The sequence below is a fragment of the Geotrypetes seraphini genome, chromosome 6, assembly GCF_902459505.1.
Source record: "Geotrypetes seraphini chromosome 6, aGeoSer1.1, whole genome shotgun sequence".
NCBI lineage: Eukaryota > Metazoa > Chordata > Amphibia > Gymnophiona > Dermophiidae > Geotrypetes > Geotrypetes seraphini.
The window spans coordinates 47,557,188-47,701,366 of record NC_047089.1 but is presented as its reverse complement, the minus strand read 5'-3'; the positions used below and the strand labels follow the sequence as shown (position 1 = coordinate 47,701,366).

The following is a 144,179-nucleotide window of genomic DNA, read 5'->3' as shown; positions in this document are numbered from 1 at the left end:
TCACCAGTGGGAGCTCATCACCTCAGATCTATCGGTTCTTACCATCCTGCGAGAGGGATACTCTCTTTACTTGCTTCAGGTGCCTCCAGATCACCCTCCAAGAGAGTGTCCTTCCAATCAGTCGCAACTTCCCCTTCTTCACGAAGCTCAGGCTCTTCTTCGCCTTCGAGCTGTCGAGGAGATTCCTCTGTCTCAGCGGAACTTGGGATTCTATTCCCGTTACTTTCTAGTTCCCAAGAAGACGGGGGATTTGCGACTCATTCTGGACCTCAGAGCTCTCAACAAATTCTTGGTCAAGGAGAAGTTTTGCATGCTCTGTTTACCAACCTTGTACTCCATGATGGCTCAGGGAGATTGGATGTGCTCACTAGACCTCAAGGAAGCTTATACTCATATCCCTATTCATCCAGCCTTTCGCAAGTACCTCAGATTCAAGGTGGGGGATCTTCATCTCCAATAGAGTCCTTCCTTTCGGCTTAGCCTCCTCCCCTAGAGTGTTCACAAAATGTCTGGTGGTGGTAGCTGCAGCTCTTCGCACCCAAGGTTTTCAAGTATTTCCATACGTGGACGACTGGCTCATCAAGGCCCCCTCTCTTCCAGGGGTTATTGCAGCGACCCAACAGACTATTATATTCCTTCAAAGTCTGAGGTTCCAAGTCAACTTTCCCAAATCTCAGTTGACCCCATCACAGTCTCTCCAATTCATTGGCGCAACTCTGGATACTGTCAACCTGAGAACATATCTTCCATTACCACGTCAGGATACCCTCATTCGGCTTTGTCAGCAGGTGTCTCGTCTTCCATCCATTTCTGCAAGGCAAATGATGATTCTATACACCCCCAAAAACCCTTTTGTACTGGCATATAAGTGGCTCCTGAAGCCATAAGGGCTATTGGGGTGGTAGATAAGTGGGTCTAGGGGATTCTGGAGGTGATTTGGGGGGCTCACTGTCACCTATAAGGGAGCTGTAGTGATAAAAAGCCATGGCACCCTTTTTGTGAAGTTCACAACAGTGCCCTGTAAGGTACCCCACTATTTAGGTGGCATGTCTGGGTGTGCAGTCCATCATTTTGCAGATCCCTCCCACGTCCAACAGGGCTTGTTCTAGGCATTTTGGACTTGGACAGAAAGTTGGACGGAAATGTGTTATAAAGATAAACGATTTAGTGGCTTGGACGATCAGATCAGCAGGACGTATAATTAGACGATTTTCGAAAGTCAAAAAAAGTTGGACGTATCTATCGAAAATGTGTCTTAGGCTCTTTTTAACTTTGGACGACTTGCAAGATGGACGTAAATGGACTTAGACGTCCCTTTCGATTATGCCCCTCCCCATGAATATTTTTATACCTAAATATTGAACATGGAATGCTTAGCAATCAAATTAGATTCTACAATATGCTTAAATATCTATCTAATCTGTATAACAACTTCCTATACTCTCTCCCACACAATTTTTGATTTATTTTGCTTTTTCTTTTTTTTTTTCCATGAAAATTTTATTGATTTTAGTAAAAAACCAACATAACAGAGGCACAGGGCAGTACAAAAATAAACAATGCTATAAAAGAGTACAAATCAGATACAGTCATACATCAGAGACTTGCAAATAGGTCAGTAAAGGGGACCAAGAGTTGGCAGATCGGAGCTGACCCTTAATTTAGTTTTACAACATCATAAATTTGCTTTTTCTGACCACCTTCTAAACTACATAGGAAATGGAAACTTTGCATAGCAGTCCAAGTATTCAGTTAACAGGAAAAGTCTTAAAATTAATAAAATAAAACAATTTCAAGGGAACAATGGCCTTCCAATTTTTTTATTTATTTTTGCAGTAGACAATTTTATGTTGGACATTTTCAAGTATGATGAGTTAGAATTTCAAATTTTGTTTTCTGATTATTAGGATTTTATTAGCTTTCAAATTTAACCCTGTCATAGATAAGTAAATAGATTTTTCTTGAACTCTCCCTTTTCCTCCCTCTGCCTTCCTCTGCCTTCAACTGCACCAAACAAAGGAGAAAATCAGTCACAAAAATGGAAACAGGACAGCATAGTAGTTGATCTGTTATATGTGGCTATTTTTGACATTGCGAAAACTGATTCTGGGTTTTCCTTTTATAGAAAATATAACCTCAGATTTCTCTCTGAAGGAGGGAAGTGAAGAAACTGTTAGAAAATAAGGTCATGTTAAGGCCAACTGTCTGAGGGTCCCACCACTGGTGTACCTCGCATAAGTCAAAAACAAAAGAAGAAAACTCAACTGCTCCACAGGGAATGGAAAAACACAAAAGAAAGCAATTTTTTATATTCAGTCAATAGGATAAAGGAACTGTACCTTTTAATTTATCTTTCATACAATTCTGCTGTAGAAAAGTCCCAATTTGAAACACCACCTTAAATAGGAAATTAACGGTCAGCCTGTACATTCATTGTTCTTTAACATCTTAATCTCTGTATGATCAATTAAGGGTTCCTTTTACTAAGCTGCGATAGCGGTTTTAGCGCACGCTGAATTGGGTGCGCTAGACCTTAACGCCAGCATTGAGCTAGCGTTAGTTCTAACCGCGTAGCGTGGGTTTAGCATGGCTAAAATCCTGTGTGCGCTAAAAACGCTATTGCAGCTTCGTAAAAGGAGCCCTAAGGGCTCCTTTTACGAAGCCGCATTAGCGGCTTTATCGCACGTGACTTTTTATCACGCGCTAACCCCCATGCTAGCCGAAAAACTACCGCCTGCTCAAGAGGAGGCGGTAGCGGCTAGCGCGGCCAGCAGTTTAGCGTGCGCTACTACGCACGTTAAACTGCTAACACAGCTTCGTAAAAGGAGCCCTAAGTGTTTTTAATATAGTTTCTTTTTAATTTATATAAACTTCTATAAAACCAAAGATAACCTCTTATTTATTCTTTATAATCATTTTAAATTAATCTTTCTTTTAATAAAATGCTTTCATTATTAAAAGAACCATGTTATAATGAAAAATTCTATCGATTTTCAAAATCTTTATATAAGGCACTTGTGTATTAATAAAAATTAATCTAAAGCTCAATTTAATTTCTAAATTTAGATACTCTAAAGCCAATGTTCAAATACATTAAGGGCTCCTTTTACTAAGGGCAGGATTAACCAATAGGCCAAGTAGGCACGTGCCTAGGGCCCGAAATGGTCAGGGGGGCCCGATGAAGGAAGGCATCAACATTGTTTTTCCAAACGGCGATGGGCCCCTCCTGCATCGATCAGCAATGCGCCCCCCCCCCCCCCGATCGGCAAAGTGGGCCCCACCCCAATCGGCAAAGCTGCCCCCCCCCATCGATGGAAAGTAAGACAAGCAAGCAACGCGGGTAAGAAAGGCAACGGGAACTGTAATTGTGCAAGCGGTGCTGCTTGCCCAAAGCTTCCATCTGATGCAGCTTCCTGTTTCTGCCTGGGCGCATGGTGGGATGGGGCGGGGCAGGGGGGCCCAGTGTACTTGTGTGCCTAGGGGCCCTCGATGATTTAATCCTGCCCTGCTAAAGTGCGCTAGCGGTTTTACCACACGCACAAGATTAGCGCGCGCTAGCTGAAAAATGACTGCTTGCTTAAAAGGGGGTGATAGCGGCTAGCGCGCGTGGCATTGTAGCATGTGCTACTCTGCGCATTAAGGCCCTAACGCACCTTTGTGAAAGGAGCCCTAAAAGTAATCAACACGCTAGTTTGATAACAAAAGCATTCTCAATATGGCGCATGCAAAAATGCCCTTAAGTTAGAATTCATCAATGAATGGAAATGAGCAGAAAAAAATGCCATTTTGTCTTTTTATGTGCTAATAATAGTGCACACTCTTTTTACAAGAGTGCACATTGTTTGCATAAAAAGTGTACTTTTTCAAAAGGGTGCACACTCCTCTATATTGCACCTATTTTAGCCATGCACTATTGGGAAAAGAGTGCGCACTCTCTGAAAGAGTGAGTTTCTTTGCAAACTGTGCACACTGGGGTCCTTTTACCAAGGCGCGCTAACCGATTTAGCATGTGCTAACCCATGTAGTGTGTGCTAAATGCTAAGACCCCCATAGCATATAATGGGTGGCTTAGCATTTAGCACTTTCTAATCTTTAGCATGCGCTAAATCGGTTATAACGACTTAATAAAAGGACCCCGGTGTTTTGAAGGAGCATACACTCAATGACTTTGCTCCTGTGATGACAAAATGAGCAAATGAAATGAACATTTCTAGAAATAAAATGAGAAATGACAGGAAACGAAAAATTTCTGGCCCATCCCTAGCATCTATATCATAAAGAAACAACTCTTGATTTGATTAGGATCAAATAAAGTGAACTTATTTCTGTAATAACACACTTCTCTGCTTTTACTACACCGTCTTTAAGCTTTTGGCCATATTTGGAAAACAATAGGTTCTCTGTCTACAAAAAAGCAATATCCATATTTTTTTTAAGAAACTTTTGTGCATCAACCTTTTGTCCAAACTGGAGCATAAAGGGCTCCTTTTACTAAGGTGCGCTAGCGTTTTTAGCGCTTGCAGGATATTACCGCGCGTTATGAGGCTAGAATTAATGCCAGCTCAATGCTGGCGTTAAGGTCTAGCGTGCATGGCAATTCAGCGCGCGTTAATGCCCTAACGCAGCTTAGTAAAAGGAGCCCAAAGTCATTATTAGAGTAGCTCTGGTGAGTATATCCTCCTGAAATGTTTCTAAAAATATAGGGATGTCCAAACTATCGATCAAATCCTCCTCAACCTCATATGCATGCCTCCCTGGATCATGTTCTGGTACCCTAGTGTTCCTCTCCTTCACTACCTTTAAGATCTTCTTAAAAACATCTTTCATAGTTGTGGAAATGACAGGAATCAGGTTTTGGGAGAATTAAGCATTCTTATTCCTCAGCCAATTTCCCAATACTTACGCCTTATTATAAAGAGCCAAACTGTCCTTATATATAGAAATTCCTTATAGCTTTTAAAGAGATTACTTGATTTGAGTCCTAAATAACCTCATGTGCTGCTGTAGATAAGTTTTTCATAATATGCCCCAAGCTTGGTTACAGTTCCCTTGGAAAAATGTGACCTAAGGGAAACCAAATCAGAATCTCTTACACCCTTACATGATATCTTTTGATGATTCATCAACCTGCTCCCATCTAGAGCCAAAGATTATAAAACTCCACTGACATGGGGACTGATAAAAGATGGAGTAGATTTACTGACCTAAGCATGACAAAAGTACTCTCCTGGGGCTATTCCAGAGCATTTTCAGTGGTCTTTTAAGTGCCTTGCTCTAACAGAGAAACCTCCATTCTGGAGAGTGACTTGTTCCCAGTGCTTTCCCATTGGTCTCATCCAAACCTGACTTCCCTCCTGGGGCACTGGCAATCCGCATAATTGAAAGGGTGAGGGTATCCTATCAAGAGTGAAGTGTTCATCTCCTCTGGACAGATGGGTCCAGAATTGGATATGATGCCACTTCACGGGTATACACTGGTCCCTACACCACCAGCAAATCTTTACTTAGATAAGTCTTATTCTTTGTCTTCTTTTTACCTATTAGGAAGACTTCAAGCAAGGAAAACAGAGTAGAGAGCTCTGGAATAACCTTACCTCCCCACTCCGAACCTCAAGCTCCCTCCAACTTTTCTGCAAACACCTAAAAACCTGGCTATTCTCAAAATTGTAACACTTCCCCCTTCTTTGGCCTCTCCCACCCTTCCACACCCTCTTACACCTAATCCTTAAACCCTCCACTGGAGTTCCTTTCTCATCCTAATTCCTGTAAACCATGCCGAGCTCTACGTCTATGGAGATGGCGCGGTATATAAACCTAAGGTTTAGTTTAGTTTTAGTTTAGTTTAGAGAGCTTAATGCCAAGTATGACGGCACACATGTCCACTCATAACATCATCTAGACATGTCCCTCCTTCCAAAACTTTTATTGGACCAACCTTTCATGTCCTTCCTTATGATATGCCACCAAGTTCTATTTTACTGCCAATCCTTTTCAACATCTTTACGACCATAGTTCAGAATCTGGGATAATACCCCATTTTTATATGTGAGAGATCTTTAGCTAGTGGTCAGTTCTGCCTCATTTCTCCTCAATTAATGTACAAATCAATCAGCAAGCTCACAACAAGGTAATTTGTTACCACTGTTTAGTTAAAGGGCCCTTTAAATTGTGAGCCCTCCAAGGACAAGAAAATACCTACTGTACCTAAATATAAGTCAACTTGAGTGACAGCCGTAAAAGGCAATAGTTAAATCCCAAATTCCTATTGTCCCTCAAAATTATGAACTTTTTCTAAGTGGAGAACTTGAAAACATGCAATGTTTTCCTCTACAAGGTCAAATACTGCCAGAATGCATAATCTTTGGGCAGAGATTAAAGAAGATAAATATAACAACTTTATAAACAATTTTTTTTTTTTTTTTAAAGAAATGAGATATTTAGTTTATATAAATGTGGAAAAAGGGTCATAATGACTACATCATGAAAGAACAAAAGGAAAAATGGTGTGGTTAGAAAAAAGAAAAAGAAAACAAATAACCTGGAGTTAAACTTTTCTCTGCATTAACTATTCCAATTTTTTTTTTTTAATTGAAATTTTATTAATAAAGAAAATGCACAAGAGAGCAAGGCAATACACATCACAAGCGAAAACAAAGGCAATCAATAATCAGGCTCTCAAGAACAAAATAAGAGAAACAATGTTGTACAATATAATACGCAAAAATACAGAATCAACAACGTCCCAAGCCCTCCCCCCACCCCCGGTGACAAGCCCAGACTCCCACTCCAACAGTGGACAGGAAAGGTTCAAAGAACAATAAGTAAAGAAAAAGGTACCCCGAAAGGAAAGCATAGACCAAACAGACCCACCCCCCACAGAAAATGTCCCACAGAAGTCAAGTAAGGGAGTGAAAATTCCTCCATATATGAGCAAAGCTATGGCGGAGCCCATGCTGAGCCGCTGTAAGGCGGTACAAGAGTTGCCACTGGTGCAACTTCAATTCCACCTCCTGCCATGATGGAGGTACCGGTTGCTTCCATCTAGAGGCCAAAAGCAAGCGGGCAGCAGTAAGAGCTAAAATGCAAAAGGTGGATTCTCCCCGTTCCAAGTCCAGCTCATGCCAAAACAGCAAGGCATGACGCCAGTCTGCTGGAATCCTCTGCTGCAGAATGACAGAAATATGATCAAAAATTTCGATCCAATAATCCCGCACAATCCTACAGGACCACCACATATGAAGATATGTGCCCACTTCTCCACAGCCCCTCCAACTATTCCAATTTTTAATGGTAGATTGTTAGTATTTGGTAGAATCAATTTAAGCCCTTAAAACTGCTGTTTGCTTTTTCTGCTGATGTTGCCTTGGCAAGTATCCTTCTAGGGATCTTGATATCAAGCAACCTTCTTGCTGAATATTCAGATTATTGCAGCTGGCCCTGAAAGGCATAGTAGCTATGGCCCTGAGAGCCAGGTGCAAGAATCTCAGCTCGGGCCTGCTCAATCTCTCCCACGGCGGCATGGTGAGCACGTGGGGGATAATGGTCTGGCATGCACCCCTGCAGTGCAGGCCAAGGAAGAGCTTACTGAAGCAGCTCAGGCACTACCTCTGGACCAGGCTGCAGCAGCACTCTTGCTCGCAGTGGGGTCGCACTTCCGTGCAGCTCAGCGCTCTGCCTCCGGGGAAGAGGTGACCCGCTACCCACTGCAGTTACATGGGGCCGCTTTTATCATGACATGCCTCCTAAAACAAAATTAGAAAAATTATTTAGCACGTGATTAGCACCTGCACATTTTGAAGTTACAGCAGGACATCTGAGTGTGTCATAAGAACATAAGAATAGCCTTACTGGGTCAGACCAATGGTCCATCAAGCCCAGTAGCCCGTTCTCACGGTGGCCAATCCAGATCACTAGTACCTGGCCAAAGCCCAAGGAGTAGCAATATTCCAAGCTACCGATCCGGGGCATGCAGTGTCCCGTGTTACTCAAATTTTAGGCACATATAATTTTATTTATTTAGATTTATATCCCGTCCTCCCCAGAGAGCTCAGAGCGAGTTATAAGTTAAAATTCACGGTGTTACAATATCACATTACATAGAGTTACAGTTAACACTCAGAGGGTTACATTAATGTTATATAGCAGTGTTCTTCAACCACCGGTCCATGGACCAGTGTCGGTCCACAGAAATTTCCTGCCGGTCCACAGGGCCAGCACGTGCATCAGGCCCAAAACAGTGTTTTTCAACCGCCGGTCCATGGTGTGATCGATGTGGCGTTATCTTCGAGCCAGCTCCCTCTTCCTAACTGATTTAGTGCACAAAGCCACGGGCAGTGGCTCCTACAGGCATCCTGCGCCTGAACCGGAAGCCTTCTCTCTGACGTTGCAACGTCAGAGGGAAGGCTTCCAGATGAGGCACGGAAAGTGCAAGGTGCAATTAGTACTATTATGAGGGCGTGGTCTGGGGTGGAGATTGGGTAGAGATGGGCGGGGTCTGGCCCACGACTTAGCCCAGTGTTCTTCAACCGCCAGTCCATGGACCGATGCCAGTCCACAGAATAATTCTTTTATTTCTGCCGGTCCATAGGTGTAAAAAGGTTGAAAAACACTGTTATATAGGGTTCTCATTCAGCAGTGCAGAATTGCACAGTGTAGTTTACTTAGGAGCCCTTTTACTAAAGTGTGTTAAAATTTGAGCATAGCATGTTGGACTTTCCCATGTGCTAAGGTCAGATTTAACATACCACTTTGTAGGGCTTTAAAAAATATATTTTCAATGCTGCCGGCCACAGAAGCAAGGGGGGGGCAGGGGGAGAGGGGAGAAATTCCAGGCCTCTGGAGAATGAAAGGGAGAGGAAAAGAGATGTCAGACCTTAGGGGTGAGTAGCAGCCAGGAGCCAATGTGTGTGAAGAGGGCATTTAGGCATGTCAGCTGATGAAGGGGCCCAAATATGTATCTCACATGCCTAATGTGTGTGACTTGGCGGATCTGGTGCATTTTCACTGTGAATTAGTAGATTTATCCTTGAAATTGTAAGCCCTCTGGAAATAGAGAAATTCTTACTGTACCTAAATGTAACTTGATTTCTGAGCAAAAAATTAAAATGTGTGAACTAAATATAAACACTTAAAATTAAAAATATATACAATATTATCTGGTGATCTTGTCTAAGGGCTCCATTTACAAAGGTGCGTTAGGGCCTTAATGCGTGGAATAGCGCATGCTGAAATGCTAGCCGCTACCGCCTCCTTTTAAGCAGGCGGTAATTTATCGGCTAGCGCGTGCTAATCTTGTGCGTGCGCTAGAAACACTAGCACACCTTAGCAAAAGGAGCCCTAAGTTTCTATATTTTACACATTAGTTGGTCAAAGTCACTTTTTTGAATTCTTTTTGTGCCACTTTCCATAAAGCTGTCACTGTGAATTAATCAAGGACTATTGTACATATTTTTAAGTTCCTCTTTCTTGTTTGCCTGTCTTTGATATATGCCTGTAGCCTCTTATAAATATTACAAATGTTTTTTTCATGTGGAAGAGGACTGGTTATAAAAGATAACCACATTTAACACAGATCCTTTCACTCTCATAGTTCCTTATTTTACTTCTGTTTTTCTTGTTTCTCTCTGTGCAAGTTCATGTGTTTGAATACTACAGGTTAAATGTATAAAGCATTTTTTTCCACACACACAAAGAGATTAAAATCCCGTTGAGTGTGTAAGATGATCATTTAAAATGATTGGGATTTTAGGATTCCCAAATGAATATGCAGGAGATAAATTTGCACGCACTACTTCCACTGTATTCATATTCGTTGCAGGTATCCTAAAACCTTGACTAGGTAGATGTGTGCCGAGGCCCTGCCCTAAAGCAGTGATTCCCAACCCTGTCCTGGAGGAACACCAGGCCAATCGGGTTTTCAGGCTAGCCCTAATGAATATGCATGAGAGAGATTTGCATATGATGGAAGTGATAGGCATGCAAATTTGCTTCATGCATATTCATTAGGGCTAGCCTGAAAACCCAATTGGCCTGGTGTTCCTCCAGGACAGGGTTGGGAACTACTGCCCTAAAGGAATATATACCCATAGAATAGGGATGACTAGGAAAAACAGGACTGGCATGGAAGCAATTGAAGTATAGAACAGAAATCAGGGAGCAGGTCTACACAGCTCAGGTGTGGTAGAGGAACCAGGGAGAAGGACAGCAGAGTTGGTGAGAAGTAAAAAGATGGCAAGAGAAGCAGAGGTACTGGAAGTCACATCCCAAAAGTCCTTATTGTGCTAGCGAAGGTTTATTACTGCCACCAATATATCCTGCCTACACAGGAACAGGAAGTCGCTACAGAGAGGCAGCTTCTGGAGCAGGTAGGCGGCAGCAGGCTCATCTCATTGCTGCTGGCTTCCTGAAGATTAAATTACAGTGGCTGGGCCTGGAAAGAAGGTAGGTGGGGGAGTCAGGAGCTAGAGAGGTCATGAAGGGAGAGGGCTGGAGAAACAGTATGGAGGGGAGCTAGAGATACAGCATGGTGGAAGGGATGGAGGGAGAGAGGGCTGGAGAAACAGTATGGAGGGAGAGAGGAAGAAAGAGCATGGAAGGGAGAAGGGGGACGGAGAAACAGTATGGAGCGAGGGAAGGAGGGCTGGAGAAGCATTATGGAAAGGAGAGAGTGCTTAAGAAAAGAGTGTGAAGTAGAGTAGTGCTAGATGGGAGAGGAGAGACCGAAACAGCAGGAGAGGAGGTTGGAAGAAGAGAGAGAAGCAACCATGGGGGGTTGGAAAGAGAGAGAGAGAGAAAGAAAGAAGTACCCACAGGGGAAGGGGTTTGGAAGGGGAGAGAGAGAGTAAGAAGCATCCAGGGGGGAAGAAGATTGGAGGAAGGGAGAAAGAGAGAGAAAAGCACTAAAATGGTACAGAGGATGAGAAGGGGGCCCAAGGAAATGGGTGGTATGGGCGGGGCTGTGAGTAGGGCTGTGGGAGGAGTATGGGTGGGGCTGTGGGTAGAGTGTGGGTGGGGTCATATGTCCTCTATTTTTTGTCTTCACAAATATGGTAGCCCTAAACCATATTGCTCCAGAAAAAGGAGGATGGATTGAGTCATCTGGATTTTACTTTTATTGCTTTCAGTGCAAGTATAACCCAAATGTCTCAATGTGTCCTCCTTTTTTTGGAGCCATATGGTAATCCTAGGTAACCCTATCTACTCTTGACAACCAGATGTTAAATATACTGTGACCTTTCCTTGTCCCTCTATCTCCAGTGGCTTCGGTGTAGATTTCTTGGACTCTGCGGTAGCAATGGGAGGGCTGGAGAGGGAATAAGATTGAGATGGGAAAAGCAAGTAGGCAAATGAAAAGCGAAACGGAGACTGAGGACTAAAGGGTGAGAGAAAGGGAGAATAAGGCTAAAATCGAATGAATGGATATAAATGCAGAGAAGAAAGCGAGTTGGGGGGGGAACCTAAAATGAAAAACCAATAGCAGACAGATGTAGAAAAAGAAAGGAAGAAGATAAGAGGAGAGAGAAAAACATGGGAAAGCCTTAGGAGATAATTGACACATGGAAAGTGGAAGGGACTGGGATCAGTCCAATTAGAAAATGAAGAGCTCTTTTTACTAAGGTGCACTAGCATTTTTAGCGCGCGCTGCAGATTAACGCATGCTGCCCCCCGCACTATGTGTAAAAACGAATGCCAGCTCAGTGGTGGCGTTAGCATCCAGCGCGCACGCTAAAACCACTAGTGCAGCTTAGTATAAGGAGCCCTAAAATGTTCAGACTATAAAGGTAGAAAAGAAAAATCATATTCTTTTTTTATATATATATTCTTTATTCATTTTTAAAGTCAAATACGTAGTGCAAACATATGAACATTCAAGCAATATAACATACTGCACGCTATACCAATAAATAATATACAGCTATTTAACCCCCCTTTCCCCCACCCCTCCTGGATATGTATAACAATCTTTCATGAATCAAAGGGAAATAATGCTAATAATTCACATTCATATCTTACAATATTTTGTATTCTTAATTAATACTTTGTAAGGATTGAAATGTGCCTTCCTTGTGAAATGTAAATTTTTTTCTATTTTTCTGTTTCTCTTTTACCAGTATTTGCACAGCTTATAGAGTCTTGAGGGTTTCTATTTCAGTTTTTATCTACAGTACATGCTTTTTGTGGTTCCCTATTCTGTATCACGCGAGGGTCTATTTGTCTTCTGCATGTGTGCCTGAAATGAAGGCTTCTGCTAGCATGTAGCATCTATGTAGGAATCCATAGCAATCTAGCTTATTCCAATTTTACAGTAGCAGATATATTGGTGCTTTAGCACTTTCTTTCATAAGTGGAATAGGGCTGTAATAGTATGGTATTTATTTATTTTAAAGATTTCTAACACGCTTAAACCTAAGCAGTTTACAAAATACAAACATAATTATCATATAACATATCAATGAACAAAACAAGCTCATATAAAATGTGCATAATTAGAATCCCAGCCTACTCAATTAAAAGTGTCCATAAACAAAGTTGTTTTCGGAAGGAACCTTCTTAAATTTCTGGATATCAGAGAGTAACCTCAATGGTCCTGTCAAATTATTCCATAATTGTTCACCTGCAACCGAAATTACAGATATGCATGTGTTTGCATAATGTACATGTGATAATTCATCTGTTGACAATCACAGCATACCCTCTGACCTCTGAGAGGCTGGTAGAGTTTCATCACTTGTATCAAATACCAAGAGATTAGAGCAGGGATTAGAGCTATAGCCTCAGCATCCTGAAGCTGTGGGTTCAAATCCCTCACTGCTCCTTGTGACCCTGGACAAGTCACTTAATCCCCTCATTGCCCCAGGTACACTAGATAGAGTTTGAGCCCACCGGGACAGATGGGGAAATATGATAAAGTACCTGAATGTAAACCACTTAGGATATACCCGGTATATAAATAATAAAATAAATAAATAAACAAAAGAACTTTAAAAACAATGCAAAATTTTACTGGTAACCAGTGAAATTTTTTTAAACAATGGTGTAACATGTTCCAATATGCTCCCACTGCATATCAAACACGCTGCTGCATTTTGAATCACCTGTAAAGCTCTACACTGTGATGCCGCTATTACCAGATAGAGGGTGTTACAGTAGTCTAATCTTTGAATTATCATAGCCTGGATCACCAAAAGAAAATCATAACCTGATAACGTGGGTTTTAATCTACTCAATAATCACATGTGGAAGAACGCAGACTTGACTATTGCCGACACCTGATCTTTCATACTTAACGTTGAATCCAACCAAACTCCTAATATCTTCATTTGCTTATATATTATAAGCTGAGGCCATAATGGGTCTTCATTCCTTCCGATCAACATCACATCTGTTTTAGCAAGATTCAGTACCAATTTGTGGTCTGTCATCCAGGTGTCCACAGCTTACAAACACATGGACAATTTCATTTGTAACTCTACTTTCGAATCATCCATTTGAAGGAAAGTTTTCTGCATAGGTTTTGAATGTCTTTTTGCAGGGTTTTGTGTTATTTCTTAAAATGTCTGACCCTATTTGAAAGCAGGCTGTAGGGCATGGCCCTTGTCACACAAAATAAAAATGCTCAAGGCCAGTGGTCTCCACATCCTGTAGAGTCATCATGGAAACAAAAACTACTGTACTGTAGTATGTGTGTGAAAGTTGGGAAGTGAGTGTGAGTGATGGGGGATTAGGTTCATTGACTAAATTATTCTGATATTTATTAATAAATTAAGTATTGGTAAACTGTAAAAGTACTGTAATGAAATGAACTGTGGGAGATAAGATTAAAATTGAATTGATTCAGATAATATTTGTTTGTATTAAATATTTAATAGCTGGTTTTAAGAATTTGAGTTATGCATATTCATTAAAGATATCCTAAAAACAAACTGGCTGATGAAACCCAAGGACATGTTTTAAAAACATTGTTGTAGAGAAGTGGTTCCCAAACCTGTCCTGGAGGACCCCCAGGCCAGTCGGGTTTTCAAGATAGCCCTAATGAATATGCATGACAGAGATTTGCATATAATGGAGATGCCAGGAATGCAGATCTGCTCCATGCATATTCATTAGGGCTATCTTGAAAACCCGACTGGCCTGGGGGTCCTTCAGGACAGGTTTGGGAACCACTGTTGTAGAGAATCAAGTCTGGATACACTTGCAAGTTATACATAAGGGCCCAAAAATCACAGTAAAATAACCCCGGCCTTTTGCTCCTGGTATGCCAGAGTAGGGTTCCTCTGGCTCCCAGGTTCTCCCAGCATACCCTCCCCCCCAAAAAAAATAAAAATAAAAAGAGTCTTGTCCACTTCCTTCATTTTCAAGTTCCCATTCGCACCTCACAGGTAGCCCTTACCTCTTCAAAGAGCTACCTTGATATCATTGTGGTTGGGGAAATCCAGAGGGTCTTCAGGTAGGATCAATGCCCAGTCATTCCTGCCCAATCCAGTACCAAATCCAAACTTGTGCCCCTAGCAGTAGTTTCTTATTTATTTAAAAAAAAAATGTATGTGCCGTATAAGGCTTGTATGGTTTACATAAGAACATACATAAAATTGGACACTACATATATGTTCAATAAAGGAATGAACACTTTGCTCTTCAAAAATCCTCTCATCCAAATAAAAAAATCTATTGCATTAAAGCATAAGCAGGTAGTAACATTTACATATTATCTCATCATAAGAAAGCATCATACAAACAGTTTCAACAGTTTATATAATGGAAGTGACAGGTATGCAAATCTATGTCATGCATATTCATTAGGGATAACCTGAAAACCCAACTGGCTGGTGGTCCCCCAGGACAGGGTTGGGAACCACTGATTTACAATATTATGTAGGCAATGCAATAGATCTAGATCTGGAATTTTAGGAATCTTTACACAAAGGGAATGTGCCACAAGATAAAATATTGCTAGAAAAGCTGAATGATTAATTATGCTGGAAAAAAGTAACTCACACTGGTAATGGAGGTCTTGTGTCTGCAGAGGATATCTTGAGGAGATGGTCCCTTGCTAGAAAAAAAGCTCTTCAGTTGCAGAATGGCTGAGCGTAGAACATGGAAACTTAAATGCAGAAAAGATGTCCAGCAAGGTGTGTTGCAGGTCCAGTGGCGATTCTTAGATGAATCTTCCCTTTTATAGACTATAGGATCTGGAAGTCATGTGGTATAAAGCAGGCCAATCATAATTTAGGAGTTTAATTCAAAATTGGGTTGGTGATGTCATCTTGTTTGGCTGGACAGATGTTGGGAAGAATCTCTGGTAAGTTTAATAGAGTCATGTCTGAAAGTTTCAGGTAGCTGAGGTCTCTTGTTACATTCCAACCTCTGATTGCTAGATATTGTTTATGGAAAGTGGAGGTCATTAACACTTCTGCTTCTTTGATTGTTGTGCATATCTTGGAGTCTAAAGGTCTGTTGCAATGGTACACCACCCTGCCTTCCTTTTGTAATTTACTGAATGGGTACTTTACTTATTTTGTTTCAGATTTTTCAGTATTCTGAAGGCAAATGGCCTAGATTCATTCACAGTTTAGTTTACGGAATACATATAATAATCCTTTTATCCAGAGTTCAAACCATACCTTTCTAATTCTTAGATCTAGCAAAATTAATCATATCATGCTACAAAGAGCCAGATTCAGTGTGGAGTTTTAAGAAGTAAGCCTTATATCCAGATATCCAGCAAAATTAATCATATCATGCTACAACTTCAGGAGAGGGGTAATGTGGGCATAGTGGCATTGGTGGAATATGAGGCATTCAAATTTCTTTATTTTTGATATACCATTTATCATACAGGTATCTAAACAGTTAATAATAAAATGAAATGTGAAAAGTAAAATCATATCTAAACTAAGAAGTGGGGAGCATTTACGCAATGACGTACATGATATGTAAGGAAAAAATGGGGGGAAGGAAATTAATAAATACATCGAGATGGAAAATAAAAATAAAAGGAGGAAAGTAGAAAAGGGAAGTACATTTAGGTTGGGGGAGGTCCCTTCAAAAGAAGTGTTTTGATTGTCGTAGAAATTATGCAAAAGACGATCAATTATCATAGATAACGGGATTTATAGGGTGAAGGCATCTTTGAAGAGGAATGCTTTAAGTTTGGATTTAAATTTATCTAAAGAATTTCCTAAACGAAGGTCAGTGGGGAGGGCATTCCACAGTATGGGAGCTGTGACAGAGAAGATAGATTTGCGAGTGGTGTCATAGAAGAGTTCTCATATCAAAGGGATGGTGAGCAGATTTTGATTACTAGATCGAAGAGTCCTACAAGGTGCATATGGAATTAGAAGTTTATCAATGAAAGCTTGATGGGAATTTTATCAATGAAAGCTTGATGGGAAGTTTATCAACGAAGGTTGATGGGAATTTTTTGTTTTGAAAGCAAGAAGTAGTATTTTGTAGGTGAAGCGGTTTGTGATGGGCAACCGGTGTGCTTTGCGAAGAGTGGAGTAACATGATCATATTTTTTTGCATGGTAGATAAGTTTAACAGCAGAGTCCTGAACAAAATGAAGGGGAGAGAAATGGTTTAGCAGAAGGCCAGTGAGAAGAATTTTGCAGTACTCTATGCAAGAGGTGATGAGAGTGTGGATGAGGGTCTTGGCAGTGTGCTCAGAAAGGAAGGGTCTGATTTTAATGATATTGTAGAAAAAGAAATGACAGGTTTTGGCAGTCTATTGAATATGTGAAGAAAATGAGAGAGATGAGTCAAAGAGTACCCCGAGGTTGTGAGTGGGATTGTTCACAGAAATAGAGAATGGAGGAAGAGGAGAAACAGGTTTAGATGGAAAGATAAGGAGCTCAGACATGGACTGTGAAAGGGAGAACAGAAATGAAGTGAATGCAAGCTGGGGGAAGGAGCATGGATTGTGATAGAAAGAGAAGTGGGTGAGGGATGGGCTGAAGAAAGAGAAACAGAGATGAAGACTGAGAGAGGAACTGTGTGGGATTCAAAAAGGAGGGGACTGATATGGAGACAGGCTGAGAAAAGGGCTCTGAGAAGAAAGAGGATCAGGTTGGTGTGATGAGCACTAAGAGTGAAAAAAAGAGATGCAAGTGGCAGGAGGGGTGAGACTAGGAAGAAAAAAAAAAAAGAACAAGTGACAAAAAGATAATTTTTAGATTTTTGTGCTCATGGTTCAAATCTATCAGATAACCCCCCCCACCCCCCAATAACTGAACGAGTCCAAGAATCACTAAGTGGGAGATATAATATTACTAACTAGTATTTAACCTGTTACATTAACGGGTGCTAGAGTAGATGTCTATTTTGGGGTTTTGTTTTTTTTCTTTGTCTCTTTCTCCTTGGACGCTGTCTGTCTGTATGTCATTCTTTCTGTCTGTGTCTCTCCCTGGCCCCCTGTCTATCTTTCTTTCTGTCTCTGTTTCCCTGGCCCCCTTTATTTCTCTGTTGTGCCATGCCTGCCTGTCTCTCAGTGGCCCCCTTCCTATGTCCATAATGTCCCATCCTATGTCCTTAGTACCCCAGTTCTTCCTTCACATGTCCTTAGTACCCCTTCCTACGTCCTTAGTGCCCCCAGTGCCTCCTTCCCATGTCCTTAGTGCCCCCAGTGCATCCGTCCTGTGTCCTTAATGCCCCCAGTGCCTCCTTCCCATGTCCTTAGTGCCCCCAGTGCATCTGTCCTGTGTCCTTAATGCCCCCAGTGCCTTCTTCCTGTGTCCTTAGTGCCCCAGTGCCTCTATCCTGTGTCCTTAGTGCCCTCAGTGCCCCTTCCTATGTCCTTAGTGCCCTCCCCCCAGTGCCTCCTTCCTATGTCCCCCTCACTGCCTTCCAGACTTTGGCCCAACCCCACCCCCGAAGCCAGCCTGCCTGCCTGCCTCCCTCCCATCCCTCTGTGTAGTAGACCCAATGAGCAGCATCTTTAAATTTCTACCCCCCTTCCATTCCCCCTGTACAGTAGAACCCAGCATTTTTATTTCCCTCCCTCCCATCCCCCCCCCTGTGCAGTCGGCGTTTCGTTTTGGTTTCGGCTCTGGGTACGTTTTACAACGTGGCTGTGTTAACCCCCCCTCCCCTGGTCTCTCTCTCACCACATCCTTCCACTTGGATCGGGGGCTCTGTTGGCTGCGCCTCTGCCCGGGTTGGGGAGGGGGAGAGAAGGAGGCGTTTCTTACCTCGTCTACTTCTCCTCTTGACAGCTGGGGGGTGAGGGGGACCTGAAGATCGGCGCTGTCTCCAACCCGCCGTCGAGCCTGCAGCTGCTGACAGCTGCCGCGGCCTTCAGCCACCGCTGTGACCTGCAACCGCTGACAGCCGCTATGCCTTGGGGGATTCTCACGCATGTGCACTCCTACCTCCGGTGTCCTACAGCGCATGGAAAACGGGAGCATGCAGGTGGGAGTGCTCATGCGTGCTTAGGGCTTTATTATATTAGGTTGGGCTGGGTAAGTTTTGAGTAGCTGCTGGTATCTGCTTTTTTCTTCCAACTTTGGGGTCACTGGGGGGTCAACAAGGTTACAATGAACTGAAAATTTCCCTTTTAAAACTTACCCCCTTTTCTACGAAACTGCGATACCATTTTCTAGCGCGGGGAGCTGTGCTGAATGGCCCGCGTTGCTCCCGACGCTCAAAGGAACTCAATGAGAGTCGGGAGCAGCGCGGGCCATTCAGGACAGCTCCCCACGCTAGAAACTGCAATAGCAGTTTCGTAGAAGAGGGGGGTTACTTTCTTTAGGCAGCTCTGATATTAAGAGGACTACGATGAAGGACTGAACCGAGGGAGAAAGGAGAGAGCGCTGTTCCCATTCCTTACAAAAATTCAAAATATTATTCCCCCATTACATCCCACAGGAAGTAAAAATGGTGGGGGCACTGGGCTATGTGTGCCTGAAAAAGAACACAGCAGCAGGAAGAGATGGCAGGAGACTACTGGCAGTGTTGGGGAGGAGGAGAAGGGACACTCTGTCTCACAACTCTGTGTTTCCTGGTTTGGTTCCCTGACTTTCTTCTTGCTTAATTACTGAATCCTTGCTCCCCTCTTTACTCGTGGTAAAACTCTGCAACCACCTCCCAGGTCTTAGCTCAGCTCCTTAAGCTGGATGCTTGTTCCTTGTGTAACAGGAAGAAAAAAAAAATAAATATAAAGCACTTACAGGGGAGAGGCAGGAGGGAAATGCTGTTCAAAGACTGGGCCCATGCACAGTGCCTGAGAGCTAGAGGGAGATTAAAAAGATAAGAGACAGGGCCAAATTCTCTAATATCGCTGGTAAAATCCGATGGGTAGCTGTAGCAGCCACAAATCTAACAATCCAAAAACGACAAGCCATTCTCAAAGAACCGCGCATGCAAATGAGAATCATGGAGTTTTGCAGAAGGTTGCCAAATTTGCATGATATCAGTTGCTGGCGATAGCGATCGGCACATGCGCAGAATGGTCCATGAAAAGAGGCATTGGTGGATAGAAGGGGCTGAGAACGACCAGCAAATGCTACGTCATGTCAGTGTGCCAGTGCAGTTGGATGGAGGGGAAGGGAGGGGAGGTGCTATATAATGATGGGGAAAAAAATCTCAAAAGCACGCATCTCAAGAATGTGTATTAAAGGTGTATGCTAAAGGTATGTGTGACATACCCCGACCCGATCTTATTAAGGAGATGAAAATTCGTTAAGATAAGTTAAATTTTTATAACTATTTATATTGAGCACTTTATATATAAAAAAAATTTTCAACAAATTGATATAATACATATAGAAACATATGGGCAAATGAAGAGGCCACAGCCATAGCCAAAAAGGTGTTTTGTATCGCTAAAAATATCAGCGAACAAACAATGGCATGTCTGAAGCCCTAAAGAAGTGGTAAAAGTGAAAAACAGTGTTCATTAGTCTATTGGACACATGATTTCTAAATATGGACTAATGTAAAGGAGATGACTGGTTTTTTACTTACACAAAGGCATGTCTTATACACGCTTCTTGAAAGCTGCCTTTATATACATGCTCGAGACACATGGTTTTGAGATTTTTTTTTCTCATGACTATATTACTATAATTCATGTGAATAGTGTGTGTATTTTAAAAAAAATTTTATTATGCCACAGCCAGAAACATGTGCCCAAGAAACGCTTTTCAATGTATCGGCACCCCTGGTCCAGCCAGCAATTTTTGGACATTACAAGCTGGCGCTTCATTTGGAGAATCACCTGGTGATGAAAGAGAATCACCCAACATGCTTGTTTAAATATTAATGAGCCCATTTTACTACCGTTTTATTAGTAATAACCTCGTTGTACCACATTTGCATGGCAGAGTCAGAGGCTGCTAGGAAGCTTAGAAAAGGCCAAGGTGAGTCATTCTGATAATCGGGTGGTAAAAATAAAGATGGAAGAACTATTTTTTCTTTTCTAAAGAACTGTTAAATCATAAGAATGCGGTGACAAACAATTGGGGTTTTAGCTGTTTCTTGAATTGAAACTGATCAATACATTATCGCAACTGACCCAGCAGAGCATTCCGCTTCTTAAGAATGTCATTGCTTTGATGTCTGCAGAGTAACCTTGCTACCTTGAGGTTAATAGATTTGTATTTTCAGATCATAAAGATCTGCCTGGTTTATAGTTCGCAATGACTTGTTGAAAATACAGTACCACGGTGTTCGATGATAAACAGTTTGATGGATCACAGAAATAACCTTGTGTTATACTCAAAATAAAACTGGTAACCGGTGTAATTTCTTCAAAATTGGTGTCATATGTGTCATCCTATCTACACCCAAAATTAACCTGGCCGCAGCATTTTGTGTCAATTGAAAAGCTCTTCCTCTTGTCTTGGAAATTCCACAGTAGAGTGCGTTGCAATAGTCCAACTTCAACAAAACCATCCCTTATACAACAGTTCTAAAATCACAGGTCGAGATCAATGGTTTAAGGCAATGAAGCATATGAAGTTGACCAAAACATGCCTTTACAGTCTTGACAATCTGTAATTGCATGGTTAAACCTGGGTCCAAAACAACCCCTAATACTGTCATTTCCTTCTCACCCAAAACACACATAAGGATTCAATAATTGCTGAGGAAATGGTATTAATGCTACTGAGTGAAAATTTGTATCTCAGCTCTGGAGTTTGTATGTTTGTGTGTGTGTGTGCATAATGAGTGAATATTTTTGAAATACTGTAATATTTCCTCTAAATATTTCATGAGAAATGCTGGAAATTAAACCTGCTTATGGGCTGTTGAGTTGAGGTGTGTAATGAGAAAGCTGAGTTTGTGTGAATGGTGGGTCAAGCGCTTATCTGCTACCTGCTGGTTCTCATGATTTATTGAGATTTCTAAATTAAATTTGGAGTTACATTTACAAAGATAAGAACTTTTAAAGTGTGTTTCAGAATTTAAAGTTGATTTTTTTTGTGTGTCTTCTCTTGCTAAAAAGAAGTATTAAGAACTAGGAAATAGAGAATTTTAATCCCTTCACTGTGTAAGACCACTGATTCAACTCAGATTGCCTAATATTATAGCCTAATCCAGTGGATAGCCACCCCTATGTATAAATTTCCACGGGATGACCAGCAATCTGTTGTGTTAGAGATATACATATATCTGTTCATCAAGAACTGCAATCAGCTTCAGTTTCATCTCTGGTTTAAAGTGACCAAACTCATCACTATTCTGTTTAGATACAAATAACCAATTCATCACACACCGGTAACTCCATTGTTCTCATCCTATATAATAAAACTCTTAGCGCGCACACGGAGGCAGGCTAGAACACGAAGCAACTCCCCCCTCGCCATCACTCACCGCCAGAGTGCTGCCTCACTGCTGCTGCTGATTCGGACGGGGGGGCACAGGCGCACCTGCCAGCATCTTCTCACCCTCATCACCCGCCCGCCGCTGCTCCTCTCTTGAACCGTACCAAGCGGGGATCGAGAGAGGAGCTGCGGCGTCGGCTTTGAATTGAAACAGACGGGCAGGCGGCCCGCAGACAGGAGGCTGCCGAAGCCGGAAACAAAGCTTCCTGGGGGGGGGAGACGGCAAGCGACGGCGAGGAGGGAGTGGGAGCAGGCCGCAGAGGCTGTCGGTACCTGCAGGCCGCAGAGGCTTTAGGCAGATGTTGGTGGAGGGCAGACAAAAAATAAAGGAGGTGCTGATGGACGGGGGGAAGGAAGGGAGGCCTACTGCTGGACAGGGGGAGCAAAAAAGAGGTGCTACTGGACAGGGGAAGAGGTGCTGATGGACAGGGGGGGCAGAAAAAGAAAGAGAGGCCTACTGCTGGACAGGGGGAACAGAAAAGAGGTACTGCTGGATAGGGGAAAAGGTGCTGATGGACGGGGGGGGGGGCAAAAAAAGGAAGGGAGGCCTACTGCTGGACAGGGGGAGCAAAAAAGAGGTGCTACTGGACAGGGGAAGAGGTGCTGATGGACAGAGGGGGCAGAAAAAGGAAGGGAGGCCTACTGCTGGATGGGGGGAGCAGAAAAGAGGTGCTGCTGGACAGGGGGGGGCAGAAAAAGGAAGATAAGCCTACTGCTGGACACGGGGAGCAGGAAAGAGGTGCTGCTGGACAGGGGGGAGTTAAAACAAAGGGAGAAGGGCTGCTGCTGGATAAGGGGACCAGTGAAGGGGTGGTGGTGGACACAGGGGAAGAAAAAGGAAGGGAGAATGGACAGGGGGAGCAGGCATGGGATGGTGGTGGACAGCCGAGGAAAAAGAAAGAAAGAAATACAGAAACAGGCTAAGGAGAGAGAGAGAGAGAAAGAAAGAAATACAGACACACACACACATATTCTAGCACCCGTTAATGTAACGGGCTTAAAGACTAGTAGGCTATATTTCCTGAACAGCAAAAATTAAATCAAGATGAACCATTATTTTCGTGATAAGGTTTGCAATAGCATGATCCTGTTCCAGGTTTCCCTGTTTCATTTGGTTTTCTAAGGAATTATCATTTACAGCTTTCTTCTGCTTTTACTTTTAGCTGCAAGTATCAGAGGTAGCTAGGTAAAAGTAGTTAAAATTGGTGAAATTATTACTTTGGTAAAAGTAACAAATGTTCCCTGTACTTCTTTACAAGTAAAAGTGACAAAATATTTACTTAAGTACAATAACTAGTAATCTTTCCCTCATAGAAACATAGAAACATAGAAGATGACGGCAGAAAAGGGCTATAGCCCATCAAGTCTGCCCACCCTACTGACCCATCCTCTTAAGTCTATACCTAGCGACCGATATTCCAGTTTGACCCTCGTAGTGATCCCACATAGGTATCCCATTTATTCTTAAAGTCCAGCATGCTGCTGGCCTCGATCACCTGCGCTGGAAGCTCATTCCAACGGTCAACCACTCTTTCTGTGAAGAAATACTTCCTGATGTCACTATGAAATTTCCCGCCTCTGAGTTTGAGTGGATGCCCTCTAGTGGCAGAGGGTCCCCTGAGAAAGAAGATATCATCTTCCACCTCGATACGTCCCGTGATGTATTTAAATGTCTCAATCATGTCTCCCCTCTCCCTACGTTCTTCTAGAGTGTAGAGCTGTAGTTTGTTTAGTCTCTCCTCGTACGAGAGACCCTTTAGCCCCGAGATCCTCCTGGTGGCCATCCGTTGAACCGATTCGATTCTAAGCACATATTTACGGTAATGTGGCCTCCAGAATTGTACACAGTATTCCAGATGAGGTCTCACCATGGTTCTGTACAATGGCACTATGACTTCAGGCTTCTTGCTGACAAAGCTTCTACTGATACATCCCATTATCTGCCTTGCTTTAGATGAAGCCTTCTCCACTTGATTGGCAGTTTTCATGTCTGCACTGATGATTACTTCTAGGTCTTGTTCCGCCGAAGTACAAGTTAAAGTTTCTCCATTCAAGGTGTAATTTCTGCATGGATTACCGCTACCGAGGTGCATAACCTTACATTTCCCAGCATTAAAGTCCAGCTGCCAGGTCGAGGACCATCTTTCCAATGTAAGCAGGTCCTGTGCCATACTATCCTGTAAATTACATTCCCTTACTATATTGCATAGTTTAGCGTCGTCGGCGAATAATGTTATTTTACCCTGAAGCCCCTGAGTCAGATCCCCTATGAATATGTTGAAAAGGAGTGGGCCCAGGACTGAACCCTGCGGTATTCCGCTGGTCACCTCCGATGTTTTAGAGAGGGTACCGTTAACCATTACCCTTTGAAGTCTTCCACTTAACCAATCATTGACCCAAGTAGTTAGTGTTTCTCCTAACCCCATCGATTTCATTTTGCTCAACAGCCTGCGGTGTGGGACGCTATCAAATGCTTTACTGAAATCCAGGTACACGATGTCCATAGACTCTCCCAAGTCTAGCTTCCTTGTCACCCAGTCAAAGAAGCTGATGAGATTAGATTGGCAGGACTTACCCCCGGTGAATCCATGTTGATTGGGATCCCGTAGATTTCCCTCAGACAGGATCGTGTCTAATTTGTGTTTAATTAAAGTTTCCATGAGTCTGTAATTCTCCTGCCCAAGGGGAAAACTAGGATGGCCATTGTAGTTGTAGATTCAGACCAAAGACTTACGGGGCAAGCTGACTCACTTTGTTGCCATCCCCGGCTGCCAAAGATTTAAAATTACATTGGCCATGGAGGATCCCGCTGAGGGGGGGCTGGGGTTGGGAATGGAGGGAAGAACATATGCTGCATGGGCTGAGGGGGTTGGGAAGGCAGGGAAGGACAGATGCTGCATGGGCTGCTAGGGTTCAAAAGGCAAGAAGAAAAGATGCTGCTCAAACTGGGAGGGGTTTGGGAAGGCATGGAAGGACTGCACAGGCTGGGGGGAGGGGTTGGGAAGGCAGCGAAGATCAAATGCTCATGGGCTAGGAGGCTGGGAAGGGAGGACATAACAGATGCTGCATGAACTCAGGAGGATGGGAAGTCAGAGAAGGACAGATGCTGCATGGGTGGGGTGGTGGGAAGGGAAGGAAAGTGAGATGCTGCCAGTGGGGGAGGGAAAAAAAAGAGAATTGTTGGACATAGGTGTGTAAAGTGGGAAGGAGAGATGGGATACATGGGGAAAGGAAGAAAGAGGGAGAATTGTTGGACATGATAGTGGTGGAGAGGAAGGAGGAAGAAATGTTACACTGGGATGGAGGAGAGATGAAGTTTCAAGTTTTATTAAAATTTTATATACCGCTTGTCTGGATTCCAAGTGGTGTGCATATATAAAAACATAAATCCGGGAACGTAGACAACAACTAACAGATGCATTGGAACGAGAGGGAAGATGGGGGAGAACTACATATCGAATAGGACAGAAAGCCATTGAAGGGTAATACAGTAGGAGAGGGAGCCCATCTGTAGTTGATTTAGCATGCGCTAAATATTCGTGCGCACTAAATGCTAACACGCCCATTATATTCTATGGCCGTGTTAGCATTTAGCGCACGCTAAAACAGCTAGTGTGCTTTAGTAAAAGGACCCCATAGTTTATTTTCATAATACTGAGGGCATTGAGTTCCAGAGTGTGGGAGCTGTGACTGAGAAGATTGTTGATTGGGTCATGCTGAAAAGACGGATCGATAGAATGGCTAAAAGGTGTTGGGTGTGTGATCTTAGGGCTCTTGAAGGGGCATATGGAATTAGGATTCAAATAAGGGAAAGATGTCAGATTTTGGAGAAGGATGATGGAAGGAGGGAGAGAGAGATGTCAGACCACTGGAAGGGGAAAGAGAGAGAGAGATGCCAGACCAGGGAATGAAAGGGAAGGAAGGGAAAGAGATATGTCAGACTGTGGGAAGAGGAGGAGAGAGATGCTAGACTGTGGAAAGGAGAGTAAAAAGATTCCACACTGCAGGAAGGAGAGGAGAGAGATACCAGACCGTGGGAAGGGAGGAAGAGAAGGAGAGAGATGTTAGACCACAGGAAGAGGGAGGAAAGAGAGGCAGATGCCAGACCATGGAAGAGGAGAGAGATGCCAGGCTGTGAGAAGGAGAGGAGAAAGATTTCAGATCATAGGAGGGAGGAAGGAGAATACAAGAGATGATAGACCATGGGAGAGGGAGAGAGAGGGAAGAGATGGTACATAGGGATAGAAGGGAAGGGGAGAGAGAAGGAGGAGATGGTGGCAGGGAAGAGAGAAGAAATGCTTCTTATGGATAGATAGGAATAGGGGAGAAGATAGTACACATGGATAGATGGGAAGGGACGGGAAGACCTGATGGAAAGAAGATAGCCACTAGAACATTACTATACCAGGGAACAAATTATATCGCATTGATAGGGTGGATCGAATTGGTGGTGGGATAATATATTGAATTGAAAATGTATTTATAACCCACCTTTATCCAAGGCAGGGAACACAGTAACATATACAGTTACTAATGTACATATTACAATTCACTAATAATAACCACATCAGTCCAAAACGTCAGTCTTAGACAGTGGGCACTTTATAACAAACCATAGGTTTGGTCAAGCAAATAACTCCAAAGTCAAATGGATCCACTAGTTAGGACCTGGAGGTGAAAAAGTGTCAGTCCTTGCGTTTTATAAGTCTCAAATAACAGTTCATTTACTTAGGGCTCCTTGCTGCTGTGGCAATCGCTCCAATGCCTGTGGCTTTGTAAAAGGGGGGAGGGGTTGGGGGGGGTTAGTTACCATAGAACACTGCTAGTGAATTCATGGCACTAATTCCTTTCTACCAGAAGCTACAGCGGTACTAATTCCTCTCCTGTCTGAAAGTAAGAGTCCACAGAACGAGAAGTCAAATAAATGAGAAATTGAGTCAGACTGACGAAGTTCCACTTTCAGTTGGGCTTAAGAAGTGTAACACAGTTTACTATGGAGCAAATAAAGGAAGGGTCCTAAAGCACTGCTGCTTTTAAAGTTTGATACTGTTTGGTGGGCTGAAAGACAATAAGAACCTGGTTTACTATGTTTATTATGTATCTGATGCCCTGCTGAATGTCAAGAGTCGCAGCGGCTTACAAAACAAAGTGAAACAAGTGATTACAAATAACAATACAATGAAATAATCAAATTCCATAAAATTATAAATAGTTAAAATCTAAATATCCCTTTCCTAAAATTCTGTAATCTAAAAATGTTGGTGTCACAATTGCAGTTCCTCAAATGGTGCCCAAACTAAATTGACTAATCAATTTAAAGAGTTTTGAAAATAAAATGCTTTCAATAAAGATTTAAATCTTGGATAAGAAAGTTCTCCATGAATGTACTGGGGAAAATTAGTCCAAAGCAGTGGTGAGAAAAAAAAAAAAAATAGGCAGCAGTACGTGGAGATTTGTAATGAGCAAACTTTGGTGACGGCAAAACTCTTATACCATTTTATGTCTCTGTGGTAAAAGCTTAAGAAGTGACGTCCTAACACTGGCTTTGTACCGCGGACTGGCAAGGTATTGTGTTCAGTTTTGCAAGCCATATCTGGTGAAGGATATAAGAAGATTTGAAGAAGTCCAGAGGAAGGCAACAAAAATGGTAGGGAGTTTGGCACCAATAGAAGTACGAGAAGAGACTGGAAGATCTGAATATGTAAACTCTGGAGGAGAGGAGGGACAGGGAGATATAATACAGATGCTTAAATACTTGAAAGGTATTAATATAGAACCAAATCTTTTACAGAGAAAGGAAAATGGTAAAACTACAGGACATAAATTGAGGTTGCGGAGAGGTAGACTTAGGAGTAATGTTAGGAAATTATTTTTCACGGAGAGGGTGGTGGATGCCTGGAATGCCCTCCCGAAGGAGGTTGTGAATAGGAAAACTGGCAATTCAAAAAAATGAGGGATAAATGCAGAGGATCTCTAATTAAAAAATAAATATAACATAACTTTATTCTTCTATACTGCCACAATCATACGACTTCTAGGCGATTTACACTGAAGAGAACTGGACAATCAGCGATTTACAAAATACAAATAGTAAAAGTACAACATATTTAGGAAATAAATCTGTCAAACAATGCAGTCTTAATTTCTTTCCGAAATGCACCATAGGTCAACCTTGCTCCATTGATGTAATTGCCTAACCAAGATTGCTGTATACTTGCTTGAAACATGAATGTTCTATCGAAAAAGGACCTGTATTTACAACCTGTGATCCTTGGGTAGGCAAATAAATTACAATTTCTGGTTATCCTAGTAGGGCTGTATAGCACAAAATGAGGTAAGAGATAGTTAGGATCTATTCCCCAAACTGATTTAAAACAGATGCAAGAGAACTTAAACATTATTCGTGCCTCCATTGGTAACCAGTGCAGTAGTCAATAGTAGGGACTAATATGATCGCTTTTCTTCAGTCCAAATATTAAACGGACAGCGGTATGCTGTACTATTCTTAATCTGAAGAACTGAGGCTGATACTGGACAAACTTGCACGGTCTGTATCCCATATGTGGCAATTTGGTAAAGGATGGGCCAGTGGCGTAGTAAGGGGAGGGCGGTGGGGCAGTCCACCCCAGGTGCAATCTTGGTGGGGGTGCTGGCACCCATCCACTCCTCCTCCCGCTGCATGTGCGCCTTCACTTCCTCCCCCCCCCCACCATACCTCTAGTTCTTTGGTGGCGTGAGCAGCAACTGCAACCTGCTGCTCGCACCAGCGTTGGCTCTCCCTCTGACATCATTTCCATATACTGCCCCTAGGAAGTGACATCAGAGGGAAAGCCAACGTGGGTAGCAACTTGGTGATGCTGCTCATGCCGGGAAAGTTAAAGAGATATGGGGAAAGGAAGGGGCATGCACGTAGGGCGGGGGAAGGGCGCCACCTCCCTGGGCATCTCTCACCCTTGCTAAGCCATTGGAATGCGCTAAGGAGGACATTGAGGGGAACTTCGGTAACTTGGAATATGAGGACGTTGCTGGGCAGACTTTATGTTATGTATCCGCAAACGACAAGATGGCTGGATAGGCTGGAGCGAGCATCGACGACAACTTCAATACTTGGAACCAAAGGACAATACCTCGTGGACTTTATGCTCTATGGTCCAGAAATATCAAAGAAAAAAAGACCATTTTATTTAACCATGAATTTATAATGCATGTAACTAGATTCAAACAGTTTTTATTGATGCAAACATCATCAAATACAACAAATACAACATCAAAGCACATCAATAATGCATCAACTATAATAATATAATATACATAATAAGAGACAAATTCCACTTTCAATAAATCCCCACTTTATCTATATGTGTTTGAACTTCTACCATCCCTCTCCACCCCCCCCCCACACCCCCCAATAGTACTCTCTTCATTTAACTAAATAAAAGCCCAATTAAGAGACCCAACTTAAAATCACACTACGGCCCTTAGGATGCAAATCTTGCAAATATGAATCCCAGGTTTGTATAAATAACATCTTTCGCTTTCTTATAATTCCAGCATCTCTAGCTTCCCAAATGGCCAACTGATGTAATTGGTTCCGCCAATGCCAAAACCTCGGAGGATCAGGGATTGTCCAATATTGAAGTATACATTTTCTAGCCCATTCAGGTCTTTATCGGCTGTCATTTATTATGTTACGATCCCCCTCCTTTACAAAGTGTTTTTAGCACCTGCCACAGCAGTAACAGCTTGGATGCTCGCTATGAGTGTCCGAGCTGTTACCGCCATTATCGGCGCTAAAAATGCTAGTGCGGCTTTGTAAAGGAGGGGGTATGTATGTTTCTAATATTGCAGATCAAATTATGAAGAGGAAAGATGCAATTTCAGAATTCTCTAATTGTTCTGGTCCAGGATACATGCCTCTTTTATAAGATTCTATTTCTTATACTGAAAAAATAGTTAACTTTGTGTTTAGACAGCTTGCCAGTTTTTAGACTAAATGTTTCATAGTTTGTTATCTCATTGGAAAGCCATGTTTCCTTCCTCTGTGAGGCAGACTAATATGAGGTTTAAAATTATCTTTCACATGTGGAAGCTGAATGACAAATGTGAAGGATTATCACTTACAGTCAAATTGTTCCCCTTTTCTCCTACAGCAATTACAGTTCTGAAAAACAATGCTAAGAAACTTTTTCAATTCTTGTTTTATGTGGTTTATATAGATCCATCTCCATGTGAGGCCCCTTTGCCTTAGGACAAGGAAAGCATATTTGCTTTAAACAAGGAATGGGTTGATCCTGTCCACCCCTGCAAAGGGATGAGAAGTGTTCAAGTCCAACAGGTAGGATAGAGGTAGGGTTACCAGACGTCCAGGAAAACCCGGACATGTTCTCTTTTTAGAGGACTGTCTGGGTTCCTGGATGGACTTTCCAAACCCGGCAGCCGCGTCTGGAGGGCTTCCAACAAGCAAGTGTGGATGATGTCACATACATCCGCAGCATGCTGGAAGCCCTCCAAACGCAGCCTGGAGATCAAGAGAAAAAGAGACATGCTTTTGGGGGGCAGGGCTGGAGGCAGAATTGGGAAGGCGGGGATGGGGGCAGAAGAGGGCGGGGATGGGGCAGAATGGGGTGGAGCCATGCGTCCGCATTTTCTCCATTGGCAAATCTGGTAACCCTAGGTAGAGGGATTTGGCAGAACTTCCTAAGAGCTCTAAGAGTGTGGAAGTCAGAAGGGTCAGTCTTATACCTCCTCCCACCAATTTACTTGCATGCCTTTAGTCTGCAGCTCTCTCCCCCCACCTACCTCTGAGTTTGATAACTGAACTAAAAAATCATGATCATCAGATTTTTTTTTTTAAAAACCCTCTAAAAATGCAGCGTAAGGAATGTGCTGCTGCTGTCCTAGGTGACTGCCTAGTCTTGCTTAACGGTTGGGTCAGTACTTGTTAAGAGGAAAATGTGAGGGTTCCAAAGGAACTTACTACTCATGCACCTGGAGACTTTGCCTAGAACCCATCTGACTAGTCTTGTTATGGCATTTAACTTCATGGGAGCTGTGAGCATCTTAGCCCTAGTGTACATGAAATTCCCCTGTACAGCAATCTCTTGTTATGCAGAAAATCACATAATGGAATGTTGCTCTAATGTAAATTCTATTTTGGGACTGAAATTCAGTATATGGAATGCATGGATTTGCTATAATGGAATTTTGAAACAGCACTTTTCCTGTACTACTCAGCTTCCCACAAACCATTTCCCGTTCTGTACAGAAGTAAAACCTTGCTGCAGTGTTCTAAGTTTTAAAAGAGGAAAACATGGCCTACATAGATGCAAATTTATTCCAAGAGATAAACCTCAGAGAAAAATCTCCATTGTCAGTATGATGCTTTGAGTTTGGTGAAATGTGACTTAAGGCTTGCAACATCCACAATAGCAACAATCAATGAGAATAAGGACAAAATTAAAGCAAGGCCATCAGGGGTGACAGCTTCTAGGCGGTCTTATTATAGCAGAGATGTCAAGGAACATATAGAAAAATAGATCAATATCGAGACTGAGGATCAGAACCAATCTAATATCCCTATAAGCAAAGTGATAATTCAAGAGAAGTTGCAAAGGGGCCTATTTATCAAACCATGGTAAGGCTTTGTACATGGATTGCTAATATGCATAGGGTTGCCAGATTTTCCAATCGGAAAATCCAGACCCCCTTAGACCCGCCCCAGGCCCATCCAGTTCCGCCCATCCCCACCCTGTAATGCCCTAATCCCGCCCCCCAGTCACGCCCTTTAATGCGGCAACTGAAATGCATGCAGAATTTTTGTACTTCTTGTCTGTGTCTGGTCTAATGCCACACTGGAATCATGCTCCTTCCTCTGTTGTCTTCCAGATATTGTTAATATGAGTTATGGGACATACTTTGCTTAACTGAGTAGAGATAATGAGAAAGTGGTGACCAGTCTGAAATTTATTGTAAATGGGGTTCATTCTGCTTCTCCAAGATGCATGGGAGCAGAAGATATAACATAGGATATGAGATCCATCATATGAAGTAATTGTTTCTTAAATGTAACTGATGTTGTAATTACATTAATAAAATGCATAATATTTCTAAATAAAAATCATGTAGGTTAATCAGTTGGAACCAGTAGGCCATAATTGCCTAAAACAGGGGTGTCCAACCTTTTGGCTTCCCTGGGCCGCATTGGCTGGAAAAAATGTTTCTGGGGCTGCATAAACGCGCAAACGCTGCAGCAAGACAGAGGAGGGAGCCTTTAAGATGGTAAACACCCGGGGGCAACAGAGGAAAACACTGCATCACCCTCAACTGGGGCCTAAAACCAATTGATTCAATGCCAGCAAGTTGATTTTGACATGCACTATTAAGCAATGCCAGAGGGATTTGGGTGACTGGATGTTCATGAACAGTCTAACTAGATTTTGGGTAACTGCCTCATTAAGGACTCCTTATACATTGCCACAGTAGAGGTTTCTGTCGTGAGCCATCGGTTTCTACCTATGAGCGTCAGAGCATTTACCTCCCCAGCCCGCAGTACAAATCTCTACTGTGGTTTTGTTTAAGCCAGCGTAATTTTGGTAGCTCTTTCAATTATTACACTGTGTGGTGGGAGGTTATGTGGGTTGGGGCAAAAGTTGGCTACTGGATTATGTATGGGAGTTTGTGTTTATTTAAACAGTATGGTAGCGAATCGATGAAAAAGACAAAACTGATTTGGATAAGCAGTGATATCCTACAAGTACAGTTTCTATGTCTATGCAGCGTGGATGTTTCTAAGTTGGCAGAATGAGTGGGTCTGCTGGTCTTTATCTGCCATCATCTACAATATTACGAAATTATATATTATATTATATACTGGTGAATTCTGGATGAGTAAGTGGGGAAGATGGATGGGAGATCCAAGCAAATCAAAGGAAATATAACCTACTGCATAATAAAGCAATGCATTCAGAAAAACTGGTGGAGAAAGGTATCAGATAGCAATAATGTCTCTTTTGCCGAGCAGTCTTCATAAAACACGCTAAATGCCCTTTAGGAGCTGGTCGAAAAAAAATTCCAATGGATCCTGTTATGTAGCAGACACATTTTTATTGTAAAATTACAGTATTATATAAAACAGTGTTAAAAGTTGTGATTTTGGTAGTTTGAAGGTCAGTATTTAATGAAGAGATATGACTGAAGTCTACAAAATCCTGAGTGGAGTAGAACGGGTACAAGTGGATTGATTTTTCACTCTGTCAAAAATGACAAAGACTAGGGCACACTCGATGAAGTTACAGGGAAATTCTCTTAAAACCAAAAGGAAGACTTTTTTTTCAACTCAGAGAATAGTTAATCTCTGGAACGCAGAGGATGTGGTAAGAGCGGATAGCGTCACTGGTTTTATGAAAGGTTTGGACAAGTTCCTGGAGGAAAAGTCCATAGTCCGTTATTGAGAAAGACATGGGGGAAGCCACTGCTTGCCCTGGATCGGTAGCATGGAATGTTGCTACTCTTTGGGTTTTGGCCAGGTACTAGGGACCTGGATTGGCCACCGTGATATACTTATCTGGATAACTTTAATCAGATATTCAGCTGGCCTCATCTTGGTAAATTTGCTTCTGAATATGTCTGTTTAGAGATATCTGGTTAAAGCTGTCTGGATCACTTTAAGTCAGCCCTCCTCTTTGATTAGACTTGCATAGCTACTATAAATGTAGCCGGACTGCTAAATATCAACACTATCTAGCTAAAATCAAACCACATCTCCTGGGATGCCATTCATGTCACCTCTTTTGTGATAGCTAAATTTTATGCCAGGCAAAAGCTAACAGCTGAGTAGATTTATGGGTGATTTTAAACTCCCACTGTTACCTGGACAAATCTTTTGAATTCTGACTTTATTATACTGATTTTATTTCTACTTTTACAATTTATCTCTCTTTTGTTATGATGCTATATCTGTTGTTATTTATTACAGTGATGTACCATGCTTTGCCAATGGAAAGATGTGAGTAAGTGAGAATAATAACATAAAGAAAATTCTTGTAGAAACAGAGGTCCAGATGTAAAACAACATCACAAAATACCTTAAAAGGGACAATTCTATAAAAGGGGCTAAAAGGTGGGTGCTAAAAATCTGTGTACTAAGATGGTATTCTATGATGGCATCTGGGTGCCCAGGTTCCATAATAGAATAGAGCGTGAGTTGGCATTTGCCTGCCAACATTTAGGGCTAAAGTGCGCGCTAGCCAAAAATCTACCACCTGCTCAAAAGGAGGCGGTAGTGGCTAGCGCACATGGCAATTTAGCACGCGCTATTCCGCGCATAAAGGCCCTAGCGCGCCTTTGTAAAAGGAGCCCTCGGATACTATCACTTATGCCAGGTATTTTTCATCCTATGGAAATTACACATTATTAAATCATTTTTTGACCCTAGCTCATTTAGAATTTTGGTTCAATCTCTGATTCTTAGTACGCTGGATTATTGTAATTCAGTACACCTTGCTGGGCAGCGTACAAATTTAGTTAGATTACATAAAATTCAGAGGGTGGCAGTTTGCTTAATTTTTGATTTGTGGAAGTCTGATCATGTTACACCATATTACAGAGAGCTCCACTGGCTTCCATTTGATGCCTGGGTATTATTCAAATTTGGGACCATTTGTTACAAAGCTGTATATGGGCAGGCACCTAGGTATCTATTGGATTTATTCATCTTTTATAGAGTGGATCGTCCACTGCGCTTGACATCTTTATTCATGTTTCCTCCTGTCAGAGATTGTCTTTATGAAAGGTTTATGAAGCGCTTGCCTGCTTTTTGGGCTGCAATCTGGGATAGGGAGTTACATAGTCTTTTTGTGCATTCGTGTTCATATACCCACATTAGAAAACTATTAAAATTGACTCTATTTGTTAGGTTTCTTGGAAATTAAATGTGTTTATGATTGCTCTGTAGATCACTGGGGTTGTCCAGTCTCTTGTTTCTTTTAAACTGCATTGATCTGAGAGGTTTTGCGGTCTAGAAATGTAATGTAATGCCTAATCATTAGCACTGGCATGCAATTTACAGTATTCTATACATTTTTTACATAAATTTGCAACTTGCCCATGTCCTGCCCATGTGAAATCCGCATAAGTGTAAAGGAGAGCCTCTCAACCCAGGCCTTAGGACATACCGCATCAATCTGGTTTTAGAGATATCCATAATGAGCATGATTGAGATAAATTTGCATGTGCTGCCTCCATTGTTTGCAAAATCTATCTTGAAAACCTGTCTGGCTGGGTGGTTTCTGAGGACTGGGTTGGAAACCCCTGGTACAAAGATATCTAAACATTGGCAGACCTCAAGGCATGCATAAGTGTTTGTATTCAAGAGCAGGAACCACACCCCCATTACCTGTCCAGGCATAGTACTCCTAAGATTTATTTATTTATTTCCACACCTTTTATCCCACACTATCCATAGTCCTAGGTGACTTACAAAATTGCATATATAATTGAAATCACGTAAAACAACTAAAATACTAATAAGACATAAGATAGCACAACATCATCAAATACATGATGCCAACCTCCAATGTTCTGCTCTCCCACCACAAGGCATTCAATACCCTCTGAAATTTTCCCCAACACATCTGATACCCCTCCCCCCCCACCTCTCAGACATATCCAATCTCCCAGGCTCCTCATCCCCTTAAAGAAGACTCACTTCTGAACCCCCTTTCAACAACAAATTTTCTCTCCCTCCCAAGATGCTCCCAGCAAACCCCTCCAGCTTCTGTCTTACTAGAGACCTTGATATTTAGAAGGAGCAAGAGTAGAGTTGTAGAGGTTCAGAAATGATTACCATGTGGTATAAATGCTAAGATTCAAGCACATATATTCAGGGAAGGAGTTTGAGCAGAATATTGGTGGAGTCATGAATTGTGTATGAATTTTATAAAATTCACATGTATTTTAGGTGCTAACATTTATCCCTGCTCCAAAGCAGGCATAAATGTGCATGGCTGTTATCTAGCTGCCCTTCCTGTAGGACTTTTACTAGCCTTTTATATAGTTACATATGCACCTATGTGGTTTTACCGGAGGGGGGTTGGGTGGGGTTGGGAGGGGTCTGGAGATGGAGGGTTTTCTGAGATTGGTTTGAATTCTGTATATTGAAAACTTTGAGTCCTGTATGATTTTAGTGTATTCTGTATTGGTTTAGTGTTTGACTCAATAAAAATTATTTTAACAAAAAATAGGATAAAAATACCGGTAGGCACCCCCTCTACCTCCAAATTTAAGCAACTTGTTATAAAATTTCTCAGTAATTTTTTTATGCTTCTTGAAGCATATTCACATTGTATTGTTCTGCTGTTTGTATTATCATAAAATCAATAAAGTTTTGAACTAAAAAAAAAAAAGAGTATATGCGCATATTTTGGAGCAAGTGCAAATTTGTATATGGAAATCTATGGGCTGTTGGGATTGGTTCTTGGAGTCTATTTTATCAAGGCAGATAGGTAGCTTTGTTTCCTTTCTTAAATATGCTTAAAATATGCATATTTTGGAATTCTTGCAAAGGCATCCTCTTATACAGTAAAATTCCCCACTGACTAGCTAATGTTCAAACTATAAAGTCTATGCATTGAGGAGTCCAAGATGGCTGCTATAGCATGAAGATGTGTTGTAGCTCTCGTCTGCTTGTAATTTTTTCAAATGCTTATTTCATTATGCCTAAGCCCTGGGTGAAGGTGTTGATGTCAGCTCATTGCCTGGTGACTCCAAATCTACAGCAGACAGAGATCACTGCTTTTTGTACCCCAAAGGGAATGCCAGCCGCTATGGACATGAAGCATGGCCCCAGTTTTGGGAGCAAAGTATCACTCAGTCCATCAGGCCCTATACCACCATTCTGTCCTGGAGTCAGACCGTTAGAGCAGGTATCAATGAGGGCGGAAGAACCACCAGAGAAGGCACCCTTAAGTGGGACTCTGTTGGCGGATGACGGAGGTCAAACTGTGTTACCTCGGAATATAGAGGGGACTGCAGCCTGTTTAGGGATTGTGGAGGAAGGTCAGGCTTTTGGTTTGAACCTTCAGTTTCTAGTTTATTAAACCAGCAACAGTGATGTTGGATTCCATATGGTAGATTCTGGAATCCCTTTATCAAGTAAGTTCAGTTGTCCTGCCTGCTGTTCTCCAAGACTTCGGGAAAGTTTTGAAATTAGAGAAGGACCTTATTGCTGTAAGACCAACTGAGGATGATCTTTCTGACCAGGTTCAACAGGTGAAATCTTTACAAGCTACTTTTCTAAATATAAAATTATATTATACTAGTTTTTTTAGCCCATTACATTAACGGGTGCTAGACTTAGACATTTCTTTCTCTCTGCCCCCTGTCTGTCTTCCCTTCTCCCTTACTTTTACCTCTCCCTTGTCCAGCAGCACCCCTTCCCTGCTCCTCCTGTCCAGCAGTAGCCCTTCTCCGTTCCTTTTACCCCTTCCCTGCTCCCCCTGTGCAGCAGTAGCCCTTCTCCATTCCTTTTACCTCCCCCCTATCCAGCAGCACCCCTTCCCTGCACCCCCTATCCAGCAGTAGCCCTTCTCCCTTACTTTTACCCCTCCTCATGTCCAGCAGCACCCCTTACCTGCTCCCCCTGTCCAGCAGTAGCCCTTCTCCATTCCTTTTACCCCTTCCCTGCTCCCCCTGTCAAGCAGTAGCCCTTCTTTGTTCTTTTTACCTCTCTCCTGTCCAGTAGTACCCCTTCTCCCTTACCCGTTCACCGTCCAGCATCTGCTAGACCGGGCAGCCTCGGGGCTTTTGCTAAGCCAGCCCACTTCACATTATCGAACTGGGCCAGCCTAGCAAATGCCCCATGGCTGCTGCCGTTGCTGGTCTGGGGGTGAGAAGGTAAGGCGTCGTTAGAAGTCAGCTGGCATCAAAGTTCGGGGCAGGAACATTGCTGGGGAAAACGCCACACACGTTGCAAACCGCCGAATGTTCCTACTGCGCATGCGGCAACATGGAGCCACAAATCAGGGATCATGGCCGCACAATGTTTCAACTGCGCATGCGCACTAAGGGTTTTATTATATCGGATAGAAGGATTGAGAATTTTGAAACTACTCAAGAGTTTTGAACATAAGACTATTGAGCTTTCCATGTTTTATAACATTAGCACCTAAAGATATGTTTTATAGATTTCTTAAAGAACTCTTTAATTATGAAGATTTAGGATTACCTCCTTTGAATAAGATATACTTGTATATTCCTGTTCCCAAAAAAACCCCATCATAGTTCATTGGTTAGAACTGATCAAGCTTAAATATCTACTGATAGTTTAAACTTAACTGGATTATTGGAGACTTCTACAGAAGATATAACTACTTGATCCACTTTATTTATATCTTTTGTATTTCTTCAAGACAAAGATGCTTTAATATGCTAATTCTTCAAGAAAGTGGTCTGTAATTTTCTGGGGGTAATATTTCGATCTTCCCTGATACATCTAAATGGACACAAAACAGAAGAAAGCTTTTTCTTGCTTTACGTAATCGAGTTTTGGCTCTGGTTGCAACATTTCAGTTGCATTATCCTTGTAAATGCAGTTTTTTTGAGCCATCTCAGTTGCAATTCTGCTTGGATGGTATAGGAACAGTGTCATAAGTAAATTTTCAATGTCATTGTATTTAGGGTCTTAGATACCAAGGTAGTTTCCTGCCCTTTTCTTTATTAATTGTTTTTTTTTTCTTCTAGCTCCTTCTATATTTTCTTATTCATGGTCTCCCAATTGTGGGTTAATATAAGTGCAATTAGGAAATTTTGTTGAGGAAATATTTGGAATATTTTTCTTTATTCTTTTGTATGTGAAGTGTACTTTTCATATGAGAGATTTTCTTTTGTGCATTGTTTAATATTAAATGCAATAAATAATGTGTGTGCAGTGAAAGTACTTGTATTCTGTGCATCTACATGAGTTACTCAAAATTGTCCCCAAAGTATGAACCTTAATGCAAATGAGCTAGGCCAGAAGTGCTTATTATGTGCCACAGAACAACAACTCTGTTCTTTTTTTCTCATTTTCGCTTTAAAATATTTTTAGTCTAGAATGTAATGATTAATGAGGTAATGTTTGATGATGCAGGTAAAAATTACATTTGTTCATTTGTGTTTTGCAGCTGCTTTGATATCCCTGGCTGTAATTGCTGCTGCAACACAAAATGTATCCAGGATCAGTTGTATCTTAGAGTACCAGAACTACAGCAATATAATTGGATGGAACTTGTCAGGATCTCCAAAGGTAAACTCTATAAGTAACTCTCCAAAGGTAAATTGTATAAGGAACAGAAACACTTACGAAGTAACTTCAGGCACCAGAGTGCCACCTTTCCTAACACTATTCTAACACATGCTTTGGCAAGAGCTCTGATTGACCACAGTTTGTCAACCATTCCTACTGGAAAAAGCCAAGTCTTGTTTCAAGTTTTTATTAAAATTTGATAATATCGCTTATTGAATTACTGTATTGTTTTGCTATCACCTGTGTATCAGTTCTTGAGGTTCATAAAATTAATAGCCTTGCTTGCCCGCACTATTTGGTGTTGCTGGATTCTCAGGAGGTTAAAAGATACCTTTTACTGGACAAGCATAGCAGTCATCCAAAGACATTGTTGTATATAACCCCTCACAATGTGGGAGGAGCAATGAAAAGCCATAAAGATGAAGTGTAGTAGGAAAGACAGATTAAACTGCATCCTACTACGTGCAAAAGATTGGAAAATCTGGCAACCCTACTCATAATAAACCGAGAGCTTCATCATCATTTGTAGATACTTAACAGTACTAGAATCCTCTTTATTCCAGCATTATTACAGTTGCTAGAATTATTTCTTATGTGGCCTGGAAGATACTTTTACCAGCTAAGGATATTTGTGCTGTCAAGCAGAAACGTAGTCTTGAATTTGCAGAATAGGGCCTCTGTCATATATTGCTCTTTACAACGCAGGTACAGAAACCAGTGAAGAACACAAAAGACCTACAGTGTTATTGGAGTCCTGAGAGTCCAGAAGAGATCTACAAGGCAGCTGAAACTGTTGAAGTGAATGTATTTGATTTCATTGAATTAAAAGTGACACTGAATGTAACAGGGAATGTTTCATGTGTTTGGATCTTTAATGGCAGCAGAACTGAATGCACTTTCAGCTTTGATTCAGAACATCGGTAAGTGACAGAATGCGATAATAATAATAATAACAGTTTATATACTGCAAGGCCGTAAAGTTCTGTGCTGTTTACAATAGTTAAAAATACAACAAATTGAATAAAACTATAAAGGTAAAAGCCAATAACTAAAAAACCCTAAAAAGATCTGATTATTGCATGATAAAATTCTACAAATCAGCTACCCAAGTACTTAAAAAATAGATATGTTTTTAGATGTCTCCTAAATTCCCCATAAGTATCAGTAAGCAGAAGCAATTGTTCTAGATCTTTGCCCCATATTGCTGCCTGATATGAAAAAAGATATTGATGATTTTTTTTTAACTTTACATCCTCTAACCTGCGGAAAAAACAAAATTCAGGTGTGAGTTTCTCTTATGTCTGTTGGTTGCAAAAGAGAAAAGCTCAGTTATGTATTTAGGAGCTAAACCAAATAAAACCTTAAAACGAAAACAACCAGACTTAAACTTCACACATGTCTCCATCGGCAACCAGTGCAGCACTCGATAGGAAGGTGTTATATGATCGTATTTCTTCAACCTGAAAATTTATCTGACCTCTGCCTTTTGCACCATTCGCAATCGTTGCATATTCTTCTGAGAAATTGCTAAGTAGGCAATACTGCAGTAATCAAGTTGACTTAATATAAGAGATTGTACCAAAATTCTAAATGATGAAACATCAAAATACGCTCTAATGGACCGAAGCTTCCAAAGAGTAAAGAAACCCTTTCTAACCAAAGAGTCCACCTGGCCCTTCATAGTCAAACCCTGGTCCAGTATTATACCCAGAACCTTCATAGTGATTGAATAGGATAGCTAAGTTTATTGATACACACTGATGTTTTAGTATCAAACAGGTGAGGTGAAGCTACAAAAAATTTCATTTTTTCTGAATTAAGCTCGGCTGAACTCAGCTGAACTCATGCTGACTCCGTCTCATTAAATCATGTCTGTCTACATGTTCATCAATTTTATTTTTTGTCTACGTGTCCCATAATTTTATTTTTTCTCCCACTGTTGTGGTGTTCATGTCTCTGATTGATTTGCTTTGCTCTTTCTTAGTGCCTTGGGTTGATCATACCACCTTTGTGGTGGCCTTTACTCCTGCTGGGGGCCTTGGGGTGTTCCTGTATCTCTTTGAGCTACTTTGCTTCTATGTCAGTGACATGAGCTGTTTATACCACTGCTGTGGTGCCTTAGGGTGTTCATGACTCGCCTTATCTCAAGAAAGATATAGCGGCACTAGAAAAAGTTCAAAGAAGATTGACCAAGATGATAAAGAGGATGGAATTCCTCTTGTATGAGGAAAGACTAAAGAGGTTAGGGCCCTTCAGCTTGGAAAAGAGAGGGCTGAGGGGAGATATGATCAAAGTCTAAAAAAATCCTGAGTAGAGTAGAACGGGTATAAGTGGATTAATTTTTCACTCCGTCAAAAATTACAAAGACTAGGGGACATTCAATGAAGTTACAGGGAAATACTTTTAAAACCAATAGGAGGAAATATTTTTTTCACTCAGAGAATAGTTAAACTCTGGAATGCATTGCCAGATGTTGTGATAAGAGCGGATAGTGTAGCTGGTTTTAAGTTTGGTTTGGACAATTTCCTGGAGGAAAAGTTCATAGTCTGTTATTGAGAAAGACATGGAGGAATCCACTGCTTGTTCTGAATCACTAGCATGGAATGTTGCTACTCTTTCGGTGTCTGCCAGGTACTAGTGACCTGGATTGGCCATCGTGAGAATTGGCTACTGGGCTAGATGACCATAGGTCTGACCCAGTAAGGCTATTCTTATGTCTGAGCTGCTTTGCCTCTATGCCAATGACTTGGGTTATTTATAACTTTCTTTAAGCAGTGAAGACCCTCCTCTTCAACTAAAAATCCAGCTGCAACCTACTCCCCTTCCCCCTCCCTTAAATACCACTTCTTTTCTGCCCTCTCTGCTCCTTTCTTCTTAACTTGTACTTAAGTTGCTGTATAGTCATTGTAATGTCCAAATATATTCCACCGTGAATGTTGGCTTGTAACCTGTTCTGAGCTACTGGGAGGATGGGATAAAAATCAAATTAAATAAGTAAATAAATAAATTATAGTACTCCTGTGGTGTTCATTTCTCTGAACTGCTTTGCCTCGTTTTCAGTGTCTTGGGTTGACCTTAGCCTTTACTCTTGCTGTGGGACATTGACGTGTTCCTGTATCTCTTGGAACTGCTTTGTTACTCTCGTAGTGTCCTGGCCTGTCCATATCACTGCCGTGGTGCTCTTTGCTCCTCTTTTGGTGCCTTGGGATGTTCTTTATATTGTTTATACTGTTGTACTTCTTCTCTTGTGCTTTCATGGATTCATGTCCCTTTTTGTGACAATTTGTCCCTCTCACAGTGGCTCTTGACTGCTCCTGCAACTATTGGTGTCCTTTAGCACTTTTTTTTGTGCCATGGAGTGTTCATGCCACTTTTAGGGTTTTGTTGCTTGTTTTACTGATACCTGCCAGCAAGTTTCATAAAACCTTTGGAAATCCCCGGTGTTGGGGTGCATTACTTCCACCAGTGACTTTAATAAAACCACATGAACCAAATAAACTTTTGGGATCTGAAAATGAAATATACAATTGAACAAACACATATGCCTAGAATCTGAAAAGGAAAATGAAAGGAGTAATTATTAAGCCCATTTGAGACAACACAATTAAAATTGCTCTGGGGATTTTTGTTTTCTCTTTGCTGCTCTGCTCAGCTTAACATTTCTTTTTCTGTAATGTTGACCTTTATAATGAATGCTTTCCATGCTTCTTTATTTGGAAGCTGTGGGCGTGCCTGGAAGAAAATTTCCAATCATCTTGACATCAAAAAATTGTATTGTATCATTATGATGACAGGATTCAGCAGTGATTTACTCAGCTAAAATTAACTGGAGCTATTATCTGGGTTGCATTAACTGGCTATGTAGGGGGCATTTTAACTTAGTTCCAAGGTATGCTAAGGAATTACAGTAGTGTGTGTTAAGTGTCATACAGTATGTGGTATACAGTGGGCTGCATGGCATTTAGTGCACACTAAATCCATTAACACACCTTAGGGCTCCTTTTATTAAGCTGCGATAGCGGTTTGCGCGCTAAATTGCCGTGCGCACTAGACGCTAACGCCAGCATTGAGCTGGCATTAGTTCTAGTCGCATAGCATGGATTTAGCGCACACTAAAAATGCTAACGCAGCTTAGTAAAAGGAGCCCTTAGTTCCCATTAGAGATTTAAATGGTTAAGATGGTAACACTGAAAATAGCAGGTTTAAATAAGCTTATATCTTATCTGGCTAACTTAGGATCCTTATATTAAGGTATGCTAATGAATTCAGTGCACATTAATAATTAATGTGTGCTAAATATCATGCAGCCCATTATATTCCTATGGGTTGCATGGCCGTTAATACACACTAAGGGACTGATTCTAAAAATGGTGCCCCGGTTGTAGACGGCTGCAGGCATCCTACCACCATCTAATGGATCAATCGGGATGCACGTATAAAAAAAAAAATCGATGGGGCGAAGGACGCCTACAATGTAGGCGTTTGTATGTGTATAGAGATGTCTAGGCATGCCTATGGATGCCTGCTGGTGTAGGCGTGGTTTACACCAGAAGTGGCCTTAGGCATCCATAGGCATGCCTAGGTGCTTCTCGTAGGTGTGAGTCAGATACCTTAAATGTAGGTCTGTAAAATGCTGGCTTACATGTAACAACTCCAATAGCTCAGAAGTAGTACATCCAAAGACCCATTACTCAAGTACATAAATGTCAATATAGTCTTTGTGAATACAATCTTTCATTATTCATAAGAAAAGTTCAAAAGGTTTATATGGTTTATATAGACCTCAGTGGTACCTTCTGTATGTATTAGACTTTTCTATACAGACCATTGGCACCCAAATTCGTCATCGGTCTCAAAATATTTTTTATATATAAAAAAACAAGAGTAATTAAGAGTACTATATGTATTTTGCAGGGGGATTTTCCTTGATAAAGCCCTGTATGGGCGAAACATAGTCCTATGTCGGAGTGCCTGCCCCCACCCGCGTAGACTAAAGATGAATATCTTTTTTTAATAGAAAATATAAAAAATATAAAGTATATATAAAAAATATTTTGAGACCGATGGCTTACATGTAAGGCATCTGTAGAAGAAAATAGATGCGATTCTGGACGCGGCGCATACCGGTGATTGACATGTGATAGGTGCCTATTATGCAGATGCCTACCGCGGCAGGAGCTGTTTCCAGATTCAGGCCCTAATAGTGTGTGCTAAATCTATTAGTGTGCCTTAGTATTATTATTTACAATTCTTGATGTACTGCGACATATCCACTATTTGACGTCCATGTGGTTTATCACCAAGTCATTTAGCAGTGTTTTTCCCTAGCTTTACTGGTGGGCTCAAATCTGGGGCAATGGAGGGTTAAGTGACTTGCCCAGGGTCACAGGGAGCAGCACTGGGATTGAACCTGCAACTTCAGGGTGCTGAGGCAACAGCTCCAACCACTAAGCCACTCCTCTTTTAGACTTGCTATTTGCATGGTCTGATTAATCCAAATTTGAATTGAATAATATTTAACATTGGTGCTAAACAGTTAAAAGAAAGCCATGCCTTGGCCTGCTTCCAATTCTGACTCTTTATATCGGGCTACCTTCTGGTTGGATATCATGTTGTCTGGCCAAAATTTGAACAGCCACTGGCTTCAGAACTTGAATGCTTAACATAAGAACATATTAAATGATGGCAAATAAAGGTCTCTTCTTTGATATTTCTGGGCCATAGACTAAAGTCCACCTGGTATTGTCCTAGGGTCCAACTGCTGAAGTTGCCATCTAAGCTCACTCCAGCCTATCCAACCATCCCGTTGTGTACAGGGTATCTACTGTAAAGTCTGGCCAGTACCGTCCTCATGTTCCAAGTTAGTGAAGTTTCCATTGATGACCTCCCCAGCCCATCCTACACCGTATCACCATATATGGGACACAACCATACAAGTCTGTCTAATACTGGCCTTAGTTCTTTAATGTATACCATTTGTTTTCTAATTAAGATTTATTAACTCCTAAACTTAACCAGATAAATCATTGACCCTCTATGCATTTTGATTATATTAATTTATACTTATTATGCATTTGATTTTTATTCAGTGATATAATTTATCCTAATTGTATAGGGAGATTAGAGTGCACACAAATGCTGGTATTCTAGTACAGTATTTGTGGGTAAATAATCATATTCCAACTATGAGGCATTCCTTAAGTATTCTAGGTGCTTCTACATGCTCTTCTGATATTGGATTTAGACTGTTGTAATTCTGTTTATATGGGTATTTCTGGTCACCTGCTAAAATGTCTTCAATCACTTTGTAACACTGCCGCAAAACTTTTGTGCGATGCTAAAAAACTGACCATGTGATCCCACTTTTAATCGAATTGTATTGGCTTCTGGTTAGTTATCACAACTTTGGTTTGACCCAGTGTGGCATTTCTTTGTTCCTGTGTTTAGGCTCTGTCCATAAGGGAGGTGTTCTTCCCCTTTATCTTTTTTTCATTGCTCTTCTCTGAACCTTTTCTAGTTCTAAATGCTTTTTGAGATAGGATGACCAGAACTGCTTAGTATAAAATTGTAATTGGTCTCCAACTGGATTTCTCTGGAAAAAGCACATAGTAAATGTTAAATCAAATTAGATTAAGGGCCCCTTTTACAAAACCACAGTGATGATTCCTACACAGCAAATGCAACGCAGCCCATTCAATTCCTTTAGGCTGTGTCTTATTTGCCGCACCAAGGCTCACTACTATGGCTTTGCAAAAGGGGTCCTAATGACTTAGTTCACACATAGCATCTCTCTCTTTGTATGTCTAACCACAAAGCTTTTGCAATAATGTAAATACAGTACTCCCCCGAAAGGGGGTTCCGTTCCAGGAACCTTTGCGGTTTTTCACCTGTCAAAAAGCAGGGGAGGCAGGAGAGGGCAGCTGGAGCTCCGGCAGGTGAAGAAAATCACTTGCGGTCTGCTCCGACCGCCTCTTCCTATAGTAAAGTCGGGTTACACCAATCAGGAGCTGCTTGGACATGCAGCTCCTGATTGATGTAACCCGACTTTAGCACAGGAAGAGGCGGTTGGAGCAGACAGCGAATGAGCGAGTCCGCGATTTGCAAACTGCGAATTCGCGGGGGAACACTGTAGTTCAATAGTATAACATCCAACCTCTCAAGTCTTCTGCATTGTTTAGCAGATGGCTGTGACTACGTAAGCAGTGGCGTAGTAAAGGGGGGGGCGGTCCGCTCTGGACGCTGTTTTGGTGATGGTGCAGGCACCCGTCCTCCTCTCTGCACCACCACCACCCTGCCACGCGCGCACACCACTTGCCTTCTTCTGTACCTCTGTAACGTTCTTAGCATGAGCAGCAACCCCCAACCTCTTGTCGCGCCAGCATTGGCTCTTCCTCTAATGTAACCTCTGGACCCGCACCTAGGACGTGACGTCAGAGGAAGAGCCAATGCTGGCAGCTTGGGATTTGCTGCTCATGCCAGGAACGTTGAAGAGGTACGAGGGAAGGGAAGTGGCACACGCACAGCAGGAGGGGTTGGGAAAGGAGCGTATGGAGCAGGGGCACCACCGTTCTGGGCACCTCTCACCCTCGCTATACCACTGTACGTAAGTACCTGGTTTTTCACTAGGACTTCTAGTTATTGTTGCACTTGCAGCCTGCCAGATAGATCTGACTGCTATTTAATTCTATCTTGGCCAGAGTTGGTCAAATTACTTAAGTAAAAGTACAGTGAAGAACACATTAACACCCCCCTTTTACAAAGCTGTGGTAGCAACTGCTGCATAGCAAATCCTCCAACACCCATTAAATCCCTATGGGCATTGGAGCAATTATCACATCGGCAGCCGCTATTGCGGCTTTGTAAAAGGGGCCCTAAAAAATTTAAGTGAAAGGAGCCCCTTTTAATAAGCCACTGTAGAGGTTTCTATCGCAGCCTGGAGCGCTAAATGCTCCGACGCTGCTCCTAGAATTCCTAAGAGCAGCGTCAGAGCACATAGCACTTTGGGCCGCGGTCGAAACCTCTACCGCTGCTTAGTAGGGAGTGTGTGGCGCAGTGGTTAAAACTACAGCCTCAGCACCCTGGGGTTGTGGGTTCAAACCCACGCTGCTCCTTGTGACCCTGGGCAAGTCATTTAATCCTCCACTGCTCCAGGTACATTAGATAGATTGTGAGCCCACCGGGACAGACAGGGAAAAATGCTTGAGTACCTGAATAAATTAATGTAAACCGTTCTGAGCTCCCTTGGGAGAACGGTATAGAATATTGAATAAATAAATAGTAAAAGGGGGGGGGGGAATAATACTTTTTGAGTAAAAAAGTAAAAGTACCAGAATTACAATGAATACAACTATTCTTAACATTGTTATTGCTCTACAATGCAATCAACTTTTCTTTTAGTAAAACTACCTTTTTTTAAATGACTGTCACTTATGCAACTGAGCTTGTGAGTCAATAATCCAGCACAGCTGAAAAGGTTTTCAACAAATGTACTAGCAGAAAGTTGATTATTTAGTCTGATAAAAAAAAGTTTGTTCAAATCAGGCCAAGTTGCAACATGAGTATGACTGATGTCTTCTGACTAGGTCTGCAGATTTTAATCGAAGGAATATCTCTTGACTTCTATAGAGCAAAGAATATTTTCTTATCCTTATTGTCATTATCATCTGCACTAGACATAGTGCTGTCTGATTCATCACTTGCATCTTCATCATCGTTATCTCTGCCATGCAGTCCAATTAATAAATAAAGCTTTCACAAAGTTGGAATCGTTGTCTGCTGCTGTTCTAATCATTTTATATATGATGGCAAACTCCTTGAATTCTTTGACAACTGATGCAAGAATGTCAAATGAGAGGGAACCCTGTAGCTATAAGGCCAGACAAGAAGACTTCCTTTCTAAAGACTACCAATTCAATGGACAACCATCCCAATGCCAAAGTTTCCATGGGATGACCAGCAGTCTGTTGTTAATATATTCATGGTTCAATTGTCTTTTTGTAATACTTCTGGGCAATAGACCATAGAAGTTCACCCGGTACTCTCTTTAGGTTCCCACTGCTGGAGTTGCCATTGAAGCCCACTCCAGCCTATCCTAACCATCCTGTCACTGGAGCGTCTAATCAGCTTCAGCTCCCGCCAGCTCATCCTAAACCAAATCACCATATATGGGACACAGACCGTGCAGGATTGCCCAGTATGGGCCTTAGTGTGTTTTATACCATTCATTTTCTAATTAGAGATCATCTGTGTTCATCCCACTCTTTTTAAAATTCTGTCACCATTTTAATCTCCACCACTTCCCTTGGGAAGGCATTCCAGGCATCTGCTACACTCACCGTGAAAAAGAGTCTGCCACCCCCCAATCTCAATTCACGCCCTCTAGTTTTACCATTTTCCTTTCTCTGGAAAAGATTTATTTCAATATTAATACCTTTCAAGTATTTAAACATCTGTATTATATCTCCCCTAGAGTAGACATATTAAGGTTTTCCAATCTCTCCTTGTACATACCATTTTCATCATTTTTCTCTGTACTGCTTCAAGTGCTTTTACATCCTTAGCCAGATATGGCCTCCAAAACTGAACACAGTACTCCAGGTGGGGCCTCTTCAATGACTTGTACAGGGGCATCAACACCTTTCTTCTGCCTCTTTCTATACAGCCCAGCATCCTTCTGGCTACAGCCACTGCCTTGTCACACTGTTTCATTGCCTTCAGATCCTCAGACACCATCACCCCCAGGTCCCTCTTCCCATCCATGCATATCAGTCTCTCGCCTCTCAGCACATACGGTTCCCTCGGATTTCTACCTCCCAAGTGCATCACTCTACACTTCTTCACTTCTTCACATTGAATTTTAGTTGCCAAACATTACACCACTCTTCTAACTTTTGCAGATCCTTTTTCACGTGTTCCACTCCCTTCAAGGTGTCCACTCTGCTACAAATTGGGGTATCATCCGCAAAAAGGCAAACCTTACTTTCTAATCCTTCAGCAATGTCGCGCACTCATATATTGAACAGCACTGCACATCAAAACATAGAACAGACAGTCCAGGCTCTAAAGCACAGGTGTCGAAGTCGGTCCTCGAGGGCCGCAATCCAGTCGGGTTTTCAGAATTTCCCCAATGAATATGCATTGAAAGCAGTGCATGCACATAGATCTCATGCATATTCATTGGGGAAATCTTGAAAACCCGACTGGATTGCGGCCCTCGAGGACCGACTTCGACACCCCTGCTCTAAAGAGTTTACAATCGAGACAAGATTGGAGTAGGAAGAAGCAATCTGTCTCTCTCTCTCTTGGTAATAGTTTTGTGAAACCTGGCAGAGAATTTCCCTAAGCAGTTGCTCTGGGGATCAGTGTCCCTGAATGTACTGGTAATGGGCAAATTTCTATTTGTCCTATTTATCCTCTTTATACCTGATAATGCTCTTCTGGCCTTCCTCCTGTGCACAGAACCAACCATTTTCATGGAACTGTAAACTTTTGATGAGATGATCTACTGTTTGCATGATGAGGTCTGCAATAGCCAAATCTCGTTCCATTTTGCTGTTTCATTTGGTTTACTGAGGAATCACCATTTACATCTCATTTCCGCTTTTTCTTTTTTTACTTTTAATTGCATGCATCATTCATAACTAAATAGTAAAAATTGGCGACATTATTACTTAGTAAAAGTCAAAGTACAAACGTTATCCTGTACTTCTTTAGAAGTAAAAGTAACAAAACTTTTTACTTGAGTACAGTAACTAGTTGCATTTATCCCCTCATGAGCGTCAGAGCAGTTACCGCCACTGCCGGCGCTAAAACCTGCACTCTGTGTTAGTAAAAGAGGGGGTTAGTTACTATACATCACTGTCTCTAGCTGTGTGGTAGACTGTGTTTCAGCTATGACTTCTAGCATCTACCTTGTCTGTTGTTCACTGGAGCAGTCCCATAACTTAAAAATGCTTAGTTAAGGAAGCTGTAATCACAAAATGTTTCTTGCTTTTTTGGCAGAGGTGTTTTTTCCATCGATATTCCAAAAATTACAGGAACGAAAGCTGGCAAATACAAACTTTCAGTGGAAAGCCAAAACACAAGCTGCACCATTCTGCTCACAGTTCATGTAAGAAGTAAGTACAGTGTGACCAAAGTAAGATTCTCAGGCCTAGTCCATGAGGTAATCCAACTATGCAAACTACCTTAGACCATATATTTAGAAATGTATCTGATGAATGCTATGGGGTTCATAATCAAAAAATAAATATGTCTAACCTAGACTTAGGGCTCCTTTTACGAAGCCACGTTAGCGGTTTAACGCGCATAATAGTGCACGCTAAACTGCCGGCCACGCTAGCCACTACCACCTCCTCTTGAGCAGGCAGTAGTTTTTCGGCTAGCGCGGGGGTTAGCACGTGATAAAAAGTAAAAGGAGCCCTTAGTCGTACTGCAAGTATAACCGAAAGTTTAACGAGACTGCCTGGACGGAACTCATACCTTATGACTTAAGCGATCTAAAAACAGGTGTAAGTGCCTAGATGGTATCCAAAGTGACCAGATAACCACTGCAGACATAAAGTATAGACCCCCACACACTCCCCCTGTGATCACTGACCCTCCCATACCACCATAAAAATCAGAATAAAAACATACATACCTATCTCCAGAACATCAGCATCTGGGGGGGGGGGGAGGGCTAGTGAACTTTAGAGAAGAGGACCCAGGCCCATAAGCCACTCTAAACTTGTGCACCCCCCAAACCCTATTGTACTGCCATATAGGTGGCACCTGCGGCCAGAAGGGCTATTGGGGTGGTAGACAGGTGGGTCTAGTAGGTTTTTTGGGGCTCACCATGACCTATAAGGGAGTTGTAGTGAGATGTTTATGTGGCACCCTTTTTGTGAAGTTCAGTGTAAAGTAAAGACACTGTAAAGTGTCTCACTACTCTGTTGCCATGTCTGGGTGTCCAATCCATCATTTTTCTGACCCCTCCCACATCCAAAAGGTCTTGTTCAAGGTGTTTTTGATTTGGATGATTTTTATGACAAAAATGGGGTATAAAGATAGACGACTTAGCGGTCTGGACGATCAAACAGCTGAACGTACAATTAGATGATTCTCGGAAAAAAAAAATGTTGGACGTATTTTTCGAGAATGGCTTTGGGCAACTAGTGACTTAGCCCCAAAACGGATATACCGTAGGTGTATTTTTTTTTATTATGCCCCTCTATGTATAGCTATCCTGGAACCAACATAGACTGTAGAGACCTCAAGGAATGCAGCCAAGAAGCCATGATTGAAAGACTCCCTATGAGGAAAGGCTAAAGTGGCTAGGGCTCTTCAGCTTGGAGAAGAGATGATTCTGGGTGACATGATAGAGGTCTATAAAATAATGAGTGGAGTGGAAAGGGTAGATGTGAATCACTTGTTCACTGTTTCCAAAAATACTAGGACTAGAGGACATGCGATGAAGCTACTAAGTAGAAGATTTAAAACAAGCCAGAGAAATAATTTCTTCACACAACATGTAATTAAACTCTGGAATTCGTTGCCAGAGAATGTGGTGAAATCAGTTAGCTTAGTGGGGTTTAAAAAAGGTTTGGATAATTTCCTAAAAGAGAAGACCATAGGCCATTATTAAGATGTCTTGGGGAAATCCAATGCTTATTCCGAGGATAAGCAACATAGAATCTATTTTGCTACTTTTGACCTGGGTTGGCCACTGTTGGAAACAGGATACTGGACTTGATGGTATAGAAATTTTTTTAAAAAATACATTTTATCTCTATTTCTGATTCAATTGTATTTTTAATCTTTTGTAAACTGCACAGAACTTCATGGTTATTATTATTGCTATTTCTGAATTCAGACCTGATCATATAAGTTATATGGATACTGGGCCAAAGCTGAATATTACTCCTCTCTATATAATTTCTTGACCACCCTTAATCTCACCTCACTTTGTGTGGATAGTTTTGACCATCTAATTGATTTAGCGCATGCTAAATGCTAAGACATCCATTATATTCTATGGGCACCTTAGCATTTAGCCCGCACTAAATCGGCTAGCGCACCTTAATAAAAGGACCCCTTAGTGTCACTGAATATCTCCACTGAACCACTACACTGAGTGCCAGCTATTTTGCGGGCGATCCAGGATCTGAGTTGGCACTTATGCAGTTAGGTGCTGACACTTAGCACTTAATTGCCTAAGTTTAGCAGTTAAATCGGACCGCGTTAAAGTCAGTCCTATTTTATACTGTATCAGTTTTGTGGTTAAGTACTTAATATTGTTCTTAACTGCATAAAAGATAGCCAGGCCCATAAACTGAGATAGTCAATGTTAGCGCCAGCGCATGAGCCAGCATTGAATATTTGGAAATAATGCCAACTAAAAAAAAAAAAAATGCTCACTGCCGCTGGATGAATATTGACCCATTATTATATATATTTTTTCATATGGTTTCCTGACCATAGTGATATGCAAAGATGAAAAATGTAGATAAGAGCCTCATTTGAGAAGTAGTGCTGCGTCCAAAATGTAGCAGCTTTACAAATGGAAACCTCAATGCTGTTTCTTTTTGAGTAGGTAAACCGAGGAAACCGTATCTTTCACGACATCTGAACAATGTGATCTGTGAGTCTGAGAGCTATCCTGCACCATCAGTTGCCTGGTTGTTTTGCAAAACGCCTACTGAGAGGTAGAACACCACTGAAAAATTCTGTCCTTTCTATTGTGGCTTTGGATTTTACTATCCATTATAATATTTTGTAATTTTTTTTTCTTATGGAAAAGCAGAAACCAGATTTTACCATTTTTGTATTATCATAAGTGTCTGCCCAATACTCAGGATTTGGGTTGTGCGGTATTTTTTTCCCCCCTTTCAAGTTTTGTCTTTTATGTAAAAAAAATTTTGTGCACGGAAAGTCAGGGAGGGTGAACGGAGAGTCGGGACAGCGCACGGAGAGTCGGGGCAGTGCACGGAAAGTCAGGGAGGGTGAACGGATAGTCGGGACAGCGCACGGAGAGTCGGGGAGGGCGAAAGGAGAGTCGGGGTGGCCAGAGGAGAGTCGGGGCGGGCGAAAGGACAGTCGGGCTGCATGCGCGTTATATGCGTGAGCGCAGTATACAAAAGTTTTTGTACATAAAATCGTGGTTTCTGCGCGCTATACCCGTGTGCGCGTTTTACACGGGTGCGCGTTATCTGCGTGAAAATACGGTATTCTTGTTAGGATGCTTTATATCTCATTTCCGCTATCTTTATTTTCCTATCTACTATTTGCTAATTTGTTTGTCTTTGGTACTTTAGTTAGATTGTGAGCCTTCGGGACAGTAAGGGAATTTCAAAGTACCCATTCTTTATTTATTTATCTTATTTAATTGTATCCTCTAATGTATATTTCTATGTAAACCGCTTAGAACTTAACGGATTTAGCGGTATATAAGAAATAAATAACATAACATAACATAACATAACATTTGCTAACTCAGTTGCTTGTTTATGGTTTATTTCCCAGGCAGTGACTTTATCAGAAACTTTTTCTTTGTATACTTTTATTGAAAATTATAAACAGTTAACACCCCCCCCCTTTTTTTTTTTTTTTTTTTTTTACAAAATCGTAGCGCGGTTTTTAGTGCTGGCCATGGCGGCAACAGCTCCGACGCTCATATGAATTCTCCTGGGACCAGCTTGCTGCTCTAATAGCAATGACTATAATATCTGAAGCTGTCACAGAGCTTAGTATGTACTGTTACTGTCACATCTTTGGGGGAAGGGGAAGATGGGGGGGTCAGTGACCACTGAGGGATTAAAGGGGAGGTCATGCCTTAATCCCCCAGTGGTCAGTTAGTCAGTTAGGGCACCTTTTTGTGTCTTAGTCATGAATGAAACAGGTCCAGATAAAAAAATCCCAATTTTTGCCCTAGACATTTTAATCTTGTTCCATTAACTCTGTTAAACATCCAAATTCTGGGCCTGCCCAAACACGCCCCAACACGTCTCCTTATGATTTAGACAAGTTGCAGAGAAAACTGTCTCAAATCTGAGTTTTGAAAATTGCAACTCGGATGTCTTCCTTTGAAAAACATCCATCTTGCTACTTTGTGCTGTATTTTGAGACATTTTTCTCTTTTTAAAATGAGCATCATAGGGTCCTACATCTCTGGGCATGGGCCTACAGAAATATTATGCTGTCATGCACAGTCACCTTGAGTATCCTATATGATTCTTGTGCAAACAAAGCCTAAGAGCTTTAGGCTAAAGGCTAAGTCAAAAATACAAAGGCGGAAACACAATTTAAAAAACACAAAGCGTGAACAAGTACTCAAGGTTAGCAGATATCAGAAGCTTATTTCATCTTGAATCGCAAGTTAGATCAGACTGACACCCTTTACAGAAGACTTAACTGTCTTTTGACTACACTGTTTGGCTTCCTGAAGAAATGTTGAAATGTGGCACATCGAGGCCAAAGAACTTCACATAAAAGATAAGTGCTGTTTAATAACATACTTTTAAAGTCACGCACAGAGATGTTTCATTTAAGTGGAAGTTCTGCAATGATTGGGTGGTGTCCCTTTTTTCCTGCATGTCTCTGAGCACAATCTATCCACTAATGATAATATGAACAACATAATGTTTTCAAGTTATAGTACCTTATACAAGTGTGTTTTTTGCCTATTACCTAGGCTAAAGGCTGGCATAGAAGGTCACAATTCTTTCTCTCTATAATACATGTCCAATCCTTGACAAAATGTGGATCTTTCTATAAAACAGAGCTTGCTATATTGAATATCTATTTTAAATAAGTAAAGCATAAAGATATGGTATACTTTCTTTTGCATCTATAGGTGCACCAACAAAACTGGTACTATCTATAATGAAACTGGAGACATCTATGGAACACAGAAGGTAAAGCATGAGATACCTGCAGCGGACCTATTTGAGGCAGACATATGGTGTTGTGCAGCGAATGAACTTGGTACAGAATGCATAAAGCTCTACACTATAGGTAATGTTTCTTATGGTCATATATTGATGTACATAATCAATTTTTATTTCATTTATTCTTAGTTTAGATTTTTAGCAATGTAGGTTGCAGTAGTCAGTGGGATTTATTCAAGTAGGAGCAGCTCCTATCTGGATAAGTGTATGCTCACTGAGGCCAGCCACTAATTTTCAGCAGCACCATCTAGCTCAGTGTTTCCCAAGTCCGTCCTGAGATGGATTTGCATACATTGCCTGCATTGTAGACAAATCTCTTTCATGTATATTCGTGAAGGAGCATTTTTGATAGGACATCTCAGTCCGACTTTGGATGTTTCCTGCATAATGTCTAAAATGGACTTCCAGAAGGGTCCATTTTCGAAAATGCTGGCCGTTCTAAAAATTTTGTTAAAAAAAATCGTCTAGTTGGATGTCTTGTCCACCAGTGCTGGGTTTTGAAAAACCATCTGGATGCCCCTCTTCTAAAAAGAGAACATGTCCGGGTAAATCTGGACTTCTGGTAACCCTATCCAAAACTCACCCAAAACCTACTATACCTACTTGTCCATCATCCCAATAGCCTTATGGTTGCAGGTGGTACCTATACTGCAGTATAGTAGGATTTTGGTGGGCTCACACTTTTCACCATAAATGTAGTAGTTAGAGTGGTTTATAGGCTTGGCCTCTGCTCTCTATGGTTCACTTGCCCACCTACCTGACTACTTAAGACACTTGTGTGATGCTTTACTAGGCTTTCCCATACCAAATGCTGCTGTTCTAGAGCTAGGTATGCACTGTTTCATTCAAATTTGTGGTGGGTGGAAGGGAGGTCAGTAACCACAAAGGGAGAGTGTGGGGCTCATTACTTAATCTCTCGAGTGGTCATCTGGTCAGTATGGGTACCCTTTTTGACACTTAGACGCTTCTCAAACAGGTCTAGTTGAAAGCATCTAAGTTCATTATAGGACATCCTGGGAAAGATTCAATAATAGCTTCAGAACGTCCCAAGTCTAAACCCATCCAAAACCCACCCATTTTCTGCCAATGGCACGCCTACCAACACACCCATTTCTATTCTGGACGCACAGTGGGTAAGAAGTCCTGCTAGATGTACAGAAAGTCAATTTTGAAAATGCCCACTTGGACATTTTGACTAGTAAGATATCCAAGTGCCAGTTTGTGTTGTCTTTTGGATGTCTATTTTTTGTTTGTTTGTTTGTTTTATTGAAAATGAGCCCCATTGTGGATATCCTGAAAACCTGACTGGCAAGGACCTACATGAGAAACATTGAGCTAACTCTCCTAGCATTACTGAGATAGTATTGGGGTGGTTTGGAGATGGAGCCAGATGTTAACCTGGGTACTGCTGATAGTCAGGCAAGCTAAGAAAGTAAAATAGCTGTCCCTTCTTATCCACATGGTCCTCCAGTGCAGAATATCAGCAGTACTCGGATCACCTCCAACAACTGCCTGATCCCCAGGTATTTAGTGCCAGTATCTAGGTACAGCTTGGGGGTCAAATACTAAAATTAGCATTTATCCCCAGGTTCTATAAAAGTTGAACGTGCAATTTAATTCAGTAACAAGCCAATTAGCATTAATAATTGGGCGCTAACAATCAATTATTGGCACGAACCGGAAGCAAATTGAATTTATGCAAGCATCTTGCTAGGCACTATTCTATAAAGATGTGCATGTAAAATTTTTTAGCATGCAACTGAAAGGGGATGTGGCCATGGGAGGGAATGAGTGGGTCAGGGGCAGTGGTTTAGTACGAGGGTGCAGGAGGGTGCAGATCGCTCCGTGCGTCGTGTTGGTGGGGGTGCTGGAACCTCTCTGCCCCACCAGGCTATGCTCGCGCCATTCCTCCCCCCACTCCTTACCTCTGTAGAGCTTTGCTAGTGCGAGCAACTTCTCCTGCCTGTTGCTCGCCCCAGCCTGGTTCCCCTCTGAATCACTTCTGGGTCAAGGGGCCAGGAAGTGACTTCAGAGAGCATCAGATCAAGCATCTCTCTCTCTTTCCCCCCTCCTCCAGAGACATCAAATACAAAAGTGTCAGGACAAGAATGTTCTCAGTGGTGGCCCCAACATGGTGAAACTCCCTTCTGAAAAGAATTAAAACTAGAAAGTTCAAGAAAAAGATAAAGACCATCCTTTTCATAGACTACTTTAACTAACAATGCAACAGACAGGGGGAGCTGCAGCATAGAGGAAACAACTGGCTACTCCCACTAGGAACACAATAGGATAAATCACTGTAAATATGCTCAGAGCGCTGAGGATATGATGGATAAAGTACAGATAAAGAGAATAATTAGGAGATATGTGAACCTAGGATGAACATAGTACATGATACGGGCATTATGCAAGAACATAAGTAGGATTTTAAATGAGCATAGTACTCGATACTAATATTATGAGTATATTTACGTAGGTGAAATGTATTATGGTATAAATATGTAAGATGAATGTATATATAGGATGAATATAGTATTCCCTAGTGTTTATAAAAGGAAAGATAAACATAAACGGTATACTAAACCATCAGTGGATCTCATCTATTGTATTACCCTTTATTGTAACACTATTACAGAAGCTCACGTAAACCACTCTGAATTGACTCCCCAGTCATCAGTAGTGGTATAGAGGCTTTCAATAAATAATAACTTCCTCTCTCCCCCCTATAACCCCCTCCCCAGAACAAGCATCTTTATCTTTCTCTCACCCCTATCCCTCTCCCCTGAACAGTTTTTCCTACCTCCCCCAGGTGCTGTCTTCCTGAACGATTAATGCAGGCCCACAGCAGGCAGTCCTAAAACCTTCCTTCCACAAGTCCTGCCTCTGCGGCAACAGGATGTTGCTGTCGGAGGATGTGAGAGAAGGCCCCCTGGCTTTCTGATGTTGGCCTGCAAATTTACAGGACTGGAAGTGTGTGTGTGGGGAGGGGGGAAGGGAGGAGGAGGGGGGCAGAGGTGTCCCAGGGCAGAGCAATAGACAGAGGGGCAGCATAGAAAGTACAGGGACTAATAATGAGGGGGCCTTGACTAAAGATTTAACCCAGAGGAAACACTGCTTTCAATAACGGAGGCACTTACTTTGCTGGCCACAAAAACCAAACCAAACCAGAATGACATCAGGAGCCTCCAAAGAGGTTCCCGCTGACCACCATTATTCCACGGGCCTTGCAATGAAGACCACTGCAGTACAGACTGGCTGGAATTCATATTTATTTATTTAAAAATGTATAGCCTGCATCAACTACAATTCTGGGTGGGGTACAAAGTGTATATATATAAATCATATAAAAACAAAAAAATTCAAAACATGAATACATTAACATATATACTATCTTCAATCAGGCACATAAGTCATCAATTATAATCATAAATATTATAAAAGACTACGGGTTTGCTGGAATAAATAGGTTTTCAAGCATTTTCTAAAACTATTAGACTTTTTAATACTCATAGGGGTCCTTTTACTAAGCGGTGATAAGCACTAATGTATGCGTATCGCTACCTAAAATGGTGCTAGTGGCACGAGTTCAGGAGTCAAGTGCTAACTGTAGGCTCAGCACTAGAGATTTGCGCGGGGACAGAAATCCCACCCATCCCCGCCCGTCCCTGCCAGGATCCTCTCCGTCCCCACCCGTCCCCGTCAGGATCCTCTCCGTCCCCACCCAACCCCTCAAGGAATTACCTCCATCCCCATAAAAAGCAGCAATTACTTCTGACAGGATCATCAATTCCACAGTTTCTTTTCTGTTTGCATTGCTGTTTTCCTTGTGGAATCTCTTTGGTGGAATCCTTTTTTTGTTTTCTGTTCAGGTAATTAACTTATAAACCCCCTCTATTACTAAGGCTGACGTGTCCATTATATTATATGGACGAACCCTGCTTCCAAAGCCTTCCATCCCCATGGGAGTCCCGTTGGCTAGAGGGGGATCCCCGTGGGAGTCACATGGGTTAGGGGGGATTCCCACGGGACCCCCGCGGGACCCGCGGGATTCCCACAATCCCCGTTCCCGTGCAGACCTCTACTCAGCACACACCGCCCTTGTGCTAAAAAATACATGTTATTCTTTAGTGTGGGGGGAAGGGGCATATTTGAGGACAGACCATAGTTGTGCTCTGTGGTAATCAGTGTATGATCTTTGGTGCACACTGACCGTTTAGCACAGGATTATTAAGGGAGTCCTTAATGTCTACTAAATAGGTGGCATTGAGGGTTCAGGCACTAATGGCCACACACTAATTCTGCGATTTGTGCGTGGCCGATAAGAAAAAAAAAATGGCCATCTTACAGCCAAGCTTAAAACAGTGCCGGCTACTTTGTAGCTCGGTTTAGTGAAAGGACCCCATAGTATGGGGCAAAGAGTTCCACAGTTCCTAAAGTTTCATTTAATGAAAAGAAGGGATATCCAGAAGATTCTTTGACGCAGATCTTAATGATCAAGAAGAAGGGCATCAAGCTAGCTGCCAGGATCATCAAGACATTTTTGTAAATGACTTTAAAGACTAGTAACAAAAATTTATTAAAAAAAAAAAAAAATCCTAAATTCAATAGGAAGTCAATGCAGTTAAACCAAAATTGGAGAAATAAGACCAAATTGAGAAACTCTGGCAGCAGCATTTTGTGCTATCACTAATGATTTTAAAGTTCACTTTGGTAGACCTAAGAGTAAGGCATTACAGTAATTAAAATGAGGAATGACGAGGCTCTGCCCAATTGTCCTAAAATTATAAAGAGTTAAGTCATCTTTCAGATGGAGCGCCAGTTTCCATTTATAAAAGGTGGACTGAAGGATCGTTTTCACAAAGGACTTCACAGATAAACCAGAATCCAAGATCATGCCCAGATAGTGAATTTCTCGGGCTTTAGGAACAACAGGGTCATCTCTCTGAAAAGAAGTATAAAAATCAACCAAAGAACAGTTTGATAAAAACATAAGAATAGCCATACCGGATCAGACTATTGGTCTATCCAGCCTAATATCCTGCCCCCACTGTCACAAGTACCTGGCAGAAACCCAAATTGTAGCAAATAACAAAACATGGATCTCCCTCTTACCGATCCACTTCCTCTCTCTCTCTCTCTCCCCTCTTACCTCTCTTTACATTCGCCTTGAGCCTGTATAGGTATGAGCGACGCCAAATAGAAGATTAGATTCAATTTTTTTCCATATTCATTTTTAAACAGTTAGCTTTCATACAGTAGTTAAGAATCAGGAAGCTGTTCACAGCCTGAAGATTAAGCATCCCTGCTTGCCATCAAGTCGTCTGAGCATGAAGCCTCGAATGTCAATTATAGAACTGTTCCCTGAACTTTTTTTATGTAAATGTACAAGATAGTTTCATGGCTGGCGCTTGATAAATACTTTTGTGCCTGCAAATTATGTTTCTTTTTACTATTTATTTTATCATGTAAGCTTCCTAATATGTTCACTGAGATTACATCAGGAGCCAGAGACATTATTTGTTCAATAAAATCTCAATTAAACATTAAAGACTAGCTCTAAAACTTCTGAAGTAGTAACTTGACCTGGTATTAGACATAGATTGCATTAAACTCCTTCATAACCTACCTACAATTCATGTTTTCCCTACTATTTCTTTATTTATTCAATTTTCTATACTGTTCTCCCAAGGGAGCTAAGAACAGTTTACATGAATTTATTCAGGTACTCAAGCATCTTTCCTATCTGTCCCGGTGGGCTCAATCTATCTAATGTACCTGGAGCAGTGGAGGATTAAGTGACTTGCCCAGGGGGTTTGAACCCACAACCTCAGGGTGCTGTAGCTTTAACCACTGCGCCAAACCTGCAGTTTTTGTAAATGTCACCTTTGCTGTGTCTAGGAGGCTAGCTTTGAAGTACAAGTAAGAAGGATACGGTACTACTCGAAAGGGTCCAGAGAAGAGTGACTAAAATGGTTAAGGGGCTGGAGGAGTTGCTGTACAGTGAGAGGTTGGAGAATCTGGGCTTCTTCTCCTTTAAAAAGAGGAGACTGAGAGGGGACATGATCGAAACATTCAAGATAATGAAGGGAATAGACTTAGTAGATAAAGACAGATTGTTCACCCTCTCCAAGGTAGAGAGAATGAGAGGGCACTCTCTAAAGTTAAAAGGGGATAGGTTCTGTACAAATGTAAGGAAGTTCTTCTTCACCCAGAGAGTGGTAGAAAACTGGAACGCTCTTCCGGAGACTATTATAGAGGAAAACATCCTCCAGGGATTCAAGACAAAGTTGGACAAGTTCCTGCTAAACTGGAACGTACGCAGGTGAGGCTGGACTCATTTACAGCACTGGTCTTTGGCCTGGGGGCCGCCGCATGAGCGGACTGCTGGGCACGATGGACCACTGTCTGACCCAGCAGCGGCAATTCATATGTTCTAAGACCATCCTGTTTCTTATTCTTTATCAAATGGTTTTGGTATTCTTATTGTAACTAGGAACTGAGAAAACTGATGATGGCCTGTGGGACCTCCCTTCCCTTTTATTTCAGTTGTTGTACTTCAGCCCACCAAATTGGGCTCCCATAGATGACTCCCAAAAGGTGACTGGGGTCTGAGAAAGAGGAATTGAAAGAGGAGAAGAGTCTATGGCTTAATTTTGCAGTCATTTTCTCGGTTCCTGCTTACATAAATTGTGGAGATGTTTAGAACAAAAACATTCTTTTGATTCTTCATGCTTTGCTTTCTCATGGCATAGTAGATACTTGAAATTTTTCCCTGGAAAGGGGCAGTCTACATCAAGGGCTATACACTTAGTCCAGTGATTTTCTACTTTTCTTGTTCTGTCGGAAAAATGTGGAATGAAAAAAGTGAAGCGGTGTGGGGCAGTGTAGCTGATGCTGGACAGACGTCTACGGTATCTGTCCCATATGTGGCAAGAAGGATCAAGAACAATTATATGTATTTTATACCATATTCAAATTGTCTGAGTACAGGTCCTACATATCTCGGGGTGGGGGTGGGGAGATATCAAGTAAAATGAATAATTACTGGTATGTTGCCTTGAGAATGAATGTGACTGTTGGGCAGACTGGATGGACCACACAGGTCTTTTATCTGCTGTCATTTGCTATGTTACTGTGTTACCATGTATTGCATGGTGACAAAAGAGCTTGTTTTTTGTTTCAATGACTTGTATGTCCCTCTTGCAGATCTAAATGGCAAAACTGAAACACCCGAAAGGCCGTTATTTCTTCAGGTGGGCGAACCATTCCTAATAAGGTGCAGAGCTCTGTACAGGTCATTTGAGTTCAGCATTGGCTGGAATTTTTTTGAAACACCTCTCTCAGAGGTAAGTAACAGCGTGGACTATTTTTACAATTACATTGTGGACGTTCGTAACTTCTAGCTGAAGATATTAAATGCAAGTCCTTGTTCCTATGTAAACTAGGATAGCAGTTTTGAAGAGAGCCAGTATTTCAAAGATTTGTCCATGAGGCGGATTGCATATGCTTTTCTTGCATCAGTGGAGAGACACGACAGTGGACATTATGTCTGCAGTTCATCAGCCCATTCAAACAAGTCGGCGATGGTTACAGTCTTAGGTAATGCAGTCTGGTAATATTTTGTGTGTGTGTGTGCAGTGGCGTAACAAGGGGGAGCGTGGGGGTGGAGGTCTGCCCCGGGTGCACAGCCCAAGGGGGTGCAGAGCTGGCCACTCACCGGGGAATAGGCTGCCGCTGAGGAAAGGCTTCCATTGCCGTCATCAGAAAGAAGCCGGCGCTGAGTTCTCCCTCCCTGCTTCTCTTCCCCGCGAGCCGACCAACTCTAGCTGTCCGACGTCGATTCTGACGTTGGAGAGGACGTTCTGGGCCAACCAATCGCTGCCTGGCTGGCCTGGAACGTCCTCTCTGACGTTAGAATTGACGTCGGGCAGCCAGAGTTGGTCGGCCCACGGGAAAAGAAGCAGGGCAAATTCAGCGCCGGCCTGTTTCCGATGGTCAGTGGCAGCCTTTCCCTGGCAGTGGTGGCAGCAGTATGTTTCCCAATGGCGGTAGCATTGGAGAGGGCAGGGAGAAAGAAAGAAAGGGGGGGGTGGGAGACAGGGAGACAGAAAGAAAGAAAGGCGGCAGGGTGAAAGAAAGAAAAAAAAATGGGGCATGGGGAGAGAGAAAGAAAGAAGGGGGCAGGGTGAAACAAAGAAAAAGTTGGGGGAGGGAATGAGGTCTGGAGGAGAGGAAGCATACAGGAGGCTGAAAGAAGGGAAGAAATATTGGATGCACAGTCAGAAGAATAAAGTGCAACCAGAGACTGATGAAATTACCAAACAAAGGTAGGAAAAATTATTTTATTTTCAATTTAGTAATCAAAATGTGTCCATTTTGAGAATTTATATATGTTGTCTATATTTTGCACTATGGGCCCCTTTTACTAAACTGCAATAGCAGTTTTTAGCACAGGGAGCCTATGAGCGTCGAGAGCAGCGTGGGGCATTCAGTGCAGCTCCCTGCGTTAAAAAACGCTATCGCGGTTTAATAAAAAGGGAGGGGATATATTTGTCTATTTTTGTATAGTTGTTACTGAGGTGACATTGCATAAAGTCATCTGCCTTGACCTCTTTGAAAACCCGCGGAATATAAATGATAATTAACATTTTCTCTGTGTACAGTGTGCTTTGTGTTTTAAAAATTTTATTGTTGGTAGATCATTTTGACTTGGCCACGAAGGTAAAGGGGAGGGAGGGAGGGGAGCTGCTGAAAGACATCTAGTAATCCTTGCAGGCTTGACTGCAGGGAATTATTTTTGTAAAATCATGTTTTGTTATGTGACTGGCATTATTTAGACTTTAATTTCTATGAATGAATAGAATGAAAATGATATAAAATTATTTGCTTGTTATTATGTGCATGCGCTGAAGGAAAGTGGAGAGAGAGTGGGCTGAGGACACTGAAGGGAAATGGGGAAGAGAGAGTGGGGAGAAGACGCTGATTTATAAATTGACAATTGTACAGAATATTGTTTCTTTTTATACTTTAATATAATAAGTTCACTATAAAGCAATTCAAGGCTTGTGTGGATGGAATCAGGTGGTTTGTGGGGATTAGTCCAATAAAATGGTATTTTCTTATTTCTCATTATTTGTTTTATTTTTATTTGTTAATTTGTAAAGTGGTGATTGTTATGTATCAGTTTTTTCAAATTTACATCTACTGTCTTTATATTTTGCACAGTATTAGAGGACATATATTACTGTTTTTGTGGTGTTGTGGTGTTGCATTGTATGCAGAGTCTGGTTTCTTGGCAGTTCAGTTTAACTTTTGTCTACATATTTCTATTTTTAGTTTGTGATTATTCCATATTGGGCGAGGGTGTATCTGTCTGTGTGTATGAAAGAAACTGCCCACAAACGATCCTACAGCCACTTCATTCCACACCTCTGGAACCAACTCCCCCCCCAACTTAGACAACAGAACTCATTATTAACATTCCGTAAATCGGTAAAGACCCTCCTCTTCAATTAAAGATCTCCTCTGTCTTCTCCCTCCCTTAGGCCCCACCCTCCACTCTCCTTCCTCCTTCCCGAAATTCCAGTATGACCCTCTCTTACTCTATCCACTAGCAAATTGTAACTATACGCTTATAACTTTCCTTAAACTAAACTACTGTATTTCCCCCTTCTCTCTCTCTGCTTACTCTCCCTGTATTTAATTCTCTCCAAAAACTAAATCCAATCACTAAACCTGTTGTACCACTTATATGTCTAGTTGCTCCCCACTGTGTCTGTTCATTTGTAAACCGTTCTGAGCTATTGGGAGGACGGGATAAAAATCTAAATAAATAAATAAATAAATAAATAAATAAATAAATAAATAAAGAGACATGGCTTTTTGATAGCATCAACTGTATAGGATCAATTGACTGTGCAGGTTCTGGTTTGTTTAGTTTTACAATGTATGTGTTGGTGTTCTAGTGCTCACTGCAGTGTTTAAGATGCTGACTTTTCCTAGGTACACTCTTGTTGTGCGATATGTAGATTGTTACTAAAAATCATATTTTTCATATAGATGGGGGGGAGGGTGTCAAAAAAATGATGGGCCCCGGGTGTCACATATGCTAGGTACGCCACTGTGTGTGTGTTATGTACGAGGGTCATTTCATAAATAATGCACACTATTTTTTTTTTTTATTTACATGTTTTATTTTTTATTTCAAGTATTTCTTTACAATTCTTCAATATAGTCTCCTTGCTTTGCAATGACCGAGTCCCAACGTCTGAGAAGCTTCATTATTCCATCCAAGACACTGTTTTTGTTCAGTTGCCAAATGGCTCAGGTATCGGTGGAAAAAAGCTCTTCCAGAGATGCAAAACGATGTCTACACATAGGTTGTTTCAACTTTGGAAAAAGGTCGAAGTCTGGTGGACTCATGTCTGGATTGTAGGGAGCATGAAGTAACACCTCCCAGCCGTATTTGTGTAGTTTTTCCATGACGACATTCCCTATGAGTGGACGAGCATTGTCGTGAAGAATGAGTGGCCCAGCCAAGAGCAACTGAGATTGGGTTTTGTGCATTTTTTTGCACATTTTTTGCAAAAAAAATCACGATAATACATTGCTGTGACACTTCTTCCACATGGAACTTTGTCTGTGATGATGATGCCTTCATGATCATAAGCAAAAACCTTCATTTGTTTGACTTTTGATTGAGCTCGTCAAAATTTTTTTGGCCATGGGGAAGATGGAGCTCTCCACTCGTCATTGAAAAACTACACAAATACAACTGGGAGGTGTTACCTCATGCTCCCTAGAGTCCAGACATGAGTCCACCAGACTTCAATCTTTTTCCAAAGTTGAAACAACCTATGAGTGAACATGGTTTGCATCTCTAGGCCTTGCAAGCTATACTGATTTTTTAAGTTAAGTCAATCATGGAACCCCTTCTGAATGGTCTGCTTCAACTGCAACCACTTTTATGTTTGAGACTTTGAAATTCCGAATGATTGTTGCAGTTGTGAAAAATCAAGCATTTTCCCATTTGATATCACATCATCTAATGTGCGTATACCTGCCTGCAGCCAATGATTCCAAAGAATCTTAGGCTCGCCAATTTGAATCTTGGAGTTCAACTATATGGACTGACATGTGGATTGATGAATCGGAATAGGTATTAGGTTATTAATAAATTTTGATGTTTGCCATGTGGAGAATAAAATTCTATTGTCCTTATTAAAAAAAAACATGTAAAAAAAAAAGATAGTGTGCATTACATATGAAACTACCCTTGTATTTTCAGTTAATACAAGAAATGTCTTATGCTTAAATTTGCACTTTGAAGAACAGTGAGGTTGGACAAATTAAATGCTTCCTCTTCCAAGATGCATATGTTTGCTGAATAGGTATAGCGACCATCTGGGTTGTTTAATAATCTGATCTCCCTAACCTCCGTACTATTTTTTACCCTCTGTCTTCTTTACTTTAAAATTGTAGTTCTCCCCACTTTCCTATCGTTTTTTAATGTCTGTCAAGTATTGTCTAGTCCAGTGTTTTTCAACCTTTTTTGGGCAAAGGCACACTTGTTTCATGAAAAAAATCACGAGGCACACCACCATTAGAAAATGTTAAAAAATTTAACTCTGTGCCTATATTGACTATATATAAAGTAATTCTCTTGAATAGGAATCAAATAAACACAAAGAAAGTATTTTATAATGCTGCCACCGCCAACAACACCGTTGGCGGCGGTGGCACTCAAGTGGCTAAAGAGCCGCAGTTTGCCGGCCTAGGGACAACACTGGAGGGTGGCCAGCTGTGCACCCCCTTGGGACGTAAACCCGGGGTGGGGCAGACCGCCCCCCCCACCCTGGTATGCCACTATCTATACCTCACTCCCTCCCTATGACCAAAAATTCTCCTTTCTTCTATTCCCCGTGTACACAACCATCTCTTTCCCTCCCTTCCTCTCTCCAAAGTCCATGCCTTCTGTGTCCAAACACTCATTCCCTCCCTTCCTCTCTCCCAAGTCCATTTCTTCTGTGTCCAAAAACGCATTCCCTCCCCCACCTCAGCATCTCTTTCCCTCCCTTCCTCTCTCCCAAGTCCATTTCTTCTGTGTCCAAAAACGCATTCCCTCCCCCACCTCAGCATCTCTTTCCCTCCCTTCCTCTCTCCCAAGTTCATGGCTTGTGTCCAAAACGCACTCCCTCCCCCCTTTTGTGTTCCGTGTTTGCCTCCCAGCCCATCTTTGCAACTTTCTCAGCAAAACGAAGCTCAAGCCGCAAGGCTTGTCTTCTGCTTCCTGCCTGCCCTGCCGCGCACAAATAGCCGAACGGAAGTATTCTCCGACGTCAGCGCTGACGTCGGAGGGCAGGCTTTGCTTAAGCCCTCCCTCCGACGTCAGCGCTGACATCGGGGAATGCTTGCGATCGGCTATATGTTAGCTGCAGGGCAGGCAGGAACAGAAGACGAGCCTCGCGGCTCGAGATGTATTGAACTCCGCGGGTCCCCCGTCCAGCTCTCTCCTGTCCACGTGGGGCGGACCGCCCCTCTCCCTAGACTGGTGGTACTGCCCTGATGGCGGCCCTGACCGTACGGCACACCAGGCAACATCTCGCGGCACACTAGTGTGCTGCGGAACAGCGGTTGAAAAACACTGGTCTAGTCAGTACTTATCTATTCAATGTTTCCCTTTTTTACAAATTGTAAACGCTTAGAGGGGCATAATAAAAAAAAATGTCTAAGTCCCCTTTTGGCCTAAGGCCTTAAACGTTGAAAGCAGAAGTAGGGAAAATGTCCATTATCAAAAAAAAGTCCAAAAGGAGGTTTTATTTGATAATGGCCTGCCTCTACGTTCAGCTGTTTAAACGCCCAGACCACCACTACGTCTACACTAACACCATATAATCAACCTAAAAAAAGCCTGAGTCCCAAACGTCCAAAACAAGGGCTTTTAGGCAAAGGAGGAGCTAGTCCTTCGCCTAAAAGCTGAATTCTGTAACCGGTGTCTGTCAAAAACAACACCGGTTACAGAATCCCCCCCCCCCCTACAATGATCGGGGCAAGATGGATCCCAAGCCCTCTTGCCCCGCGGCACCCCCAAACTGCCCAACACTATCTGGCCAGGAGGGAGCCCAAGCCCTCTTGCCCTGCAGCACCCCCAAACTGCCTGACACTATCGAGGCAAGAGGGAGCCCAAGCCCTCTTGCCCTGTGGCACCCCCAAATTGCCCAACACTATCGGGGCAAGAGGGAGCCCAAGCCCTCTTGCCCCGCGGCACCCCCAAACTGCCCAACACTTTCGGGGCAGGAGGGAGCCCAAGCCCTCCTGCCCTTGATGCAAGGGCCCCCTGAACCCTTGATGGCCCCCCCGCTGACCCATGACCCCCCGCCGACCCCACGACACCCCCTCCACCCCAACCCGGCCCACAGGAGGGGCCTAAGCCTCCTGGGCCTATTCCGGTTGGCCCAGGTGTCTCAGGCCCCACTTGTGGGCAGGATTTGAGCCGCCTGGGCCAATCAGGTCCTAAGGCCAGCCATTCAACAGTTGGCTGGCCTGTCGGACGGACGGGCTTGGCACCCGTCCGTCTGACCAACATTTTTGAAGGTACGGGGGTGGGGTGGGGGTGGGGGTGTCGTGGGGTCGGCGGGGGTTGCGGATCAGCGAGGGGCGATCAGGGGTTTGAGGGGGTCCTTGCATCGAGGGCAGAAGGGCTTGGGCTCCCTCCTGCCCCAATAGTGTCGGGCAGTTTGGGGGTGCCACGGGGCAAGAGAGCTTGGGCTCCCTCTTGCCCCGATAGTGTCGGGCAGTTTGGGGGTTCCGCGGGGCAAGAGGGCTTAGGCTCCCTCTTGCCCCGATAGTGTCAGGATAGGCATGTTGATCACAGCAGCCACGATCAGCTCAGCGGCCCCTTTTCGTCACTTATACCTGTTTTGACTTGGTCTAAGTCAAAACGTATAAGTGCCGACTAGTCAACCTGCCTAAAGTTTTGTTTATACCTGCTGCATGCCTAGATCTAGGTCTGCCCACCTCCCGCCCACTGCCCGCCCTTTCCCCTCCTCTAAAAACGCCTCTTTTCTCTCTGTGCATTTAGAGGCAGGGGAAAAGCCTAAGCTGGTTTTAGATACGTCTAAAACCAGCTTTGATTATGGGTACTTGGACGATCAGGCTTTTTTATCGTCCAAGTACCCATTTAGGCCACTTTTTAGACGGAGGGTTTTTAAAAAAAATTATGAGCCCCTTAGAATTTATGATTAGCGTTTTATCAAAATTTTAATAAACTTGAAACTTGATTTATTTATTTAAAAAGTTTCTGTACCGTCTAATTTCTAGGCTATTTACAAAATATCCACATACATAATAACTAAAACAGCACAAGAAAGGAACCAATCTAAAATCTAAATGCACAATGATTCCTTAAACAGGACATATCAAACGCTATATAAAAGCATTGACAAATACTGTAATTGTGTTTTTGAGGAGCCCTGCCAGCGCAACCTGGAGTTCCCCTGCCAGCACATTTTCTCAACTGCCCTACCAATGGATGCTATAATGTCACCCCTGCACAACAGAAGGTCATTGCACAAGTTTCAACATATTTTGGATTACATGCATATGCACCAGTTTCTACCTACATGTACACATAAAAGGTTTTCCTGGCTTAGAGCAGGAGTAACTTTGTGTGAGAACTTTTAGGTAGGCTTTAGTTTAGTTTAGTTTAGCACTATTATTGACTTCCCATCCATTTTCAAATACAATTCAAATTCCTCTTACTGATCTACAAATGTATTCACTCAGCTGCCCCTCACTATCTCCACCCCCCCCCCCCCAAAGCTCCTCTTAGCTGGTAAGACCCTCCTATCTGTGCCCTTCTCTTCCTCTGCCAACTCCAGACTCCATCCCTTTTACCTTTCTGCACCATATGTTTGTAACAGACTGCCCGAATCCGTATGGTTGGCTCCATCTCTGGCAGTGTTCAAGGCCCAGTTAAAAGCCCACCTCTACGGGACTGCTTTCAACTCCTAACTCCTCTCACCTTGGGTTCTGCATCCCTAACCCTATATGTCATGTCTGTCTGTCCATGTTTGTAAACTTTTCCAAGCAGGGACTATATATTACCCATACTGAGCTTGTTGGGGAGGACAGGATATAAAAATAACCAAATAAATTAAATGTCAAAATATACAGCGCTGCAGTTGCCTTTCAGCGCTATAGTAATAAATAGTAATACCCTTAAACCGCTACAGAAATCTAGGGCCCGAAGTGGAGGGAAGGATCCAACATTTGGAGGTTCAGCCAGTCTGACATATAACCAGTGGTGTACCTAGGGGGGGGGGGGGGGGCGGGCCGCCCCGGGTGCCAGCTCATTAGGGGTGCTCGAGCCTTGGAGTCATGGCCCGGGAACTTCCCTGCTATGACCCGACTCCAAGGCTTCCGTGAGTCCCCGAAGTGATCCTGCCTGAGCCCTCTCTCTTAACTTCCATTCCCCCACGGCCACACCCCCGTCGCCGTCGGAGCTTGGTCAGCAACTTCCGGTTTCCGGCTGGGTGTAAGCAAGAAAGGGAGCCCGAGCCGCGTGGGACACTGCAATTAAGGCAGGAACTGAGGGTGAGTATCGCTGGACTGCTTGGCGGTGGTTTTATTGTTATTTTTTTTTTCTGCCCAAATCAATTTTTTAAAACCCCCAAAATCGGCCTCCTGAATCATCAACTGACCCTCCCCCCCTAAAGCAGGATCGGCAACTTCCTCTTGCTAGCCGGCTCCTGCTTTAGAGGGCGAGGGGGGAGGGTCAGTTGGGAATTGCTGCAATGTCCTGCTTCCCCTCTGGCCTCCTGACCCGTACCTAATTGCATTAGACAGTACTAGATGGGGGGTGTAGGCCTTAAGGGGTGGGGTGTAGGCCTTAAGAGGGAGGTGTAGGCCTTAAGGGGGGGGTGTAGGCCTCCTTCGGGGGGGGTGCAGGCCTATGAGGGGGTGTAGGCCTTTAGGGGGGACAGACCTTTGGGTGGGAGGTAAAGACCTTCGGGGGGGTGTAGGCTTTCAGGGGGGGACAGATCTTCGGGTGGGGGGGGGTGCAGGCCTTCAGGGGGGGTGCAGGCCTTCAGGGGGGGTGCAGGCCTTCAGGGGGGTGCAGGCCTTCAGGAGGTACAGACCTTCGGGGGGGGTGCAGGCCTTCAGGGGGGGTGCAGGCCTTCAGGGGGGGTGCAGACCTTCAGGGGGGTGCAGGCCTTCAGGAGGTACAGACCTTCGGGGGGGGTGCAGGCCTTCAGGGGGGTGCAGGCCTTCAGGAGGTACAGACCTTCAGGGGGGGGTGCAGGCCTTCAGGGGGGTGCAGGCCTTCAGGAGGTACAGGCCTCCAGGGGGGTGCAGGCCTTCAGGGGGGTGCAGGCCTTCGAGGGGTGTGCAGGCCTTCAGGAGGTACAGACCTTCGGGGGGTGCAGGCCTTCAGGGGGGGGTGCAGGTCTTCAGGGGGGTGCAGGCCTTCAGGGGGGTGCAGGCCTTCAGGAGGTACAGACCTTCGGGGGGGGGTGCAGGCCTTCAGGGGGGTGCAGGCCTTCAGGAGGTACAGACCTTCAGGGGGGGTGCAGGCCTCCAGGGGGGTGCAGGCCTTCAGGGGGGTGCAGGCCTTCGGGGGGGGGGTGCAGGCCTTCAGGGTGGGTGCAGGCATTCGGGGTGGGTGCAGGCCTTCGGGATGGGTGCAGGCCTTTCGGGGGGGACAGACCTTCGAGTGGGGGTACAATCCTTCGGGGAGGGTGCAGGCCTTCATGGGTGGGGTTTAGGCCTTCAGAGGGGGACAGACCTTCGGGTGGGGGGTACAATCCTTCCGGGAGGGTGCAGGCCTTCAGGGGTGGGGTGTAGGCCTTCAGAGGGGGACAGACCTTCGGGTGGGAGGTAAAGTCCTTCAGGGGGGTGCAGGCCTTCAGGGGTGGGGTGTAGGCCTTCAGGGGGAGAACAGACCTTCGGATGGGAGGTAAAGTCCTTCGGGGGGGTGTAGGCCTTCAGGGGTGGGGGTAGCCCTTCGGAGGGGGGACAGACCTTCGGGGGAGGGGGGTCCTGGTGTAAAAGTACACAGAGGGAGAGAGGGAAGGGGGGGTTCAAAGATATGTGCATATGCCAGACTTTGGGGGTTAGAAATAATGGGTCTAAAAACAGAGGAGTGGGAGAGAGATGGTGCATAATGGGATTTAGGGAGGGAAGGAACAGAAAGGGAGAGAACTTGGAAACAGGGGATGGTGTGGAGGGGGGATAGAGATACTGGATAGGAGGATAGTTGGGAACAGAAAGGGAGAGATGGTGGATCCTGGGGTGGTGGGGAGTTGAGAAAAGGTGAATCTGTGGATGGAGACAAAAAAAAGGAAAGATGCCAGATCTCCGGGAGAGGGAAGGGAAACGGAAGGGGAGGACAGAGATGGCAGACGGATGGTTAGCACAGAGAAAGGAGACCCTGGCAAGCAAGACAATAAGAGCCTGGGACCAACAAGATTTGAATATTGACCAGAGAACAAAAGGTAGAAAAAATAATTTTATTTTCTGTTTTGTGATTACAATATGTTAGATTTGAAAAGTGTACATGAGACAGCTTGAAATGGGAACTTTTCTATTTTTGTGAATGGCAAGGCTGAGTTCAGTTAAAATATATGCTTTATAAGAAAATATAATAATGTGTTTTATAAAGTTTATAAGCATTGCTGGCATACTCGGTGAGGTGTTCCTAGTGTTGGTGGTGGTGGTAGCATGTCAGTGTGTTGAGAGGAAGAGGTAGTCTGGGAAATTCTGCTGAGCAAACTCTGGGCCCATTTCCACCCCCAGTTAGTCCACTCCACTCAACTGGTTCACACACTGAGTGGGTCTTTGGGTATTATTTCTGGGTAGTTGTTTTAGAATCTCTTCCAGTGGTTTGTCAGTATCTCCTTCTGGTCCAAGGAAGGAAACTTTGTCAACCTTAGCATTGACCTTCAGAATATGTTTGTAACAGCGCTGCTTGTGTGGCATTAGGCTATGTAGTGATCGAAAGAAAAAAACAGACCTTTGCACATTTTTGCACTATATGGTGGGTGTATGAGGAGATTCATTTCCTGCACAGTTAAGTCCGTGTGAAGTTACCTTGTGCTGTATTTGACATCTAGCAAGGTCTCTGTTTGGAAGGAAAGATCTAAGCTTAAAAATGAAGTGGCCAGAAGTTATGTTAAAAGTAGATAGCGTAGCTGGTTTTAAGAAAGGTTTGGACAAATTCCTGGAGGAAAAGTCCATTGTCTGTTATTAAGACATGGGGGAAGCGTCTGCTTGCCCTGGATTGGTAGCATGGAATGTTGCTACTCTTTGGGTTTTCACCAAGTACTAGTGACCTGGATTGGCTACTAGTGCTGCCAGATTCACGATTCGAATTGGTTCACCGATTCAAATCAGGTGAATCGACGAGTTCGGACTATTTCACGCCGCTGGACTCTTCCCATCTAATGTAACTTCCGGTTTTGCGAAACAGTAAATTACATCGGAAGAAACGAAAGGAGTGGGAGAGTCAAGCGGCGAGCGAGCGGACCTCGTGCAGCAGACCTCGGCACTCAGCAGCAACAAATACTAGTTTTGGCTGGCTCTTTCCCTGCATTTCTCCTCTCTTCCCCACGATTTAATATCCAGTTCAGGCAGTAAGTAAATACATCGGCAGGGGGGGGGTCTGGTAAGTCTTGGGGGCTGGGGATGGAAGGTGAAAATCAGTTCTGTAGGCTATCAGAAATTTGCTTAATTATCTACTCACACAGAAAAGCAGTAAAGTCAATAAGTTCTCTGAGTGTGAACAACCTGTTTGATCTTGCACTCTTGTGATTGACCAATTGCTTATCACTGTTTAATTTATCACATTGATTAATTTGAGCACACCTGAGGTGTCCTATGATGGTGTGCACTGCAGGCAGAGGGTGATTAACCTGTGCTTTATTGTGTAAAGCGCTGGCGAATTCTCTCCTCTCGCTTACCTCTCACACTGAGGACACCCTGCTTCAGTATAATCATTTATATGATTTATCTTATAAACATTATTACGTGGTCTTTTCCTCAAGTGCTGAGACATCAGGTTGTTCCCACTTGGAGAACCTATTGACTTTTACTGCTTTTCTGTGTGGCTTTAACATTTTTGCTATTCAGTATACCTAAACTATTATTCAGTAGAAAAAATTTGGTTTGTTCAATCAAATCCTGTGTGGACATTGGACTTCTATGAGTGAATGTTCTGCTTGATTGAACAAACTAAATTTTTTCTACTGAATAATAGTCTAGGTACAATGAAAGTAAATAGCAAAAATGTTTGAGTAGATAATTAAGGAAATCTTTTTCATATTGCTTGCTTATGGACTGGGAAAAAAGACTGTTCAAGCAAATGTCTCCAGAACTGCTTTAATGGAAAAATGTGATTTTTTTTTTTAAGTACTTTGTGAAATTTATTGTTGTTGTGAAATTTATTGTTGTACTTTGTTTAAACTTAAAAAGCGATGTCATTAACAGTGAATCGAATCGAAAAATCGATTCAACAGGGTGAATCGAATCGAATGAAATATTTTTCTCTGAATCGGGCAGCACTATTGGCTACCATGAGAATGGGCTACTGGGCATGATGGACCATTGGTGTGACCCAGTTAGGCTATTCTTATGTTATGTTCTCATCTGTAGGGGCCTTTGTTTTCACTTCTTATTTTAATGTATTTTTTTCCTGGGAACTTATCAGTGTTTTTTTATAATGGGAACAAAAATGGAAGAGAATTAATGTGTGTGGAATGGGGGGGGTAACTAATTTATTCAGCTAAATAATTCAATCCACTTCAAACAGACATAGGAGAACTCACGCACCATTCACACACCCTCCAACCAAAAACGTCAAAAGAAAAAATCTGTTCGACAACCTCCTAGCCATTCGAGCTGCAACACTTGACCCCCAACTCTACAACCTATTGACCTCGACCACAAACTACAAAACCTTCAAAAAAGAAATAAAAACCCTTCTATTCAAAAAACACATAAAACCGAACTAACATAATCAGAACTGTCCCAAGCATCACCTGCAACTACTCCATATGTACTTCTGATGTCATGACAATTCAGACATAATTTATGTTATGTTATGTTTGGAATAATGGTTACATATATGAGGTTCAATAAAAGAAAATTTTCACTGCCTGTTTCTATTCTGACCATTTATTCCATTTCATGGTTATTGCAAAAAAAAAAAAAAAAAATTTTTACATGGGGGGGGGGGGGTTGTCAAAAAAATGATGGGCCCCGGGTGCCACATACCCTAGGTACGCCACTGCATATAACCAATGGAGAGAGGCAACAACTGATGCTCCAGAAATGTCTTATTTAAAATAAAAATGATATAAATATTTAAGAATAATCTCTTTTCAGAAAAAGGATTCATAAACATGCTCAACTCAACTATCATGCATGAGATTGCACAGAATGAAGACTTTTGCTTTCAAGTTGAGCTTGAGGCCTATCCATCCATTAGATGCATATGGTTTTCTTCCCATAAAAGTGTCTCCTGTAAGCAAATCAAGAGTGCTGATGGTTACAGGTAACAAATCTTTCAAGCAATTTACTTTCTTTATTCTTCACTTTGGTTGTGTTTTTCTTTCAGCAAAATGGTATTAGCTATATTCTGAGGCTATGAGAAAAGTCCAAAAATGCACCTATTATATAAATGTGCCAAAAACTGTTCAATCAATCAGTCTTAACAATGATGTGTCCATTTTCCAGACTAGCATAGGCTTTACTGATCACTTTTGTCTAGAAAGCCAGTAGATCAATTAAAACCACTGATGCTGCTAAGTTCTGATAAGGGACTTTCCTCATGACTTAGACATTGGGTTATGTGTTATGGTAAATGAGGCCTTTGATGCCCATTAGAAAAAAGAAATATGGCACGCAGTGGCGTACCAAGGGGGGGGGAGCGCTCCGCTCCGGGTGCAGCCTTAGGGAGGTGCACAGCCGGCCAGGTCCGGAAAAAGGTCGATCGACAAGGCAAAGTGAGTCGATCGCGGAGCCCATCCCAGGCACCATGATAGACTCACTTTGCCTTGGCGATCGACCATTTTCCGGACCTGGACGGCTGTGCACCCCCCCTAAGGCTGCCATTGGAGAGGAAGTTCGGGCCAGCCAATCGCTGCCTGGCTGGGCAGAACTTCCTCTCCGACAGCAGAATTGATGTTGGGGAGACGAATGCTAGCTGGCCCAACGCAGGGAAGCAGAGAGAGCTTGGGGCAGCCGCGGTGGAAGCTTTGGGGCCTGTTCCCCGATGGTGGCAGCAGTGGCTTGGTGGAGGGCAGGGAGAAAGAAAGAAAGGTGGCAGGCAGGGAGACAGAAGGGAAACAGAAAAAAAGAAAGGGGGCATGAAGAGAGAAAAAAGAAAGGGAGGCAGGGAGAAAGAAAGGGCAGGGAGAGAGGAAGAAAAAGTTTAGGGAGGGAATGAGGTCTGGAAGAGAGCAAGCATACAGGCTGAAAGAAGGGAAGAAAGATTGGATGCACAGTCAGAAGAAGAAAGTGCAACCAGAGACTCATGAAATCACCAGACAAGGTAGGAAAAATGATTTTATTTTCAATTTAGTGATCAAAATGTGTCTGAATTTATATCTGCTGTCTATATTATGCACTATGGCCCCCTTTTACTAAACCGCAATAGCGCTTTTTAGCGCAGGGAGCCTATGAGTGTCGAGAGCAGCCCTGGGCATTCAGCGCAGCTCCCTGCGCTAAAAACTGTTATTGTGGTTTAGTAAAAAGGGAGGGGGTGTATTTGTCTATTTTTGTATGGTTGTTACTGAGGTGACAGTGCATGGAGTCATCTGCCTTGACCTCTTTGAAAAAAACCCAGAATAGGAATGATAATTAACATTTTCTCAGCGTACAGTGTGCTTTGTGTTTTTTTTTTAAATTTTATTGTTGGTAGATCATTTTGACTTGGTCATTTTAAAAGTAGCTCACAAGCCCAAAAAGTGTGGGCACCCCTGAGCTAGAGCGTGTGCCTGCGTGTGGCTGCCGTAAAGGTCATCTCTGACACAACCAGAAGTTGCATCAGAGACGACCTTTATGGCAGCCATATGCAACTACAACGCTCCGGCTGCTGTAAGAAGGCAGTTTAGACATCGCTGGCCACAGAGCAGGGAGGTTTGTTGGACCTCCCTGTTGTCTGGGGGGGAGGGGCGGCGTTGCAGATCTTGTTGCCAAAATCGGAAAGGTGAGGAAGGGAGAAAGATGGGCCTGTGGTGGATGGAGAGATTGAGAGAAGGGGGCAGATGATGGAAGTGGGGAGAAAGGGGAGAGAAAAGAGGTCAGATGATGGAAGTGGGGAGAAGGGAGAGCAAATGCTGAATGGAAGTGGAGAAACAGAACACATACTGGATGGAAGGAGGGATAAAGAAAAAGAACATATATTGGATGGGGGAAAAATAATAGAGATAGTGAGATAGTGGAGGGGTGAAGGAAAGGGGTGGCATGCTGTGGGTAGACATAGTGAAAAGAGGGAAACTGAGGACTGCATAGTAAGAAAGAATTTAATTTAAACGGAGGCAGAAAATAAAGAAGGAAGACCAGAGAAGGACAGGGAAGAGAGAGAGGAGAGAGAGATGCCAGAGAACGGGGAACGAGACAGAGATATCAGATCTGAGGGGAGGAAATGAGAAGAGAGAGATGCTAAAAACCACAGGGGGGAGGGAAAGAGAGATGAAAGGAGAAAGATGCCAGACCATGAGGGAACAGAGGGAAGATAATGGATGCCAGACCAAAGGGGGGGGGTCTAGAGGTGAGATGGAAGGGGGAGGCATACAGTTTCTGGAAGGGGCATAGAAGGAGAGAAGATGCCATATAGGGAGGGGCAGAGAGATGGCAGACAGTGGATGGACAGAAGACAGTAATAAGAAGATGAGGAAAGCAGAAACCAGAGAAGACAAAGGTAGAACAAAAATTTTCTATTTATTTATTGCTTTAGGAGACATATGTCACTATTTCTGTGGTGTTGCATTTTATGCAGAGTCCAGCTTCTTGCTGGTTCAATTTAACCTTTGTCTATGTATTTCTATTTTATCCCCCCTTTTACAAAACTGTGGAGCGTTTTTTAGCGCCAGCCGTGGTGGTAACAGCTCTGATGCTCAGAATTCTATGAGCGTCAGAGCTGTTACCACCGTGGCTAAAATCCACACTACAGTTTTGTAAAAGGGGGAGGGGTTAGTTTGTGATGACATAATCCATACTAGGCAAAGGTGTTTTCTGTGTTCTGTGTGATCGAAAGACATGGTTTTCTGTTAGGATTGACGGTGTAGGATTGATCTGTACTGGTCTGGCTTGTTTAGTTTTACAATGGGTGTATTGATGTACTGCTCACTGCAATATGTAAGATGCTGCCTTTTCCTAGGTACTCATGTGTGACGTGTGGCTTGTTACTAAAAATCATGTTTTTCATATAGATGGGGAGGGGGTGCCAAAAAATGAAGGGCCCCGGGTGTCACATATGCTAGGTATGCCACTGATGGCACTTGTAGAGGTCATGTATTTTTTCCCACAGGGAAGGAAGCTCATCTTGTATATCTTGGGTGACATCTAGTGGCTGTAATGCAGAACTCATGGTTAGTCGATAAGATGGCATCAAGCATCAATTCAGCTTCTGTACATTGGGATCCTTATTGTGGCTAGAAGTTTGGTGGGTGGAATAATGTTATAAGGGCCAGCTCTGTGGGTGCATTGAGCCTTAAGTACCCCCAATATTCAAAAAGCTGTCTGAGGGATCATTTTTGCTGAATTTTGTGTCACCATCAATGTGAAAAGTTGGTTAGTATGGCTAACTGTTTAACTCAATGTGTGTGTAATAGGGATAAACAGTCCAAAATTTTTATTTCTTATAGTTTCCATGTCATTTCCGGGAATGTTTATTTTAGTCCTTTTTGTTTGGCCATTGTGTCATAAGGAGAGCAAAGTCATTGTGTGTGCACTCCATAAAGGGAACACTCTTTTTGAAAAAGTCTGCACCGTCGACTGAATTCTCTATATTGTGCCTACAGATCTGGCACCAAAAAATGAGCTATTCTATAAAGTTCCGGGTTTTGAAAAGCTGTCCAGACGCACAGACAGTCCTCTAAAAAGAAGACATTAACACATTAAGACATCTGGTTAACCCTATATAAATCACACTTAAAGTTAGGCACAGTTTATAGAATATTGCTTATGCCTGGGAACTGACTAAAATTAGGCAAGGCCATAACATCAACAATAATTTGGTGAAAATGCCCTTATTCTATAATTATGCGTGTAACTTAAAGTAACACCCCTGATCTGCCCAGGACCTGCCAATGTCCATGCCCCATTTTTTGATTCGTGTGTATAATTTAGGCATAGATCTGCACCTAAATTTATGCATGCAACTTGCAAACTAATTTTAAAATGTGCTACAAATTGCATGAACAATTTGGGTCGCATACCCAAATTGATAGCGTAATTAATTGAATAACAAGGCAATTAGTGCCAATAATAGAAAAACTCAGAAATTCATCAGCCATTTTATCCATGCAGAAAAATGGCCTTAGCACATGGGAATGACTCATGTAAGCACACGCTAAGGCCACTTTTTACTGCAGTTTTTTAAAAGGGCCCCTATGTGTCTATATTAGGGTTACTATTTTTCACAAAATAAAAACCCAGACACGTGGCCCTGCCCCCAGCAACGCCTTGTTCTGCCTCAGCCCTGCCCCCATATAAAACTCTTAAGCTCACATCCATGTCTCAGAGGGCCTCTGAGCATGCGCGAATGCGACACAATGATGTCACATGCATGTGTGCATGCGTGTGATGTCACTGTGACACATCGGTGCATGCTCAGAGGCCCTCCCAGACACAACCCCAAGCTGAAAACCTGGACCTAGTCCTTACTGTTTAGTAAGACGTCCAGACACCCGGACAGTGCTCTAAAAAGAGGACAGGTCCAGTTAAATCTGAATGTCTAATAACCCTAGTCTTTATAAAACATTAAGAGTTAATTGGAAGAAATTATGGCTAGATTGAAACTGTAGACATTTATGCCTATTCAAGAGATGCACAATGTGTGTAAATCATGGTTCCAGCATTGCTCCACCCAAACTGCCCAGAATATGCCTAAACGTGGATCTTATATGTATGAAAGGGGACAAGTTTTCATCACTCAGGGTGGTGGACACATGGAACGCGCTCCCGGAGGTTGTGATAGGGCAGAGTACGCTACGGGGATTCAAAGAAGGATTGGATAAATTCTTAAAGAATTGAGGGGTACAGATACAAGTTGAAATAGATTAGGAAGAGTATAGATAGAAGAAAAAGGGGATTATAGGGCTAAGTCAAGGAACACCTGACAGGTCAAAGACCTGATGGGCCGCCGCGGGTGCGGGCTGCTGGGGCGCGATGGACCTCTGGTCTGACCCAGTGGAGGCAACTTCTTATGTTCTTATGACAAAATAGAGCAGGGGAAGCAGTTATTTACAATGTCCGATGTGACATGGACAAGAGAACATAGACTGAAGCTGAGGGGGGACAGGTCCAGGACGAATATCAGGAAGTTCTGTTTCACGCAGTGAGTGGTGGACACCTGGAATGCCCTCCCAGAGGAAGTAATTGCAGAATCCACCGTTCTAGGATTTAAGGGTAAGCTAGATGCACATCTCCTTAAGAGTGGCATAGAGTGATACGGGGGTAAATTAGATGTACATCTCCCTTGAGAAGCATACAGTGATACGGGGACTAAAACTATGCCAGGGTACACCTGGCGGGGCCTCCACGTGTGCGGATCACCGGACTTGATGGACCCAGGGTCTGATCTGGAGATGGCAATTCTTATGTTCTTATCTGGGGCAGATTTATATATAAGGATTTAAGAGTAATGGTGCATGAATCTCCCCAGAGGTTAATATGAGTGCTAGCAGCCAGCTTGGGGCTGCTGAACAAGCAAAGGAAATTGAAATGTGAAAACTGATATGCACTGTGTGTGAACAGTAAATATCCTGCAGCAAGGCAGTTGGAGGCCCAGCTTTTGGATTTCCAGTAGCTTCCAGAAATGTGCAGTACATGAGACCCCAGGCAAGGCTTGGATTTCTCTGAATGGTGCATTCAAAGGAATACATGAGTGATATCATCAGAGGTTTCATAAGCTCCTGCCTTAGGTGGGAAAATGTCTTTTGGGCAATCTCCACCGATAGATCAGGATCCTACCTAGGGTTACCAGATTTTACTGTTGTTAAATCCAGACCCATGGCCCTACCTCCAGACCCGCCCAGTTCTAACTGGCCCCGCCCCATTCCACCCAAGTCAGACCCCATGCCACTCGAGTCTCGCCCCTCCAGCCCCACCTCCTCAACCTGTTCTCATGCTCGGAGCTGCGTCAGGAGGGCATCTGCACATGCGCAGGTGTAATGTGATGACATCACATGCATGCATGCATGCGCGTGACATCACCACGTTGCATCAGATGCCCTCCTGTTGCGGTCCCAAGTTGGAAGCTTTTCAAAACCCAGACCAAGTGCCATCTGGGTACATCCGGACGTCTGGTAACCCTAATCCTAACAGCACGGGGGATCTCACAATTAGGAGATATTAAAATCAAAATACCATCTTTACTATAGTAGAATGTGTAGTTTGTTGTTTTGTTCTGTAACCCACTGTTCAAGAGAAGCCTCTCTCTTGTTTTGGAGGGGCAGAATTAAAAGTTGACGATCTGTTTGATTACAGCCATCTGTGTGGTCTGGCATTATTGAGAAGAATACTTTCTCTGGCTTGCCAGCAAAAATCTGGTCCCAACTCACTGCCCCTCTTTTTAAAAGTAAATTGTGAGGACCCCCTTCCTTACAGCTGGGTCTAAATGGGAATTTCCTTATACATAACCCCCCCTCCTTTTTACACAAGCACAGAAGAGGTTTTTAGCGCTGGCCAGTGCGCTGAATGCTCTGCGCTGTTCCGATGCTCATAGGAACTCTACAAGATTTTATAATATATTTCTTATTGCTGATTGGAGTCCACTCTATATGGAAAGGTAATGACACAACAGACCCCTACCACATTCACATTGACCCGTTTTCTGTATAACCTAAATTTCAAAGGAAGCACCTCAATGTCCATTTTGGCCCTTTCAGACATCCATGTGCTTTGAAAATAAGCACTATAATCAAACTTCTCTTAAGCATGAAATAGCATCCCTTTTTTCCTGTATAAAATGTGGAAGGAATAATAACCCCCCCCCTTTTTTTTTTTTTTTTTTTTTTACAAAGCTATACTAGTGGCTGCCATGCAGCAAAAGCCCCAAAGCGTTTAAATCCTTATGGGCTTCAGGACAGTTACCACAGCAGTAGGAGGTGGGAGGGGGAGGAGGAATATTTTTGAATAAAAATGTCCAAAGCTTAAAAGTATATACACAATGCATTTTCAATTTTACCAAACATTTTGGAGGTTTAATGAACTCAGACCATTATGATCTTTGATATTTTTGAATCTTTCCATTATTGAAAAATTCTCATGCTTATATTTGGCACTTTTATTTGAGCATTATTTCCAATGTAAATCCTTCACTTTGAACACATGTAATATATTAAGCAGTCATTTTATTCTTCTTATGTTTTCTCTGAATAGCATCACTTCAAGATTCTGTGACCATAATTTTGAACCAGGGAAGTATATATTCTATGCAGAAAACGATGACTCGCATGTGAAGAAAATATTTACTTTACACATCAAACGTAAGCCAAAAATAGTGGATAGAATTCATTTGTTTCTCATGTTTTAACCAAAATGTATGTCTAGATTCAGTCACAGATGGAGGCATTCCATGGTTTCTGGTTCATAATTTCCATTCACTCATATGAACTTAGTATATGTAATTGATTTTATTTTGTGTAATTACAGTATATGGCTGTGAACCACTATGCTTGCTCTTTAGAAACATAGAAACATAGAAAAAAGCGGCAGAAAAGGGCTATAGCCCACCAAGTCTGCCCATTCCAAGTATCCCCCCCCCCGAGTTTACTCCCTTAAAGATCCCACGTGAGTATCCCATTTTCTCTTAAAATCCGTCACGCTGCTGGCCTTTATCACCTGGAGTGGGAGTCTGTTCCAATGATCCACAACTCTCTCGGTGAAGAAATACTTCCTGAAGTCGCCATGAAACTTCCCTCCCCTGATTTTCAGCGGATGCCCTCTGGTGGTCGAGGGTCCCATGAGCCGGAAGATATCATCTTCTGACTCGATGCGTCCCGTGATATACTTATACGTTTCAATCATATCTCCCCGTTCTCTTCTTTCCTCAAGTGAGTACAGCCGCAATTTCTTTAGTCTTTCTTCATACGTGAGATCCTTGAGCCCCAAGACCATCCTGGTGGCCGTTCGCTGTACCGACTCGATCCTCAGCACGTCCTTTCGGTAGTGTGGTCTCCAAAACTGAACGCAGTACTCTAAGTGAGGCCTCACCATGGCTCTGTACAACGGCATCATAACTTCAGGTCTCCTGCTGACGAAACCTCTGCGGATACACACCATCTTTTGTCTTGCCCTGGAGGAAGCCTTCTCCACTTGATTGGCAACCTTCATGTCCTTGCTATTGATCATTCCTAGATCGCGTTCCGCTGTGGTCCTAACCAAGGTCTCACCATTTAGTACATAAGTTCTACGCGGGTTTCTCTTTCCCAGGTGCATTACCTTGCATTTTTTAGCATTGAAGCCAAGCTGCCAAGTAGTTATGTAATGTAATGTAATTTATTTCTTATATACCGCTACATCCGTTAGGTTCTAAGCGGTTTACAGAAAATATACATTAAGATTAGAAATAAGAAAGGTTGACCATTGTTCCAGCAGCAGTAGATCGTGTGTTATATTATCAGGTAATAAGCTTCTGCCTACTATGTTGCAAAGTTTGGCATCGTCGGCGAACAGTGATACCTTTCCTCTAAGTCCTTGCGTCATATCTCTTATGAATAAGTTGAATAGAATCGGACCCAGGACCGAGCCCTACGGCACTCCACTTATCACGTCCGATGCTTCAGATGGGGTACCGTTCACCACCACCCTCTGATGTCTGCCGCTCAGCCAATCCCCAACCCATATAGTTAGAGTGTCTCCTAATCCTATCGATTTCAGCTTGTTCAGTAATCTTCGATGAGGGACGCTATCAAATGCCTTACTGAAGTCCAAATACACTACGTCCAGTGACTCTCCGGCGTCCAGTTGTCTAGTAACCCAGTCAAAAAAGCTAATCAGATTAGATTGGCAGGACAAAAATGGACACAGCAGAAACGACCAACAAGCTAGAATCGCTATGGGTTAAAATACCTGGAAGGAAAGGACCTGAAATAAAGATGGGATTATACTATCGTCCGCCCGGGCAATCCGGAGATACTGATGAAGAAATGGAAGCCGAGATGAAGCGAGAATCCAAAAGCGGTAACGCAGTTATTATGGGAGACTTCAATTACCCCGGGATAGACTGGAGTCTTGGAAGCTCAAATTGCACTAGGGAGACAGAATTCTTAGAGGTTATACAAGATTGTTTCATGGAGCAACTTGTCAGAGAACCGACGAGAGGAAATGCCACTGGATCTAATCCTAAATGGGTTAAGGGGACCTGCTAAAGAAGTAGAGGTAGTGGGACCGTTGGGAAACAGCGATCATAATGTGATCAAGTTCAAGGTTGAGGTAGGAATACCAAAAAGAAAAAGAACCATAGCGACAACTTTAAACTTCAGGAAAGGAAACTATGAAGCAATGAGGGAAATGGTAAGGAAGAAACTTAGGAACACTTCAAAAAAATGGCAAACGGTAGAACTTGCCTAGTCTTTTCTCAAGAACACGGTGAGCGAGGCGCAAAATCTATATATCCCCAGATTCAGAAAGGGGTGCAAAAAGAGTCGAATAAAGGACGCGGCGTGGATAACCAAAACAGTGAAGGAAGCGATAGGCAATAAGAAAAATTCATTCAGGAAATGGAAAAAGGACAAAACTGAGGGGAACTGGAAAGAGAACAGGAAATATCAAAAAGAATGTCACCGAGTGGTTCGAAAAGCCAAAAGAGAGTATGAAGAGAGGCTAGCCAGGGAAGCACAAAATTTCAAACCTTTCTTTAGATATGTTAAAGGGAAGCAACCGGCTAGGGAGGATGTGGGACCGCTGGACGACGGTGACAAGAAGGGAGTGGTGAAGGAGGAGAAAGAAGTGGCAGAAAGACTTAACGCGTTCTTTTCATCTGCATTTACAAACGAAGACACATCCAACATTCCGGAACCTGAGCAATTCTTCAATGGAAATCAGGCAGAAAAATTAACAACCATGGAAGTGAGCCTTGAAGATGTACACAGGCAGATAGATAAATTAAAAACAGACAAATCCCCGGGTCCGGATGGAATCCATCCAAGGGTTCTGAAGGAATTAAAGGAGGAGATAGCGGAACTACTGCAGCAAATTTGCAATCTATCCCTGAAAACAGGCGTGATCCCGGAGGACTGGAAGATAGCCAATGTTACGCCCATCTTTAAAAAGGGATCAAGAGGTGACCCAGGAAATTACAGACTGGTGAGTCTGACCTCGGTACCGGGGAAAATGGCAGAAACACTGATAAAAGAAAAAATCGATGAACATTTTGAAAGAAACGAACTTCTGATAACCAGCCAACACGGTTTCTGCAAGGGAAGATCTTGCCTAACGAACTTATTGCACTTCTTCGAAGGAATTAACAAACGGATGGACAAAGGAGACCCCATAGACATCATATATATAGATTTCCAAAAAGCCTTTGGCAAGGTGCCCCATGAACGCCTACTCCGGAAACTGAAGAACCATGGGGTGGAAGGAGATGTACATAGATGGATCAGAAGCTGGTTGGCGGGTAGGAAACAGAGGGTGGTAGTGAAGGGCCACTACTCGGACTGGAGGAGGGTCACGAGTGGGGTCCCGCAGGGCTCAGTACTAGGGCCGCTGCTATTTAATGTATTCATAAATGATCTGGAAACAGGGACGAAGTGTGAGATAATAAAATTTGCGGATGACACCAAACTATTTAGTACAGCTCGGACTAAAGAAGATTGTGAAGAACTGCAAAGGGACTTGAACAAACTAGGGGAATGGGCAACGAGATGGCAGATGAAGTTCAATGTTGAGAAATGTAAAGTATTACATGTGGGAAACAGAAACCCGAGGTACAACTATACGATGGGAGGGATGTTTTTAAATGAGAGTACCCAAGAAAGGGACCTGGGGGTGATGGTGGACCTGACAATGAAGCCGACGGCACAGTGCGCAGCGGCTGCTAAGAAGGCAAATAGAATGCTAGGTATCATCAAAAAGGGCATTACAACCAGAACGAAAGACATTATCTTGCCATTGTATCGAGCGATGGTGCGTCCGCATCTGGAGTACTGCGTCCAATATTGGTCGCCGTACCTTAAGAAGGATATGGCGATACTCGAGAGGGTTCAGAGGAGAGCGACGCGCCTGATAAAAGGGATGGAAAACCTTTCATACGCTGAGAGATTGGAAAAACTGGGACTCTTTTCCCTGGAGAAGAGAAGACTTAGAGGGGATATGATAGAGACTTACAAGATCATGAAGGGCATAGAGAGAGTAGAGAGGGACAGATTCTTCAAACTTTCAAATAATAAAAGAACAAGAGGACATTCGGAAAAGTTGAAAGGGGACAGATTCAAAACGAATGCTAGGAAGTTCTTCTTTACCCAGCGTGTGGTGGACACCTGGAATGCGCTTCCAGAGGGCGTAATAGGGCAGAGTACGGTACTGGGGTTCAAGAGGGAATTGGACAATTTCCTGCTAGAAAAGGGGATAGAGGGGTACAGATAGAGGATTACTGCACAGGTCCTAGACCTGTTGGGCCACCGCGTGAGCGGACTGTTGGGCACGATGGACCTCAGGTCTGACCCAGTAGAGGCATTTCTTATGTTCTTATGTTCTTATGGATCTACCCTGGGTGAACCCGTGTTGGTGTGGATCACGCAGTTTTTCTTCGTCTAGGATTGTGTCAATATTCTGTTTGATCAGTGTTTCCATGAGTTTACACACTATAGACGTGAGACTCACTGGTTTGTAGTTTGCTGTCTCTGTCCTGCAGCCCTTTTTGTGGAGTGGGATTATGTTGGCGGTTTTCCAGTCCAAGGGGACCCTTCCTGTGCTTAGGGAAAGATTGAAAAGAACAGATAATGGTTCTGCCAGGACTTCCCTTAACTCCCTGAGCATTCTGGGATGTAGGTTATCTGGTCCCATGGCTTTGTTTACTTTGAGTCTTGATAGTTTGTCGTAGACGCTACTGGGCGTAAATTCAAAATCTTGAAACGGGTCTTTCTGGTTATCTCCCGTCTGCAGCTGTGGACCAACTCCCGGCGCTTCTCGGGTGAATACTGAACAGAAGTATTGGTTTAGTAGTTCTGCCTTCTCAGAATCTGATTCCGCAAAGTTACCGTCCGATTGCTTCAGGTGTACTATCCCATCTTTGTTTCTTTTCCTGTCACTAATATAGCTGAAGAAAGATTTATCCCCTTTCTTAATTTTCCGTGCTAACTCTTCCTCCATTCGGAGTTTGGCCTCTCTGACTGCTGTTTTGACAGCTTTAGATCTGTCTAGATAGTCCTCTTTTGCCCCCTCTCTGCCTAAATGTTTGTAGGTGATAAATGCGTCTTTTTTCTGTTTAACTAGGTCTGAAATTTCTTTACTGAACCATTGGGGTCTTTTGTTTCTCCTGCGTTTACTTACTGTCTTTATGTATCGGTCTGTTGCTTCGTGTAGTATGGATTTCAGAGACGACCACATATCCTCCACATTGTCAGATTTTGCTTGTTTATGTAGCTCCTGATGGACAAAATCTCCCATGCTGTTGAAGTCTGTACCTCTAAAGTTGAGAACCCTTGTTGCTGTGTTTGTCTTAGGGAAACCTTTCTTAAGGTTGAGCCATACCATATTACGGTTGCTGGAGGCCAGTGTGTCTCCTACTGAGACTTCCGTGACGCTATCTCCGTTGGTGAGGACTAGGTCTAGTAATGCCTGGTCCCTGGTGGGCTCCAACACCAATTGCTTGAGACGTGCACCCTTTATGGAGTTTAATATTCTTTTGCTGCTACCCGTAGTCGCGGAGAGTGTGTTCCAATCTGCATCTGGCATGTTGAAGTCTCCTAGCATTAATGAATCTCCGCGCAGTGTGATGTTCTCTATGTCCTCGATTAATTCCATGTCTTTGTCCTCCTGTTGCCTATGAGGTCTATATATCACACCAAGATATAGGCATTTTTCTTTCCCTCTGGCCAGGTTCACCCAGAGGGATTCCCCGGTGTATCTAATATCTGTGATTCTGGTGGTTTTGATGCTTTCCTTAGTGTATAGCGCTACTCCTCCTCCCAATTTACCCACTCGGTCGCAACGAAGTAGGTTGTACCCTGGTATAACCATATCCCACCCATGCGATTCCGTGAACCAGGTTTCGGATATCGCTATCATGTCAAGATCGGCATTTGTTATCTCAGTCTCTAATTCTAGAATTTTATTGCCCAAGCTGTGTGCATTAACATACATAGCCCTCCATATCTGTGAAGAGATTCCCTTATGAGTTAGTGTGGCTCCTAAATTATCAGTGATCTTTCTCCCTGAAATATTGTGGGTATCCTTGGTACTTACCTTAGACTTGGTAGTGTGAATGCCACTTGCCTCCTCAGGGTGGTTTCTTACTGCTCTGGGATATAAGTATGTACCCTCCCCCAACTTACCTAGTTTAAAGCCCTATGGAGTAGGCGGGCTAATCGATGTCCAAATACATTTCTCCCTCTTCTGGTCAGGTGGAGTCCGTCTGGTCCCTGCAGTCCCTGGAGCATCTCACCGTGGTTCAGGAATCCGAAGTTCATTTCTATGCACCATTCGCGGAGCCATTCGTTAGTCCGTTGAATACGCTCTTCTCTAGCTCTGCCTCTGTTTCTCACTGGAAGAATTGACGAAAAGACCACCTGTGCTCCTATCTGCTTCAGCTTCTTTCCCAGCGCTCCAAAATCTCTGGGGATGTTCTCTGTGTCGTTCCTAGCAGTGTCGTTTGTGCCTACATGGATGAGAAACATGGGAAAATGATCGTTAGGTTTTAGAATTTTGTCTAGGCTAGTGGTAATATCCTGGATCCTGGCTCCAGGGAGACAGCAGACCTCTCTTGACTGCAAATTAGGCCTGAAAATTGGTCCCTCGGTGCCCCTTAGCATGGAGTCACCAATGACTACCACTCTTCGTTCCTTCCGAGGGGGTCGGTCTGCGTGCTCTGGATTTGACGTTGTGAGCTGGGTATCCTCTTGAGCCTCTTCCGCTGTTTCCTCGGTGGTTCCATCCTGTAAGATCTGAAATCTATTTCTGAGAGTTAGCTGTGGTATAGATGAACGGCTATCCTGCTGAAGAGAAAAAGAAAAAGAAGAAGAAGAAGAGAGTGAGAATGAGGTGGGTTTATTTCGCTTGCCCGTAGAGGAGGTTACTAGTTGCCAGGGACCAGCATCTCCAATCATCTCCTGTACTCCAATCGTTGTGTTCAGTGCTGTGGGTTTGGGTGTGTCAAGGATGGACCTGTCGTGGGTTCTCTCAGTGATGTGTGACAGTTCCAGGATGGCGTCGTCGATGAAGGCCTCGTCATCCCTTATGCTTCTTAGGCGCTGTACCTCCTCCCTGAGGCTCAGTAGTTCCTGCAAGATATCCTCGTCTAAGTTTCCCAGCTCCTCTGTCTGCGTAGAGACTGTAGTGCACTTTGGGAGGGGGGGGGAAGGTCTCGGTCTGCACTGAGACCTCTGCCCTCTGATCCATGTCGCTCTCTGCCTTCTGTGTACAGACCTCGACCATCCCCTGGGTCCCTCTGGATGCTGGAGTGTCGATCTTGATAGTAGCTTTGGTACTCCGTGTCCTCCCCGCCATTTCCAAGCTAGAGGGATTTATTTCTGTAGAGAGAAAGGTTGAGATGTCAGAGAGTATGTAAGGAGAAAGATGTAGATAGAGATATTAAAGAAATCTTTTTTTTTTTTAATTATATATAGGGTCTGAGAGGTTCAAGGGAGGATTAACTATCTGGCTGAGAGTGTAAGAAAGTGTATGGGTGTGAGAAGAAAAGAGGATGAGTGTGATTGATCGAGTGGTAGAATGAAGAGTTTAGATTAGGCCCTTCTCAAGGCCCTTCGCAAAGGTGCTCTCGCTAAGGCGAGCGCCTTTGCCGCGCGCCGAACGGCTGCGCGCCGTTGGCCCGCCTTCTTTTATGGAGGGGCCCGGCGCCTACTGCTGATGCGGTGGGGGTGGGCGGAGCTACTCGCCGCTACCCCGAAGCTGTGTTTGGGTTTTGCCGCTCGCCCTCGCGCTTCCTCATCCCAGTCCTGCCTCGTGCGCTGCCCGAATACCTCTCTCTCTCTCCTGCAGCAGTGGCCTGACCGTCGGCTCGCCTCCTTTTATGGAGGGGCCCGGCGCCTACTGCTGATGCGGTAGGGGTGGGCGGAGCTACTCGCCGCTACCCCGAAGCTGTGTTTGGGTTTTGCCGCTCGCCCTCGCGCTTCCTCAGCCCTCTCCTGCCTCGTGCGCTACCCGAATACCTCTCTCTCTCTCCTGCAGCAGTGGCCTGACCGTCGCCTCGCCTCCTTTTATGGAGGGGCCCGGCGCCTACTGCTGATGCGGTGGGGGTGGGCGGAGCTACTCGCCGCTACCCCGAAGCTGTGTTTGGGTTTTGCCGCTTGCCCTCGCACTTCCTCAGCCCTCTCCTGCCTCGTGCGCTACCCGAATACCTCTCTCTCTCTCCTGCAGCAGTGGCCTGACCGTCGCCTTGCCTCCTTTTATGGAGGGGCCCGGCGCCTACTGCTGATGCGGTGGGGGTGGGCGGAGCTACTCGCCGCTACCCCGAAGCTGTGTTTGGGTTTTGCCGCTTGCCCTCGCACTTCCTCAGCCCTCTCCTGCCTCGTGCGCTGCCCAAATACCTCTCTCTCTCTCCTGCAGCACTTGATCTGAGAAGTGGTATAGAAATATATCAATAAAAATAATAAGGAATTCTTATTATCCCCCCCACCCAAAATCTGAATGTAAATATTTTGGTATAAATTTTTAGAAATATTAGGCGCTATTACACAAGGGATGGGCTTTCATTTGGAAGCACATGGGACATGCCCTGATAATCATTTCCTAACAATATCTCACAGCTTACTGGACCTAAAATATGTGGTGCTGGAAGCCCTCACTTTACCTCGTGGTGGTGATCTATCAATTAAGCTGTGAAGAAGAGAAGAATGATTGATTCACCACTTAAGCCACCACATGTGTCAAACACAAGGCCCGCAGGCCAAATCTGGCCCGCCTGGCTGTTTTATGTGGCCCGTAGCAGTGCTCCCGGAACTTCCCCTTCTCATGGCCCAGCATGTCTTCTTTCCTGCGCCAGTCCGATGTTGCCGTCATGCTGAAAAAATCTGCCAGCCTCGGCAGTGATTCAGCAATGTTGTCCGTGGCTCTCCTTCCTGCTTTCTGTCTGCCATGGTCCACCCAGGCGGAAACAGGAAGTTGCGGCATTGGAGAGTTTTTCTTTAAGATACCTACGGTAGTTGGGGGAGATGAGTTGTATCAAAAGTTAAATGCATATAAGCACAAGATTGCAGAATGGATGAAGAGTAAAGGATTTAACTTGAATGTAGGAAAAACAGAAATGTTGATTGTTGGAGATACAAATGAGCATTTATGGTCCAAAGAGATCTATGTGAGTAACCATTTGATTAAGATCAATAAAGAGATGAGGGTGCTTGGTGTATCATTATCCTTTAAAGCTCAAGTTACAAGAATTATCCAGCTTGCGTATTTTGTTATGCGCAGCTATCTCATTTGAAGAATGTGTTATCAAATTGGGACTTCAGACAAGTATTGCAAATGATGGTGTTATCACAATTAGACTATTGTAATGGAATTTAGCTGGGATTGCCTACTCAAATCAATGCATTACAAGTTGTTCAGAACTCAGTGGCCCGGATGTTGATGGGAGTTTCTCGTTATAAGCGCATTTCTCCCATCCTAAGAAAATTACATTGGTTACCAGTATCTTTTCGTGTATACTTTAAAATCTTAAAACTTGTTCAACAAGGTGTCTATGATAATCTGCCAGATTATCTGGCTAAATGCCTGTTGCGGTATAAACTATCCAGGGCACTGAGATCTGAAAATCGTATGTTGTTGGACACAGGGAAATTGAACATGTGTAAACTAAAAAATCTTGCTTTTCTACGGCTGGGCCCGTTCTGTGGAATGCTATGTCTGGCACTCTGACGTTTTGTGATAATTTGTTGCAATTCAGAAAATTGCTCAAAACTTACCTCTTTGTACAGGTGTTTTTCTGTTAGTTCTCTACTTCTCAACGAAGATTATGTTACTAATATTAAGACCCTTATGTGATAGTGTTTGTATCCTGACCTCTGTTTTTTACGCGTTATGGGGCTCATAATCAAAAGAGAAAAACGTCCAAAAACCAGCCTAAGTCAGCACTTTGACGAACATTGCCAAAATATGTCCAAGTGCCGATAATAAAAATGGGTTTTGGACGTATTTCTAAACAACCTAGGCCTTCATTGTGCCGCTGAATGACCATAGTTAAATGGGGTGTTTCAGGAGGAATGTCAAGGGCGGGATTTGGGTGGGACGTGGGCAGGCTTAGACTTAGTCGTACTGTCTTCTTGAGTCAACATTAACTCGACTGCTCTTAACAACAACAGATTTTAAATACCATAAGTTAAACATTTTAAGAAAGCAAAAGGTGGGAAAGTTGAGGAGCAGGCGTAAAAGAATCTCAGTGACCTCCTTTTCAAACTGGTCCATGGTTCAACATAACTTGAATTACTAATATGGTTATTATAGAAAACTATGGAAAGTCATGTGACCTCATTTTACCTTGAAAGGTGCATTCCAAGGATATTTTCAGATGACAGAGACTAATAGTGCTTCCAATTAAATAGATTAATTTTGTTATATCTTTCCCAGGGAAACCTGAAATTAGAATGCAGTCAAAAGAGGGAAGCGTTTCTTGCTACTCTGATGGTTACCCTGCACCATCGTGGACTTGGTGGCTGTGCCCTGAAGATTTTTCAAAGTAAGTGTAGTCTTCTTTTGCATTGCCATATTGATGTTACAAAAAAACAAAATAAAAATAAAAAGGAATATTTATTTAATGATAATATTTGATTTACTGTTATTCCACAGAAATATCATAGTGGTTTGCAATATGTCATTCATAAACAATAGATAATATAAGCACAGAGGGACAAGATGGCGACCAAGCAGGACATGTAAACTAAACTAAACTAAAGCTTAACTTTATATACTGGGTCATCAACCAAAGGAAGCTTGACTCGGTTTACAATTAAATAAAAACTGAAGAAAGTAAAAACAAAGGTTTCAAAAGAAATTAATTTTCAAAATGTTTAGCAAATAGAAAAGTTTTTAGAGATTTACGGAAAGATTCAATAGGACTGAAGCTCCTCAAAGTTAAACAGCCAAAGTTTGAAAGCCAAAGATTGACTAAAGATCTTAACTCCTTTAATTCCTTTTCTGGAAGGAAAGGAGAGTTTGAATTGTTGAATGCCTCTTGCATAGGAAAATCTGTAAACATTCCATAATAAGGTAACGAGGGAATTAAAAATACCATATAAAATTTTGAAAGAGATGCAAGCACATTTGAATTGAATTCTATGATAAACCGGGAGCCATTGATGACTCAGGAGCAAAGGGGTCACATGATCAAATTTACTTTTTTCCAAAAATCAACTTCGCAGCGGTATTCTGGACTAAATGTAATCTTTGGAGACAGATCTTTGTGATGCCAAAATAAATAGCATTGCAATAATCTAACCGGGATAATATGATTGATTGGACCAAAACAGAAAAATGGCGATGATGAAAAAGATTTCTAACCTGCCTCAACATTCGTAAACTGAAAAAGCATTTCTTGACCAGAGAATTTATTTTATCCTTGAAAGTAAGAGAGGAATCAAAAAGGACTCCCAATATCTTAGAAGAGAACTTGATCTGCAAAGAGGTCCCAGATTCCAGAGCTACAGTAGGAGGAAGACAGTCCAGTTTTGGGCCTAACCACAGAAGTTAAGTTTTAGTTGTATTTAGCTTCATCTGGACAGACATAGTCCAGGCTTGAAGTTTGAAAATGCAATGATTTACTTTAAAAACTAAATTGGTAGTATCCTAATCAATCTCAATCAGCTGAGAGCCCCTGATCTGCGGGATTTATTTATTTATTTTTTTATCCAGGAAATTTTATTGAAAATTTTTATTGAAATACAAAAGGTGAGAAAAATTTACATTATAATGATTGGAGGTATAGGAAACATAGAAGTGATAACATATATATATCATAAACTGAACTCTCCTATCTATTTAATACTAATGGTATACACGTACCATAAATGGGAGAAAGGAACAAGGAGAGAGATAAAAGAAATGAAAGAAAGAGAAAAATCTCCCAGAGGCCAAAGAGAAAATGACTGCAGTCTGGTCAGTGATGTAGTCTATTTTTGACTTGCGGGATTTATTTCTTGAAATATTTCCTAAAAAACTTATTACCTCAATGCCCAAAAGAAGAGGCAGGCAAAGGGTGATCCCTCCAACCATTTCTGCTATCTCATCTCCACGTCGGACTGTAATAACAGCATATACAGTCAATCCAATAACGTTGGGAATTTCTGCTGCTGTTTTGGGGGAAGAACACAGCTTGGACGACAAATTATTGTTGAGCCCAGGAGGACCTAGTACACCCCCAATTTCCAGAGAGGCCGCAATCGATCAGGTGCCCATGGAGGGTGAACTGACCCTGAAGTTATAGATCTGGTGTCTTCAATGCCAATGGTGGCATTGTCACGCTTTGTCACCTGTAGGGGGTTCTATGCCGGTGAGATTGAGCGGTGGTGAGGGAGAGGGAATTTCGAGCCAGGCTGCCGGTGAGGGAGCCGATGGAAATCTGGCACTTGTATCCCCCCTCAAGCCGCTTGAGAGACCAAGAGTGGTTACACTGGATTCACTCTGGAATGCGATTGAAAACCTTCATTTGGTATATACAGATTTTGTGAGTTACCTTAAATCTTTCCACCAGTCTTTCAAACAATCTCGAGGCAGTAACTCAACAACACACAACAGAATTGGTTAAGGTGGAGAAACTTTTGATTGATACAAAAAGTTTAGTGACTCAACAGATGGCAGATAAGTCATTAATTTTGAGAAAATTTGAAAATCTGGAAAACTAAAATAAAAGTTTGAATTTGAGAATCTTGAATTTTCCTGTTACCAGGTTTCTATCTCCTCAAGAACTTTTTAAACATTTTATGATTACAATTTTAAAGATTTCTGAATCTAATATCCCTCCTTTACAGATTATTATTTGAAAAGAACACAGAGAGATTCAGATATGGATAAGAAGGAAGTTGATTTATCTACTATGTTGGAGTCATTGGAGATAGAACTTTCTGGGCAAGCAACACTATTGGTCTCTTTTGTGTTTTCCCAAGATAAAGAGATGGTGTTAAAGTTATATTATAATCTTAAACAAGTCTCCTTTTTAGGAGAAAGGATATATATTTTTCCTGATGTCTCGAAAAAGACATAAGTTCGGAGGAAAGAATTTCTTACATACCGCAATAAAGTTGTTTCTTTAGGTGCAGAATACCAATTGAGATTTCCTTGTAAATGCTTTATTTCTAATCAGGGTAATAGGTATATATTTTTTCTTTTAAAAAAAAAAATCTTTATTAATTTTCAAATATTAACAGTGCAACACACAGGTATAAGAACATATAATAAGTCAAGAAAAGCACATTCAACTTACAGATATTCAAAATCAATCATTTTATCCCACCCACCCATCGATTAATCAATAATACAAATGTATATACTCTTTCAAAAACCTACACTTATTTAAAATAATACAATAGTACAATCCCTCCCTCCCTCCCACCCTGGAAACCCAGAAATACATTAAGAAACTGCTGTGCCAAACCAAAAGGCCAAAGAGGCTTCTAGCATCAGTGTTTGGGATACAACTAGATGGCATCAAGTTTAAAGGTGTCATTTTAGTTAACCCTGGTGAAGCAGTATTAATCTATTTTAGCCACAAAGGGAGATTGTGAATGCCATCAAATATCAGTTAGAGATTACAACTCCTGAAGCAGGTATGTTGAGTCTGTTGTATTATATCTCTGGATTCAGTACATTTTTTCTCATCTGTACTCTGTTTTCTATTGTGGATAAGAGTGGGATGAAAATAAAAGTTGTTGAAAGTCTATTCTGTGATAAGAACTTTGAACAACTTTATTTTAATCCCACTCTTATCCACATTTTATAAAACAATTAAAAACACTTATTTTTCAAGGTTTATGGCTAACTAGATTCTTTCTACATAATGTCCTCCTAATTTGTACTTTCCTTATTAATCTTTTGTAAACCACGTTGTACTTTACAGCTATGCGGTCTAGAAATCCAATGTTATGTTATGTTTCCTGGTTATAATTGTCCAACCAATTATCCCTACTCCTTTCTTCTGTTTGGCTCCTCTAATGCTCACCACCCATCATTCTGTAGGCAACTACATAGCTAGATTCATTTTCATAGCCCTGGAAGAGAGAAAGCTGGTTGTCCTGATATTAACTTTGAAATATTTAATTTCTTTCTAGTTGCACTGAAGAAATCACAAATTTAATTCGAGTGCCAGAGACAACATTTGAATCGAGACAATCAAGCAGTACCTTAAATATCACCCATAGAATGGAACTCTCTCAAATTTACTGTTGTGCCAATAACTCTGCTGGCTCATCCTGTGAGAGGAGCAATTTTAATCCCCAAGGTAGTGCACAGCTTTTTACCTCTTCTGATCAGAACTGTCATTTGAAGTTCAGAGTACTGTTTCTATGAGGCCATTGCTCAAAATTACTGTTGGGATTAACACAAAGTTCGCAGAAAGAAGAAAGCAACAACCGTAGAAATCGGAATTGGCAAATCCAGGTTGAGACATGTACAGTTCCAGTAGTATTTTAGAAAAGGATCTGCTGATATAGCGTTTTTCTAAAATGCATACAGGAATGCACATGTTTGTTGTGCTTGATAATGGCCAAAAAAGTTAGGCGTCCTAAGGTCGGATCTAAAGAAACGCAAAATGGAGCAGAGACCAGACCTTCAACCTGAAAAAAGAACTTGAATGACAACCATATAGGGTGGAATCTGAAAAACGGACCCAGCACGGACATTTCAGCTAACAAACTTATATTAGGAGTCCCTAAAAGAAACCACATAACAAATGGCCAGTATGTAGTTAGGTATAAAACAGAACTTGAATGGCATCTTCATAAATGAAACAAGAACTCACTTGAGTCATGTCTGTGTTGGGTCTGTTTTTTAGATTTCACCCTATATTGTAGTCATTAAAGTACTTTTTTTTTCAGCATGAAGGTCTGGTCTTCTCTTCTCCATTTTGAGTTTTTATTAACATGAAATTAACATGTGGTTTACATATGCATTATTCAACGCCAAATGCTCAGAGGGCTTGAGCGCTGGTGTAAATGTACATGCTAAAGATGGCTGCAAAATGTATCGATATGTATTACAATGGACGTTAATGAGGTTAGTAATAGGCTTACCAGATTTGTTAATTAAAAAAAAGAGGACACGTGGCCCTGCCCCCAGGCCTGCCCCACCCATTCCATCCCCAGCCCCGCCCCAATCTGCCCTCAGCTCCGCCCCCACACAAACCTCATCTCTTCTTCCCCAAGTCTGAGCTGCATTTGCAGGGCCTCCAAACATAAGCGGATGTGATGCTAGGGTTATCAGACGTCTGTGAAAATCCAGGCGTGTCCTCTTTTTAGAGGACTGTCCAGGTGCACATATGGACTTTCCAAAACCCGGCAGTTTGTCCGGGTTTTGGAAAGGCCCAAAGAGCTTCGGCCGCATCTAGAGGACCTATGAGCATGTGAGGATGTTGTGAGGCTCTCCAGACTCGGCCTGATGGTCAGGGAAGAAGAGACGAGGCTTTCTGGGGGCAAGACTGGAGGCAGAATGGGGTGGGCCATGTGTCCATGTTTTTTCTTCTCAAAATATAGTAACCCTATGTGATGCAATGACATCACATGCATGCGTGTATTCATGTGAGGTCATTGCATCACATCTACGCATGCCCGGAGGCCCCCCAGACATGGCCTCAAGCTTGGGAACTTCCAAAACCCGGACAAACTGCTAGGTTTTGAAAATCCTCTACCTACAGTCCTGCCAGCAGGGGGTGCTATTTCACTAGTACATTTTCAATACTGAGGAACAGACAAGCTCTGCAGGACTGCAGGGAAACTGAAGCATCACCCTCAACTGGCACCACCTCAACTGAAGCACCATCCTCAACTGGCATAGGAGCTTCATGGGAATTAGTTGAATTGTTGCTAATAAAAGGTTTTGAACTTCAATCTCTAGTGTCCTTGGATTTGTGGAAGACTTGTGGTCCGTCCATACTTTGAAGGATTTTGTTGTGTGTATCAGCATAGGGTCTTTATTCTCCTGTCTTTTTGGTTTATAACTTACTACAACATACAATTTTGTTTGTATTTAGATCATCATCTTTTTATTGCAGGGGTTAAATCTTTCCATGAAGTCCAAGATAACACAGTATACTACATCATTATTGGATTTTGTTCTCTATGCATTTTCTCTTTAAGTATATTACTTTACCATAAATATAGAAAGGTAAGAGTTTTAGTCCTTTCTACATATCTTCATGTGAAGTTAATTTCTTTATATACGGTAACCCCTTACTTTGTTCATTTTTAAAGCCATACCGGTATGAAAGCCAATTACAAATGATACAGTTTATTGGCTCATCAGATAACGAGTACATTTACATTGACTTCAGAGAACTGGAGTATGATCATAAATGGGAGTTTCCGAGGGAAAATTTGGAACTGGGTAAGCGATGTTAATAGCATGGTCATTGCTATATTTCAATTAACTAACAATCACAGTAACATGAGGCTTTGCGCTGCAGGGAAGGTCCTTGGGTCCGGTGCCTTTGGGAAAGTAGTGAATGCGACAGCCTATGGTATTAGCAAGCCAGGGGTCTCGATCCAGGTTGCTGTCAAAATGCTGAAAGGTAAAAAAGGATTACTATTTGTGTTTCAACAGACATGCATTGCAAACAGTGACAGTTATCACATGGTTTAGTCATGATGCTTGCCTTTTTACATAACATTTCCTCAGCAGAATTTATTCTCCCCCTCCCCTTTTACTAGGCCGTGGTAGAGGTTTCTACTGCGGCTCGGAGCTCTAAATGCTCCGATGCTGTTCCGACACTCATATAATTCCTATGAGCATCGGATCATTTAGGGCTGGATTCTGTAACTGGCACCGATATCGGCAGCCGCCTTACAAGCAGCCACCGATCGCATCGATGGGAACGATAGGCACCAGAAATGTAGGCCAAGGTTATCCGGGCCTACATTTCCAGTGCCTACCTTTGCGTGAATTGCACCTACATAGATGCTTTAGCCGCCCAATGTAGGGTTACCAGACGTCCGGATTTCCCCGGACATGTCCTCCTTTTGAGGACATGTCCGGGGGTGCAGACGGCTTTTCAAAACCTGGCACTTTGTCTGGGTTTTGAAAAGCTTTCCTCCAAATCACATCGGGCAGGAGGGCATGTTGCGCATGATGTCATTGTGCTGCCTCCATGCATGCGCGGATGTCCTGCCAAGAGCAGGCAGCGGGGGGCGGGGCGGGGCCGGGACTGGGTAGAACTGGGCAGGCCTGGGGGGCAGTTCCTGGGGGGTCCGAATTTTCCAAACGGAAAATCTGGTAAACCTAGCCTAATGCCACTTCCGGCATTGGCCATGCCTACGTTGGCAATTGACAGCCTAAAGTGCCTACGTAGGTGCAATTTTGGCAATCTAAAGTGCCTACGCAGGCGCAGCAGGTGCTTCAACATCACCATTTTTTCCCATGTCTAACGGCATTCTTCGGTTAACTTAGACTCTGATAGGGCCTAAGTTATTAGTGCCTAAGTTTAGGTGCCAATTTTAGAATTTCCCACTTAGCTCTTAGTAAAAGAGGGCCTTGTGATGAATCTTCTCCCCTAAATTCAATCACTACTGTGTTATCTGTATCAAACGCTTAAAAGATTGGAGGAACAATATACTGATGTGTATTAACAATGGCCCTTATTGTGGTATTTAACATCTGTGTTAGCAGTCAATGCTAATGACATGCAAATGAGGAGTCTGCAATGCTAGGGGCCCTAGATAAGGCGGACGCCCTTTTCTATATTTTCCTTGGGTATCTTTCAGTGAACATCTGTGTTGATGTATTTATTCATTTTCATTTGACATGAAAAGCGGAACAAAAAATTTACTTTGATTTCATTAGAAAATTTTTTTTTAAATCATTCTTTCAGTTTAAAAATTCAAACATTCTGTTTATGTTTATTGGTATTTGATATACCGCCCTCTTTTGGAGAAGTTCAGAGCAGTATACAATTTTTTTTTAATCAGGTACAAGGGGCCGCTAAAAAGATCACAGCCCAACCAAAAAGAGAATGATGTGGAGCCATGAAACTTACAAAGTTATTCCATACTTTTCTTGACACTTTTCAATTCAATAAAACGAGTCGAAAAGTGTCAAGAAAAGTGCCCGCAGCATTCTTTAAACAAGCCTGAAGGGCCTGGAATGAAGGGGTTACTCATGTGTTATTGTGACTACAGACTCATGTCTGATGTAACTAGCATCCTGGGGAAAGGGAGAATAGGGGAAGCCAGGGGGACCTTCATTTCCTTGTGTAATTCAATTTGGTGCTTATTTTGTTTATTAGAAAACAAACTAAACCAAAATAAAAATCAAATTGAGAAACAAATTTAAAATATGAAATAAAAATCTTCTCCTAAACATACCTAATATTAAAGTATGTACAGTAATGTCATTGTTAATGCCAATGTATACCTCTCTGAGATATATATATATATATATATATATATATTATTATTATTTTTTATTTTTTGCATCAACGTGTTTATTTTAAATTGTGCATATTTTATTTTTTTTTTTTTCCATGAAAGTTTATTGATATTTAATAAACAAAAAAAAGAGAAAAATGTACAATGTACAGAGGCAATTTGCATTAACAATAAAGTACAATAAGATACAAAGTAGATCTACAATTAGGCATGAGCATTGTGCAAGTATGCGGTCAGAGGGGACCATATTTTAGACACTTGTCTGAATTGACCTCTATGTCTATACAAGGTAAGTTCAAATCTATGATGCTGTAATACCAAATTCCACCAGTGGTGAGTATTAAGAAGGTTTGACGATTTCCAATTAGAAAGAATCAGTTTTTGTGCTAAAGTTATCAATATATCAAAAAGCTTTGTTTGTTGATCTGTTAAGGTTATTCCAGTGGATTGTGATTTGAACATCACTGTTGAGAAAGACAATTCACAATTTAAGTGGAAAATATTTTGTATAATACTCCATACATCGGACCAGAAAGAGTGGACTAAGGGACAATCAAACATCATGTGGAAAATGGAGCCCTTGCCCTTTTCACAATTCCAACAAGTGTTGGAAGGTAAAAAGCCAGCAACATGAAGTTTATGAGGAGTCCAAACAGCTTTATGATATAAAAAATACATAGATTGTATCGTACTGGCCGATGAAACGGCCCTCATTGATTTAGACCAGAGGAGTGCCCATGCTCGACTATTGATCTGAGAATCACACTCTCTCTCCCAAATATCCTTGAGAGCATTAAGGAGTGGTAGGGTCCACATAATAGTTAGTTTATACAGTTTAGAGGCAACATGTCCAAGCGACAAATATTGTACAGCTAAAGTGTGGAGAGTAGGTGTCTGAGATGAGAGTAGTTGAACAACCGGTGATTTAGATATACAATGATGAAGTTGCATCCATTTAAAGAACGCAGAGGATGGGAGATTAAATTTCTCCTGGAGAATGGCGAATGGAAGTAATTTATGATTGACATCTAAAATATCTTGAAGGGAAAGAATTCCCTTATCAATCCATTCTTTCCAGAGAAATGATTTCTTATTAATGATTATGTTGGTATTAAACCATATAGAAAGAGACGGTGATTTAAGGTATGAGTGTTCAAGATGTGAGTCAAATTCAAGTAAGCATTGAGAGGTCATTTTTAAAAGAGGGTTATCAAGGGATGCCGCTGGGGCAGTCAGATATGCAGATGGCTGAAGAGGCTGCATTAATTGTTTTTCAAGTTCAAACCAAACTGGTAAATAAATATCAGAATCCGCAAACCAATATAAACCCTGATGGACAATAAAGGATTTATGATAAGTAAAAAAATCAGGAAAGAGAACTCCTCCATTTTCCTTATTGAGTTTGAGTTTACGTAGAGCTATACGTGGTTGTTTATTTTTCCAAAGAAAGGAAGAAAGAAGCGAGTCAAGTTTTTTATAAAACACTGTAGGAAAAAGATATGGGATCATAAGTAGGATATAATTCACTTTAGGCATAAGCATCATTTTAATAGTCTCAAGACGTCCCCACCAAGATATATATAGAGGATGCCAGGACTGAATCAGGTTTTTAACAATCTGAAGTATATGATGCATATTTATATCAATAGTATCTGGGAGAGAAGGAGTAAGTTCAATACCTAAATATTTTAGTTTTTCTGGGGTCCATTGGAGATTATAGGGTTTAACCATGGAAGAGTTAGCATAGTGATTCAGAGGGAGGGATTCTGTTTTATCTTGGTTTAATTTATATCCAGAAAACGAGGAATACTCTGTAATAATTTGAAAAAGTTCTTTAAGAGAGCTTTCAGGATTAGATATGTAGAGAAAAACATCATCTGCATACGCAGAAAGTTTTATGTTAATAGATTTACACACAATACCAGATAAATTTGGATTTTGTCGGATACGGATTAGTAGGGGCTCAAGTGCTAAATTGAATAAGTACGGTGATAGAGGACAACCCTGTCTTGTTCCTCTATGTAAATGAAAAGAGTCCGATAGTGTATTATTTGCAATGATTCTAGCTGAGGGATCTGTATATAATACTTTAATCATTTGAATAAAAGAGGAGCCTGCACCAAACCATTTCAAAACACAGAAAAGATAATTCCATTCGATCCTATCAAAGGCCTTCTCGGCATCCAAAGATAGGGCTATAATGGGATGTTGTGAAGATTTCGCCATGTGAGATAGGTGAAAAAATAGTCTAGTATTATCAGCTATAAGTCTACCAGGCATGAAACCTATTTGATTAGGGTGTATAACTTTATGGATACAAAGCTTAAGTCTATTGGCCAAAATTTTAGCATATATTTTATAGTCGACATTTAGGAGTGAAATAGGCCTATAATTTTGTACCAAAAGAGAATCTTTGTTAGGCTTTGGAATGACTGTTATTATAGCTTCAGAAAAACGACTATGAATAATATTATCTGGCGTCAGATATTGGAGCAAATGGTGAAGATGTGGTAATAACTCAGTCCGAAATATCTTGTAAAATTCTACTGGGATTCCATCCGCTCCCGGAGATTTGTGAGATTGTAATTGTTTTAATGCAAGACGTGTTTCATCAATATCAATAGGTTTATCTAAAGCAGAGGAATCCAATGAAGACCAGATTGGATGATCTAAGTTCTGGAGAAAGGCAGATAAGGAGGACGAATTGAGAGGTGTATCAGATTGATACAATTTATGATAGAAGGTCTGAAATTCCTCAAGAATGCCAGTGTATGAAGTGACATTAATATGGTTACTATTCTGGATAGCAGGAATCTGAATCTTATTTTTCTTCCTCTTTAGATAAGAGGCTAACATTTTGCCACTTTTATTACCCTCAGCATAATATTTAGCTTTAGTTAGGAAAATTTGCATTCCAGCCTGTTTGGATAGGATAGAGTTATATTGATATTTAAGTTGACATAAGGTGTTATATTGGATAGGATCTTTCGAAAGAGAAAATTTAGTCTCTAAATCTGATATTTGAGTCTCAAGGTTTGTTAAGACTATTTGTTCAGTTTTACGTTTATGAGAGGCGATGGATATGAATTCTCCCCGTAAGGAGGCCTTAAAGGCTTCCCAAGTCGTTAATGGGTTGGTATCTGTTACGAGATTTTGCTGAAAATAGTTTTTGATAAATAAATTAATACGTTGTACAGTCTGATCATCTTCCAAGAGTGAGAGCTGCATTCTCCATAGGGGGGATTTAGGAATTGGATTGGCATTCCGAAACAAAACACAAGTCACTAAAGCATGATCAGATACAAGTATTGGGGATATTGAAGAGCTAACTAATGAGTTTAGAAGTTGTTGAGAGATAAAAATATAGTCAAGACGGGAGAAGCTATTATGAGGAATAGAATGGTATGTATATTCTCTGGCTGTGGGATGTTGGATACGCCAAGAATCCGTCAGCTGCAATTGTGTAACGAGTGAATGAAGAGATATATGTGATTTTTGTTGAGTTGGCTTGGAAGGAGATTGTTTATCAATATGGAGGTCAAAGGGAAGATTGAAATCTCCAGCCATTATAATCGGTAAAGGGTCAAAAGATTGAATTTCTGTCAGTAAATTTTAAAAAAAATCTGGAGAGTCACTATTAGGTGCATAAATATTAACCAATAGGAGCTGCACACCACGAAGCTCAATTTGAGCTACTATCCATCTTCCATTGATATCAGTTTTTTGATTAATGATGGTAGGTTGTAGTGATACAGAAAATAGTATAGACACTCCCCCTCTTCTTCCTGAGGAGGGAGAGTCAATAGCCAAAGTTATCCAAGGGCAGGATTTAGTTAAAATGGAGGTGTTCGAAAGATGAGTTTCTTGTAACATAATGATATCTGGCTGCTTACGTTTCAGATGTAATAAAACTTTCTTTCGTTTAATAGGATTATTTAGACCATTTATATTCCAGGAGACAACTGTAAGTGGTGAATGACTATTTAGAGACATGTAGCATGTATGTGGATGCTATAAAGATCGTTAGAGGAAAGAGTGTACCTCTCAAGAGCATTGTAGAAAAAGGAAAGAATGCAATATGCCCAATAGTAAGAACAAGAAAAAAGCTCTGTAACACAGAGCAAACTACATAAATCGAAACAGTAGGCAAAAAGGACTAAGATAGTCCAGCCCAATAGAACAGGAAGAAAGAACGGAGCCATTAATCAAAGGAAGCAGAGGCACATATATCCCCCTCTCTTCAAAGATACTTATATCTATGTGGAGCAATAACAGATGTTATTAATAAAAGCATTTTTGCTCAAAAGTTATATTAACCTTTATTATTGGAATTTTTATTTTTTTATTTTTTTTTTTGAATTCTATTTTTATTTTTTATTTATTTATTTATTTATTTTTTTTTCCTTTTCTTTTATTCTATTTTTTTTATTTTATTTTTTTTTTTTTTATTCTTTTTATTTTTAAAGTTTTTATTAATTTTTATTTATTCATGAGAGTTGGTCAATCAAGCTATCAATAAAACTATTTTTTTTTTGGTTTTTTATTTGTTATATCATTTTATATTTTTTATTTTGTATTTGTTTTTTTATTCTTTTTATTTTTAAAGTTTTTATTAATTTTTATTTATTCATGAGAGTTGGTCAATCAAGCTATCAATAAACTATATTTTTTTTTTGTTTTTTATTTGTTATATCATTTTATATTTTTTATTTTGTATTTGTATTTTGTATTGTTTTTGGTTTTTTTTTTTTTTTTCCCCTTTTTTCCTTTCTTTTCCTTTGTTGTTATTGTTTGTTGTTTGTTTTATTACGGAGGTTGGTCAATCAATCTATATAAGAAAAAAAAATTTTTATGTACAAAATTTGTTACATTTTATTCCTTTTCTATTAACTCTTTATTTTTAATTTTAATTTTTCTTTTTTCTTTTTTGAATTAAATTCCTTTTCCCTCCTTTTTCATTAAAGCTAATCAATCTAACAGTCTAACCGTCATATTTATTTTTTTTTTTCTTTTTTTCTTTAATATACAAAATTTATTGTAATAACCCATAATTAAATCAAAATATTTGTTTGGTGAAGTTAGCAGAGGATTGAAACGTAAAGGAGTCTATGTGTGGTATAAATCATTTCGTAAAAACAGGAGATAAATACCTTATATAAAATTTCTCAATGTAACTATAACCAAAATTTTCAAATAGCAATATACAATAAACCTGGCACATAATAAAAGAAACATTAGAGTATCTTAGGTAGAGAATATCAAGTCTTGCATTTAGAAAAAGAAAGATCATCTCTCATTAAGGCAAAAAGTTAGTCAATTTAGTTAAAGGTGTTAAGAAAGAAGAAAATAAAATTTCCTTAATCAGTCATAGGCATACAGTTATCACTGTATGCTTCTTCTAGCCATTCTCTAGTCCCCATCATTCATCTCCTATTTTCAAAAATGGGAGTGAAACAGCGTAGAAGAAACATATGCACATATTATTAGTGATCAACAACTGACACATAGGAATCATAGTATATGTGAGAGTGTCAAAGGCAAAGAGATGGAACCCTTAGATATATAATTGAGATGAAATTTCATTAGGTGACTATCAAATGAACCCTAGTGCATATAGCAATTAACATATGTTCACAATGAACGTAAAGTTATTTGAAATGGAAAAAATAAAAATCCAGGAATAATAAGGACTAGAGAATCCAGGTGGAAGTGCTGTGTAGATATGATAATCAGATATAAATGTAGAACAACCATTGTGTACCTAAGAGTGACAAGAAGACAGTAGTCAAGAGTGACGTATAAGTATAGAGACAGAAAGTAAGGATTAAATCAGATTAAATGTGAATATATGGAATGGACTAGTTCTATAATAATAGCACTGCAAGAAAGAGTAAGGAAGGGAGATGGAGAAGAGTCAATGAACAGCGATACACAATCATGGTTCAACAAAAAAAAAGCCTTGGGCTAAGTGAGAAGAGACAGTAAAGTAGGGGATGGAATAACAAAGATATGTATGCAAGAAGAAAGGAAAATTTAAAAAAAAGTAGTCATATGGAAGAGAGAAATGAAACCGGCAAACATTAACCCACTCAGTAAATTACAGTGAAAAGTAACATGTAGGCAGTAAAGTAAGTCCCAATAATAAAATGGCAGGGGCAGAAGTCATTCGTGAAGCAGTGTAGAGGCTGACAGAATCCGACTGCCAAGTCAGTGAAGAAGAAAGTTAAGTGAATAGTGGGTCTCCTGCCGCAGTAAAGATAAATATAGAGTCTGTAGCGATGTAAAGTAGATCAGAGAGAAGGGTTATTATGATCATCTTTGGCAAGTAGGGTGAAGAAAGTAGGAAGTATTAAGCCGCAGATCCAAGAAAGATATTCAGGTAGATGACATTCCTTGTGATTGCAGATTATCCAGAAATGACTGAAGGAGTTCAGGTGATTCGAAGTGCCTTGTTGAGTTGTTGAGAGTCACGATCATTCGGGCTGGGTATTGTAATCCATAACGAGCCCCCATGGATTTCAGCCGTGCACGCAGGTCCAGAAAGGACTTCCTTTTTCGCGCCGTGGTCTTGGCAAGGTCGGGAACAATTATAAACTTCTTGTCAGCGTAAGTTAAATTTTTTTGCGTTTTGGCAGCAGTCAAAATCTGGAGAGCTTGAGGATATCGTAATAATTTAGCCACAATCGGCCGCGGCCTTGTAAATCCCGGTTTCGGTGAAGATGGCGTTCTGTGAGCCCGCTCAAACTGAAGCGGGAGGTCTGTGGTGATGTTTAACAACTTCGGCAGAGAGTCAGTAAGAAATTTAATTAGATCCGATCCTTCAGAATTCTCCTGTAATCCGATTATTCTTATATTATTACGGCGATTACGATTACAGAGATCCTCCAGGTCTTGATCCATTTTTTTAAAACGCTGTTGTACTTGCGTTTCAAATTGCGCAAAGGAAAGCGCCGCCATGTCGGCTCTGTTTTCTAGAGAATCGACACGTGCCGTGCAGGCAGCAAAGGAGGCGGTGAGAGAGTTTATTTCAGCTTTCATTTCACATGTAATGTCATATTGCTTGGTAATAAGCTCTTTAAGAGCCCGAAGCTCATCTAAAACTGCGTCGGATGAAGTTTGCAGGGATGAAGTTGACGGTTTCTCCGGTGAGGGAGGATCATGCTTGGTGCGCTTAGATCCGGTGGATTGAGTCGGAGAGGTCTCATTTTTATTAGATTTATTGGCGGACATCTCATACGTTGTTAGAGACAAAGTGCGCCAGAGAAAAGCAACTTTAAAAGCTTGCTCCGATTCGATGATTTGGTGCGTTTAGAGGAGAAAGGAGATTATGCGGCCATCTTGCTTCCTGGCTCAACAGCGCCCCCCAATTGTGCATATTTTAATGTTTTAATGTTATATTGTTTTCAGCTGTGCCATAATTGGCATAATTTTGCATAATGTTATCATATTGGCATCTTGGTGTTAAACATGAGAAGCCTGGGTCTACCTAAGTTGACATTTTAGGAAACAGATCTACTAGTCCTCTGACTCACCTTTATTATAATACACCTATATAGCATCTGATTGACAATGCTGATACCCTCCCCCCCAACCTTTATCAAATTCTATATGGTCTACCTAAATCGATGTGCCTAGCTGATGTGGGTGCCTAACTTAATTTTTTGATAGAATTAATTGGCACTGATAATTGACAATTAGCACCTCTTAACTGACATAAATTGCATTCAATTAGATATTAGGCACCTAACTTGGTACCTGCCATTTTGAAATAGGTGCCAAGTTCAAGGCATCCACCACAAAGTAGGCATGAGGGAGGTGGATCATGGGTGTTTTTCATATAGGTGCCTGTTTTGGACTTAGGTGCCAGTAGGTGCCTAACTTAGACACAGGTATTTAGCCGAAGAAAACCCTGGCATATATATATGATGCACCTAAACGTTAGGACATTTATGGCCTCTTTTACAAAGCCGCGCTAATGGCCCATAGAGATTTAAAGGGCTTCGGGGCTGTTGCCGTGCGGCTTTGTAAAAGAGGCCGTTAGTGATGCCTAAGCCTGCTTAGGTGGTGCTAAGCTTGATTCTATAAAGTCTGCCTAACTTTTATAGAATCACACGTAGCACTATAATAGCCAGCACGTAATTTTTAGGTGCCATATATAGAATCAGGTCCCAAATGCCTCCAGAGATGTCTAATGGGTTTAACTATTACAGCATGAGTTAGGGCAAAAAGCCAAAGATATGAGTATATTATTGTAATAAAATATGATTTAATGTATTAATATTTGGGAGATAGGGGGGGAAATGGTTGTTTCATTTATATTTGTGTATTAAGGTGCATTTTATGCAAGCTTTTAATGTTACATTATCTGTAATGCACTGCAAATTGTTTGAAAATTCAATAAAGATATATATATATATATATAAAGAAAAGTATGGGTCAAATGCAACCTTCAACCAATAAGAATAAAGAATACATGGCCTATGCAGCAAACTGGCTTGCTCTAGCATACAGGCTGCCAACACAATACAAAACAAATAATGTAAATATGGTCCCTCAAATTGTATAGGTAGAGCTCTCATTTGATTACTAAGTTTGTCATGCTATCTATATTCTTTTTGAGCAATGTTGTACATACCTATTAACTGAGGGAAAATTGTATTTAGCTGATTCTTTTCATGTAGGGTACAGAAAAGAATTTGTGAATTGCAATAAACCAATCATGTACTTTCACAAATTATACAGGCGCATTTATGAGTCTCTCCTTCCCAAGTTTTGGTATCATATGTAATAGAATCATTTTTGTAGATAAATCAGATACCCTGGAAAAAGAGGCTCTCATGTCTGAGCTGAAAATGATGACTCATATTGGAAGTCATGACAACATTGTGAATCTGTTGGGAGCTTGCACTTTGTCAGGTAAGACTTGCTTACAGTAGAACTCCAAATTGTCAAGATTAGTCCCATGCTATAAACTAAGAATAATAGAAAAAGAATTACGGACCCAGTGATGATGAGGAGAGGCTCCTGCCTAGTTATACCATGGTGAGTTATCTGGCTACCAATATTCAGCAGTAATTAACCGGGCATTGCTGCTGAGTATTGATTGCAACCACAGTGGCACTGTCCATGGAATGCCAAGGAGCTGGGAGTTATAAGGGGACCAGCAATATTCAGTGCCACTATCTGCATACCTAATTGGGTAAGTTGAACTGCAGAAGTTTCAAGTTTAATAAGATTTGATATACCACTTAAAAATTGTCTAAGTGGTGTACATTACATAAAAAAATAAAAATATATAAACTTAAAAATATAAAAAGACATGAACCAAAACAGGACGAACTGAGACAAGTAGGAAGAGGGGGTAACAAGAAAGAAAGACAAAAAAGGGCGACACAGTAGGGAAGGGAAGCTATGCTCTTCCTTATTTAGTTTTTGAGGGGAATTGGTAGTCTAGGACATGTCGTAAGTGTCCCTAAATAAAAAAGTTTTTAAGTTCATTTTATATTGATCTATATTTTCTTCCTCTCTTAAGTAGAGCGGTAGTGAGTTCCAGTGTGTGGGTGCGGTAATTGAGAAAATACGTAGTATCGTAGAAAAGATGTCTTAAGGATGGAACATGTAAGAGGAATTGATTGCTGGATCTTAGTGTTCTTGAAGAGCAGTAGGGGACAAGTAATATATCAATAAAACCCGGTGTATGACTTTGCCTGGAAAGGTATGCAGGTCTGGCATTGAATACTGGCTGCACCTAAGATGTTTAATGCCGGTGCCTGGACAAGGCCCATCATTGAATATCCAGGTCTCACTGTGGTGGATGAATATGGACTGGCAAGTCTATAGAGTCAGGATGAAGAAATGCTTCCACCAAGGATGGTCTGACTAAAAGTCTATAGTCATAAATCTGGACACAACTTGACTCTACACGGCCAGTGTTTCTGCACCTAAGTGCCTTCCTGTCTACAATTTGACACAGATATTAGTAATAAATCATCTCTTCAGAAATAAAACCATTGTATAAAAATTAAGTGTAATTAGATCTATTCATACATCTAACCACATTTACAAATTTTAAAACAGTACCAATGTAAGAAATGATAATTTATTTTTTTTTTCATTATTGAAATTTCTAATTACAATACAATATTTAGAAATCAAGAAAATGGTATACAGGAAATTTAGCCATAAAAAAAAATAATACAATCATCTCATCAAGTCCACTTCATGGCGAGGAAAAGAGCTGAAAACATAAAAGAACAAAATAACACAGTTTTGGCTGGAAATCATATATATAATCCCAATTTACCTTCTGGAACAGATTAAACTGATTTTTTCTCAGATTTATTTAAAAGAAAAGTTTCTAGCTGACTAGGTTTCTAAAAGACATAAGAATTATTTTCCCATGTGACTAGGCAATTTGGAAGAAAACTTCAAAAAAAAGTGCCTCTGATTGTTAAGATTTTAAGTCTCAGCAAAAGAAAGGCCTTACGCTGAATTTGTGTCTGCCTAGACACATCAGGAAAAATAGAAACTGACTGACCATAAAACAAATCTGATTTTTTGGGAAAGTAAGCTTTCATAATAATTCTTTTTTTTCTCCAAGGATGATAATATAATCAACAATGTAGATCTTTTGAAATAAGTTCTTGTGTATTTTCTAGAAATCTCATAAGATCTCAACTATCAGGTGAATTAATATTATCCATATCTCCTTCTGGAGGAATATAATATGCATTAGTAATATCCCTATCTTCGAAAGTTACCTGCAATATTTATTTAAGATAGATTTTGAAAAACTCTCTAGGTGATAAGAAGTGAGTTACTGGAAAATTTAGTAGCCTCAAGTTAAGGGCCTTTATAGAATTTTCAAATATTTCCAATTTTGAATGAATCATTAAATTATCTTTAATTGTTGAAGCTTGTGCAGATTGGCAAATCTTAACTTGAGCTTCCATTTTTCCAAGCTGCTGTTCAACCAGTTTTAATTTAGAATCTTGCTCCTTAAACTTCACAGACACCTCTTCAGAAAATTTTGCAATTATTTGTAAATTAATTTGTAGGGTTCTATCCATTAGAGTTCTATCCATTTTTATTATTGCTTACATAATATCTTTTAAGGTAATATCACTGCCTTCTGAGACTGAATCATTTATCATTTATCGAATGATATTTAAAAGATACAGGATTAGGAACAGAATCTGCCTGAAAACCAATCCATCTTGGTGGGGGCATCAGCTCGCGTCCGCCTCTCTGTTCCTTCCCCGCCCCCTCCTGCTGCATGTGTGCGCCCATTCCCTGTTTCTGTACCTCCTTAATATTCCCAGCGCAAGCAGCAACCCTAACCTGCTGCTCGTACCTTTTGATCATCCCATGCCCTCTATGACAGACACACTACACCGAACACTAGAAACAGTAGTAACATGGATGAAAGATCATAAACTGAAGCTGAACCCAGACAAAACTAAATGAATCCTCCTCGAAAATAACAAAGTCCAAATCATAACCAATATAGAAATTAACTCAATCAATTACCCCATTCAACCCATCCTAAAACTACTAGGAATGATGATAGATAGATGCTACACCATGCAACCACAAATCAATAAAACAATACAGAAATCATTTGCAGTTATGAGAAACTTAAGACAAGTTTGAAAATTCTTCGATAGAACACAATTCTGGCTCTTAGTACAATCCCTAGTTCTAGGTCTTTTAGACTATTGCAACATTCTCTACCTCCCCTGCCCAGCAACAATGATAAAACAACTACAAACAATCCAAAATACAGCACTGAGATTTATCTATTCATTGAGGAAACACGACCACATCACAGAGGCATACCTCAACTCACACTGGCTTCCAATTCTGGCAAGAATACTATTCAAATTCTACTGTCTACTATTTAAAACCATAAACGGCGACAGCCCAACCTACCTGAACAACCGCCTCATCCAAACTATATCAACTAGACATAGGAAAACTTACACCCATTCACGCACCCTCCAATCAAAGAAGTCAAACAGAAAAAAAACTATATGATGGCCTCCTAGCCACACAAGCAGCAAAACTCAACAACCAAATCTCCAATCTACTAATTATGACCCCAGACTACAAAACATTCAGAAAAGAAATAAAGACTCTACTTTTCAAGAAATTCCTGCAAACGACTTAAAACCGCTAGCTCCTTCTCACTTCTCAATACCACTTCCCAATACCTTCCTGATTCCCCAAAGCAACCTCATCTACTCTTATCTCCTCTAGAAATTACCAGATATCTTCTTTTTGTAATACGTTTTTGTAATTCTTTTGTAATCCGCCTTGAACCGCAAGGCAATGGTGGAATAGAAATCTCTAATATAATGTAATGTAATGTAAATCCCATCCATTTTATGTAATAGGACCTATTCACTAATAACATGCATTTACAGAGTTAGCACGCACTGATAGCACCCTTTAGTAGATCTACCGGTAATACTGCTTGGCCAATATCATGAAAGGTTTTCAACTGATATACTACATATTTACAGCCTCACAATATACTGTAGAATAAGTTGTAGCATACTATTGTAAATATGTTAAAATATTATTATTTCAGGACCAATTTACTTGATTTTTGAATTCTGTTGCCATGGTGACCTTCTCGAATACTTAAGAAGCAAGAGAGGAACGTTCCACAAGACTCTGACTGACGTATTCAAAGAGAATAATTTCAGTTTTTACAATACCTTCCATGAAGATCACAACTCCAGGTAAAAGTCTTAACAAAATTACCAGATGGAACAATATACTTTAAAATGCATGTCTGGATATAGAATAAAATCAGAAAAAATAACCAAGGAGACCTCTACTCTTCTGGGGAACCAGCTCTTTTCTTAACATGCATGTCTCTTATTAATATTGTAGAAATTGATGATAATTGCTGCAAAATTGCTTTGTTTATACCTGGGAATGTTAATCAGTCTAATTCAGTAGTTCTTAAACCTGTCCTGGGGTACCCCCAGCCAGTTGAGTTTTCTAGATATCCCTAATGAATATGCATGAGGCAGATTTGCATGCCTGTCACCTCTATTTCATGTCTGCCTCATTAGGGATATATTGAAAACCCGACTAGCTGGGGGTCCCCCAGGACAGGTTTAAGAACCACTGGTCTAGTTACTTACTTTTGCAAATATTTTAGCACTTTAGATGAAGAAATTTCATACTCTCTTATAATGCTATAAATCACTCAGGGGAAATTTTTCCAAGTGGGGGATTGGTTTTCTGCATACATCATTGTAGATTCATATAATAAATTTATGGTTTTATTGACCCTCCTGGTTTTTCGCCTTATTTGGGAAGACTATTGTCCAACTGTTAATCTTTTTGTGAGTATTTTATTATGTTGGACCTTTTTTTCTGTTTGTGCATATCATGTCAGGAATGAACTTCACTCCTAAACCAGGGTAAGTGGAGTATGATCTCAGTCTCTCAAATTTACTGCTAATACTCACCATAGTACTTGCATTATGCCAAAGAGTTTCTTTCTGGAGTTCATAAGATGTAACGTGGATAGGCAACTTATCCAGATGAACTTGGAAGTTCTGTTTGATTAAGTCTATGGCACCCAAAACAATGAGTATCTGGTGCTTCGTTAGGTTTTTTTGGCCAACAGACATCTGTTGGATGTTCTGCCCTGCTTATTAAGTAGTTGAAATGGTAGACTGAAAATCTACTTGCAATTATTTATAAATATAATTGAAGTCAAGTATTCCGCACTTTAGGTCCCAGGGTGTACTGCTATTAATTAAAAGGAGCAAGACAGACAAAAGTTAGGTGTTCCAAAATGAAAATCTTTACTGAATAAATGTCTTCAAAGAAAATAGTCAAAGATAATTGATTCCAAAGTATCTTCACAGCATACAAATATATATCAGCATAATACGGACTACTATGTTGTGAAATCAACTTTTTTCCAAATGTGGTTGTTGAGTCGGGTGAAACCTATGTTATCCCAGAATGATTTTTGAATTGTAGTCCAAAGTATGATGATTCAAAGATTGGATTACTGCAACACTAATGTATATCTTGGAATGATTTCATCTATATGCAAGGTGCTGCAGGTTATACAAAATGCTGCAGCACATTTGATTTGTGGTGGCAGTTGATATCAGCAAGTTGATATCAGCAATGGCTGCATTGATTACCCATTAAATTTCGTAAACGAGGGACCACTGAAAAGTTCTCAGCCCAACCAAGAAGAGAATAACGTGGAGTCATGAAACTTACAAGATATTCCACACTTTTCTTGACACTTTTTGTTTCATTTCATATAATTGAAAAGTGTCAAGAAAAGTGTGGAATAACTTGTATGTTTCATGGCTCTACGTTATTCTCTTCTTGGTTGGGCTGAGAACTTTTCAGCAGCCCCTCAAAGTTTATAAAGTGTTGGTGATGATTTTTCAAGCAATGCATTGTGGTGTACCGTGCGACTTGTCAAATATTTTCACTTTGTATTGACCACAGTGATCTTTGAAATCAGAGATAGCTATGCATTTATTTGGAGATGAGATTCAACAGGAGAATGGCAATTTCGGTGGCCGGGGTAAACTTGTGGAATAATTTGATTGGACAACTAAGATTAACCAAGGAGATATAGAGTTTTAAGACGCTTTTAAAAACAACTCTTTTTATAGAAGCATTTCGTGTAGGCAGTTAAAAAAGCAGTAATGGAAAGAATTAACAAATGTATGATGGAATGTGATTAATATTGTTTTATGTATCTGTGTATTTTTGACATTTTGTGTATGTGTATCTGAAATCTGCTTAGGTATAGGTGGGCTACAAATTTTTTAAATAAATAAATAAATACTTTTTTCAGAACACTTCTACGATACTCTCATTCCCTTACTTTAAGACTTTGGACAGACTGAATAGAGTAGACCATATGGTCAGGGCAGGATTAATTCATCGAGGGCCCCTAGGCACCCAAGTACACTGGGCCCCCTGCCCCGCCCCACCCCAGGCAGAAACAGGAAGCTGCGTCAGAGGGAAGCTTTGGTCAAGCTGCACCACTTGCACAATCACCATTCCCGTTGCCTTTCTTACCCGCGTTGCTTGCTTGTCTTACTTTCCGTCGATGGGGGGGGGGGGGGGGCTATGTTGCTGATCGGGGTGGGGCTTGCATTGCTGATTGGGGGGGGGCCCACGTTGGTGATCGATGCTGGAGGGGCCCATCGCCATTTGGAAAAAACAATGTTAATGCCCTCCTTCATCAGGCCCCCCTGACCATTTTGGGCCCTAGGCACGTGCCTACTTGGCCTATTGGTTAATCCTGCCCTGCATATGGTCTTTATCTGCCTTCATATGGACTTTCTGAATCTCCAAGGACCTATTTAGTACCTGATACGTTAATTGTTTGAAACTCTTCTCGCTAAATCCTTTTCTCCTCTCCACCACTAGACTTCTATGAAATCCTGGAATTAAGTAGCAGGTTTAATTTAATTTAATTTATGAGTATTAACCACATTTTTGCTCCCAACATCATGTGAAGCAGGTATTAATATGGAGCATTTAGAATAAATCAAGCAGTTACATGAAAAATAAAGCTCTAAAAAAATGGCTGCTAAAATGCAAACAACTAGGCTGGTATTCCTTTGCTTTTCTCCTTTCCACTCATGAGTGGGTACATTTAAGAACAGCTTCAGGAAGTGAATAAACAGAAGCACCACTGCAGACAAAAAGGGTTTGGAAGAAAGACAGTTGTTGGAGCAAAAGTGAGAGGGGAACACCACGGCCTCCATTGTCCCTCCCAGATCACATGGGGTAAATTGGGGTCTTGGGAGTGGGAAGGCTAAGCCAGGTTGGGATAGGATGGGCCAGGCCCAATTAGAGGAGGAGCCAGGCTTCAGGGGTGATAGATTTGAGGGGGTCCTAACTTTATGCCCATGTTGGGGTTAGGAGGAGGGATGGCAGCAGGGTGGATATTTGTAGGAGGAATTTTTCAGGCATTGCCACATCCCACAGCATGTGAAATTCCTGGCTGTAGCAATGTGTGAAAAATTCCTTGTGAAGAATAACTGAAGATGTAAATGAGCCAAGAACTCTTTTGCATCATGTATCTGCCCTTCACAGAAATTGGTATTTACCAATAGACATTTTTGCAATAGGCTGCAGTGAGGTGAAGAACACTTTTGAGTTTCAGCTAAAGACAGATTCTAGTCAATAGAACACAGCATTTATCAATACACTATAATATCATATGCTTTTCACTTAAAGCAAAGTATAGTTTGGAGGTAACTGTTCTTCCCCCTTCCCTCTCCCCCCCTCGCCTCCCCCCCCCACCATATTCCATGGCACATTCTCAGGCCCAGAAATGGATCTTCATTGAATAATGAGTCTTATGTGGTAATGAAGAAAGCTGATGATTTGGACCATTTACACCTCAAAAGGGACGTGGATCTGATGTCTGACCTGAATAGACTTGTGTATTATTCTGATGAAGGTAAGAATAATATTCCTTTAATGTCTCAAAATAAAAGAAACATTTCAATTGTGCATAAAGGATCAGATTTATGAACGGCAGCTTGCAATGTGGAATCCTATTTTTTGACTGAATGTCCTGATATTATCCATGTAAGAAGGGGTTGGGAAGGGGTAGATATTATCCGACGCTCATACGACGCATACCAAGATGCATGCAGCACTGCACAGTCACAAAGAGGAAGAAAACAGTCCCTGCTCAAAAGAAGAAGACTAAAGACCTAAATGTGAACTAACTCAGTTTGCATTTTTATTTATTTTCTGCCCTCCCAGAAACGGGCAGGTAACGGTAGAACAAACACAGATTCAGAGAGCAGGATAACAGAATGGCTGGTGGGAGTTACAGAGAACAGAAGGAACCTAGGTACAATACTAAAGGCTAACAAATTATCATCAAGAAGTGTACAGATGCCATAGGTAGTGGATCTAAGTATTTCCCAAGGTCACCCAAAGTATGCCTCCTGACTGACACGCCTGTTGTGCTCTGTCTCTTTGCGTTGTAGATAGGTTACCCTCTGTTTGTTGACACTTGGTATGTTCCTATATGTTAAATGGTTCCTCTTTTGAAACTATGAATGCCCCTATGTGTTGTAGATAGGCCCTTTTGTTTATTGAAACTATGTATGTTCCCTGTAACCCACCTTGAGCTTTCTGGAAGAACAGGATATAAATCGAAATAAATACATTTATAACCATGGATTTCTCTACTCCAGCCAAATTTTCGAAGGGAAGGTCTAGAATACTGCCCCCACCAAAAACATAGAACCGTATGTACACACATGCACCTTAGGCAACAGAATGGGGAAGTCCATTGCCCAGACAATATTTTGCCCAACACAGCCATAACAAATAGAGAGCTTGAGGGTGGGGATGTTTGGCCCCTCCAACCATAAAGATATTCAGCTGTGCATCCTTACTCTTCAGTCATATGTGCACATGCATGCACATGTGCACACACACATGTACTTTCAATCTTCAAATGCATGCAAGAACTCCCTCTTCAGGCAGTGCATACACACGCACATGCTGTCACTTTTCAAACACTCTCTCTCTGTTCTAGTGCTTTGCTGCTTCTGTTGCTCTTGTGCTTATTCAGTCAGTGCCCCCTCCCCATAAACATCTTCTCAACATCTCATACTACCGTGTTTCCACGAAAATAAGACCTAGCATGATTTTCTGGGTAGGTCTTAATATAAGCCTTACCTCCAAAAATAAGCCCTAGTTGTAGGCAGCAGTAGCAGTGCTTCCCCCCCCCCCAAACGATCTCGCCCTCCCATCTGAACCGCGAGACAGAAATAAAAGTCACTTAATCCCCTATTGCCCCAGGTACATTAGGTAGATTGTGAGCCCGCCAAGACAGACAGGGAAAAATGCTTGAGTACCTGAATAAATTAATGTAAACCGTTCTGAGCTCCCTTGGGAGAATGGTATAGAAAATTGAATGAATAAATAAATAAATAATAACAAACCAGCAGCATTGGCAGCAATCTAGACAGGCTGCTTCATGGCCTTCTATCATCCAGCCATTCCTCTGCCGCATCACTGATGACATCATCAGCAACGCAGCAGAGGAATGTCCGGGTGATAGAAGGCTGCGAAGCAGCCTGTCTAGATTGGTGCTGATGCTGCCGGTTTGTTATATGGTATTTATTTTTGTCTCACAGTTTGGATGGGAGGGAAAGATGAGTCGGCGGGGGGGGGGGGGTGCGCGACGGCAGCGGGAGGGGATAGAAAGATGCTACACGAGGGATGGGAGAAAGGGAGGGATAAAAGCTGCAAGGATTCTGCTACACAAGGGATGGGAGGGATAGAAAGATACTGCACAAGGGGATGGGTGAGAGGGGAGGAAAGATGCCCATGTGGGGGAGAGAAAAGAAATAGGAAGAATTGGGGTGGAGGAGAGGAAGGGAGAGATGATCATTGTACATGAAAAAAATAAGACATCCCAGAAAATAAGCCCTATGCCTTTTTTGGGCTAATATAAGACAGTGTCTTATTTGGGGGGAAACACGGTACTAACAGACCCCTCATACATTCTCCCATTCTTCTTATATTTTTACTCCAACCCATCTTCCCCCCCCCCCCCCCCCAGGACACTAACTGCTTTTACTGGTTCTCTCAAAATCCCCATGCAGAACTCAGTTTGTTCCAAAGCAATTACAGTCAGCCTCTCCTTCCTGTGACTAGAGCAGCCTTCCCATTGACCGAATCCTAGCATAGTCTCTGCACAGAAAGGGGAACAATCTGTAGAGCTACTGAAGGAAAAGTATCCAGACACTTTAGCCATCATTCTGGCATTGAGACAGTTAATTTCAAATCTACAGAATCCCATAAAAAAACAATTGAGACAGTTGACAATAATAACCTCTTGAGCAGATCTGACAGTACTCCCTCCCCCCGAAAAAATAATAATTGGGCTCTAGGTGCTTGCCTAGTTTGCCTGAGCTTTAATGGAGTCCTGCAGATACTGAACTTGTGGAATTGTGAACAGCTGGACATATGAGGTACAGGCTGAGAACTGTGAGATCATCACTTTGTCTCTTGGTCCTCTCCTCATGACTTGGTGTTCTGGAAGCATCTTGTGAGTTTACTTTGGATGCTCATAAGTTTAGAGCAGTGTTTGGATTTCATTTTATAACAGATGCAAGCTGAGCCTGGACAAATAAGAAACATGTGCCTCACTGCAATCCAAGAAAAAGCTTTAAAGGACAAAGGTCATCCGCATAGCTGCGAGTCATTCATTAATACAGTACACTCTACGGCTTCTATGGAAACCATTGCTGCATTACTTAGGGTACCTGAATCTCTAAAGTATCTGTTTTCCTAAATTAGTTTCAATAATATGTATTAAGTCAATATTTGAACACTGCAGATAGTGTAGGGGGTGGTCAGAGAGCATTTTCAGTGACATTATCCATGCAGTGTAGTACAGAAGCTGTACAGCTCTGCCCTTTTGAATATCCAATCCCTATGTGATTTATTACATTTAATTAGAATGCCTATTGGGTTTTCTCTTCTGTCCTGGTGAGCACATCATATTGTTTGTACCGCTGTAAGTGTTGATTTTATTTTGCCATAGAGGATCCTATTTAAAATCAACTTGGATCTTTACGGTCTGCTTTTCAAGTTTCACAGTATGTATTTGGATTTTAGATTTACTAGTTGAATAACATAACCAGTTATGTAGAAATAAAACTTCCTTTTTGCTTTCAGAAGAAAGCAGATATGAAAACACCGGAACGCAAGAGGGAGAGGACCTGAATGTCATTACTTTAGCTGATCTTCTATGTTTTTCATATCAAGTTGCCAAGGGAATGGAATTTCTGGCATCAAAATTGGTACGTGCTGTCTCCAGTTGGGTTCTACTAATTGCGTCGATTATAGAGATAATTGGCGCTTCTGTGAGCTGAGATACCTTTAACCTTTTCGTGGATGAGTTTTACTGTACTGCGGTAAGTGCTAGCAGGTGCTTACCATACATGAAAAAGATTAATCACTGCTGTGCTGCAGTAATTTTGCCTGTTTGCATGCATACACCTTGGGTGTGTTTGGGGGTGGAGTGTGGGCATGCCAGCACTGATCAGCATTGCCACCTGTTAATTAAGCCCGGGGTTAGTGCATGGGCTCTAACTGCCTATAAAATAGGTATCGGTAGGGGCTCATGCGATAACTTCTTTTAATGGTTGCATGCCAATAGTGAAATTAGCGTATGGTCATTAATTGGGAAAATGGAAAAGTCAGTCATTTTCTGGTTGTGGCACAAGGATCCCTTTGTCAGCTGTCACATCTGAATAAGAGACTTAAATTGTCTTTAGAACTCATATGGTCCATCATTTTTGCTGGCTCTTTTAATACCGCTAGAAAAATACTACGAAATACAGACAAAAATCAAAAGAAAACTAACACAATTGGGCCTGGATTCTATAAACAGCGCTAATTCGGTGGTAAGAAGTGCTGCATGCCTTTACTGCAGCATACTAGTGCATTGTGGGTACACATGCCTACAACATGCCTCTTCCTCCTCCCATCTCTGCCCACAGCCATGATAAGCTTTACGGCCTGAATTGCTGCATGGTAAATATATATATATATTTTTTTTACCACAGCTGCAAGTGCAGCTCTCCTGCCAGGGCCGCCATCAGAGCAGTACTACCAGTCCTGCATTCAGGGGCCCGGAGCTGACAGGGGGCCCGGGCTCCCCCAGGGTCCTAGGCAGTGTTCTAAGGCAGGGGCGCCAGTAGCTCGCCAAGGCAAAGTGAGTCAATCACCCAGGACTCACTTTGTCTTGGCGATCTAATCTATCGGGCCGATCAGTCTTCCTCTCCCCGACGTCAATTCTGCAGTCGGAGAGGAAGTTCGGGCCAGCCAATCGCTGCCTGGCTGGGCGGAACTTCCTCTCCGACGGCAGAATTGACGTCGGGGAGAGGAAGACTGATCGGCCCGAAGCAGGGACAGCATGCGTCGGCGTCGGCTTTGGGGCCTGTTATCCATTGGTGGGTCCTGTTCCCCGATGGCAGCGGCAGTGGCAGTGGCTTGGGGAACGGCAGGGAGAAAGAAAGAAAGGGGGCAGGGAAACAGAAGGAAAGAAGAGAAACAGAAAAAAAGAAAGAAAGGTCAGGGAGAGAGGAAGAAAAAGTTGGGGGAGGGAATGAGGTGTGGAGGAAAGCATACAGGCTGATAGAAGGGAAGAAAGATTGGATGCACAGTCAGAAGAAGAAAGTGCAACCAGAGACTTATGAAATCACCAGACAAGGTAGGAAAAATGATTTTATTTTAAATTTAGCAAAGTGGAGGCAGTATTACCACAGTTTTCAAAGGAATTTGCCCAAATAACTTAATAGTTAACTGGGTAAATTCCCAGAGATGAAAACTTCCCTTCACTTACTATGCACAGTTCTGAATTTATATCTGCTGTCTATATTTTACAATATGGTCCCCTTTTACTAAACCACAATAGTGGTTTTTAGCGCAGGGAGCCTATGAGCGTCAAGAGCAGCGCTGGACATTCAGCGCAGCTCCCTGCGCTAAAAACTGCTATTGTGGTTTAATAAAAAGGGTGGAGGGTATATTTGTCTATTTTTGTATGGTTGTTACTGAGGTGACAATGCATAGAGTCATCTGCCTTGACCTCTTTGAAAAAAACCCAGAATAGGAATGATAATTAACATTTTCTCAGTGTATAGTGTGCTTTGTGCTTTTTAATTTTATTGTTGGTAGATCATTTTGACTTGGTCATTTTAAAGTAGCTCACAAGCTCAAAAAGTTTGGGCACCTCTGAGCTAGAGCGTTGAAACTGTATATTTCTATTTTAAGGACATAAGAAATGCCTCTGCTGGGTCAGACCTGAGGTCCATCGCGCCCAGCAGTCCGCTCACACAGCGGCCCATCAGGTCCAGGACCTGTGCAGTAATCTTTTATCTATACCCCTCTATCCCCTTTTCCAGCAGGAAATTGTCCAATCCTTTCTTAAACCCCAGTACCGTTCGCTGCCCTATAACGTCCTCTGGAAGCGCATTCCAGGTGTCCACCACACGTTGGGTAAAGAAGAACTTCCTAGCATTCGTTTTGAATTTGTCCCCTTTCAACTTTTCCGAATGCCCTCTTGTTTTTTTATTTTCGGAAAGTTTGAAGAATCTGTCCCTCTCTACTCTCTCTATGCCCTTCATGATCTTGTAAGTCTCTATCATATCCCCTCTAAGTCTTCTCTTCTCCAGGGAAAAGAGACCCAGTTTCTCCAATCTCTCAGCGTATGAAAGGCTTTCCATCCCCTTAATCAGTCGTGTCGCTCTCCTCTGAACTCTCTCGAGTAACACCATATCCTTCTTAAGGTATGGTGACCAATACTGGACGCAGTACTCAAGATGCGGACGCACCATTGCCCGGTACAGTGGCAGGATAACTTCTTTCGTTCTTGTTGTAATACCCTTCTTGATTATACCCAGCATTCTATTCGCTCTCTTAGCGGCCGCTGCGCACTGTGCCGTCGGCTTCATTGTCATGTCCACCATTACCCCCAAGTCCCTTTCTTGGGTACTCTCACTCAATAACATCCCTCCCATCGTATAGCTGTACCTCGGGTTTCTGATTCCCATATGCAATACTTTACACTTCTCAACATTGAACTTCATCTGCCATCTCTCTGCCCATTCCCCCAATTTGTCCAAGTCCCTTTGCAATTTTTCACAGTCCTCCTTTGTCCGAGCTCCACTAAATAGTTTGGTGTCATCCGCAAATTTTATTATCTCACTCTTTGTTCCTGTTTCTAGATCATTTATGAATATATTAAATAGCAGCTGCCCGAGCACTGAGCCCTGCGAACACCACTCGTGACCTTCCTCCAGTCTGAGTAGTGTCCCTTCACCCCTACCCTCTGTTTCCTACCCGCTAACCAGTTTCTGATCCATCTATGCACGTCTCCGTCCACCCCATGGTTCTTCAGTTTCCGGAGTAGACGTTCATGAGGCACCTTGTCAAAGGCTTTCTGGAAATCTAGGTATATGATGTCTATGGGGTCTCCTTTGTCCATCTGTTTGTTAATTCCCTCGAAGAAGTGCAATAAGTTGGTCAGACACGATCTCCCCCTACAGAAACCATGTTGGCTGGTTATCAGAAGTTCGAGTTTTTCAAAATGTTCATCAATTTTTTCTTTTATTAGTGCTTCCACCATTTTCCCCAGAACAGAGGTCAGACTCACCGGTCTGTAGTTTCCCGGGTCTCCTCTTGATCCCTTTTTAAAGATGGGCGTAACGTTGGCTATCTTCCAATCCTCCGGAATCACACCTGTTTTCAGAGATAGGTTGCAAATTTGCTGTAGTAGTTCCGCTATTTCCTCCTTTAGTTCCTTCAGCGTTTTTTAGCACCAGCCGTGGTGGTAGCAGCTCTGCTGCTCAGAATTCTATGAGCGTCAGGGCTGTTATCACTGTGGCTAAAATCCACACTACAGTTTTGTAAAAGAGTGAGGGGTTAGTTTGTGATGACATATTCCATACTAGGCGAAGGTGTTTTCTGTGTTCTGTGTGTTCGAAAGACATGGTTTTCTGTTAGGATTGACGATGTAGGATTGATCTGTGCTGGTCTGGCTTGTTTAGTTTTACAATGGGTGTATTGATGTACTCCTCACTGCAATATGTAAGATGCTGCCTTTTCCTAGGTACTCATGTGTGACGTGTGGTTTGTTACTAAAAATCATGTTTTTCTTACAGATGGGGGGGGTGCCAAAAAACGATGGGCCCCGGGTGTTACATATGCTACGTACACCACTGTATGTAAAGATACCAGAAAGCTGGCGTAGCAAAAACTTTAAGTAAATTGTTATTGTTCTAAGTTTTGAGTATTTAACCCTCCCACAATCTCACGGGCACTCGTTTCAAGTTTATTGAGATTTTGATTTAAACGCAATATCAAATATTTTCAATGCGTATAACAAAAATAAATTTGGGAAAATAAATAAAACCATTTGAACAATAAACATACAAACATATCCATAGATGATTAAAATTACATAAGGAGTACAAGGATAAACTACATTTGTTTAAAAATGCGTCCTCCACGCCTGCTCATAAATTTGTGGAGTGGAAGGATCCAGCAATGTGGCCAGATGCCATTCAGGACAAAGACAGAGAAAGAATTGTGCAATTTGGATTAATGATGGAAGATGATTTAAAGCAAATGGCACAGTCTATGAGTAAAGATCTTGACGGACGTTCTTTTTATGAATATCTCCTCTATGCCAAATCACCCAATGGACGTGAGAAGATTTTATGGGACTGGCTTAGGTGGAGCATTAGCAGAAAAGTATGTGTGTATTCGGCCCATGGAAGAAGGGGGGGTGTCGGGGGGGGAGGGGAAGGGGTGCGTGGGGGGCCCAATAGGATTGCTCAGTAAGGGGCCCAGAAATTTCTGATGGCGGCCCTGTCTCCTGCGGTATTGTTTGTTGTACAGTAATACCCTACTGCATCTTAGTAAATGAGCCCCTAAGTTTTACTCAGCTTGAAATCAATCTGGAATGTTCTGCAGTGCTCTGGTCACAAAAGCAAAGTTTGAGGGGAATGAGAGCCATTTTCTATACTTTTGTTGCACATGCAATTAAGAAAGACCACATTACCCGGGAACAAAAATAAATAACATTTTGTTACATTGCAATATCTTTGTTATATTTCCACTGTATTGGTGGTTTTTATGTTATTGTAAACTGTACAGAGCTCATGGTAGTGGAATTCTGTTTAAGTTAAATTATATATGGTTTACAGATGCAAAATCAGTTTTAATAATACTTGGATTTTAGTAATATAACACAGAAGTACATTTTAGAAAATACACCTGATACTAATGTGCTTGTTTTTATAGTGTATTCACAGAGACCTTGCGGCCAGGAATGTACTCGTGACCCATGGAAAAGTGGCTAAAATATGTGACTTTGGACTGGCCAGAGATATAATGAATGACTCTAACTATGTCATCAAAGGCAATGCAAGTTGAAATTTGCTTCTAAAAATTTAGCCCAGTGACAGTTCTGGGAGCCATGACTTGAGTTTTGGGAATGCCATTATTTGTGTAAACTTGGGAACTGATTTTAGAACTGGCTGTGTAAGCAGATGCCACTGATATACATGTAAAAAACATTGATGTTAGAAAAGGAAAGTCCATGTATGGTTTCTCTTCTAAAACTTTTCTACAATAGGCATGAATACATACATGAATTTCTCCTAGGTTATGCATGCAGATTTTGCATTTTATAAAATACTAGTCTTTAAGCCCGTTACATTAACAGGTGCTAGAATAGATGTGTCTGTCTGTCTTTCTTTCTGTCTCTCTCTGCCCTTGGCCGCTGTCTTTCTTTCTTTTTCTTTCTCCTTCTTTCTTTCTCTCTCTCTCTCCTTGGCTGCTTTCTGTCTGTCTGTCTTTCTTTCTTTCTGTCTCTCTCTCCTTGGCCACTGGCTATCTGTTTGTCTTTCTTTCTGTCTGTCTCTCTGGCCGCCTGTCTGTCTGTCATTCTTTCTGTCTGTGTCTCTCCCTGGCCCCCTGTCTGTCTGTCTTTCTTTCTGTCTCTCTCCCTGTCCGCTGTCTGTCTGTCTGTCTTTTTTTCTTTGTCTCTGTCTCTTTGGCCGCTGTCTGTCTGTCTGTCTCTCTGGCCTCATGTCTGTTTGTCATTCTTTCTGTCTGTGTCTTTCCCTGGCCCCTTGTCTGTCTCTCTCCCTGGCCCCCTGCCTGCCTGTCTGTCTCCTTCTATTGTGCCATGCCTGCCTGTCTCTCCGTGGCCCCCTTCTGTCTCCCCCCCAGAGCCCCAGAGCAAACCAAGATTGCTACCTGCCCCCCAGCATACCCCTCCCCCAAAGCAGCCCCCTTTCCCTCTCCCCCTCCACTTCCCTGTGCAGCAGTAGCAACCGGATACCTAGCAGCACCCGCACCCTGTCGGCCTTGTCCAGGCTGAAGGACACCATCCTGCCATTGCTCTTGGCGGTGAACCCTCCTGCCGTTGCTCTCGCCATTGCTGAAACCGCCACACGCGCTGCAAATGGAACACGGCCACGGAGGCACAAATCACGGTGGCAGAGATCATGCCGTTTCAACTGCGCATGCGTGGGTAAGGGTTTTATTATATTAGATAAGTGCAAACCCTCAAGTTCTATCCAACTTGGACCTCAAGCAGGCTAATTTTAAACACATAAAACTTTGTGCAGGCTCACTCTGTTTTTGCTTTAGTTAGTATATATGAGGGGCGTTCAATAATTTATCTACCTGAGTATGAAAGAAAGTAGTAAGCGTGTTGAATTAAGCCTGAATATGTTATGACATGTCTCTAGACTACTCATGCACAGTTGCAGCTCAGTGTGAGTATAACATTCCAAGAGAAAGGATGCCAGGAGAGTCCTCGTGCAAATCAAGTAAGAAATTGCTAGATTTGTAGCACTGTTCAGTGATAAAATTACTCTCAAAAGAAGGGAAAAAGTCAAAGGAGATCCATGACTGCAGTTTATGGTGAGGCTGCCCCATCATCTTACAAAGTAAAGTGTTTAAGCCAATCAGGGCCTCAGGGTCCTCCCTGTATATCTCGGGATGCACTGAGAAGGGGAGGCCTGCCATTTTGGAGTGGCGGGCCTGCGAGAAGGAGGAACTGGGCATCCCTCCTGCTGTTAACTTTTTGTACAGGTATGGGGGTGGTTCGGGGGATGAGGGAGGTGGTTTGGGGGGGTGGCTGGGGGGCATCCAGTGGCAGGATGGAGTGAGCATCCCTTATGCTAATTCTTTCTAAAGTAGTGGGAGTGGGGAAGGGGGGTCCTTTGAGGGGAGGGGCTAAGTCGGTTTAGTGGGTGGATAGGTGAGGGGTTCACAGAGGCAGGAGGGAGTAGGTATTAGAGAAAGACACGGTGGCAGTTACCCGCGGCTAGCCACGTTTAGCCGCGGGTAACCCGCCAAAACGGGGAAAGAAAAATAGCAGTCGCTGCGGGGACGGGGACAAGGCCATTCACCGCCCTGTGGAGCGGTGAATGGTCTTGTCTCCGCAGTAAGGCATCGTGGATTGCGCAATCCCCGCAGCCTCCACCCGCCGATCGTAGCGTTTAGCCAGCTCCCTCCCTCTACCTCACCTTAGTTTGCAGGCTTTCTTTTTCGGCAACCCGCTTTCAAAGAGCCGCGCACGCGCGGCTGCTAGAGTTGTTCAATCTTCTCCTCTGCTGCAACTTCCTGTTTCTGGTTGCGTCAGAGCAGAAGATTGAACACTGAGCAGTCGCGTGTGCGCGGCTCTTTGAAAGCGGGTCGCCGAAAAAGAAAGCTTGCAAACTAAGGTGAGATAGAGGGAGGGAGATGACTAAACACTGTGATCTGGCAGGTGGGGGCTGCTGGATTGCGCGATCGCGTGTGTTCCCAGCTCAAACTAGGAAGGAGGGAGTGAAAGGAAAAAAAATTCTGGGCCAAGGGGATGAAGAGAGAAAGAAAGAAACCCACAGCAGGAAAGAAAGGGGAAGACAGGCAGGTGAGCCAGATGCTGGAAGCAGGGGGGGGGGGTGAAGAAAGAGGGAAAGAAGCTAGATGGGGTTGAAAAGAAGAGACACACTGGTATGGAAGAGGAAGATAGGGGAAATCTGGACACAGGAAGGTAACAGAAAGAGGGGAAATTATGTGCATGGGGCATAGGGACAGAGACATAAAGGGGACATGCCATGGGGATGGTATATGGACATGGGGGGGGGGGGCAATGGTAGATACATAAGGGAGATATTAGAAATGGGGAAAATAGGAACACAGAAGCGAGATGGTTTGTGGGGATGGGACAGAGACCAAGCTCGCAGGCTCCAGCGGCTTGCACAAATTACATTGTAACATGCCATGAAAATAAGAGGGAGCGAGGTAGATAGATAGGCATCGCGAGAGGAGCTGAAGGGTGGTAGAAAGGAACAGATGGTAAAGGAGGGAGGGAAGGGTGGTGGTGGAAAGGAATAGAACAGACATTGAAAGAGTGTAGAGAGGAACAGACCCTGAAGGGAAATGTTGAAGACAGAGTGGGGAGAAGACGCTGGAAGGGAAGAAGACAGATGCCAGACTATGGGGGAGCGGAGGGAAGAAGATGGGTGCTAGACCAATTGGGGGGGGGGGTGAAGGGAGAGGCACAGTAACAACAAATGGAAGATGCAGAGAGAAGACACACAGTGGATGGAAGGAATTGAATGAGAAGATGTGGAAAGCAAAAACCAGACAACAAAGGTAGAAAACATTTATTTATTTATTTTTTGCTTTAGGATAAAGTAGTATATTAGTTGTGTTGATAAAAATTTATAAACAAAGCCCTGCCAGCTGAACATCTCTTTCTCTAGTTCAGCATCAGGAACTTTGATTTATAAGAAAGGAATAAGCTAAATATTACAGTACTAAGGCTTATATGGATGCTGCGGGGACAGTGACGGGGCGATGAATGGGATGGCAGTGGTGGTGATGGGGCGGTGAAAGGGATGGCAGTGACGGTGACGGGGCGGTGAAGGGAACGGCGGTGACGGGGCGGTGCAGAGGATGGTGGGCCGGGGACGGGGCGGTGACGGAGACAGATTTTTTCCCCGTGTCATTCTCTAGTAGGTATCTCTTCTGCCAATTTTTATTTAAATCTGTAGAGGGGGATCCTGGCCGGGGTGGGGGGGGGGTCTGCTCGGTAGGGAGGGGGTTGCATAGGCAGGAGAGAGTGGGCATCTTTCCTGTGTATCTTTATTTTTCTTCTGGGGGGCGTTGGAGGGGGGCATCATAGGGGTGTTGGCTTGACTCGCTTTTTTTTATGGTGCAGATATTGAGTAAGAAAGTTGCACATGAGGTCAGAAAGGTGCTTGAATATTATCTTAGCTATGGTCGGAATGGTAAACATGTCCTGCTATAGAGTAACGTAGTTAAGGAGGTTGGCGCCCAGGCTGGTGGCACACGGCATTGCTACATCATGCGCCCCCTGCTTTTTCCCTGCTGAGCCCTCCGCCCCTCACCACTTGAAAGCTTCCCCCTATCCCCTGCATACCTCTTGAAATGTTCACTGGCCTATGCAGCATCTTCCACCTGCTGCTCACACTGACTTCAGCTCCCTTCTAACATCATATCCTGGTCCCGTAACCAGGAAGTGACATCAGAAGGGAGCTGCTACAGAACTATAATGTTACTCACATTGATTTTTGTTGTTATGGACCCCTTTTACCTAGCCGCGATAACGATGCTGCTGTAGTAGATGCACCGAAGCCTATTCAATTCCTATGAGCTTTGGTGCATGTACCTCGGCAGACTCGCTACTGTGGCTTCGTAAAAGGAGCCCTATATGTCATACATATAACAGGAGATGAGCCTAATGATGGGAGATGAGCACAGATAATCAGCCTTTAAGGGGGTGTGGTTTATTATAATGGCTCCCAAGACCATGAAGCTACAGCCTGGCTATTCCTACAATAATTACTGCGGGCTCCATCTCACACATTAATAATTATTTACTGGGGCAATTTTCTGGATATTTTTTTCTCAATATCTGCATTTACCCATGGCAATATCTCAATATTAATGGCAGGAAAAATGATTATGGGAAAAAAAAAACAACCCCACCTTAGCATTCTTTTTTTTTTTTTTTTTTTTTCTGCATAAATGTGAAATCTAGCATCAAGAAGTTTACCTTTGCAAGGCATCAGTCACTGACCATCTGATCCGTTTTACTTTTTGGTAGGCTCGTTTGCCTGTGAAGTGGATGGCTCCTGAAAGTGTATTTGAAGGGATGTACACAATGAAGAGCGATGTTTGGTCGTATGGAATCTTACTGTGGGAAATATTTTCTCTTGGTACAGTATGCCTTGTATCACACCCAGTGGCGGAGTAAGGGTGAGCGGCTCCTGGGGTGGTGGCGCCCCTCCCCCGCCTTCTTCCCGGCCCCCCCCTGCTGTGCACATGCCCCCTTTCCCTTTACCCGTGCCTTTTAAACTTCTCTGGTGTGAGCAGTATGCTGCCCACGTCGGTGTTGGCTAACCCTTTGACATCACTTTCTAGGTGCGGCTCCCGGAAGTGATGTCAGAGAGAGCGCCGATGCTGATGTGGGCAGCAACCTCACGCCAAAAAGATACGGGGAAGGCAAGGGGTGCCGGCGGCAAAAAGAGGAATAGGGCGTGAGCAGGGGGAGAGGAGGAGGGGTGCTGCTGTGCCCTTAGGAAGACCACGCCCGGGGCAGACTGCCCCTCCCCCTTACTATGCCACTAATACAACAGAAAACCAAAATTGACGCTGTTGGCTTATGGAATTGTAATGCCAGGTCTGCGTTGTCTTTCCTAGGTGTCAATCCTTATCCTGGGATTCAGGTTGATGCAAACTTTTATAAACTTCTTCGGAGTGGATTTAAAATGGATCAGCCTTTTTATGCCACAGATAAAATGTAAGGATGCATTTCAAAATGGCATTACATTATTAAACAATAATACTGTAGTTTCACAGTGGTAGAAAAATGTTTGTTGAAAAAAATGATCTTCTACCACCAGCTGTATAAAGTACCAGTGTACCCAGCACTGTTCCCTCTAAGCTAAGCAGGAGTCCTCCAACTGCATTGCTGCCAGTGGGAGGTGCTGTTTTCCTGTCATATTTTCAATAGAGAAGGACAGTAAAATCTGCAGAACTCCAGGAAACCTGCCTGTGCCTAGCAATTGAAAACAATGATAAAAAGAAAGGAGAGATGCTCTATAGAAGTGGGGAAGACAGATTCTTAATAGAAACAGGGGAGAGAAAGGGAGATGTTGGGGGGAGCAGAGAGGAGGGAGATGATGGAAGGGGGAAATAAAAAGGGAGATGTTGGAAACCAGAGCATCTTTCTTTGTGATGAGAAAGCTAAGATCCATCAGAAAATACTTCAAAATGGAGGCCTTCCAAATCTTAGTGCAATCCCTAATCCTATCTCAACTAGACTACTGTAATGTAACACTAGTTCTATGCTCTAAAACATTACTAGCGTGTCTTCAACTAATTCAAAACGAAGCAGTAAGACTCATATACAGATTATGGAAATTGGAACACCTCTAGCCCTACTATATAAAAGTATATTGGCTGCCCATAACAGCGAGGATCAAATTTAAACTAAACATCACTGTCTTTAAGATTCCTGGGAGAGAATGCCCCGACTACCTAACAGAGTTGGCCACCCTACTCCAGGGCGCCTCCAACAGATATTCCACCAGAAATCTTTTCCACTTAAAATTCCCAGTATGCAACAAAAGGAAGTCTACCATGCAAATTACCTTGTCTATCCAATGTCAAATAGCAAAATGCTGGAACCAACTAACACATACACTTCGATCTTGTGATCACTGTCTCAGGTTCAGAAAACTTTTAAAAGCATTTCTCTTCCAAGACAGGAAGCCAACCCTGAATTAACTGAATGGCAATTGTAAAAATCCATTCCTAAATTGTCTAATGCAACTCCAAGGACAAAACGAAGAGCCAATGATGACCTACTTATACTTGTAATTATGTATATGTAACTACAACTTAATTGTATTAATAGTTGTACTGATTTACCTATACTAGTAACCAGTGGCGTAGTAAGGGAGATGTGGGGGATGGGTGGTCTGCCCCGTGCATGGTCTTCCTAAGGGTGCGGTACCCCTCCTCCTCTCTGCTCCCCCTCTCCTCTTCTTGCCACGCACATGCGCCACTTGCCTTGCCCTGTACCTTTTTTACGTCCCTGGTGCAAGGTTGCTGCCCGTGTTGGCATCGGCGCTCTCTCTGACATCACTTCCTGGACCCACATCTAGGAAGTGACATCAAAGGGTGAGCTCAGATCCACATGGGCATGCTGCTCACACCGGAGAATTAAAAAAGGTACGGGGAAAGGGAAGTGGGCGTACAAGAGGGAGGGGCGCCAATGCCTCGGGTACCGCTCACCCTTATTACACCACTGCTAGTAACTATACTGAATGTCCATATCAAACTGTTCATTGTAACTTCAGACCCAACCTCTTGTTATGTAAACTGAATAGGTAAAGGTGGAATAGAAAACCTGATTAACATAACACGTGGGTGTCATTTGCAGAATCACGCCTGGCGGCACCTATATTGAGTTAGGTGCCGGTAGGCTCATGTGTGGTAGGCCCCAGTATATTTGGCCAGGGATTTCCTAGCCTAAAATACAGGCGTCTAACTTAGACAGCTACTGGTGTCTAACACATATCATGCCTACACTCTGTCCCTAACCATGCCAACTTTTTGGGTAGATGCGGATAGGTCCTCAGTGTAGGCATCACTAGGCGGTGTGCACACAACTTAAATTGATGTTTTAAAAAATATTTTCATATTCCCCTTTTACAAAGCTGCATGAGGAGCTGCCATTGTAGTAACTGCCCTGAAGCCCATAAGAGATTTAAAGGGCTTTGGGGCTTTTGCCACACAACTTTGTAAAAGTGTATGTGTGTATGTGGGGGGGGGGGGGGGAAATTAGGTTTTAATGATGTTTTCAATTAAAAAACCAATTAACCTCATTTTAAAAATTAAGTTGCTTGTGGAAATGTCGCTTAGCGGCATCCAACATAGGCACCGCTTATAGAATCCACCTCCCCCCAATGTGTCCAAATATGTTTATGAAAAGTCACTACAAAAGAGTCCCAATACAGCCCATGTTTCCTCAGGGAACCCCACATTCCAACAAACAGCACCCTTCAAATGAAACAGGTGAACAATCCCCATTTTTGATGTCTGTACAACAGGAACCATGCACAACTTCAAAAAAGTGCACACGCTTTACAAAATTGTAAATATCATCAGAATTAGGAAATGCGTGTGTAACATGTCATTTTTTTTCAATGCCCCCCTCAGATACTTTGCAATGCAGAGCTGTTGGGCTTTGGATTCTAGTAAAAGACCAACTTTCTCTCATCTGGTTTCCTATCTGGAACTCCAGCTTTCTGATGCAGAAGTTGCGGTACGTCATTAAACAAGCCAAAAAAAAAAAAAAAGCAACAATTGTACATGTTTGCTTTACAGAATATAATAGAGGTGGCAAATTCTAGTCTTCAAATGCCATAGAGGTCCAGCTTCCAACATATCCCCAACAAATAATAATAGAATATGTATGTTTCATACATTTGATCCACTGGCAGGTTAATTTGCATAATCTAACTATCCTGTAAAATGAAGTTTATCTTCAATTTTCAAGGAGCTGAATTTACCATTTCTAATATATAGAGTTTCTGTATATGTACTGTACATTGAACTGTAGTTTGCAGAAAAATTGAGACCATACCCAATTTCTCTGTCATCTTAAACTATTCACAAGAACTTTTGTCGGATGTCACAAAATAATCTTGTCAGTTTTGTGGTTGCTTGTTGCAAATAGCTGCACAATACTGGAGGGTTTATTTTCTCTCTACCTTTTAATCTCTGTAAATACGTTGCCTCTAAATATAGATATCCTCCCATGTTTCCATGAAAATAATTTGTGCTCCAAAAAATGCACTAGGGCTTTTTCTCTGGGAATGTCTTATTTTCAGGGAAACACGGTATCTAACCTTGACACATGCCATGTTATACCTATCCCTCCCTCCCACCCCTTTGTGCACTGGAACTGACCGCCTTATATACCTCCGAAGCCTCAAAACCGGTGGCAATGCTCTGAACAGGCTGCTTTGTGGCCTCCCCCCCTCCCTCCACCGAAGCCTTCACTCTGCCGCGTCACTGATCATCAGTGAAGCAGCAGAGGGAAGGCCCCAGCAGGGAAGGCTGCGAAGCAGTCTGTTCGGAGCATTGCCACTGGTTTTGAGGCTTCGGAGGTATGTAAGGCAGTCGGTGGTGTTCCATTGAACAAAGGGATGGGAGGGAGGGATAGGTATAATACAGTGGGAGGGCCAGTGTGGTTCTGGTGCACAAAGGAATGGGAGGGAGGGATCTTAACTAAGGCTTATTTTTGGGGTAGGGCTTATATTAGCACCTACCCTGAAAATCATACTAGGGCTTATTTTCGGGGAACACGGTATATCCATTATATGCTTTGTGCTATTGTTTTATACATCACTGATCATCAGAACAGACAAAAGACAATATAGAAAACATATGATACGAAAGCTATAAAGAGGCCACAAACTGCTGCACCCTCCTACCCAGGGAAGTAACCCAAAAATTGGATACAGAAATGATGGACTCCTAGAAGATTCTGGCACTAGTGTTTCTCCAGTTCTTATTTGCATCCTTCTTGCAATAAGTCTGATTTATCAAAGGCTCTTTGCCTTTTGTGTTAATAGAAAAGTGTCTGAGAAGGCAGTAAAACAAAATCTCCAAAAGAAAAATAATCACAGGTAAAATGTGATATTGCAATAAGACGTGCTGGGGCTTTAAAACCTTCCAGCAGGCTGTGCTGCCTTCAGTTTTGGGCAGCCTTGGGGCCCCTTCTGGTATGGAAATTCAGGGTAATTGCCCTCTTTGCAAACCCCCCCCCCTCCCAATCTCTCTCACACACACATACACACACATGCACAAAGCTGATCTTGAGTGTGCAGGCATAAATAATAAACAAAAGCACTGCACAAACTTTTCCTGGACTCAGGGTAATAGAATGATGTTTCATAAAAGGAGCAGTACGTGCATGACCAAAACAAATTTGATTTGCGCTCTGATTTGGGAGTGAGGGTTTTCTTTGTTGTTCCTTTCATACACTTATTTTTCTTGCATGCATTGTCCCGCTAATTCTATGTAGTGTGCCAGATGTTAGATGTCAATGAGTTATGTGCCCAAATTAGAGGTGGGATGTTAAATGGCAGCTAGGCTAAGGTTACCAGACGCCCGGAAAAGCCCGTACATGTCCTCTTTCCCGGACGGTTTTCCAAAACCTGGCGTTTGTTCGAATTTTGGAAAGCCCCGACGAGCGGCCACATCTGGAAGGCCTCTGAGCATGTGCGAATGATGTCACACACATCCGCGCATGCTCCAGGCCCTCCAGACGTGGCTGGAGCTTATTTAATTTAATTTAATTCTTATATACCGCTAATAACCGTGAGGTTTCTAAGCGGTTTACAAAAATGATGCATTAAAAGATACAATAAATAAAAATAAATAAGATAGGTACTTGGAAATTCCCTAACTGTCCCAACTTATCTGGAAGAAGAGAGGAGGCTTTGTGGAGGGCGGGGCTGGATGTAGAACTGGGTGGGGCTGAGGCAGAACTTGGCGGGGTCATGTTTCTGAGGTTTCATGTGGTAACCCTGTTAGGTGCCTGAGTACTTTACTGCAAAACTGCAAAAAGAGTGTGCTTGTGGGTAGGGCATGGGTGAATCAGACATTATAATTCAGTGCAAAGAAGTGCTTAGTGATGCATTTGGCGAGTAGAAATACGAGGGACCCATATGTGCTGGAAGGTGAGAGGTTGATATGTACTTACAAGGAGAAAGACCTTGGGGGTGATAGTATCTGAGGATCTGATGGTGACAATACGATGTGACAAGGCAGTGGCTGTAGCCAGAAGGATGCTAGGCTGTGTAGAGAGAAGTGTAACCAGCAGAAGAAAGGAGGTGTTGATGCCCCTGTACAGGTCATTAGTGAGGCCCCACTTAGAAGTATTGTGTTCAGTTTTGGAGGCCACATCTGGCTAAGTATATTAGAAGACTTGAAGTGGTGCAGAGGAAGACGATGAAAATAGTAGGGGGGTTGGTCTAAAAGACATACAAGAAGAGACTGGAAGACCTGAATATGTATACTCTAGAAGAGAGAAGGGATAGGGGTGATATGATACTTGAAAGGTATTAATATAGAATCAAATCTTTTTCAGAGAAGGGAAAATGGTAAAACTAGAAGACATAAATTGAGGTTGCAGATTTAGGAGACTTAGGAGAGAGGACATTCTTTTTCACGGAGAGGGTAGTTGATACCTGGAATGCCCTGTCGAGGGAGGTGGTGGAGAGGAAAATGGTGATGGAATTCAAAAAAGTATGAGATGAACACAGTGGATCTATAATTAGAAAATTAATGTTATTAATTGAAGAACAAGGGTTGGTACTAGGCAGACTTGCACGGTCTGTGCCCCATATATGGCAATTTGGTTTATGATGGGCTGGGGAGGGCTTTGATGGGAACTCCAGTAATTTAGAAAATGAGGAAGGTGCTGGGTGAACTTTTATGGTCTGTATCCTGAAAATGATGTGAGGATTTGGATAGGTGGGAGTGAGCTTCAACAGCAACTCCAGTAGTTGAAACCCAAGGTATCAAGCTTCAACACTAGCTCCAGTAGTTCCAAGTGGACTTCTATGGTCTAGCAACCAGTAATATCAAAGAAAAAGCACAGTTCAATTTAAACATGAATTTATAATGAGTGTAACTGTTGGGCAGACTGGATGGACCACTGAAATTTTTATCTGCCGTCATTTACTATGTAACTATCAAGCTCATAATCAAAGCATTTAAACTTCCAAAAACCAGCTTAAGTTGGCACTTAGAAATCCTAATAGCCAGAACGTTCAAGCGCCACTAATCAAAAATGACTTCTAAGCTTCTGTGCATCCAGAGCTCAAAGGAGTGGGTTGGGAGACTTAGACCTGGATGTCCTGCAGAGATAACTGAAGCTTTCCAAGGACTGTCCTAGATGGAACTTAGACGCCTGCAGTTAAACCTGTTTTAGTTGCATCTATGTGCCCCAAAGCTGCCCACACTGACCAGATGACCACTGGAGGGATTAAGGTATGATCCTCCCTTACTCCCTCAGTGGTCACTGACCCCCCCTCCTACCACCCAAAGATGGGGATGAAAACAGTACATTGAAGGCTTGCCATCAGCTCATTGCAGCAGGGGAATCCAGAACAGCTGAGCTGGTTTTGGAGATTCCTATCGGGTCAGCTGATGGGGATTCCCCCTGCCAGGATCAGCTGAGCTGGTTTTGGAGATTTCTGTCAGGTCAGCTGACGGGGATTCCCCTTGCCAGGATCAGCTGATCTGGCAAGGAGATTCCTCTCTCCCTCCCTCCCTTACAGGCATCGATCCCCTCCAGTGGTGGAGATGAATTTCGCTGGTTGCATCTTCCTCTGTTCTAGGCTTTAAATAATTTCTTTTTCTACTCCCATTTAGATTTACCAGAACGTGGACAGCAAATTGACTTCCTGTCATGGTAGCTGTTCACATGCAAGTCACTCAGGTGGACCTTCTCCATCCACCTGATGCACCAAGTCAGCACTAAGAGGACGATTCTCAAATGGGAAATTAATGATATTTTCTGAATCCTGCCTATCTGCTTGGTACATCGGTTCTTCAATCATTTGATTTAATCACTAAAAACCAAATCATCAGCTGCTGCTACATGGAAACTTCAGATGAGTGATGCCTTCATGCTTATGAGTGCCTTCACTGTAAGACTGGATCGCTGGATTAGATACTTTAAACTTACAGGTCAACATTTTCTGAGCAAGACAGTTTGCTTGTAATTTGGCTTATTGCTTAATGAAAGTACTTGTATCTAGGTATCCAGAAATCGACGTATTCATTTGTATGAAATTGATATTTAATTGATCAATTATCAGCACATTATGCTGACATGCAAGCAAACATAGCTTGCATTCCAAGCTAAGGGGGTACTTTTGTTCCTTCTGGAATAGAGTATGATTGTAATTTTGTTTTGATTCCCTACAATAGCGAAGGTCTGCTTTGTAACCCATCTGTAAGCCTTTCACTTCTGTGAAGAGCTGTGCTAATCAAGCTTTGAATGGACTGCTTTGAAATCAAGCTGGTCTCTTTTCTTATCTTGTTAATAATTGTTGTACTATACAAATACCTTTTGTGTTTTTAAAGATTATTTTTATAAACCTGGAGTTGCATTAAACACTTCGAACAGTATTTTGAAATACATGCGCATCACCTGTATGGTTGAAATATGCAACAGCAATGCCACCCTTGTGTACAGTTTGAGCAAAATCTAACATGGAGTTTTGTACATTACTCATGGGTTGGGTTTCCATTATGAAAATTCAAGCAATTTGCAAACACAGGGATCTCTAATATGAGTATATGCCAATTTATTTATTTGTTCATTGTGAATATCCTGAAAACCCAACTGGCTTACTGTTACGAGGTCAGATTTGAGAAGCTGTGGTCTAAGGCAGTGTATCAAAAACTGTGTGCCTCCTGAAATTTCTAGTGTGCCGCGACACACTGGCAAGGAGGAGAGTCATCCACGCTGGCTGACTGCCTACAGGACGTTCCTCTTGCGTTGAGGAAGTCAGCTGGTGCAGATGACTCTCCTCCTGGCCAGTGTCTCTCCTCCTCTCCCCGCATCTCTCGGATCCCTCCACTGGCGGATTGCGGCCATATGGGCCTCCACGCACTTCCGGGTGCCTTCCGGCCAGAGCACTGTATTTAGTGTGCAACTGGCTAAAATGTTTGTGAGACACTGGTCTAAGGCAAGCCCTCTACAAGATGTTTGGCTCCATCATTGCTGAGATGTGGACTACCCAAGAAAGAAGCATACTCTTGGGATTCCAACTGCCTTGGTATCTAAAGTTATTCATGCATGAATCAAAAGCTTAATGCAGGTGGCATGAATTGGCCAAAGCACACAGGAAGTGGGGGAATTCTAGAAATGACACCCTACCTACGCCTAATAACAAGCACCATTTAAAATGGCAAAAATCAGTTCTGTTAAAGTACCTACCAGTGCCTAAATAATACATGCTGTAATTGCACTTAAATAGGCACTATAGGCCACTGAATGCCACTATGGGCATTAGGCAGCCTAAAGTGCCTCCTAGGCATGATATATAAGCAATAGAAATGTAGGCCCGGTAAACCCTACCATACATTTCCAGCGCCTATCTTTCATGCAGGCGTGATTCTCTATAGGTTGTCGTCACATGATTGACATGTGACTGACATGCAATTCTCCATAGGGTGTCATCATGTGATTGACTTGCTTTTTAGGCAGCCGTCAATATCGGTGCCCTATAGAGAATCCAGGCCACATGGGGCAAATTTGCAGTGTGGAGCTTTTGTCACTATCGTGGTCATGGAGAATACTGGATTCTTCAAGACCAGATGAGTTCCATGCTATGAAGCTATTTTAGATAATTGGGGGGATTTGTAGGAAGATATGTGATCTGCTTGTATATATGTTGTGCATGTATTTTGCATTAGTTTGGTGTGTGTGCATTTGTCCTCTTTGAAACAGCACTGTAGATTCTTATTGTTAACCCACATCTCTAAAAAATACAGTAGGCTGAAGTCATAAATAGTGATGGTAAACAAGACTAAGAATGCCTCTATATCGCTCAATGGTGTGACCTCACCTTGAGTATTGCATTCAGTTCTGGTCTCCTTATCTCATAAAAGATATAACCACACTAGAAAAGGTTCAAAGAAGAGTGACCAAGATGATAAAGGGGATGGAATTCCTCTCTTATGAGGAAAGACTAGAGAGTTTAGGGCTCTTCAGCTTGAAAAAGAGATGGCTGAGGGGAGATATGATCAAAAGTCTACAAAATCGGGCACATATTCTCCTCCCTTATTATGTTATGAAAATTACTGTATTATTAAAAGGATGGAACTCCTCCAATAAACTATCTCTCTCTCAAAGAGAGGAATATAACTTTAAAGCACTGTTAATTTGAGGAAGGTTAGCTGGCTTGATTAAAACTTAGCTCTGTAACCCTAATAAATATATAATATATGAATATTTATTCAAGAACTAAGACTCAGAACATTTATAAGCAAACTGAAAATTTATTTAAAAGCATTAATCAAGCAGGTAAAGCTGTTACAGATGGGACCTTTTGAGCAAAGAAAATAGGATTGTACAAGACAAATGTTGCTAAAGCTGAAAGATTAATTTATTTGGATTCAAAAAGTTACTCACAATGTGAATAATCCTTAAAATAGAGCAGAGGCCACATGGCCTAGTGAAACAGCATGGCGATTCAGGGAGAAGAAGAATTGTAGCTTGATCCAGGTTGGTTCGAGAGGGTGAGAGAGCATCTTTCCTACTGAGAAAAGATTCCACTTCATATTTAAAAATAGAATCCTAGGTCTCTGGACCCATGATGCATACCAGTTGTCCCATCCCTGAGGCTGGCAGGGCATCGCATCCAATCATAGAGCAGTCTTTCAATTCCCTCTGTTTCTAGGTGATGTCATGATTGAATTACACTAGCTTAAAATGGTGTCTCAATACAGAATATTGTTACTTGTCCTTGCTGAATGTGGTGTGAATCTGTCTGAGTGGTTTCCCTCTGTTCTAGGCAGATGAGGTCATCTGATCGAATCTTTTTTGAGTAGCTTAAAATGGTACAATTGCAAAAAAAAAAAAAAAAAAAGAAAAAAAATGGTGTGAAGAGCTTCTGTTGATCTTGCAGTCCAGAGATGAATTTGGTGTGAAGGGCTTCTGTTTGATCTTGCAGATTGTTCCACTGATACACCTTCTATTATGGGGTAACACTTTCTGAAGGTGATTGGCTCAGTCCTTTCCTATGTAATAGGTGCATTTAACACAAAAATGAGCTTCTATTGTTCAGACTGGGGTAGTTCAGATATGAATTTGGTCTTCTGGCCTACATCCTGTTATCCACCCTGGTCAGGTTCTTAACACTTTCTGAAGGCAGATGGCTCAGTCCTTTCTTTTGTGCTCTATTGAATGGGGCATTTGTGCTCTATTGAATGGAGCACCTTTCTGAACAGATGACTGTGCTGGCTCAAAGACCACATCAGAAATTCACTTTTAAATCCATCAATTTAATAATTATAACACCATCTTAACTCCAAGCAGAATTATAAACCCATATCATTAAAGTAAAAATGATATGTTTTTATAAGTCCCTCAGAATAAATGATCTATTGGGTCAAACAATAATTCAAATTCAAAATTCATAATGCCAGCAACATATCATGCTACATATTTTAAGATCATATCAGAATTATAAAATCATTTCATGCTACAATTAGAGCGTGGTTCTCATCTGAACCAAGCCTTTGGGGCAAAACCAGATAACCAGGTTTTTAAGATACCAATATTAATTGGAGTAAGGGGGCAGGGGCGGATCGCCCCGGGCTTTATCTTAGGGGCACCTGCACATCTCCTCTTTTCCACCTCCTCGCTCCATCCCACTCCTCCCTCGCCAAATGTGCACCTGCACTTCCCCCTCCCCTGCAACCTGCTGCTCATGCCAGCCTCAGCGCTCCCCTCTGATGTTACTTTCGGGTCCTGTGATTAGGAAATGATGTCATAGGGAGAGCAGGTGCAGGCAGCAAGTTGGTGATGATGCTCTCATGTTGTGAACGCTAAACAGGTATGGGGGAAGGGAAGGGGCAAGTGTAGTGAGCGGGGCATTTATTTATTCAATTTTCTATACTGTTCTCCCAGGGGAGCTCAGAATGGTTTGCATGAATTTATTCAGGTACTCAATCATTTTTCCCTGTCTGTGCTGGAGAGCTCACAATCTATCTAATGTACCTGGGGCAATAGTGGAATTAAGTGACTTGCCCAGGGTCACAAGGAGCAGCATGGGTTTCAACCCAAACCTCAGAATGTTGAGGCTGTAGCTTTAACCACTGCGCCACACTCTTCCCCACTTAGGGCCTGATTCTATATATGGTGCCTAAAAATTAGTCGAATGAAGACAAGGTCACCAAATAGTCCCACAGTAAAAAGGAGAAAGCCAAAAGCAAAGAAAAACTGTGGAAGCGATAATCCCATGCCACAGATTTATTATTGTGCATTATCTGGATGTATGACATACATGAATCGCTTTTACTTGTGAAGATTTTTCTATAATAGAACAATAAACTCCTACTCTCGCTACGCCAGTACCAGTAATGAATCATCATGGGATAGATGTGCATACACTGCCTCCTTTGAAAGCAAATCTATCTCGTACTCATTCGTTGTAGATATTCCTAACTGGGTTAAGAACCATTGCATTAGCGGTTTTATGTTCACACTGCCTCCCCCTCAGGATAGTATCATTCTTATTACGTGTTTGTTTGGAATAGCTTCCTTCCACTATCAATCCTGGCTTGCACAGCCTGTTAAGTTTCTTTTTTTAAGTTCAATTTTTATTAAATTTTTACATTCTAAAGAGAAATACAACGCACAAATATATCATAAATATATGTAAAAATACACAAGAAAATTCTTAACATAAATGTCATTATCTACCCATCCATCCCTCCCTCACTCCCTCCCTAACCCAAACCCCCACCCTCCTGTTTGTCTGGCAGGCCAATCATTCCATTGCTCATACAGCTTAACGAAGCCCTCTAAGGGGCTCCAAACATCCTTCAATGAGGTCATATTCCCCGATCTTTCAGCCAAGTTAGCTTCATACCTATAGAAGAGACATACAGTTTCCCACCAAAAATGAAAATTCAATAGTGTGAAATCCTTCCAGTTCTTAACTATCGACTGTATTGCCACTCCAGCCAGAATCAAAAGAAATTTGCTTTTATTTATTGTCAACAAAGTTGCTGAAGCAGCACGTGCTCTGCTTATCACCATACCATATGATAAAGGCATACGAACCGCCAATATGCTTTGTACTTTATTCCACATATCATGCCAGAATGTTTGAACCAATGGGCAGTAAAACAAGAGATGGTCAAGTGCACCTGCCTCTTTTTGCAGCTCCAACATGCATTAGACTTATTAGCGTCCAATTTTTGTAACTTAACCGGAGTCCACAATGTTCTATGGAGCACAAAGTAAAGAGTTAAGTTTCTAAAGCTCGAGTTAGGGAGAGACAATTTATTGCCCTTTTGCTATAATTAGTGTTTAAGCCCATTATATTAACGGATGCTAGAATGTCTTTCTTTCTGTGTCTCTCCCTGCCCGTCTCTTCCTTTCTTTCTGTCTCTCTCCCTCCTGCTGTCTATCTTTCTTTCTTTCTATCTCTCTCCTTCCCGATGTCTGTCTTTCTTTCTGTCTGTCTTTCTCCCTGGTCCCCTTTGTCTATCTGTCTTTCTTTTTGTCTGTCTGTCTGTCTCTCTCTGGCCTCCTGTCTGTCTTTCTTTCTTTCTGTTTCTCTCCCTGCCCGCTGTCTTTCTGTGTGTCTGTCTTTCATTCTCATGCGCTGCCTGCCTGTCTTTCTGTCTCTCTCTATGGCCCCCTTCTGTCTCCCCCCCCAAAGCAAGCCAAGATTGTTCCCTGGCCCCCTTTCCCTCTTTCCCCCCCCCCCACTTCTCTGTGCAGCAGCAGCATTTCCTCTCCCCCTTTCCTGTACAGCAGCAACAT

At 42.2% G+C, this 144,179-nt stretch overlaps 1 protein-coding gene across 1 annotated transcript; it reads left to right on the top strand.

Moving 5' to 3' along the window:
• The first annotated feature begins 36,643 nt into the window (after nt 1-36,643).
• On the top strand, nt 36,644-138,770 carry FLT3 (fms related receptor tyrosine kinase 3). The gene is made up of 24 exons (XM_033948637.1): nt 36,644-36,875; nt 38,981-39,102; nt 39,808-40,022; nt 50,104-50,219; nt 52,676-52,787; nt 54,935-55,095; nt 62,235-62,374; nt 62,474-62,627; nt 75,411-75,579; nt 82,635-82,741; nt 93,000-93,108; nt 96,692-96,861; nt 98,629-98,741; nt 98,828-98,960; nt 99,040-99,144; nt 109,802-109,912; nt 113,589-113,742; nt 117,337-117,473; nt 120,725-120,849; nt 125,858-125,980; nt 130,689-130,800; nt 131,285-131,384; nt 133,811-133,916; nt 138,041-138,770. Exons 1-24 carry the CDS (start codon nt 36,644-36,646, stop codon nt 138,128-138,130), a joined length of 3,216 nt encoding a protein of 1,071 aa, XP_033804528.1. The 3' UTR covers nt 138,131-138,770.
• The last annotated feature ends 5,409 nt before the right edge of the window (nt 138,771-144,179 follow it).

Bases quoted from the DNA above. Each gene is read 5' to 3' on its own strand.
- FLT3 (XM_033948637.1), top strand. From the start codon at position 36,644: ATGGACATGAAGCATGGCCCCAGTTTTGGGAGCAAAGTATCACTCAGT. The intron at 36,876-38,980 runs GTCAGGCTTTTG...TGTGTTTTGCAG, and splicing joins TTTAGGGATTGTGGAGGAAG to CTGCTTTGATATCCCTGGCT. The intron at 113,743-117,336 runs GTAAAAGTCTTA...GCACATTCTCAG, and splicing joins CATGAAGATCACAACTCCAG to GCCCAGAAATGGATCTTCAT.